The sequence below is a fragment of the Mytilus edulis genome, chromosome 12 (assembly GCF_963676685.1).
Source record: "Mytilus edulis chromosome 12, xbMytEdul2.2, whole genome shotgun sequence".
NCBI lineage: Eukaryota > Metazoa > Mollusca > Bivalvia > Mytilida > Mytilidae > Mytilus > Mytilus edulis.
In genome coordinates, this window is record NC_092355.1 from 16,824,213 (window position 1) to 16,968,391 (window position 144,179).

At 31.5% G+C, this 144,179-nt stretch overlaps 6 protein-coding genes and 1 long non-coding RNA gene across 14 annotated transcripts in view; 3 read left to right on the forward strand and 4 right to left on the reverse strand.

Moving 5' to 3' along the window:
- Positions 1-326, reverse strand: part of LOC139497459 (uncharacterized) — a 1,068-nt gene extending 742 nt beyond the window's left edge. The window contains exon 1 of the mRNA XM_071285685.1: positions 1-326. This exon is cut by the window's left edge and continues 742 nt beyond it. Coding sequence (XP_071141786.1) covers positions 1-326 — 326 coding nt within the window.
- Positions 327-7,036: 6,710 nt separating this feature from the next.
- On the forward strand, positions 7,037-24,495 carry LOC139497332 (glycoprotein-N-acetylgalactosamine 3-beta-galactosyltransferase 1-like). The gene is made up of 6 exons (XM_071285539.1): positions 7,037-7,158; positions 14,981-15,119; positions 18,321-18,439; positions 19,417-19,497; positions 20,492-21,159; positions 23,133-24,495. The coding sequence occupies exons 2-6, from the start codon at positions 15,103-15,105 to the stop codon at positions 23,295-23,297; spliced, it is 1,050 nt and encodes a 349-aa protein (XP_071141640.1). The 5' UTR covers positions 7,037-7,158; positions 14,981-15,102; the 3' UTR covers positions 23,298-24,495.
- Positions 24,496-28,221: 3,726 nt separating this feature from the next.
- LOC139497333 (uncharacterized) lies at positions 28,222-34,039 on the forward strand. Of its 7 annotated transcripts, none has more exons than XM_071285542.1 (3): positions 28,222-28,410; positions 30,894-30,974; positions 32,390-34,039. In XM_071285542.1, exon 3 carries the CDS (start codon positions 32,395-32,397, stop codon positions 33,601-33,603), a length of 1,209 nt encoding a protein of 402 aa, XP_071141643.1. In that variant the 5' UTR covers positions 28,222-28,410; positions 30,894-30,974; positions 32,390-32,394; the 3' UTR covers positions 33,604-34,039. The 7 variants fall into 7 exon arrangements, with proteins under 7 accessions (XP_071141643.1, XP_071141648.1, XP_071141646.1 ...); XM_071285547.1 differs by having other exon boundaries at positions 28,309-28,410; positions 30,894-30,947; XM_071285545.1 differs by lacking the exon at positions 28,222-28,410 and adding an exon at positions 29,328-29,419.
- A 1,224-nt stretch (positions 34,040-35,263) lies between these two features.
- Positions 35,264-40,539, reverse strand: LOC139497334 (uncharacterized). 2 transcript variants are annotated; one of them, XM_071285549.1, is made up of 5 exons: positions 40,434-40,539; positions 37,327-37,750; positions 36,569-36,846; positions 36,041-36,148; positions 35,264-35,508 (listed from the first exon to the last, which is right to left on the reverse strand). In XM_071285549.1, the coding sequence occupies exons 2-5, from the start codon at positions 37,724-37,726 to the stop codon at positions 35,326-35,328; spliced, it is 969 nt and encodes a 322-aa protein (XP_071141650.1). In that variant the 5' UTR covers positions 37,727-37,750; positions 40,434-40,539; the 3' UTR covers positions 35,264-35,325. The 2 variants fall into 2 exon arrangements, with proteins under 2 accessions (XP_071141650.1, XP_071141649.1); XM_071285548.1 differs by lacking the exon at positions 40,434-40,539 and having other exon boundaries at positions 37,327-37,938.
- A 4,575-nt stretch (positions 40,540-45,114) lies between these two features.
- Positions 45,115-50,275, forward strand: LOC139497460 (uncharacterized). The gene is made up of 5 exons (XM_071285686.1): positions 45,115-45,159; positions 45,907-46,174; positions 48,054-48,518; positions 48,896-49,012; positions 49,668-50,275. Exons 1-5 carry the CDS (start codon positions 45,115-45,117, stop codon positions 50,273-50,275), a joined length of 1,503 nt encoding a protein of 500 aa, XP_071141787.1.
- Positions 50,276-74,243: 23,968 nt separating this feature from the next.
- Positions 74,244-77,288, reverse strand: LOC139497336 (uncharacterized). Its single transcript, XR_011657748.1, has 2 exons — positions 77,062-77,288; positions 74,244-75,212 (listed from the first exon to the last, which is right to left on the reverse strand). It is a non-coding gene; the product is annotated as an uncharacterized lncRNA (long non-coding RNA).
- Positions 77,289-129,673: 52,385 nt separating this feature from the next.
- LOC139497337 (type-2 ice-structuring protein-like) lies at positions 129,674-139,960 on the reverse strand. Its single transcript, XM_071285550.1, has 4 exons — positions 139,421-139,960; positions 138,512-138,669; positions 131,756-131,843; positions 129,674-130,880 (listed from the first exon to the last, which is right to left on the reverse strand). Exons 1-4 carry the CDS (start codon positions 139,716-139,718, stop codon positions 130,630-130,632), a joined length of 795 nt encoding a protein of 264 aa, XP_071141651.1. The 5' UTR covers positions 139,719-139,960; the 3' UTR covers positions 129,674-130,629.
- Between the last annotated feature and the right edge of the window lie 4,219 nt (positions 139,961-144,179).

The following is a 144,179-nucleotide window of genomic DNA, read 5'->3' on the forward strand; positions in this document are numbered from 1 at the left end:
TGCCGAAGATGTCCTAAAACAAAGTTTTTCTTCCTCATACATGCGCTGTCGTTGGTGAATGTCCATAACGAATTGTTGTACGAAAAAATACCATTACTTCTTTCAAAAATTACAACATTCCTTGTAGTTAGGGGATTTGCCAAAACTGCTTTTTTGTCTTGTTTCATAAAATCAGTGTGAACATCATGCGGAGAATGAGTTATCATATAATTATTGACGTTCATCCCTGGTATTCCATAGTTTGTTTGAGTACGTCTTGTGCCCGACCAGCACAAGAGACAAATAAAACTTAGTACAATTAGTATAATATATACTTTAGCTGACATGTTGTGATAATTTTCAAAGTTTTTTTTCCATTTTTTTTTGTTGATATCTGAAATATAACAAAAAACGTTTAATTTTTGCAGCGATCGTATATGGTACTCCAATAGTATATGGTAATCCAATTGGCAATTATGTTATTAAATCATCAAAACATAACTAAATATGCATTGACATATATACAGTAATGAACACTTATGGTCCTTTATCCCTGCGATACTTATACGTTTGGATAGCACAAGATCATGCTGTGTTACACTATTTATGACGTCTTTCATTTGTGTTTTAGTCTTCCAATGAAAATTAAATTTCTGTTAAAATTGGAATTCATTAACGATAAATAACTTTAAAAAATGAACGAAAAACAAATATGTAACACATCAACAAACCACAACCACTGAATTACAGGCTTCTGTCCTGGGACATGCATATATATACAGAGAATTCTCGGGGTTAAACATGTAAGCGGGACCCCTCCACCTAACCTGGGAAAGTGGTGTAACAGTAAAACATAAGAACGAATTATAAAATTCCGTGGAAAAAGGCTTAACTCATCAGATAGAAAATAGAAATGCATACAACAAAAACACGTAATGGACGTGGCCGGGTACTTGTGTGACCGACAACAACAAAAAACAACAAACTACAGATCTGAGAATACTTGCAGTTACTAACAACTAGTTCAAAGCCACTAACAACTTAAATAACAATCATGCATCTAAATTGTTTGTTTCTATATGATATACTTGGACGTTACGCACGGTTTTCGGTCTATTTTTCATTTGACCATTTCCTGATGCATCAGTAGGAGAAAAACAAATCAATTCTACTTTATAATTAAATAAAACCTGATTTTAATAAATTTAATTTTAAGTATTATTACATAATTAGGCAAAAATTCCGTGTTCAAAATGCCGTTTTTGCCATGTAAGACGTAACAACAATTACTAACCATCCAAATATAAACGAAGAAAAAATACCAACTACTGAATGGAATTCGATGAAGGAGTAGGTCCGGTAAGGGCCGATTTAGGGCTCAAATTTCAGGTTCATCTAACGAAAGTTTTTGGACACTGTGTAAACACGTTTACTTAGTGTCTATTTCAATTGATTCGAATAGTTTATGTGAAAGATTTAATCTGATTTATAGTCATTAAATACGCTCTGATTCAAGCTTAAATATGAAAAATCTATCAAATATGCCAAAAAACGTCACTTTCCAATGGTTTTTGTCCAAAATGAAAGTGGCCGCATCCGTGTTCATCCTCACCCTTTATATATGTTTTGTATTATCATCAAATACAACTTACATTTCAATATTATGAATGAACACGAATGCGGCCACTTTCATTTTAGACGGAAACCGTCTAAAAATTAACCAAAATCCTAAAGTTTTGAAGATTTCAGTAATTTAGCATGACTTTATGATGCTAGTACACGATATTTGTGCATTGTATTAACAAAAACAGTTCATATTTATGTAGCAGAAGCATTTTACTTTCCAAAACATAGCTTAAAGATAACATTTTCACAATTTTCTAAACCTCCTATATTTTGGGGCCAAAAAAGGGTCTTACTGAACCTACCCCTTTGTACAGGTGGGATATAATATGAACATATTCATGATGTGAAACGGTCACGATAAATATTATGTCAGTTCGCAATTTTGCGGTCATTTTTGAAATTCCATAGAGCTGTTAGATTCGAAAATTCAAGTATGCAAAAATGAAAGCAACCTATTCGATATCATACTATGTTCACATAAATTATAGAAAAGGTTCGCCACCACTACATGAAAACGTGATTTTATTGAATTTTACGAAAATCTTTTTATTCCTAACATAACTTCTCTCATTTTATTTTTTTAAAGTATTTTCCGCGTCTTCCTTAATGTTACCTTAGAGCCATTGTTCAAGATTTTTTCAGTACCATGATAATTAAGGGTATTTTAAATTTGTGATAGACAAATGAAATATAAAACAAATGATACTCCTGAAATGTGATTTGTTTTAAAGATTCGTTTAAGCCTTCAATGTTAAGGAAACACTAAATTTTTCATCAATTTCTATCAAGTTGTCCGTGTCTCCCCAAAATGTTACCACGTCCAAATAGAACGGTTTTTTGCACGGAACGACAATGTAACGTAATATATTATAATTTTGTTTTCCATTGACTGAAAGTTTAGCATTGTGTTTTTAGCACTTGACCAGAGCCCTGGCATTTGTGTAATGATATATTTTTTGGAGATAATTTTTAATAATTTCTTTTAAAAGGTAATAAATCAACAAGAAAATTTGACTTCCATCAAAGTTTTGTAAACCATGTGCTGATCTTAAAGGCGTCGAAGCTTTTGATGAATAATAAGTTTTCTATAATATCGAACCTTTCAACTTTGGAACCTAGTAACATGTATGTGTCTGCTAGTACGAATGTTTGTTGTATACAATAACAGTCATTTCCACGCATCCGACAAGCTGACTCATGTGAAAAATACTTAATATTTGAATTCAAGGACTGTAGATCATTTTTTAATTTTAGATAAAATGAAAAATTCCAAACTGCCGTTTTCATTCAAAAGTCTGAGGATGAAACTGAAATTATAGACCAAGAAAAGAGAAGATATATAGTAGCTGTTGCTGCCATTGACCCGAACGACTATTATTGTTTTATTTACAAGTTTCTTGAAAGACACATAAAAGACCCTTAATTATTCTCAAACTGTAGTTAAAAAAATACAGCTGAAGGCGGGTTTATAACATTTATACTCTAAAAACCCTAAACAGCTTCGGTACTGGCTGTTTCCACGCGATGACTATGCCCAGACGTAGATACTTGGGGTGACGGAATCCTGAGCATTCAGGTAGATCACAAGTATATATTTTTTGAGACAGAATTTTTTCATAATTTGCCAAAATGAAGATATTATTAATATGCTCTTTTCAAAAATTTAATAAAAAGTATGGGTCACCGTGCTATTTTTCAAGCTATGGGTCGTTGAAAATTGCCAAAATTTGGTTAGTTTGTTCATGAAAAAACACATTAGTGTGCATAAAAAAAGTTCTATGAGATAGAATTTTGAAATAAATTGTGAGAAGAAAGGTTTCATAATATGTTTTAAGAAAATAAAAAGAAAACATGGTGTGACCGAACTTGTTTTCTTGCTACAAGTAAAAATAAAAAATTTCCCTATTAGCCCAGTATAAATTTTGTACTAAAAGAGTTATTTCCCCTTAAATGGCTCATTTGAAAAAAATAATTTTTATACCAAAAAAATGGATATTTGATAAAATATTTTGAATAATACGATTAATTAACAATTTCTCTTCAAATAGAAAAAACAGTCTAACCATTGAATTGCACATCTGTCTCCAAATCTGCAGATTTAGGCAAATAATTAGACCGATTTTGTACTGCGATTGTGCAATCCAAGATGGCGGTATACCATGAATCTACCTTAAGCATTTTGCAACAATTGACATGCTTGGGCAGTGACAAATATTTGAAATCTTTACTTTCGTTAAGTTAAGATTGGGAGGAAAGAAAGTTTATTTAATTGTCAAAAGTATACAATCAGTCATGTAAACAGCCTATTTTTTTAAATGAGTAGTTAAACATGAAAATGTCAGCTGTATTAAAAACGGTGCAAAGCTTTGACGTTTTGTACAGAAGTCGGTTGAAAATAATTGAAAACTACATCGAGTAACGTTACCATTTCTAAACCGAACACTGTGCGTAACCACTAACTACAGATCTGAGAATACTTGCAGTTACTAACAACTAGTTCAAAGGCACTAACAACTAAAATAAAAACCATGCATCTAAATTGTTTGTTTCTATATGATATACTAGGCATTCAATTTCTTTTGCTGAATAATTGCTTCATACGTTTGACGTTTTCTTGTATCTCTTTATTCGTATTATTCATTTAATTGGCGAATTAAAGATAAATAAATAAACCTTACCTTATGATTGTATAGATCTGTATTATGGTATTTAGTTAAAATAATGAAACCTTACACCAGCGTTTAAACCATAAAGGAAATCAGTTTAACAATTGGAGCATACACACTTCTATTGTATTAGTAATGTTTTGTGAAGATAAAGTTACGTCTCTTTTCAATCGTAATAAAATGGTGAACAGTAAACTATTTTAAAATATTTTTAAAAGACTTATACCCACTGGATTTATAGTTTCCTCACATCTGATGTAAAAATAAGGCATAATATTAAGTCCTGTATATTTTACTGAAAAATTCCGATGGTAAGAAAAAAAATTCATCACAACCTACTTATTATTTTATAGGCCTGGGACTTATTTCACAAAAAGATCTGACGATAAAAGTACTCGTCAGTGTGATCATTTAAATAATCATAGAGATGAATTTTGTGAAAAGATTGTTTGTGAAAAAATCCCAAGACGCGCTAATCGTCCACGAAGGACTCATCAGTGACGCTCGTATTAAAAAGGCCTAATACAGTTCATAAGTTGAAGAGTTAACAAAATCGTATCTAAAACAGGGAATTTTTAGCATGACAGTCAATTAATTTGGTCATGTACATGTCATCTTAATATCAAAGACTGAGATTTCACACCCCAGTTAGGAAAGGGAGATTACCATTGGAAAGTTTATGGCAACCACGTATTATTAAAGTATCAACACGCTTTTTATACTTGTAAAACATGATGCACGAAACAGAAATACTAAATGCGCTGCTTTTCAGCCATTCAAGCGACATTTATTAGTACTTTTAAGGTCAAAGTTGTAGAGTCGGAAATACAACGTGAGCTGCACAGGGGTTGATCCAGCCATTTTAAAAAGGGGGGTTCCCAACCAAGGACTGCAAAAGGGGGGGGGGGGGGAGGGGGTCCAACTATATGTTCCCATGCAAATGCATTGATCGGTCAAAAAAAGTGGTGTTTTTGAAGCAGCGTGTTTTTTTGATGTTCAAGCGATACAAATTTAGACCGACAATGGATTATTCGTTAAATGGGTAGAAAAGACAACCTTCATGTATTTGTTGTGTTTTAAATAGACATCAAAGAACACGAATGAAAATAACACACAATGTACAGAACCGGTTTGTTGTTTTACGGAGATGCAATAACAGTGTCAAATCTAACCCGGAGGTGATGTACATTCCCATTGCAATTCGGACATGATTGATAATTTAGGTTTAATGTCCAGTGGCAAATGTTTCATTGATATTCAGTACACATTCATTCTAAACGTAACTTCAACCGGTGAATGGAAGAATCAACTCGACAAAGTCTTTAAATATAGAGCAAATTATCATCGATTTAAACTGACAATTTTATATTCAAACTTATAAACTCACTATTTTTTTTTATAATATCAGCATGCAATTCGGCAACTTACAGTCTTGCAAGTTTTTCAATCTAGATACGTTCCTGTATACATATAATGTAGATGACTAGAAATCATCATGATTTAAAAGTATTTCTTGAATATCAAATGGGTGGGATGGTATCATCTGTTGTTTTTTGTTTTTTATATAAAAAAAGAGTAGTTCAAATACACGTGACGTCAACAATAATTCTATGAAGAATTTTTTGATTACCACAACAGTTTTACCTTTGTCGGACTGAATGAGGTGTACAAATGTAGGAACATTGTTTCATTATCATTATTTAAAATAAATTCTTTATTCTGCAATTACTGAGCATGCTGAGAGTACTACAAAGCAGTATTGTATTTCCGATTCCACTCACATTAAAAGCTGCCCACAATATATTAATCACGAAAACCTATCTATCTAGTTACCTAGATTAAAACTGACGTGGAAAGGTAACACATGGCCAGCGAAAGCTCTTTTATGAGAGCCCAGGTGGTTGTGTGGTCTAGCGGGACGGCTGCAGTGCAGGCGATTTGGTGTCACGATATCACAGTAGCATGGGTTCGAATCCCGGCGAGGGAAGAACCAAAAATTTGCGAAAGCAAATTTACAGATCTAACATTGTTGGGTTGATGTTTAGACGAGTTGTATATACATTATGTACACAGCCATGTATCACCATCATTGATGGCGATCCGATGGATACATCTGTTGTAGGGTTGTCACTGACTCAGACGTACTTATGAATATAATTATTTTCTGTGACTGTATCTTACATTAATTTGTAGGATCCTTTACTATAGATAATTTAGCTGATCTGTAACAATAACATCTTCATGCCTTATATATCATGTACTGTAGTACGTCGCTAGATTAAAACTGACGTGTAAAGGTAACACATGGCCAGCGAAAGCTCTTTTATGAGAGCCCAGGTGGTCGTGTGGTCTAGCGGGACGGCTGCAGTGCAGGCGATTTGGTGTCACGATATCACAATAGCATGGGTTCGAATCCCGGCTAGGGAAGAACCAAAAATTTGCGAAAGCAAATTTACAGATCTAACATTGTTGGGTTGATGTTTAGACGAGTTATATAGTTATATATATATAGAGAGAGAGAGCGAGAGAGAGAGAGAGAGAGAGAGAGAGAGAGTATAGTACTGTAAGACTTTTTTAAAATACTTTTGTATCCAACTCTATATTATTTATTTTCTTTGATTTTTTTTCTTTGTCCAATTTTTCTTAAGTTTGTTACTATAACTCTCTATTGTGTAAACTGTATACAATACATAATACACAGCAGGTAATGTGATAGAACTAACACACGTATTTCCGTAAACAAATCGTTTCCTCTCCGTTGAGATATGTGTTTTATTCATCAATATTTATTTCCGGATAAACCTTCGAAAATAAATAATATTTTTGATGACACAGACCTTCTTCAGATTGATATGATACACACTTAAGAAATTGCTTAAAATCTGAGGTGAGCAGATATGTGCTATTTGAAAACAGGTTACACGCCATTATTCTGTTATTCCGACAGCCCATTAGTCCGACAGCCCATTGGTCCGACAACCCATTAGTCCGACAACCCAACAGTCCGACAACCCATTGCTCCGACAGCCCAATACTCCGACAACCCATAAGTCCGACACTTATCAAGTCAATTATCAGGGTAAAATATTTTGTGTCTGTCTGTATTATTACGTAATAGCATATATTTCAAGAAATAACTTCGTATATATTACATAAGACTAAGGTAGTTCGAATACTTTCTATATATTCAATTCGAAATCTGTATATAGAATAGAACAGAAAAGAATATTTCATTTTCCAAATAACACAGTCTATAAAGAGCATACAAATCATGACCAACCAGTAATCATGGTAATGGTGCGAGCTACTGGTGATACCCCCGCCCAAATATTTCGGTAAACAGGAAATTGTTGAGATGTGAATCTAAAAAAGCATCACACAGTATAACTGAATTATATAAACCTTGAAACCAAATTTCAGAAATCATTGTATTGTAGTTTCTGAGAAAAATATGACGAAAATGTTCAACTTAGCTCTCATGTAAAAAGTGTCCGGTAAACAGAAAGTTGTTGAGTTAAGAATCTGAAAATGCATCACGCGATAAACCCGACTTCAATAAACCCTGACACCAATTTCAGAAATCCTTGTAATGTTTTTTCATGAAAAAGAAGCAACGAAAATATTCACGGGGCGGACGGACGAACTGACAGATGGACGGACGGTCAGACAGAGGTAACACAGTATACTCCCCACTTTTACGAAGCGGCAGTATAATGATTGGGTCAACATTAAGACATTACAATACTAATTTATACTAGTTATATTTATTTCACCATAAGCCTCAGTCACAATATGAGCCAAAACAAAATAGGAAAAAAAGAACTAACACATTGATATGAAACAACAGTCAGTATCAAGACCTGTACTACATAATTCAAATGAACTAATAATAAAATCATAATTTTTCCAATAAAAGTTAAGTTTTCTTGTGTTAACATCGAAGATTAATCATGTTTGTTTATCTAACTTTTTAAAGTTCTGACAAGTGCTAAAAATATGCTGAAAGAGTTCCTCACTCAAATTATTATGAAGGGAGCATTCGATTGAAAAATGACGCTCATCCTAAACCTATCAGCTGTACAATACGATTTTTTTAGTATCTGGCATTTTCTATTCCTAATACCCCAGTCCCACTAGGCCACGATCGCACTACGATCTGTGAAAGAAACGCAAATTTTGATGATCGTGTAGGTCGCAGTAAGGTCGTACCACGGTCGTGGTGAGGTCTTCAAGATCGTGAAGAGCGTGGCCAACTTTGAACATGTTCAAAACAATCGTGGTGCGGTCGTGGCGAAATTAGGGCGTAGTAGAAGCGTAGTGAGAGCGCACTAAGATCCTAGTAAGATCGCAAAGGTCGCTGTACAATCGTAGCGAGAGCGTGATTCTATTCGGAGAGATTTCGCTACGATCTCACAGCGACATTATCACGACCTTACTACGACCATCACGTTCTCACCGCGACCCAACTACGCTTCCATTACGACTTAACCACGCTGTTCACGACCATAGTACGATTCTAGCACGCCCTTGCCGTCCTCATCACGCTCTTCTTACGACCTTACTACGTTCACACTACGACCATCATTTTTATTGTCATTTTCACATAAAATATATAAAAAAAACTCCCTAGATTTTGTTTGTCTGAATGTATTTATCCATTTGCTCTAACAGCTCAACCATGCTTCTCGTTTTTATATAGATTAGACCGTTGGTTTTTCCCGTTTAAATGGTTTAACATTAGTATTTTTTTGGGGCCCTTTATAGCATGCTGTTCAGTGTGAGCCAAGGCTCCGTATTGAAGGCCGTACCTTCGCCTATAATGGTTTACTTTTATAGATTTTTACGTTGATGGAGAGTTGTCTCATTGGCACTCATACCACATCTTCCTATATATACTGACACATCTGTGTCATCTCTGCTATCGTTCACTAAAATATCGTCATTTGAGCTTTATGTATCCGTTTAATTGAAGTCTGGAGCTGGCATGACAGTTAACTGCTAGTAGTCTGTTGTTATTTATGTATTATTGTCTTTTTGATTAATTTCTTTAGTCACATCTTCTGACATCAGACTCTGACTTTTCTTGAACTGAATTTTAATGTGCGTATTGTTATGCGTTTACTTTTCTTCATTGGCTAGAGGTATAGGGGTAGGGTTGAGATCTCACAAACATGTTTAACCCCACTATTTTTGCGCCTGTCCCAAGTCAGAAGCCTCTGGCCTTTGTTACTCTTGTACTATTTTTAATTTTAGTTTCTTGTGTACTATTTGGAGTTTAGTATGGTGTTCATACTTTACTCCTTCTGCCTCTACATCAACCCCTACCACCACGCCCACGTGTTCTAGTAGATTTTGGTGGCATCATGCCATGAGTGACTGTATTGTTTCCGAGAAATCTCCGTTTTAATCAGAAACAGAAGGAATGGAACTATATTGATATGAAACACGATATTGACGGTATTGCTGAGAACGTAGTAAGATCGTGGTATGAACGTAGTATAATCGTGGTAAGAACGTGCTATAATCGCAGTAAGATCGTGTTGCAATCGGATAACTCGTGGTATGGTCGTACTAAGTGAGAACGTGAAGAGCGTAGAAAGATCTTTATAAGCGTAGTGAGGTCGCAGAATAAGCGTGGTGAGAACGTGGTTTAATCGTAGCGGGATCGTTGTAGAAGCGTAATTAGGACGTAGTAGCATCATGAAAGCAACGAAAATTAACATTTTAATGCCGCTCATACCGCGACCTCACCACGATCTAAATTTATTTCAGATCGCGGTGATCGTGGTCTAGTGGGACTGGGGCTTAATGTAATGGGTGAGCACCGATTCTAAATTAACATATGAACTACCTTTCTTAAAATCAATGATATCTAAATATTTTTCTCCTTGAAACATAATGAAAAATAAGTGTCAAGTATGCCACAAAACACATACTGAACTAAGTTTTTACAACTAGATAATTTGAGAAAGACACAAGCGTGAAATTTTCCCACATTGTCTTAGATTTTTTACTAGTTGTTATTGGCTTTTATATTGCACTCGTTCTATTTTTAAAAGCAGTCATTTTGAGTCATTTTGAGTTGACTGTTTGTTTCTTTGTCATATACAGTCCCTGAATATCACTTTTCCTCATGAATATTTAAATAGAAGTTGCCGAAATGTTCATTTCCGTCATACTTGTTTTTCGTAATAAGTTTTGTTGTAAATCATAAGTCCTGCACCTCCCCCAACCATTTTTAAATAATAAAGGAGGGATATTTTTCCTAGATTTTGAAATAAGCTTGGGATATAAAATTGGTATCCCTACAAATATATTGAGTGTCATCTCTCAGACTATGTCTGATCTATCGTTTTTGGAAGTGACTTGTAGTTGTCTCAGTATTTCGTGGATTCACATTCCCGAACATGAAACCGTATTCATAAAAAACACCAGGCGAACTAGAACATCACAGACTGACAGTTGACAAACAAACGACGAAATGTAAACAAATAAATACGTAAAACGAAAGAGGGTCGAATGTAAGGACTTAACAGTAGCAATTAGCATGTGTATCAACTCCAATATAATGAGACAACTATCCCGCATGGAAAGAATAATAGGGATCAAAACGAACAATTCCAAATATTGAAGAGAACCGAGTTGGTCTTTTTAAAGAAAAAATACCAATACACACAAGACAGATGCATTGTCGGAGTAATGGGCTGTCGGAGTAATGGGCTGTCGGAATAGTGGGCTGTCGGAGTATTGGGCTGTGGGAATAGCGGGCTGTCGGAGTAATGGGCTGTCGGAATAATAGGCTGTCGGAGTAATGGGCTGTCGGAATTATGGTTGTCAGACTAATGGGATGTCACCTGAAAACAAACTAATGCATGGAGGCAAAATATCTCTATGAATAAGAGACGAAATGTATGCCTTATGAACGGCAAAATACGACAAAAATACACACAAAAATAATACAACATAAAAAGCTAAAGATTGTGCTACACCTTTTGTACACGAGCCATAGTCAAAATTAATATGACGTCTTAAAAGTCCATTTTATTTTTTGCTTTGACGCCTTTCAGCAACAGTTGACATGTTTGATGTAAGTCGTCAAAGAAAAAAATACAATAGCCTTTAAACTTCAAGACATTATTTAAATCATTTTGATTACACAAACCCCACCAAAACAAGGGTACATGTAACTAATATAACCAATTCAGTATAAAGTAACCCCTGGCAAAGTTGTGTTTTCTATAGGCTTGGAGAGGCATGGCACCTAGACCGAGATTACACTGAATCAAACAGCTGTTTTGCCAGGCAAGCTGGGGTCGTGGCCAGCTTGGCTGGTAAAAGAGATGTTGGACGCAGGTGTGATGCCAGACAACATCATTTGTACAGGGCACCGTATTGTAACCAATTGGTTAGATTTAAAATCTTGTTTTCTTCTGTTTTGGTTTATTGATATCATACCTGTATCCTGCTGGTGGTATCAGGTTCGTTTGCCCTGATTACATGTTCACCATGTGTCCCTTTGCATTGAGTTCATTCGCCCATAAGAGTCTTTCGTCCTTGGTTCATTCTCCCTACATTAATATAAAAAAAAATATAAGTATTAACATGATTGAGGGCATCAAAGTTTACTTTTAACACTTATTCAGATATTTATCATGTTTATACATCAGTCAGGGATATAACTCTATAGGGTTATTACAGGAAAATAACATACATGTGTTATTGTAGACTAAAAAATCAAAGAACTGTGATAATATACGTATGTTACATGTTTCAAAAGGACAATATACATCATTAGTTTAGTTAACATTTGTAAAAGTTCTATTGATATTACTTTTGTCTATATGTATACTTAATTATTGAAAGATATAACAGTTCATAGTTTGCCAATTTGCATAATACACCTATATGTTATCACAGAAAAAATATGCCTTTAATAACTAAAGGGTGTTATCTCAGCTTCTCTATATCACTTCAAAGGATTTGCTCAGACATAGATCATGCTTAATTACAATGTATTTTAATTTATTGTAAGAAATAATGACCAGAGCATGTAATGAGGTTCTGCCCAAGTTTCTCAGTAATTCCCAAGTGTCTTATATAATAAGTTACTTTCCTTTAATAACTAAGCCTTGTTATTACAGCTAAGTTTATCCCTTAATAGCCTAGTCTCATTGATTAACCATGGTTAATCAAAAATGTATTAATCTAATTAAGAAATTAGTTATCAAGGCTATGCATTTATTTTCTGCGCAAAGTCTCAAGAGTTCCCTAGAGCCCACTATAAATGAAATAATTTTACAAATAACAAACATATGTTATTACAGATTTAGAAAATTTTAGGAAGAAAATCTGTAATAACACACGCAAGTTATTTTCTGTAATAACCCTATAGAGTTATATCTCTTACTGTACATGTTATCATTGTTATACATGTTATCATTGTTATACATTGTTATATCATTGTATATGGTATATATATTCTTGAAATCTTTGAAAACATAGAAATATGTACAAGTTGATTGCTTGTTTAATTTAGAGCATTCATTGATCAATGGCATAATATATCTCAATGATTGGTGTAATATACATGTATATTACAATTGCTTTAAAAGTATGTTGGGGGAAAACCATGGTATACATACGCGTGTACATGTATTATCTGCAATTGATGTTGTACTATTCTTTAATAATTAAATATGTAGCTCAGCTAGAATCCAAAGGAAAGAAGACAGAGCTCTGACAGTTATAGTACAACATATTCATTGTCATGTTATTCCATGGGCCATAGCTGAAGCTCCATCCCTTTTTGAACAATGTTCGTCTCTGAAATATTTGGGAAACTGAAAAATCTAAACAGTCAGGGGACTTACAAGTACTTAAATGAGTGATTTTCCAAATCACTGATTCAAGTAACATTATTTCCACAAAGGTTGGAAGTTAGAGTTGTCTTTCTTTAATAATCACCTATTTAAGTAGTACAAATTAATCACTAGAAGAAGTGATTTAATTTTATAGTAGCTTTAAATATACAATATTAATGATCCCGGGACTAATTATGTTTCTAAAATTATCAGAACCAACATCTGTGTTGATAGGATGACCATGCAGGTCATTTCAGGTGATGACCTTGTACTGAATCTAGGATAATGACATAAAAATCACTTGTTTAAGTATCATACCTCAATTTCCTTCCCAAAAATCACTTCTTTAAGTATCATTGTTTTAATAACCCCCACTAATTTCAACACCCCCGAACAGTGAAATTTTTATCGTGAACAGTAGAATTTTATTACATAATCTGAAAGATGAAACCTTGAACTTCACAGGAAAAATACTCCCACTGCTGGCAGTCAGGGGTACTACTTGTACAAGTTATTTTTAATTACTTGAAGAAGTAATATTAATATACTTATATAAGTAAATTTGTAGGATACTTATACAAGTGAATTTTATTTACTTGTATAGGTAAAAAAAATATCGGCTGAGTTATGTCCCTTAGACATTCAGATTTTTTTACTTGTAGAAGTAAAAAAGTCATCCTATCTTCTCTTATTGAATTCTTATGATTTCTTTGCTCTAATAGAATTTTAAATTATTTGCCCTTTGCAGATGTCTTTACTAATCATTTTAGTGTAATTTCGTGGACAATGAAGAACCCATTTGTCTGTTATCTTCAGAACACTGCTCATTTACAAGCCCCAAAGGAGCAATTTTGAAGGCCTTGGCAAATACTTTAAAAGATCTTTGCACAATCAGTTTCTTTGTTGAATTAATGAGATGAAACATTGAACACTTATAAAAAAAATTGAGCAAACATGGGAAAAACCATTAAAGGCATAAATTTACATCTCAAAACTTGAGGACTTTTGTGGAATTGTAAGAAAAATTTACTTATACGAGTAAATTTTTGAGAAAATTAAGGTATGTGTACTTGGAAAATTGCATATTCAACTCTATCTTCAAGTAAGTCTCTATATTGATGTGATCCAAACAGGCCCTGTGATGTTTTCTTGATGCTCAATTTAAAATGAAGGCTTTATTTGTATAGTGCAACTACCTCATTGTAATAACTCAAGTCATAATGAATAAAAGTTCTAAGGACAATATCATCATGATCATATTGATATGTTCTTCCAATAGAAATATTTTCCATGTTTTTATGTGGATTTTTTGTCTCAAAACTTGAGAATTTTTGTGGAATTGTAAAAGAATTTACTTAGATACAAAAGATATAAAATTATATAATTAGTTGGAATTTATTTAAACATTATAATTAACATGCATGACATGATTAACTTATATAACATGTATAAGTATATTTTTTTACTTCTTGAAGTTCTTCAAGTAATCATGGTAAATAAAGATTACTTGTTCAAGTACTGCATACCTGCCAACTGTCATTATTTGCGGGAGATTTCCCCATGGAGGCTCCCAAATTGAAATTTTGAAAGAGCAATTTTGTCCACAATATGACAATTTAAACAAAACAATCAATTTCACAATGATTTTAGGCTTATAAAAGTATGAAGAAGCCAAAAAACAACATTAAAATGTATTTGAAGCCCCCCCTTGAAGGTTTTTTAGGATCATGACAGCCATCTTGCACTCAAAACCCCCATGGGCATTTTGAAAAGTTGGCAGGTATGAAGTAGTACCCCTGACTAAACGTACTGGAGGAAAATTCTGAAGGTTTTCAATTATCTTTTCAGAAATCCTGCATGGATAGTAGATTGTAACAGGTCAGAAAATTGATTGCAAAGTCATCAGTATCAAGATGTAAAGATTTAGAATGATACCTTGAACCTGTTGAAGATTATTTAAGGACTCTCAAATGATAGCCAAAATGAGGTATGTAAAATCAGTTAACATGGTTTCTAAATTTAAATGTATGTTTGAACCTACATTTTACTCTGGATTCAGATACATGTATACAAATACTGTTTCAGAAAAGGGAGAAGGTTTGGAACCATTAAAACGTTTAATCCCGCTGTAATAGTTTGCACCTGTCCTAAGTCAGGAATCTGATGTTCAGTAGTTGTTTGTTTATATGGTTCTTGAGTGCTTCTCGTTTTTTTATATAGATTAGACTGTTAATTTTTCTGTTTGAATGGTTTTACACTAGTAATTTTTGGGGGCCTTTATAGCTTGCTGGTGTGAGGCTAGGCTCTGTGTTGAAGACCGTACCTTGACCTATAATAGTTTACTTTAATAAATTGTGACTTGGATGGAGAGCTGTCTCATTGACACTCGAGCTCATACCACATCTTCCTATACCAAATAATTTTACAAGTTACATGTACATGTATGTGTTATTTGCATTATGATATTGACAAAAATAAAAGGTTCGTCTAGTTTGCAAATGTTATACATGTAGGACTCAAATCTATGGTGAGTGCCAAATCTGTGGCAGATCCCTAATCTATGGCAAATGTAACGTCATGCCATCCCAAATCTATGGCAGATTTTTTACAATCCTAATCTATGGTAAGTTTTGTAGTTTCCTAGTCTTTGGCGGATTTTTGTTGTTTCCAAATCTATGGCAGATGTTGTGCAAATGGAAAACAATGCAGTACATATACGACTAATGATTTGTCTTAAAGAAGTTGACATGAACGACAACGGGAGCATGTCTATAAAGCTTTGCAAAATAAACAATCCATAATGGTCAAATCGTGAACAATTCGTAAATGATGAATTCATATACCTTCCAGATTTCGAGATTGAAATGGTGTGTCCCGTAAAAATAAGCATTTTCTAATCTGTGCATGGTACCTGTTTAACCTATTCATAAATCCAACTAGTTAGTCCCTTAACAAACAAAACGGAAGTTTTTTCTCAAACAAAAATGATAAATTATAAAAGTGAACAGTTTTAGTTTTCAAATAATATTTATTTCATTGTTGATACATTTTTTAGCTCACCTGGCCCAAAGGGCCAAGTGAGCTTTTCTCATCACTTGGCGTCCAGCGTCCGGCGTCCAGCGTCTGTCGTCGTCGTCCGTCGTTAGCTTTTACAAAAATCTTCTCCTCTGAAACTACTGGGCCAATTTTTACCAAACTTGGCCACAATCATCATAGGGGTATCTAGTTTAAAAATTGTGTCCGATGACCCGGCCAACCAACCAAGATGGCCGCCATGGCTAAAAATAGAACATAGGGGTAAAATGCAGTTTTTGGCTTATAACTCAAAAACCAAAGCATTTAGAGCAAATCTGACATGTGTAATATTGTTCATCAGGTCAAGTTCTATCTGCCCTGAAATTTTCAGATGAATCGGACATTTCGTTGTTGGGTTGCTGCCCCTGAAATGGTAATTTTAAGGAAATTTTGCTGTTTTTGGTTATTATCTTGAATATTATTATAGATAGAGATAAACTTTAAACAGCAATAATGTTCAGCAAAGTAAGATCTACAAATAAGTCACGTGACCAAAATGGTCAGTTGACCACTTTAGGAGTAATTGCCCTTTATAGTCAATTTGTAACCATTTTTCGTCAATCTTAGTAATCTTTTAGAAAAATCTTCTCCTCTGAAACTACTTGGCCAAATTTAACCAAACTTAGCCATAATCATCATTGGGGTATCGTTAAAAAAATGTGTCCGGTAACTCGGCCAACAAACCAAGATGGCCGCCATGGCTAAAAATAGAACATGGAGGTAAAATGCAGTTTTTGGCTTATAACTCAAAAACCAAAGCATTAAGAGCAAATCTGACAGGAAGTAAAATTGTTGTTCAGGTCACGATCTATCTGCCCTGGAATTTTCAGATGAATTGGATAATCGGTTGTTAGGTTGCTGCCCCTGAATTGGTAATTTTGAGGAAATTTTGCTGTTTTTTTGTTATCTTGAATATTATTATAGATAGAGATAAACTGTAAACAGCAATAATGTACAGCAAAGTAAGAACTAAAAATAAGTCACTATGACCAAAATAGTCAATTGACCCCCTAAGGAGTTATTGCCCTTCATAGTCAATTTTTAACAATTTGAAGATTTTCAATAACATTTTCCACAGAAAGTACTGTTATAGATAGAGATAATTGTAAGCAGCAAGAATGTTTAGTAAAGTAAGATCTACAAACACATCACCATCACCAAAACACAATTTTGTCATGAATCCATCTGTGTCCATTGTTTAATATTCTCATAGACCAAGATGAGCGACACAGGCTCTTTAGAGCCTCTAGTTTTTATTGGAAGATGATTTAAATCAAATTGGTATCCGGTAATTTTTTCTTTCACCTTAAAAACTTTGCCAGCCGTAGATAACTTATTTTCTTAAAATATCATGTACTGAAAAAGAGGTGCCAGTGTTCATCGCAGGGTTTGGACGGTACAGCACATTCTGTCCCTCCTCCGGATAATAGGTCACAACTTCCTGTAAACCGTCCTCAAATTGTTTTCGAGGGACATATCTTCATCGGGAATGGTGCTAAAATCTATGTGTTTTGCCATCGTTAGCGGCGTTGACGATGTAATATAGCGTTATTCAATTGTGACGTTATGTGTTAAATCTGCCATAGATTTGGAGAAAACAAAAATCTGCCATAGATTTGATTAGTTTAACGTTTGTAACGTCACATTTACCATAGATTAGGAATCTGCCATAGATTTGGAACTGGCCATAGATTTGAGTCCTACATATATATCAGATGATCTTTAATCCATGCTAAATAAAAGATATGTATACAGCTTAAACATAACATGTGTATCATAATCATGATAAGGATTATAGCAAATTTAGAAAAAATGTCCAAAATTGAAACAAACTATTGATTAAATATCTGTGAACATGGTGAACAACAACACGACATTGTCTTTTATTTTGAAATTACAAACAAAAGAAACATTAAGATTTAAATAATTTACATGTATCATGTGTATAATTTAGTTTATTCTGTTTACCAGTTATCATGGTTATATATGGAATGAAATTGTGTTTAAAAGTTTAAAAACATTGATCATCAATTCATGATTATCATGATTGTTTAGATTAATATTGCTTAGAATTGAGGATCTAAAAAAAATACTGAATGTTTTTTATCTACAGGTATAGAGGAAGGTTATGTCTGAAATATCACCGACCATTTTGGAAGTTATACCTGAAGTACCTGTGTGCAGCTTGTGTCATATCCTTCACCTCAATGTTCTGTGTCACTCTAAGTGAAGGTAAGAAGTGGGGTCTCACTGAATGTCGGTTATAGTCATGCTTCATTGATTCCATATATATATAATAATTTTGACCTTTTTTATCTTACGTTTTCCTTAACAAACAAATGATTTTGTTCCCTTAAATTTACAGATTGGACAATCAATGCATTTGAATGGGGACATATAGTTGGAACCTCCCTGGCTGGATATGCCCCTGGATGAAAAATCTAGAGAGAATAATTTCCTGCCAAAGGAATAGGTTCAGTAAGACCCCTTTTTGGCCCCAAAATATAGCAGTTTCACAAAATAGTTAAAATGTAAACTGTTAGTTATCAATTGGAAAGTAGAATGCTTCTTGAATCTTCTTCATAAATATGACAATACAATGCACATATATTGAGTACTAGCATCATTAATGCCAAATTACTGAAATCTTCACAATTTTAGCATTTTAGTTAAATTTTTGATGGATTCTGTCTTATATGAAAGTGGCCACATTTGTGTTCATTCTTAAAATTGAAATGTAAGTTGTATTTGATCATAAAAAACAACATATTTAAAGGTTGAGGATGAACACGGATGCAGCCACTTTCATTTTTGACAAAAAAACATCTGCAAAGTGACATTTTTTGGCATATTTGATAGATTTTTCATATTTAAGCTTGAATCGGAGAGTTTTTAATGACTAAATCTGTAAAAATCTTTCACATAAATTAATTGAATCAACTGAAATAGACACTTAAGTGTTTAAAAAGTGTCCAAAATCTTTCGTCAGATGAACTTGAAATTTGAGACCATAATCGGCCCATACAGGACCTACTCCTTTTCAAGGGCCTATATCTTGAAAACAAGCACATGAACACTTAATTGTTTTCTGTTTGTATAATTCCTTTATGTACTATCAATTTACATCATTCTTTGTAAAAAGCTTAACACTTGTTAATTTGAAACAGAGTAGCAAACATTCTTATTGGAATTTATTTTTATGTTTTCAGATTTAGTGGATTGGTTTGCTTCATTCCATACAAAAATTGATGTAAACAGAATTGCACAAGAATTTCAAAACGATAAAACAAGTGAGTGGAAATAGCAACTGAAAATAAAATAATGTATTTTACACTTGGTGCATTAACATTTATGTAACATTTTCATCATGTGTTAATGAGGTTCAAAAGAGAGAGCCGGGGTGTAGTGGTTAGCGCATTGGACTTCTAACACAAACTGAGGTTCCTGGTTCCATCCCTGTTCTGCGACTCTCCCTTAACACCACTTGTGACTTGAGAGTATGGTCTTGAGAAACAAATGATAGTGCCTAATAAGGGGACAATAAATGACTGATCTGTGTTAAGAGAGAGACATATCTCTTGCACCCTTGTAGATTTCCAAAAAGAGCAGGCTAATGCTGCTATACACATGATACACTAGGTATTAAGTAACTGACAAAGTGAAGAAAATGTGAAAATTTGATTGATTCAAAAATGACGTTTCCAGCCATGTCTGTGCATTTAATCATGAACCTTTCAACCAAAGCTTTTCACATTTAACTATGTTGTTACTGATGACAAAATCGAGGTAAAGGTAAATAATGGCAATTTTGACTTTTACCGTTCATAAGTTATAGGTCTTGAAAGATTGAAAAATGGTGTTTCTAATTGTGTCCGTGCTTTTGCTCATGAACCTTTCAACCAAAGCTTTTCAAATTTAAATATGTTGTTACTGATGACAAAATGATGGTCAAGTTTAATAATGGCGATTTTCACTTTTCATGTTCAGGAGTTATGGTTCTTAATATATTGAAAAATGGTGTTTGAAGGTATCAAGTCAGGTTGTTGCATTTACTAATGAACCATTCAACCAAAGCTTTTCAAATTTTAAAATGTTGTTACTTTTGACAAAATAGAGGTCAAGTTTGATATTGAACTTTTACCATTTAGGTGTTTTTGTCCTTGTGATATTGACAAATGCCAGGCAGGACATAAATAAATGTTAAAAAATCTGGTTTACTGTCATTCTGATTCTTGTAAAGATATACATTTTTTTTTACTATCATTTTTTACATTTTCATTTTAGTTTATGAAAATACAACAGCAGCAGATGAAATGTTCAAGAAAGTCAGAATACTTTGTCTTGTAATAACAACAAGTGGCCATTTAAATAAACAGATTCCAGTTGTAAATGCTACATGGGGAACAAGATGTAATAAAATTCTTTATGTCATGTGTACAGACAAAAAACAACCAGACATATTAAATTCCTGTGATGTGACGGAATCAAAAAGTCATTTGACTCGAAAAGTTAGATTCATGTTGCGATATGTGTATCTTCATTATTTAAAGGATTACGATTGGATATTAAAGGCAGATGACGATACATATGTGATCATGGAGAATTTAAGATTTTTATTATCATTTCATAATCCTGATTTACCTGGTTACCTAGGTTACCATTTCAATATGCATTTAAAACAAGGTTACATGAGTGGTGGGGCTGGGTATGTGATTAGTAGGTCAGGGTTGAAAAAAGTTATCGAGGTAGCATTTAAAGAAAATGGCTGCCCACCAGACGGAAAAGATGAAGATTTAGATATTGGTAAATGTCTACAGATGGCGGGTGTACCTCCGCTTGTATCATATGACAAATATGGACGTGAGACATTCCATACTGATAAAGTGTGGCAACATCTTTATGGAACTGTTCCCCGATACCTGAAAAAATATAGTTGGAATGGGGTAAATGATGTAAGTTTACATGTTGAATGTTGAAATATTTATTGAAATTTTAGAATTTTCTGACTAGATTTAGATGAGACAATAAAAAGTCCTGGTACTTGCATACCTACATGGTAATGTCAACATGTTAATGTGCTGTCATGGCTGTGATTGTTTTTTGTAGGTTTTTTAATTTTTTAATGTCTTTTATTGAACATATGTCATGTATGTACAGTATGTGTTATATTTTGAATATATTCAATCCAATGTGTAAAGCTAAATCAAAATACCTATTGACAGTATTGCACATTTTGCTTTTCATGCTTTTTGAATGAATATCTTTAATTGAACATAAGTTCAGTATGTGTTTCTCAGCTCATAGTTTTTAATTTAATTTCGGATAATGGGAGATAACTCATACCACCTCAGTGAAATATATATAAAAAGATCAATGAAAAATGTTTTTTTAACATTTTTCTGGGTAAGCTGCTTTTCAGGTGTGTAGCTATGGGCAGGTAACTATTTTAATTTGATTTTGTTGTTGGCCTTTTGTATGTTAATAATGTAACAACTCAAATATTTCTATAAAAACATAACAAACATTTACAATGATCTTTTGTATCATTTTTTAAAGGTTTTTCTGTGCTCTTACGTTCATTTCTTGTCTAAAACATGTTACAATGTTGTTGGTCAAGAAAAATCCTTACCTTCCTACATAGCCCTACAAGGGATGCTCAAATAAGAAATTTGTTAACAGTGGCCTAATTTTTAATGATACAATGTAGTATAACATGTATAATAAAAATCAGTTCACTTTTAGTTCTTAGAACTTCTAGTTAAGAATTTGTTTTCTCTTGTTTCAATTTTTGCAATGATTGTCTATTATATACATATCAAAGACCATAATTTGACCTCTTGATGCTTTTTTAGATATTTGTTGTTTTTATAGACATCGTAAGTGTAGACATCGTTTGATTGCCTTAGATTTGAACACCATGAACACTGCACTGTTTTATGTTTTAAAAAAATTGTTAATATATATTGTCATGATTGTACACAAAACAGATTCGGTTTCCTGTCTGAGTCTTGTATCTTAGTGGTTTTTAGTCCCCTAGGGACAAGTTAAATGGGATTTTAGGTTTGCACTCTGTCTGGCTGTTTGTCTGTCCTTCAGTCCAGCAAATCAGTTTTCCATGCTTTTTATTCTTTATGCTTGAAGATATTGATTCGATATTTGGTGTATTGTTTTATCATGTTTATCATGACCAAATAAAGATCAAGATTAAATTTTGCTCTGGTCGGAATATTTTGTACAGAGTTGTTGTCCTTTGACTTAGAAAATTCACTAAAATATTCAGTTTCCTGTCCAAGTCTTGTATCATTGTGGGTTTTAGTCCCCTACCAACCAGATGAAGGGGAATTTAGGTTTGCACTCTGTCTGTCTGTTTGTCTGTCCATCTGTCATTCTGTCTATCTTTCCGTTTGTCCAGCAAATCTGTTTTCCACTCTTTTTTGGAGTATTATTTTATCATGACAAGTTACAGATCAAGTTAAAATTTTGTCCTGGTCCGATTATTTTATGCAGACTTATGGTCTTTTGACAAAAAAATCACTAAAACAATCAGGCTCAGCCTTTTTTTCTCATGCTGAAAGATATTGATTTGAAAACTGGTATATAGTTTTATCATGACAAGTTACAGATCAAGTTAAAATTTTGTTTCGGACTTACTTATGATTTTGTGCAGAGTTCTGGTAATTTGACTTACAAAATTCCTTAAATAATCAGTTTTCAAAACTCCTTTTCATCCTGATTGAAGATATTGACTTGATATTTGTTATACATGTATATTTAGTTGACACCATGACAAGATCAATGATGTTATAGATCAAGTTCAAATTTTGTTCCAAAACAATGGATTTAACCAGTAGGGGGCTTTGTATTGGCATGCATTACTCACAGAATGCTTTTTAAATCTTAATCCATTGTCTTCTTTATTTTACAGGGAGGAGGTTGCTGTAGCCAGTTTTCTGTTACATTCCACCACGTTAATCCACAGACAATGTTATTGATGCATCAAATGTTATATAGAACAAGTGTCTATGGACGACAGACTCCTACAGATATATCAGATATGTTCCATATGGCTAAAGTGCTACCATTACTTTAAAGTAGATGTTAAACATGTTCAACGTAAATAGAATAGACATTCAAATAGTGTTACACATGTTATATATAAGTGCAATATGGACAAATATTATTGCATGTTATAAGGGTGTTATATACTGTATACGCATTTTGTAAAATGGCAATTATTAGCAAAGAGCATTTTTAAGATTTTAGTTTTTTTTTTCTGTCTGACATCTAAACAAATCAAGCATTTATACACATGTAACTAGACAGTGTTTCTGATACTTTTATGTTTATGTTTCTTTTTATTGAGTCTATGCTTTAAACAAAATGTTTTTTTTTTATACTTTCTAATTCAGAAAAAGATTTGATTCAACATTATAACGATAAATCTTACTAGAGGATTGTTATGTCCAGCTGATGAACTATTCAAGTGCAGCTTTCATTGGTCAGATATCATCATTTAATAAATTTTGTTATACTGTTGAACTACCTTTTAGGTTGTACTTTTAAATTTTATATTGTCATGGTTGTATTGTCAAATGAATACAATTGTGAACAAATGATTTATAGGGTTTCAAAAGGCTGTATATAATATGTTTTATGTTGTTGGACTCACAGGTAAGCTTAATTACAAGAGAAAGCACCAAATTTTTAAATGCACACAACTAGCACCCAAGCTTATACTGTTTCATATAAATTTATGTGAGCATTTTTTTAGTAATTCTAAATATTTTATCTGCTTTATAATGTCATGAATGTAATTTACCAATGGTTTTATAATTACAGCAACATTCAAAACTAGAGTTACCTTTCCTTTGTTCATAGTTGCAGTTGATAAATATCCAATTCATCATGTTTGTTATTATAATGATTTAATTTTCGATACTTAATGCAATGCAATAATATTTTGTATCCACTGGGAACTGAATGCAATTTTTATTCTCCAGTGCTCACAATCAATTTTATTATTGAAATTTTGTACTAGGCATGCTAGGTCAATAAATTATCAAAAATGTGATTTTAAAAAAATATTTTTTATAGTCAAAAGTGGTTGTCATCTGAACTCTAAAATGCTTAAACATGCATTATAAGTGTAATATACAAGAAAGTACTAAGGAGATGTAGTATGCCAATGAATCATATGTAAAGTTGTCACTTGTGTTTCCATGCTTACAGGCATGTTTTTTATAATTTGCCATATATTTTCTATTTTTATTTAAGAACTTTTTATTTCATGTTTTTTATATATCTGTCACCAAGGTCAACTCGATAGCACTGTTAGATAAGGGGGGGCTAACTCGTTTGTGCTTGAACCAAGGGACAGGGGGTCAGTCTATCGCTAGACTTAATGTTCTGATAGGCATAGCTAAAACGCAAGGAAGGTTTTCATAATTTAATTACTGTAACAATTTAAACGAATGAAAATAACAAATCAATTAGTAAACAATTCCAAATAATAATAATAATCTAATTAAAGTACAAAGTATCAATTCAAAATATCAATTTCCAAAGTAAAAACTATTTCTCCTTAAAATGTAAAATATAAAATAAATGCCAAAATTACTAAATCATAAAATATACTTAATCTCAAATTCAAAATGTAAAGTCTTAAAATAAAAGATTCTCAAAAGTGTTTCCAAAGTTAAATTATGAGTCAGAGATAAATTTTGTCTCACACTACACAGTCAACTGGTAGACTGGTAGACAGTCTTATAGGGCCAGTATAATGACGTGAGTAGTGTGAGGTTACGCTTCCGAAACACTGACTAAGATCTTAAAAATTATCAAAAATAAAAGGTGAGTCAAAAATACATTTTTGTCTAAACACTACAAAGTCAACTAGTAGACTGATCGACAGTCCTACAGTACCAGTATAATAGACTTTAGCAGTGCAAGGTTAGGTTTCCGAAAGGTGACTGATTTTCCTAATTTTTACAACGCTATTTATATTAAAACCAAATATAAATCAATATGACTCGAAATGTAAATATTACTCTCATTAACAAAAAATAGACATTAATTAACAAAGCCTAATCCTATAATGTTTTGATTACAGCTTTGATAAAAAACGTAAACTTTCCAAGTGACATATGCTAATTACAATTAGTCTTTCAAAATTAAGTACTTTGAGCAAACTGTGACATTTCGAGTACTAATGCCACAGCATAGGTAAAATTAATTAAACAGATTAATTAAAACTTTTACAAAATACAAACATTAAATTTTCTTTCATAAAATAAAACATATTTTTATCCAAAATAACACTAACACAAATTTAAGCCAAATAACGCACCATGACATATATATATATACCGGGTATATATAACTGGATTTTTAGATTCAGAAAATAAAAGATCATAAAAGATATAAGCTTTTCAAACATTAAGTATGCATTAATAATTTTTCATGAATATGATGATGGGAGTTTAATATGACCTTGACTGACTATACGGCCCTTGCATGGTTGTATTAGTTTTAATAAATATATCATTTAATGAGAATGAATGTGCCATACTTAGATAGTGGTCAGTCTGAACCATCTTGATGAGGGAGATCCTTATAATAGTATATCTAAGTTACTAATTTGACTTCAATCAGATTGTTTTGTCAGATAACTAAAACATGTAATAGCATTGTAAGCAGGGTTTTCACTTGCGGTCGCCATTTTTTCGCAATTTGCAAAAATTATAATTGTGGCGATTAAAATCTTTTTCTTTATGATGGTCTAGAAAAGTCCACTTCTTTTAAAGTTGTTCAAACTATAATCAATTTTCCCCATAAAGTTCTCCTTTTTAAAAGATAATTGTTTAGTGTTTATTCATTACAATGTAGACTCTAAGATAAGTTTGAGAGAATGCTCGTAGACAACAATGGGGCAAACTCATCTTATTTAGGGGGATGTTAAATAAAATTAAAGCATGTTTATGTTTCTTGGCGAAAAAAGTAATACAGTTGCGAAAAATATTGTTTTGGAGAAAAAGGTGGAGAAAAAAATAATTGACCCAGGGGAAAACCTGATTGTTACCTCTACTATATATAGCTATGACTCATAAGGGGGTAAAAAAATTCAAAGTAGAAAACTAACTGGGTAAATTATAGACAAAATAATGAAAGTGAAAACAAATGTGGTACACAGCAACAAACCACAACCACTGAATTACAGGCTACTGACTGGGGACAGGCACATAGAAAATGTGGCAGGGTTATACTGGTTATTTAGCGCCAGATAACCCTATGTTTAATGACATGGGTCGTCATGAAAATAAATTGACTTTTACTTCATGTATGTTTTTGTTTTATGCCACTTTTATCAACCCAAACCATATCATGGTGGCCAGTCTGTATTTGTGTAAGAAACTGGTTTTAAAATCTGCAGATCCATTCATCAGACTGTAAATTTATTTTTAACCATATATTTTTCATTTTTTTTTTTAAAGTTTTTAAATCTCGGTTAGCTTTATGGTTAGTTATAGAAATAGCCATTCAACAATAACAAAAATTGGGTTTTTGAGGTAAAATGGATGTTTAACAAAGACAAAGAGGTTCATGGTTGGAGGAAAATGGGACATGAATTTTCAGAATCATAAATTGAGATGAGCACAATGAGGCAAATTGATTTTGTCGATTTTGCAAAAAGAAATATTGTCTGATAAAAAAGGGGGGATGATGTACTACTTCTATTACCATGATTATATCTGCCAATGGATTTAGAACTCAACTGACACATTTAACCAACTGTATATTCATATGCCTGTCATTAGTCAAGACATTCCATATTGGTAGCCCTTTCACATGTATGTTCTTTCTACGATACATTTACAACGTCTAGATCAGATTAAAGTCGTTTTCACATTAAATTTGCATTTTGGAATATCAGATGCAGGATGCAGAAAAATTATTATTGATTGTGTATGCAAGATTATGTATAGCTGAAGAAAAAAGGCGAAAGATCTCAAAGACACACTCAAACTCCTAATTTTGAAAATAATAAAAACTAACAAAGCTATGACTAAAAAAAATAAATCAACAGACAATAATACACAAAACAAAACATTGAAAACTAAAGACTGAGCAACACGGAGCACATCAAAACTGAAGGTATCTCAGGTTCTAAGGAAGGGTAAGCAGATCCTGCGCCACATGTAGCACCCATTGTCTCGGTCATGTTAGTACAAGACCCGTCTGATTTGGTAGAAAACATTTGTTGACATTGAAAAGGGGACGGGATTGTAGTAAAGACACACGTGACATATCCGCAATCATCAGTGAAATGGATGTTCCCTTACGGTCAACCAACTCATGATGGCTAGCGTCCATAAAATTTACGATGGGATGATTTCAACTTCACCAAATAAAACCATAATAGTTCCCCTTTGTTGATATTATTCTGTTCTGTAGGGGATTTTATCAAGGAAATATGAATTAAAATTGTATTGCATCATTTGTATTACGAGGTTTTTATTACCAGAATTAGATCATATGTAAATATAAAGAAGTTGTGATAGCTGTGCCAATGACACAATCCTCCATCCAAGTCCCAATTTGTAATAACAAATGCACATACATGTACATACCCTGTAATTTTCTATAGATATTTAAATGTAGTAAATTGAGAAATGATTGCGCTGTTGTTGGATTACGTATATAAAAGATCAAATCTTATAACATTTTATTGCATTATTTGTGTCCATGCACTTATTGACGCTATTTCATCCATTCTTTAAAAAATGCAGAAATAAACGTAGATATTAAAAGTACGTCTGATTTGACAGTTTGCAATGCCTTACATGGTAATATTATATATAGATGTTAAGAGTACATTTTTACTTTGATGTTAAAATGTACACTTGTATAACATAGTGGTTCTTAAAGAGCTTCCTTATAACTTTACTATTAGAGAGTGTTATATTTTTAACCGGAAACTATCATTTATTAACGCCCACAATTATTTCCTTAAATGTATCTTAAATATAAAAATAAGAAAATATGATATGACTGTATAATGAATTTATCAAAAATAAATAATTTGGAAAATTCTTCACAATTGGCATTTCCATAATTTCATGACGTAACATTTACAGAATTAAGTTCTGCTTTGAAAGATGCAAACAGTGGATTGTTGTTAGATGTGGTATTTTTATTTCTAGTTGGTAATTATATTTCTCTAATTTTTGTGCAAATGATCGTTCGAAATTTAATTATGACGTTTGATTGTTTTGATTTCTTTTGAATTTTCTATTGTGACTTTCAGAAAAAAAGGCGAACATGTCTGAATAAGTCACATATAGGGAACACAACTTTCTGCTTATCTTTGGAAAGGAAGGGAAAAAATCACTACAGAATCAGATTCCATCACAATAACTCGTGTATTTACCAGTATTTCTCAACTCTAGACAGTTGAATTTTAATTATAACTAAAGAGCACTACAAGCCTAGCGCTTTTAATATTAAAGTTCTCATTACACACTCTTTACTGTGATGGAATAAATCTATATTTCAGATTCCATCACAATAACTCGTGTATTTACCAGTATTTCTCAACTCTAGACAGTTGAATTTTAATTATAACTAAAGAGCACTACAAGCCTAGCGCTTTAAATATTAAAGTTCTCATTACACACTCTTTACTGTGATGGAATAAATCTATATTTCAGATTCCATCACAATAACTCGTGTATTTACCAGTATTTCTCAACTCTAGACAGTTGAATTTTAATTATAACCAAAGAGCACTACAAACCTAGCGCTTTAAATATTTAAAAAGTTCTCATTGCACACTCTTTTTTAAATAGTAATTTAAAACAATTTGAATGTGGATACGACGTTAAAGCGAGTAAAATGTTATGCTGTGGACCCCTATACACTGACTACTTTGGCGAAAGGAACATTGATTTTTCTGTACATTAGACATATTAGATGATATAAATTCACGTAATCTTAACAATTCTATGATTAATTGGAATCAATAACTTTCACATTGGTGTTAGCTGAGCGATAGACTAACATGCCGATAATGAAATTATTTTGTATTCGATTCCCACGAGAGCCTCATAATCCAGCTTCTGTTGCTTTGATCAATATACAATATCCGAGGTAAGGTGTGACTCAGGATAACTAAGGTTGTCAACCCTTGTCAATGTTCACACATATAAAGAAAAGGTAAATGTATGCAGTAGTAAATGTTTTGTTAAATGTGTCATCAGGCAAATCATTACTTATGACTTATGAATGTTATGTATAATGCATATTGCATTATTCTAGCATACTGTTACGTTGATTGTTTAACGGTAACATGTGTTTCTTGGAGATCTAGCGGTTACAACACAAGTAAGTTGATTGCTATTGTGTACTATCACTTGTTATATATAGTAACATTGTATCGGAAGAACAATTTCAAAGCAATTGAATATGTGATTTTTTTAACATCTATTTTAAAACAACTGAAGCTTGACATATTTAACTACAAGTATCCACCTTCATATACAATGTGAACTCATGTTATGTCAATGAACTGTGTAAATTATGCAACGGGAGAGAAAAAAAGAAAAGAAGATGATACACCAATCATTACACCATGGGCTTTAATGAAGGTCTGAATGGAGGAGGGTCCTTAATTTCTGTTTGATAACTTTAAGTCAATTTTTCTGTATTCATTATTTTTATATTGCAACACCTCATCAGTGGTGGATCCAAAAGGGGGGGTTCCGGTGGTTGGACCCCCTTTTTGTGGACGATCAATGCATTTGAATGGGAGCATATAGTTGGAAACCCCTTTTATTCTGGGTTGGGACCCCCATTTTGAAATGGCTGGATCTGCCACTGCCTCATTATTCTCTGTTCTTTATATTTCCCCCATTTATCTCTGTTTTGGAAATTCCTTCCCACTTTCTTTACATATGTTTTAAACAATTTTATAAAAACGCCCGGTACGGACACGCGGAAAACTCCCAAATGCTGTAAAATATGTACATTGTTCCTTTACAATGTATTAATATGAACCTTCTCATTAGATATACACAATAACTAGATGATCAATGACACGCTAGCAAATATTATTATTTAAAATAAAAAAATGAACAAATTCCCCATGTATATTATACACTGATATACATTGACATGTTTAATAAATTATTACTACAACACGGAAAGCAATAATAAAAATGATTTGATTTATGTAAAAATGTATACAAAATATATGTTTTTAATATGTCAAACACTGAAATAGTGTGCATTTTGTTACCTGAATTAAATTATCAACAAGGACATGATCACACGATTTGATAAAAATCATTGATTAGAATTTATTATTAGGTGCACGGAAATTTTATTTGGTTATTTTCATTTTCTTATCTGACGCCATATTAAGGATTTACATACCTGGGTACTGTATAAATTTTGTAAGTAAATCTAAGATTCAGAAATTCAATTTTGATTAGAATTCAGAAATTACGTCGTGGCTTTATTCAAATTGATAAACCTTAAGTTTCGATTATTTATCTCTGACGTCGTTTTAGGACTTCGACATTTTTGAGTTAATATATGTTCAATAGATACGAAATCAAAATCTAATAAATTCTTTTTGACAGCAAATAAACAACAAAAAACAATCACATATAAACCATATGTTTTGTAGGTGCATCATTGAAGCGGTACATTAAAAGAGAAAGTAGAAATAAACCCTAACGCTGTAGGAAGGATAGTGTATAGGTTTTAGGTAAGCGTTTTATATTATCTCCGCCGAGAAGTAGATATAGGAAGATGTAGTGTGAGTGCCAATGAGACAACTTTCCATCCAAATAACAATTTATAAAAGTAAATCCACAAGAGGTAACAGCGAAGGCATGTCAGTTATGAATATGGGTCTACCATTATATATGTTTTCCTAAGAAATATAATTTCGAAATGTGAGAGTTTCAATCGGCATTTAGTTTATTGTCATGAAGATGCATGTAATACTTGCCACCGGACGTTCAGCATCTAATAACCCATCAATCAAGTCATCTTTTAAAGCAGACATTTTTTTTATTGTACTCCGAAACCTCACATTTTAGCTGAATTTAATCTGAGATTTCTAATAACAAATAATGACTTATATTTTGTTTAAAGTTACAAAATCTTAACTGCATCCCGAAATGTATCAAAATAACAAATTGCATTGTCTGTTTTTCTTCGACATACGTTTATCTTTTTGTATCCCCTTCGTTGTCTACCTCTTCTTTTTAAACGTAGTGAAATTCAACTGTGAAGTCTTTTCCTAGCATCTCTCTTATGCTTTTGATACGTTATCGATCGAACTGAATGGTACATACACATGTTATTGATCGAACTGAATGGTACATACACATGTTATTGATCGAACTGAATGGTACATACACATGTTGAAATCATGATCGAACTGAATGGTACGTACACATGTTGAAATCATGATCGAACTGAATGGTACATACACATGTTGAAATCATGATCGAACTAAATGGTACATACACATGTTGAAATCATGAAACACCCTTTAAACAGATGCATTTGGACAGGTTCTTTAGATTCCAATCTCAATTGACCAAAATTTTTTTTTTCCTGCCGAAGGTAGACGGTTTTTCAAGGCTTCCTTTACAAATGAAAATATGGCTGCCACGAAACAGCCAGTAATGTTGAAAGTGGCGTTAAACATTGAAAAATAAATCAAATAATCAATGCAGGAGGTATTATGTTATTTAAATCATGCACATACAGACAATGTATTCACATATCGATATAAACAGCTCATTACAATACTATTGTTTTATCATCATATAACATATTTGTTTGCGTTGAGTCTTTGAGTATGAAGAAGGGATAATAGATGACAAGAACAGAGACAAATGACCTAAAATATCAAAGAACACAGAAACGAAAGCATCTATTACGACAACTTAAGCTGTAATACTCATGTATTTGGATTTTAAGTGCTCAACACTTCCCTAATCTTTGACAAGCCTTTTACTTAACACATTTTATTTTATAATATTTTTATTTGAATATAAAAAAAATATGAATAACGGAAGGAAAGATAGAATAAAGACATCATACACATTTCCTCTCATGTTAAATGATTGTTATTATTGTATATATTTGTATTTTTGTCTTTTACAGGAGTCATGTCGGAATCTATGGAAATTAGCAAAAGAAAAATTTCGCCATATCCAACACTACCGGAAATCGAACATACAAGAAATGTATTTGTGACCCGCTTTGTAGCAAGATTTGTTCAGAAACACCGGAAGTATGCAAAACTGCTTCAGGAGAACGGAGCGTCACTTCCTGAAGCGTTTAGTAATTGTTCAGTTAATTTCTGTACAACTTTTGAAGACGAAGTTGACATGATTGTTAGTGAAAAAAGAAATAAAATAAAGAATGCCTGTCGGATGAAGGGTGCATATAGTTTAAAAGGACTTTTCCGTCAAATTTATCAGATTGTACGCCGTGCAAGAGCGTCACGAATAGAGAGTAAACTACTAGACATTCCTAATCATGATCTAATGGAAACACTGAGAGACATTGCGTCAGAGTTAGGGTTTGCATATGAATATCAAATTGCGATGTTGAAAACGGAAGCGGAAGTACGTCTACTCGCGGACCATGCTGTTAGTTGTACTATGAACTATTTGAAACAGTCTGATGCAACGCTAAATAGATGCCACATTTTGGAAGCAGTCACAGATGTTTCACCCAAGAAAAGTTTAAGTCGTGCTGAAAAAGTTCCAACACGAATTCAAAAGACGAACAATGTAAAAGTAACAAAGACACAAAAATGGCGTCTTTCTGAAATTTTTAAACAACCGGGTCTTCGTATACCTGATACTGACGGGATAGGTTATAACTTTTTAGGGTGTTTTACGCCTTATGGAAGTTTATGCAGACCAGATAAATATGGATTCCGAGGTCCACTCCACGTCTGGGACGAGAACACAGCAGGCTATGCTCTTCTTTACAACGATCAAGTGTCGTGCAATAGCGTCCATCGTAGAGAAATAGAGCACGATATAACAGACATTCACCAAAATTATCAACCAATTCAACTTTGCTCACACGTGTGTTTAAGTAAAAAGATGACAAAAGAAGGCATCGAATGCAAACTGGACTCAACTAGTACAGTAAATAAACAGAATACAACTGAATCATCTGATTGTTGTCCTGTTTATGACACTACCTGTGTTGATATTAAAGATATCACCTTAAACCAGGATAGAGAATATATTCCTACCGAACAAGCATCGATGATAAACTGTCACTGCTCTACCGATAACATTGACAATGGTTTGCTTACAGAAACAACGAACTCGATAACACAGCTGATAAAGTCATAACCGAAAGAAACGGGAATACATCTACATCAAAGCTCCTTAACAGCGGGATTGACAACAATGAGGTTATTTCTTCCAAAGATGGCAGCTCAAATGATTCCGACATTTTTGTCGAGTCTAACCATAGTTCACACCAAAGATTAACTGGTTCAAATAGCAATGTAGAAAACATCAATACACTCAACAATAGTGACGGACAAAAGTCACCATTAAAAACTAACTTTTGTGATGATATACTAGTAGCTGCATAAACAATTTGTGTTTAAGGTATTAGTAAATTGCACAAAGAGATTAGACATGTAACATAGAAAGAAAAAACGGAAATATCTAATAAATGGAATTCTGTTAACGCGATGTATCTGTTTACTGGTGTCTTATTTGATTATACTGCTAGGATTCCTTTAGATTTTTTTTCAAGCATTAAAAGTTTTCATAAAAATTTCACTGTTTTTCTCGTATGTTGTTAGATTTCGGCCACCCTATACGAGAAACTAGATAGTTGCTGTCCTTTTGAACGAATCTTTCTAAGTAGAATGTTCTCCGTAGAATGTTCTCCATATCCGATAACGATATATGTGTTTCAAAGAAACTTATTTTTAGTTGACTATGCATTATGGGCTCATTGTTGAAGGCCGTTTGTTGACCTATAGTTGTTAAATTCTGTGTCATTTGGTCGCGTGTGAAGAGTTGTCTCATTGGTAATCATACCACATCTTTTTATGCCCCACCTACGATAGTAGAGGGGCATTATGTTTTTTGGTCTGTGCGTCCGTTCGTCCGTTCGTTCGTCCGTTCGTCCGTTCGTCCGTCTGTCCCGCTTCAGGTTAAAGTTTTTGGTCGAGGTAGTTTTTGATGAAGTTGAAGTCCAATCAACTTCAAACTTGGTACACATGTTCCCTATGATATGATCTTTCTAATTTTAATTCCAAATTAGAGATTTTACCCCAATTTCACGGTCCACTGAACATAGAAAAATGATAGTGCCAGTGGGGAATTCGTGTACTGAGGACACATTCTTGTTTTATGTTAGGTATCCTGTACCAACAATGACACTTGTATATCCTCTCCCAATAAGTGCCCTTTGATACCCCCTCCCAATTGTAAGACGTGAGCATTGGCATTAGCAAAAAATAATTATGCTTAAGACGGGGAAAACACCACAAATAGACACTCAAACGCATAAGCCGACAACTAACAACGCCTTACCAAAACAAAGAAGAAAAGGAATTCAAAAGTACAAAATGTATACAAAATACAACATGGAAAACCATATTAAGACTGAGCAACACAAACTCTATAGAAACGGGATTGATCTCTATTGCACTGGAACGTGGCACCCGTTCAAATTACGGAACACATACGAAAAATAATGTGAAAAGTTAATGAGCTGTATATTTTATCTTAACTGCCACACAGTTTATTCGAATGTATGAGAGGATTGTACACATTTTGTGATGTTTAGAATTAAGAGATGTGCATCCTACCACCCCATAAAACAGAAGTAGATATTAAAGTCATAACAAACCAATAATGCTAAATAAGTACCAGGCTAATGCTTAAGAAGGCATAAGACAAACCAATACTTGGCGCTTACATAGCATACGTTCGGAAGCTATACAACGTTATTAATTCGTACGAAAATCAAGCATTTATAAATTAAGAGTTGAAAACATACTTTAATATCAAACTTTTTATGAATAATTAAGTTTTATGTCCGTTGTTATGTCAATGTTTTGGCCAATCAGGATTCCCACCACTGGAATATATCCCTCTGAAATAGTGAATACACGGACTTGCGTGCTCGATTCCATTATTCTTAAAATTATCAAAGACATCAAACATTCCAGCCTCGGTGTGGTTACCTTTGTTACAAGGAGATGGAAAGAAAGTTGTCTGGCAAGGATCGCCCTGAAAATGTAATCAAAAACAGTTTCTATATTAAAGCAGTTGAATTAAAGCAAGATATAAAATCTAAAGATTAAAAACCCAGAAAGGAGCACATTTTGAACAACAAGTATGGTCAATATCCGTCATATTGTATCAGTCAGAGGCTTACATTGGAGTTTTAATAATACACAGACAATTTTGAATATTAAAGCGTCGTAATATAATAATGTTAAACAATATGTTTTTCTTTACAATTTGAAAACTATCAATTGATTATGAATGAAAATAGCATATTATAAATATTGTGAGTCTGAAGCGCTTGTCTGATTTCTAATTCACATTCAAAAGGAAAAGCACAGAACGCCCAAGCCTGAACATTTGAAATTCATGAATTGATGAATATTTAGATACAAAATAGAAAACACATATTTGGACTAAACAAAATTCATCGATGTTTAAATCTTGTTCAGCTTAATTTCTGATAAATTATCGCTGGAGAGACAAAAAGGCGGGACATTAGAAGACGTGATATAGTTGTATGTTGATATCTAACCTTATTGGTGTAAAGTGTGACAAATATTTCCTTGCCGGTATCTAACGCATACTGGTATCCTGCCAGTTTAGTCCGGTCAGATATTTGAGGGAACGTGATGTATCCAACCTGAAAATATAGCATTAATTGATTGATTTTATGGACATGTGGAACGGATAAACAAAATGGCCACATGATCTCAACATATAAGGATAATTATCAAACAAACGTTTTTTTCGTTATTTGCTTGCAATCGTACAATCATATGCTATAAATATATATAAAAAGATTGTTTAAATGAGTAAACAATTGTCTTGAGCACAGATAACTGATAAAATTATTCAAATTGCTTGTCATATTTTCAAAGTGTAGAATTTGGGTCTAAATCAGATCTTTGGTGTCTCTAACCGACTGACAATATATTTGTCCACATTTTTGTGTTTTGTTTCTGTTCGTTCTGTTTTTCTGTTAAGAAAATGTCTTTAAAATACGCAATTGTTGTGTACCTAGGTTAGCTCTAAACACATACACAACAAAGTATAGTTTTACCTGAACATCAAGACTATCGAAAATGTCAATCATGTGTCTGACTGCAACTTGCGTTTTCCCGTTGTACGTAATCAGTTTCTGTGTACTACCACAGCGTCCCCAGTGCCAGCTGACGGAGTAATGTGTAAGTAAATGACCATGAACTTGTTTCATGGCTTCCGTTTTAATCATATTTAGGTTTTGTAAGTACTTTGTCTGTTCTGACTGTCCACTGTGACATTTTATCGATGCATATGCTTCATTGTTGACTGCAACTCCGTCAAACTTCTCATTTGCAGCTAAATATTGACATAATGTAAAATTATTAAGGTTTAGTTAAAAAACACGTTATTGTGGTATTGGCAAGGAGACAATTATTAGTAGTGTAAGTTTTAATAAAAAATGACAGACAACGTGGGAAAAAGAAAATCGAACGATCTGATTTACCGTAACATAGATTTCCAGTTCCATTGTGTGATTTGATTCAAATGTCAAGTGTAAACAGGACAACAGTAGGTTAAGTAAGGACAATAACATATGTTTGTTTATATTGAAATCAAAGCGGTGACGCTCAAATTCATTTGGTATATTTTGTTTTGCAAATATCTAATGCAACATCATTTCAGCAGTGTATATCATATCAATGAAACCATATGTTTGAAATACAAAATATACGTTTCAGATATATCTATGCTTTAGTATACATACATGTGTAGTGACAAACATGACTGTCTGATCGCTATTTGTCTTATACTTTTTATATATTATGTGTACAATACCTGCGCAATGATCGTTGTACCAAACCACGTGCTTTATCAAATTCTTTTCGGATACGTCAATATCACTTACAGCAAATAGTGCATAAACCTGGAGTCCCGGTACTGTTGAATGACCTTCACTTAATGTTTGTTTTATCAATTGAATTCCGGGTATTCCGCACGATTTGGCATTAAACCCATCACGTAATTTATGATGAACGTCCGCAAGAAATATCTTTCGAATTTCTCTGCCCTGAACCTTACATGTGTTCCATAGCCATTGTCGTCTGCTATGAGTGTCCCAGGTATGTGTAAAGCATTTCGAATGTTTATCCCAGTTGAGAAAGTCACTTTGACTACATCTGGGTATCGTTGGGTCATAACCGTCTCTCCATACATAGATGGCATATCCATTGTTCATTCCCGCCAGCAGAAAACATGTGGACTTTTGTATGAACAAAAATAGATATATTACACATGGAAAAATCAGCAAATTAGGTTCCATAATGGAACATTAAGTTAGTGTAAGAACGAAAGAAAATTTAACTCTAGAGATAAGAATATTAACATCGCGTGACATTCGTGTAGACACGGTCGGAAATTTACTTAAGATATTGTATCCTGTTTTGTATTATGAAGGAAAATATACTGTGTAAATTATAAGGAATATATTGAAATAGGGAAAATCATTGTATATAAATCAACGATTAAAACTTATTTAACCGGTAGTTATCTTTTGAAGGCATATTAATTTCATTCAATTTATTTAAATAATTCATTCAATAAAATATTTTCTTTTTGATTGATAAGGGGGGCATCGAAAGCAGTGCAACTACTTTTTCTGTATTCTTCTACTATAGCCTGTCACTAATTTCATGACAATTACGGTGCGTTCGACTCAAACTTAAGTGAATATGATTGTCAGCTCCCTCCAGTTTCCTCCACTACAAAAGGTGATCGCCACAAAATGGCCATTAGTGCTGAAATGGCGTTAACAATAACCGATTTATCAATTAATCAGCTGCAAAGATACATTGTCAATTTTAGGCTAAAGCTTTATTTATCGTATCTGTGTTTTTTTGTCATTTGAAGAATATGCCATGGTACTGATTGCAGATCTTTGATTGATGACGTACAATATTCTTTATTCAAACATTCTAAGACTGCGGAATATTTTGCATGACCTATTGTTTTACTATAAAACCAACTGTATGTTGTCCTCTAGTTGTCTTTAATAAGGTCTTTGCATCGGAACTAAACACATTTATTCTAAAAACAGTTGTTGGCATGACACGGGTTATGTTCTTCTCATATATGTTATGATGGTATGATACTACACCCCTAACGGGAAGGATTGTGCCTGATGTTCATATGATGAAATCATAATCTTTCAGTCAGTTTAATTGAAGTCTGGAGCTGGCATGTCAGTTAACTGCCAGTAGTCTGTTGTTATTTATGTATTACTGTCATTTTGTTTATTTTCTTTGGTTACATCTTCTGACATCAGACTCGGACTTCTCTTGAACTGAATTTTAATGTGCGTATTGTTATGCGTTTACTTTTCTACATTGGTTAGAGGTATAGGGGGAGGGTTGAGCAAACATGTTTAACCCCGCCGCATTTTTGCGCCTGTCCCAAGTCAGGAGCCTCTGGCCTTTGTTAGTCTTGTTTTATTTTAATTTTAGTTTCTTGTGTACAATTTGGAAATTAGTATGGCGTTCATTATCACTGGACTAGTATATATTTGTTTAGGGGCCAGCTGAAGGACGCCTCCGGTGCGGGAATTTCTCGCTACATTGAAGACCTGTTGGTGACCCTCTGCTGTTGTTTTTTATTTGGTCGGGTTGTTGTCTCTTTGACACATTCCCCATTTCCATTCTCAATTTTATTTGTGCTATTTGTATCACTGGAAAGTTATCTAATTAACATTTACCACGTATCATTAAGTATATTTAATCGGGTGATATATTTCATATCAAAAAGGTCAAATTAATAACGTTAAATAAAATGTTCTGGTAACTTGGTATTTAACAAAAACATGTTTTTGGTCCGTTTTTATTAATATGAAATAGAGCAATTCTAAGAATATTCTATATTTTGCAAATAAATTAATAAAAACTTGATAAATGAATAAAATATTTACCGTATATATGAAAATTCAATATTCCTTATATATTTTCGAATATCAGCCTTAATATGTATATCTACCTTAACCCGACGGAAATCGATCACAAAGAAGATGGATACAGAACGTTGATTTTAAGAATTAACATCATTAAAGTAATTGGAAACGAGTGACTGGTGAAAAATAAGGTTTATCCAATATTTGAACAAATGCATATATATTTCATTTATTACGCACCCATATCGTATAAGTATTCGTCCTTTTTCTCTCTCGATTTGTTATGATGTGAAAATATGGCAGCTAATTAAATGTCGTGTTTTCAAGTCATAATTTACAGATTGTCACGCTTAGTTCACTGCATACGGAAAACATATGGACGAATTTTTTTTTCTAAATTTGGACAAATTATAGAATTTTCCTGAGAAAGAAGTATATGTACAGAAGTTTTATATTAAAAACTAGCCATTTAATTATAAAAAAAAATAATTATGCATTACTTTTTTTATTTAAAGTTTCATTTGACTTTATGACAGCTAATCTACCGACTGTCTCTATAACAAGCAGGTATATAAACACCATACAAAGTAGGTCAGCTAAAATAGGGTTAATGTTTTATGATTCAAACCAGTTTGAAATTGTTTAATAAACAATGTATACAATGTATACACGAATCAAGAAATGTTAAAATTGGACAGAAGCACAAGCCGTAACTAAAATAAAAACACATTGGTTGATGCTTACATATATCATAACACAATTTTATTATTATGTACGTATACAAATGGCCTATATATTAATCAATAGAAACTATAAACGATTTGTGTTACAGATTGTTGAAAGTTTCTATTGAACAAACCACATCATTTTTAGACGTTTTACATATCTGACAGCCATATGTATACAAACTGTATGAAATATTCTTGTTTATGCGTCGTTGGATTGTTGTCTTATTAATGTATACCCCCACGTATCCTTGTATCAATAAATATCTGTGAAAACTTACCTGTTTATTTCCTGATCAATTTGGCCTTTTTATTTTTAATTCTGGTGTACAGGTAAATGATGTCAACAAAGTGTAACTGTCTAAAGATAGTGTGGATAAACACGTTGTATGATACTATTAGCTAAAATAGGTAATTTAGTACCAGCTGTACTTAGTTCTGAACAGTTTGACGTAAATTAAACTACCGTTTGTAGTGAGAGCAATGCAAACATTTCTTTAAATTGCATATAAAAAAGAGACGTTTTCATTTATGATTAAATCTTGAAGAAGGAAATTGTATTTCCTTCGAGGTTACTAAAATTGAACAACTTTGTGTTATATATTCTTTAAGAACTTAATTAGTTCTCAATATTATGTTTTTTGTTATCTCATTGTTTGTATTGTATTATGAAAGTTATTGATGTTGTGATGTTTATTCCCTTTGGGGCCCATAATTGGAAATAAAATAGCTTGTAATGTTACAAGAGCGGTTACCACAATATGTATTTTCGTTTCTTTTCTTTCCTTGAAAATATTAGACAGGAAGTCATGAACCCTAAATAAACTACTTAAATTAAATATAAAGTTAAAAAAAGTCAGACATTTTTTTTTTAAGTATGAAAAGTTTACAAAGTCATGTCATGGGCCTGATTCTAGAAATACAAAAAAAAGTTGAAGCCTATAGTGCCTGATCCCTAACCTACGTGTTATATATGTTTCTTGACTTGTGAAGGGATTCTTACAAAATTCTAGCTAATCAGAAAAGCTAGAGTACGCCAGAAAAGTTGTGATTTCAAGTATCCTTTTTTACGTTTTTTTTATTTACACAAATGCTAATATATCAAAGATTTTTGAAAATATTACCCAGTACGAAAAAAAATTGCTGAAAAGGCACCACAGTTTATTATTCAAGGGAGACCTGCAAAAAGTTACTTAACGAGTCCCAATATTCATTTCGCCTTTTATTCGTTTCTAGGATTATGATTGGTTATAAACAGCCGCTTGGATACCGTGCATACTCCATATTAAGTTAATGGGCGCGGTTTATTCCAAAACGGTGTTAGAAGTATTGTCACGTCCTTTTATAAATAATAACAAAACGATGTTGAGGAAAATTGTTAAAAGGTTTTAAAAGACGAGAAATTGATGATGAACGATTGAAATAAATTATCTAACACGCATTTAAGAGAGAATGGCGCTTCTATTAAGCTTCCACCTCGATATTTTGGGAAAACTAAAGTCTCTTCCTAAAAGGACAGCATGTGCATCAGTATAGCTTCTTCTTGGAGCTCTACCGTTTAATGCTGAAATTCACAAAAAACAACTTAGCCTCTTATTTTGGTGTTCTCAACAGCAATTATGAAACTAGCTATGCGTCAATATATGTCTGGAAGATCAAAAAAGCTTCTTAACTAAAACAGTAGAATTTTTAGTACAATCTACCTTTCTTTCTTGAATTATTCGAAAAGTATTATTACAAAAATATAATGAAAATAAACAAATATTTGACTAACAAAGTACGCCTAGAATGTGAAGAAAAATCAACACAGTGACTACAAAATTTAGCAATCTCAAACTTAGAAATAGGTGTCACACACTCTGCTTGGGCTACAGTTTTCACATCAGTCTCGAACATCAGAAAAGCCATTACAAAAAGCCGCATGATCATAGGAACCTATCTATTACAAGCTCATAGACACAGTTTTAACCAGGCCGAAGTAGATTCGATTTGTTCGAACTGTAGAACTGGAAAAGAAGATCGTTGTCATGAGTTAACAACTTGTCCATTGTAAAATGAACATCAGGATAGCATAATATACTCTAATTAAAAACTTTATATTGAGATTTATATCTGAAACAAAATGGGCAACTCACTTCAGTAATTGTAATGCAATATGTGCACTTATTCATGTTATTGTAGACTGTCAGAACTTTGCAAATCTAAACATTATACCGAACAACCCAGAAATATTTTAATCTTGAAGAAGGACATTGTATTTTCTTCTAGGTTACTCTAAAAATTGAACAACTTTGTGTTATATATTCTTTAAGAACTTAAATAGTTCTCAATACTATATTTTTTGTTATCTTATAGTTTTTATTGTATTATGAAAGTTATTGATGTTGTAATGTGTATGCCATTTGGGGTCCTTAATTGGAAATAAATATCTTCCTTTTCTTATGTTGCAAGAGCGGTAACCACAATATGTATTTTTGTTTCTTTTCTTTTCCTGAAAATATTACGTTATCTTTAACCTTAATTCACTCCGCACCAGAAGTCGCATAAGGCCTCCTCGAGCGTTTCTGGTTTCTGAAACAAGTTCTTTTTACAGAGTTGGGTAGTTAGCCCAACGTCCAACCTCCACTCTGATGGGCCGGGTTTTCTCTCTGGGTAGTCCTTCCCGTAGATGATTGCATTACCATGCTAACGGATTGCATCTGTCCGGATTTCTTTCTGGGTTGTCTTCCATAGCCTTTGACTTTTCACAGCTACCCACAAGGCAGTGGGGCTATTTACCCATAGCTGGGGGTTTGGTTTGCAGGCACCAGGGCGTATCCACTCACCGATGGGCCTATTATGCCTTGCATCTAGGGGCCAAACCTCCCCCGAGACCTTGTGGTGTTGCCTGCGGCCGTGAGGTGCCCAGTTTCCATTTATCACCTGGTGGAGGATCCCATATCTGGGCCACATTGGTCTTACTGCATGAGAGGCTGTAACTGGCAGGAAAGACTTACACACTCTGCTCTCCTTTTCACAGCAAGCTGCTAGTCAGTGATGAATGCTGAACGCGAGAGTGACAAGCACAGACACAACAACACACATGCAGGTGCGCATTACACAGTCATTTGACAGACGGAATATATTACACAGGAAGTAATCTATCCTAAAATAAACTACTGAGATTAAATATAAAGTTAAAAAAAGTCAGTAATATTTGTTTTAGATATGAAAAGTTTACAAAGTCATGGGCCTGATTCTAGAAATAGAAAAAAAGTTGAAACATTTAGTTCCTGATCCCTGATCTTAGTGTAATATAAATGTTTCTTGACTTGTGAAGAGATTCTTACAAAATCATAGCTTATCATAAAAGATACAGACGTACGTGATCATTGACATGTTCATCATTTATTATGTAAATGTTTTGATATCACCATTACATAATTAAAGATGAGTTATGACATTCCTATTTGAATAGTAGGCATTAGTAATGTTGTTAATTTCTGTGTCATTTGGTCTCTTGAGGAGAGTTGTCTCTTTGGCAGCCATACCGCAACTTCTTATTTTGAGATTTCTAGTGTCAAAATATTCCTTGGCAATTTAGTAAAGCACAGAAGGGTTTTCAAAGGCAATCATAATTAAAATTAACATTAAACATGCGATTATATTGTTTATTTTAGTGAAAATAATGTATAGCTTCTCATAACTCTTTTTATAGTGGCTCTTGTATCTTTTTTGTAATTTTGTTTTATTAACTACGTAAATACGTATTGTATGTTTTTAAAATGAAGAGGTGAGACTAAAATAAAATATTGTCTTGTTTTGTCTTTTCTTGTCTTGGGACAACTGTCAAATGAATTAAAATCTGCTCATTCAACATTAGCCGTTTTGCTCCTGCACTTTAAAGTCTTTTTCTTACACGCTAATCAGAAAAGAGTACGCCAGAAAAGTTGTGATTTCAAGTATCCTTTTTTACGTTTTTTTTTATTTACACAGTTGCTAATATATTAAAGATTATTGATAATATTACCAGTACGAAAAAACATTGCTGAAAAGGCACCACGGTTTATTCCCAAAACGCTGTTAGAAGTTTTGTTACGTCCTTTTATAAATAATAACAACACGATGTTGAGGAAAATTGTTAAAAGGTTTCAATAGACGAAGAAATTGATGATGAACGATTGAAATAAATTAAAAAAAACATATTTAAGTCTAACAAGTTGTTAGTGTTGGCCTTTGTTTTTGTATATATCATAAGAAGCAATTCTAACGGAATTGCAGACTTCATCATTTTGATTGGCCATTACAGCTTAATTATCACGAGTTAAGATCGTGACCTCATACGGTATATATGGCATACGATATTTAGAATCAAGCAAACAACTTCTTTTTTTGGGGAGGGGGAATGGCGCTTCTATCAAGCTTCCACCTCGATATTTTGAGAAAAAATAAAGTCTCTTCATTAAAGGACAGCATAAGCATCAGTATACCTTCTTCTTGGAGCTCTACCGTTTAATGCTGAAATTCACAAAAGACAACTTAGCCTCTTATTTGGAGTTCTCAACAGCAATTATGAAACTAGCTATGCGTTCATACATGCCCGGAAGATCAAAAAAGCTTCTTTACTAAAACCGTAGAATTTTAGAACCGTAGAACAAAGTACGCCTAGAATGTGAAGAAAAGTCAACACAGTGACTACAAAATTTAGCAATCTCAAACTTAGGAAAAGGTGTCACACACTCTGCTTGGGCTACAGTTTCCTGATCAGTCTCGAACGTTAGGAAAGCAGTTACAAAAAGCCGCATGTTAAAAGAACATATCTATTACAAGCTCATAGACACAGTTTTAACCAGGTCGAAGTAGACCCGATTTGTCCAAACTGGAGAACTGCAACAGAAGCTCTTTGTCATGTGTTAACAACTTGTCCATTGTAAATTGAACATCAGGATAAAAATTTATATTGAGTATAATATCTGAAACAAAATGGTCAACTCAACCAGTAACCGTGATGCAATATTTACATTGAAAGTATACTGTCAGACCTTTGCAAATCTGGCCTTTATACCAAACAACCAAGAAATTCTTTGATTTAAAATATGTCCAGAATAAACTGCTATGAAATTCACAAAAAAAGTTTATCTGCCGAGATATAACACTTCCCTGAGTATCGTAGCTCCCCATAAAGACACCAATGACAATATTTGCCACCATGTGTCTATGTGATACATATCAATCATACACAGCAAAATAGTGCGATCTATATGCTCAAATATACGCAGCATTAATATCTGCTTGCTTACCTCTAATATACAACATATATATAAACCTGAATGTGTGTATAGCTAGACTTTTTAAAATTGAGCACAATGTAGAACAACTTTTTATAACGCAAACATATATAACTGCTTATTAACAGAGATTTCAACATTATCTAGAAAATATACATCCGTAATATCTTCGGAAAGCATAGTTTTTAAGCCTTGCTCTACTAGGCTTTCATATAATAGTTATCAAAAGTATAAATGATGATCTTGACTTTAAAAACATAAACTCTATCCAGTTAATTCAAGAGCCAAACTAGTTCATTGATTAGACATTGCTTTTGTTATCGAATCCGGATCCTGGACAAGGTATGTGTTATCCGTGTATATAATATGTACATTTCTGTAAATAAATGTTATGAATGTGCAATGTTCTGGTGGAGGAATTCTTTTCAACATTTTGAATTTGGAATAACTTGTGAATATGTTAGCATTTTAAAATTAATCTTTGAAGAAGAAAAAGAAGAAGAAGAAGAAGAAGAAGAAGAAGAAGAAGAAGAAGAAGAAGAAGAAGAAGAAGAAGCGATTAATACCACTACAACAGCCATTAGTGGCACCACCTCCGTTATTGACACACCAGCCGTTAGTACCACAACAGCCAATTCTACCACCACATCAGGTTGAAACTCCAAACGTCCCTAACCAATCCGTTGAACAACAAAATCATGATAAGGGATGTGTACATCCAGGGCAGCCCCCAGTTCGAAGTACTGAACAAAACGGTGAGATTTTAGTTATACAGTAAAACCTGTATAAACCGGCCGGCTACGGGATTATGAACTAGAGGCTCTAAAGAGCCTGTGTCGCTCACCTTGGTCTATGTGAATATTAAAGGAAGCAGATGGATTCATGACAAAATTGTGTTTTGGTGATGGTGATGTGTTTGTACATCTTACTTTACTGAATATTCTTGCTGCTTAAAATTATCTCTATCTATAATGAACTTGGCCCATTAGTTCCAGTGGAAAATGTTAGTAAAAATTTACAAATTTTATGAAAATTGTTAAAAATTGACTATAAAGAACAATAACTCCTAAGGGGGTCAATTGACCATTTTGGTCATGTTGACTTATTTGTAAATCTTACTTTGCTGAACATTATTGTTGTTTACAGTTTATCTCTATCAATAATAATATTCAAGATAATGACCAAAAACAGCAAAATTTCCTTAAAACTAACAATTCAGGGTAAGCAACCCAACACCGGGTTGTCCGATTCATCTAAAAATTTCAGAGCAGATAAATGTTGACCTGATAAACAATTTTACCCCATGTCAGATTTGCTTTACATGCTTTGGGTTTTGAGTTATAAGCCAAAAACTGCATTTTACCCCATGTTCTATTTTTAGCCATAGCGGCCATCTTGGTTGGATGGCCGGGTCACCGGACACATTTTTCAAACTACAAATCCAAAAGATGATTGTGGCCAAGTTTGGATTAATTTGGCCAAGTTGTTTCAGAGGAGAAGATTTTTGTAAAAGATTACTAAGATTTACGAAAAATGGTTAAAAATTGACTATAAAGGGCAATAACTCCTAAAGGGGTCAACTGACCATTTAAAAGTCATGTTGACTTATTTGTAAATCTTACTTTGCTGAACATTATTGCTGTTTATAGTTTATCTCTATCTATAATAATATTCAAGATAATAACCAAAAACAGCAAAATTTCCTTAAAATTACTAATTCAGGGGCAGTAACCCAACAACGGGTTATCCGATTCATCTGAAAATTTCAGGGCAGATATATCTTGAACTGATAAACAATTTTACCCCATGTCAGATTTGCTCTAAATGCTTTGGTTTTTGAGTTATAAGCCAAAAACTGCATTTTACCCCTATGTTCTATTTTTAGCCATGGCGGCCATCTTGGATGTTAGGCGGGGTCACGCCACACATTTTTTAAACTAGATACCCCAATGTCAAGAAATTTTCAGATGAATCAGATAATCCGTTGTTGGGTTGCTGCCCCTGAATTAGTAATTTTAAGGAAATGTTGCTGTTTTTGGTTATTAAGGCCAGGTGAGCTAAAAACAGCAAAATTTCCTTAAACTTACATATTCAGGGGCAGCAACCCAACAACGGATTGTCTGATTCATCTGAAAATTTCAGGGCAGATAGAACTTGACACGATAAACAATTTTACCCCATGTCAGATTTGCTCAAAATGCTTTGGTTTTTGAGTTATAAGCCAAAAACTGCATTTTACCCCTATGTTCTATTTTTAGCCATGGCGGCCATCTTGGTTGGTAGGTGGGGTCACGTCACACATTTTTTAAACTAGATACCCCAATAATGATTGTGGCCAAGTTTGGTTTAATTTGGCCCAGCAGTTTCAGAGGAGAAGATTTTTGTAAAAGTTAACGACGACGGACGACGACGGACGACGACGACGACGACGGACGCAAGACGCAAAGTGATGGGAAAAGCTCACTTGGCCCTTCGGGCCAGGTGAGCTAAAAAAGGCCGGTTTGGACAGTGAGCCGGTTTATTCAGATTTCCGTTTTGACAGGAAGTTAATGACTTGTGACGTCCGACATTTTGCATGTAAAAGTTTTCTCTGATTGTAATTATATCTGATAAATAAAAATGTTAATGTTAAAGCTGATAATGATGTTGCTTTTGATGATGATGTTGAAGTTGATGTTGATGTTGATGTTGAAGTTGATAATGATGTTGATTTCGATTTTGATGTTGATGTTGAAGTTGATAATGATGTTGCTTTTGATGATGATGTTGAAGTTGATTATGATGTTGATGTTGATTTTGATGTTGATGTTGAAGTTGATAATGATGTTGCTTTTGATGTTGATGTTGAAACTGATAATGATGTTGCTTTTGATGATGATGTTGAAGTTGATAATGATGTTGATTTTGATTTTCATGTTGATGTTGAAGTTGATAATGATGTTGATTTTGATTTTGATGTTGATGTTGAAGTTGATAATGATGTTGCTTTTGATGATGATGTAGAATTTGATTATGATGTTGATTTTGATGTTGATGTTGATTTTGATGTTGATGTTGAAGTTGATAATGATGTTGCTTTTGATGTTGATGTTAAAGCTGGTAATGATGTTGCTTTTGATGATGATGTTGAAGTTGATAATGATGTTGATTTTGATTTTGATGTTGATGTTGAAGTTGATAATGATGTTGCTTTTGATGATGATGTAGAATTTGATTATGATGTTGATTTTGATTTTGATGTTGATGTTGAAGTTGAAATGATTTGATGTTGATGTTGATGTTGATAATGATGTTGATTTTGATTTTGATGTTGATGTTGAAGTTGATAATGATGTTGCTTTTGATGATGATGTAGAATTTGATTATGATGTTGATTTTGATTTTGATGTTGATGTTGAAGTTGAAATGATTTGATGTTGATGTTGATGTTGAAGTTGATAATAATGTTGATTTCGATTTTGATGTTGATGTTGAAGTTGATAATGATGTTGCTTTTGATGATGATGTTGAAGTTGATTATGATGTTGATGTTGATTTTGATGATGATGGTGAAGTTGATAATGATGTTGCTTTTGATGTTGATGTTAAAGCTGGTAATGATGTTGCTTTTGATGATGATGTTGAAGTTGATAATGATGTTGATTTTGATTTTGATGTTGATGTTGAAGTTGATAATGATGTTGATTTTGATTTTGATGTTGATGTTGAAGTTGATAATGATGTTGCTTTTGATGATGATGTAGAATTTGATTATGATGTTGATTTTGATTTTGATGTTGAAGTTGATAATGATATTGCTTTTGATGTTGATGTTGAAGTTGATAATGATGTTGATTTTGATTTTCATGTTGATGTTGAAGTTGATAATGATGTTGATTTTGATTTTGATGCTGATGTTGAAGTTGATAATGATGTTGATTTTGATTTTGATGTTGATGTTGAAGTTGATAATGATGTTGCTTTTGATGATGATGTAGAATTTGATTATGATGTTGATTTTGATTTTGATGTTGAAGTTGATAATGATGTTGCTTTTGATGATGATGTTGAAGTTGATAATGATGTTGATTTTGATTTTCATGTTGATGTTGAAGTTGATAATGATGTTGATTTTGACTTTGATGTTGATGTTGAAGTTGATAATGATGTTGCTTTTGATGATGATGTAGAATTTGATTATGATGTTGATGTTGATTTTGATGTTGATGTTGAAGTTGAAATGATTTGATGTTGATGTTGATGTTGAAGTTGATAATAATGTTGATTTCGATTTTGATGTTGATGTTGAAGTTGATAATGATGTTGCTTTTGATGATGATGTTGAAGTTGATTATGATGTTGATGTTGATTTTGATGATGATGGTGAAGTTGATAATGATGTTGCTTTTGATGTTGATGTTAAAGCTGATAATGATGTTGCTTTTGATGATGATGTTGAAGTTGATAATGATGTTGATTTTGATTTTGATGTTGATGTTGAAGTTGATAATGATGTTGATTTTGATTTTGATGTTGATGTTGAAGTTGATAATGATGTTGCTTTTGATGATGATGTAGAATTTGATTATGATGTTGATTTTGATTTTGATGTTGAAGTTGATAATGATATTGCTTTTGATGTTGATGTTGAAACTGATAATGATGTTGCTTTTGATGATGATGGTGAAGCTGATAATGATGTTGCTTTTGATGATTATGTTGAAGTTGATAATGATGTTGATTTTGATTTTGATGATGATGTTAATGTTGATGATGATGATGTTGATTTTGATTTTGATGTTGATGTTGAAGTTGATAATGATGTTGCTTTTGATGTTGATGTTGAAGTTGATAATGATGTTGATTCTTTCTGTTAAATTTGTCATGCGGTAAATTTGATTGCGGATTAGAAGTTACACAACTAGTGACTCAACTTGTAACTTTTGCCAAATTCATTTTACGCTGCTATGGACTACCCAGTGGCTCCTGATATAACCTGATAAGAAACTTTTGTCAAATATTTGTGGTTTTTTAGTAGGATATCTACATGATTTATCATGTAATTAGGGGGATTTGGGAGGGGTTAGTCGAAAAAAAAAATGGAAAAAAAATGTTTTTCATGCTGTTATTCACAAATACAACAGACTACCCTACAATGCACATTTGCAAATTGCAACTTTAATTTGTCATCTTTCAAAAGTTTTACAACAGCGTAAATTACGTTGGTAGGCTTCAACAATCAATATTATTAAAAGACAAGAATCAGAAGAGATTCTTACACGTCATGTAATCAATTGTACCATACTAAATGTTAACATTTCTTTGAATGATTGTTTTTGAACATACTCTGAGTTTATAATCCACAGTTGTAATTAAAACATGCACAAATGGTTAATTAACATCAAAGAAAAGTTTTGAAAACCATTAAACGAAAATATCGATCGGTACCATTTTTTGTATCCTTTTAGAATGCTTGTAATGTATTTCCGTTCACCAAAATGGATTTTGACAATACAAGTTTACTTTTGGAAATCCTAAAATCAATATGCAGCGTATTATTTCATATTGACGCTTTGCATTCATGACTTTTCAAACGCGAAAAAATAGAAACGAAACAGAAAATGTTTTATTGGGGAAAGTAGTGCTTATTGTTAGAAGCAAAATGGAAGTTTCGTACAGCGTTTTGCTCTGTATTCTACTATATTTTGAATTGATAACAGGAACTCTTGTAAGGGAGATAACTTCTCAATATGTGCATGCGTATGATGGAACTTACGAAAATGAAAAATCTCTTGGCATATCTAACGTAGGATCTTCTATGCAATGTTCAATAAAATGTTTGAATGACAACCGCTGTGTATCGTTTTTTTACAATACAATTACGAAAACGTGTATTCTACATGCAGACCCGTTCACTTACACAAATAGACCAAAATCCGGAACTGGTTGGATATTTTTCCAAACATTTATAAGTAAGTATACAAATTCAAAGTTATTTCCACTGAATCAAGAAAATAGGAACGTTATCAAAATTAGATCTGAAACTCAGCACTATGATATATTAATTAACTGATAAATTGAAGAGTGTTTTCCATAATAAAAACAAAACAATACTTTGAGAATACAATTATTGCATGAAATTTTTTTTGAAAGTTATATAGTGTAGATCTTGAGAGTGGAGTTTTGATTTATATACAGAAAAGGTATATAATTTTTTATTTTTTTATCATTAGAAACAATTATGGTTCTACGTCGTCAAAATAACCTTGGAAACATAGCGGAATTATATTTAGATTGCAAATCAATCAAAATTAACTTATTGAATTCCTAATCTTGACACATTTCCTTTAACATTCTGATATGGGTTGCACGTGTGCTCAGACTGTGGTCACACGTCGGTCGGGTCTTCATTCAAAAGAAAAATAATGTCAAAACGTTGAAAGTGTATCATTGGAGCCATTAGGAATTACAATGTCGTTTACAGATTTTACCGACAAGTTATGTTTTTTAAAGGTAAATCTGTCATTTTAATATATTTGGTTCATGATTCTACATACAACAAGAAACTGCAAATACCTTAAAAAATCGTCACTATACGATTGCGCATACTTATATGTCTATTTAACATTAAAATGTGGGTATCGAGTTATATGACCAAAGGTCATCTCAATAAAAAATGAGATGAAATCTTGTCTGAAATGCACAAAATGCTGTAACATTAAAGCGAGCGCATCCGTTTTTTACTCATTTTTATGGACTATTGTTACTATGATATATCTTAGGTCATGAATGTGCGAAGCGAAAATGATCATTTAGATCAAATGATGTAACATGAATTTGACAATCAATGCCATTTAAATTAAACGCACATAAGTATATTGGAAGAAAATAAACTGTTACCTTCAAACTTCTCGTGCCTACCATCCATCCATCCATACAGCAAACAAATCATACAATAGGGGATATCGAGTTAACATCCATTAGAGAGTTTACTTTAATAATACAAATTAACAAACATATACTGACACATCAACATTTGTAGCCAGGAATTATGTGAAATTAGTCTGGACTCATGCTATTTAGTCATGATCATTGGAATACCAAGAGTTTTTCCTTTAAGTTTTCCGTCACTCTATAATATCTGCATTTCATGTAATGTGGGATACAGGCAACATACAAAGTTTAAGAATTGGTAATTGTTAAATTACAGAACTGGTATTTTTTCCTTCAATTTACCTCATCGAAAAAGTTGTTAATATAAGAACATCGAAAAATATAGACCGCCCAGCAGAAAAAGTGGACAATTTAGCATTTTAAATTCATATTGAACATGTTGAAAGATATATCAAATGTTCCGACCAAGTACCTCACCTTAGGGAGTGCAGGTTGCACGTCCGATATACATACACGTTATCAATTTATTTTAGATAGACTGGAATTGTTAAATCTTAATAAACTCATCATAGATTCCAGAATTAATAAACAAATATAATTACGCATTTATTTGGCTTTTTTTAACTATTTTGATCTGAGCGTCACTGATGAGTCTTATGTAGACGAAACGCGCGTCTGGCGTATAAAATTATAATCCTGGTACTTTTGATAACTATTTACACTAGTACTTTACATTTTTAGAAGCACATGGACGCTGCAAAGCAGATTTCTTCTATTATCGACATCTTGATCTCTGCTTTAAGTTCGGACCCACCATTTTTGGGTCTGATTCAAACGTTAATATGGTTTGTAGTCAACCTGGCGAAGAACTTGTAAAGATTGATTCGGAAGACAGACAAACATATATAGAACATATCACAGGTATAAATATTTGATTATAAACTGTACGTACATTTATAAAGTTCAGACAATTGTTATTTTTGACTTTGTTAAAAACATATGCAAAACCAGTATTATTTGTGCGTTTGATTAGCAGATTATTATTTTTTTCTAATTTTTCTGAAAGTCGAACAAGTTATACTTTCACATACTTGTCCTTTATTGTAACAAGATCTTCTGACTAAATAAAGGCACCAGTAGTATACCGCTGTTCGAAACTCATAAATCGATAGAAAAAAAAACCAAATCCGGGTTACAAACATAAACTGAGGGAAACGCATTAAATATAAGAGGAGAACAACGACACAGTATTAAAATGTAACACACACAGAAACGAACTAAGCATTAAACAAAATCCGATGAGAATAACAAATATAACATCAAAACTAAATACATGAATTTGGGATAGAAAAGTACCGTGACACATAAGAACATCCTTATTATATAGAATAATTAATACTTTTGAAAAGAGTTAATTTTATAAAATGACTATATAGTAGATATACATGATAAAACTGAAGTATTAACTAATAGCAGTAAAAAAACCGGGTACATTACTTAAACCAACATAATCCAACATAAAAAAATAGTGCTTTGTGTTACAAATTGAAATTAACATTAGTTCATAAAATGGTTATTTAAACGATGGCTTCATGACATTGTTTCATATGGAGTAATTTAGACAACAGTAGTTAACAGGTGTTTAAGTCTTATCAAAAAGTAAATTCACAACAATACCCCAAGGAAAACTCAAAACGGAAAGTCCCTAACCAAATGGCAAAATCAAATTATAAAACACATCAAACAAATGGACAACAACTATCATAGTCCTGACTTGGTACAGGCACTTTCAAATGTAGAAAATGGTGGATTGATCCTGGGTTTATAGCACTAAACCTCTCACTTGTATGATAGTCGCATCAAATTCCTTTATAATTACAACGATGCGTGAACAAAACAGAACTAATCGATTTAAAAACGAATTGAGGCAAACCCAGGAAATCGCATGTAGCTTTAAACAGGAGTGAGACCAAGTGTGTATATATGATAAGTGTCTTCTGCTATCTATATATCTACCCCCCATGCAAATCCCCAATAGGTCAAATATCGCAATCGGGTAAAGAAACAGTCGATAAAATTACAGATTTTTATGGCTATTACATTTAATTAAGATCTATGACTCCGTATACATGAGAATAGTGATTTTGTTTGAATTATGGTTTTTGTGCCGCCTTAATCTGATACCTCTTGTTTAGTGATATATACGAATGCATGTTTGTTTTAAGCATGAACGTTCCCTTTTTCTATATAAAGATACATGACCGAATTTTAATTTTCAGCTGACATTGGTCTTGTTTATGACCATTCTATCTGCATACAGGGTACAAGTATGATAAACCCTTCAAACAAATGGACATTTAACGATGGGGAGTTGATGACTTATTCTAAATGGGGAACAGGACAACCGGAGGCAAACGGAACGTTTATTCGCCTGTTTCGAATTAAGAATTACACCTGGTTATCTACCGCTGCAGATCGAGAGTGTTCGTACATTTGTGAATATAACTGACATGTTATTATACATATGCTTGACAAACATTCTCATTTGTTTTTTGTATTTTTTGTTCATTCATTTTATCTTCCATTTTGTAGAATGCATTACTAATAGGTTTTATAATATTAATCAATTGTTGATCACATAATGACTACTGTCTTTTGTCGACGATCTGTTTCTTATGCCTGATACTTTCAGTTATAGTCCGCGACAATACATTGACATATCCGGCCCCGAAGTGATTAATTGAAAGGGTGGACACGTTTTATAAAGTTGACCTTATATGTATTTTTCTTTCATTTTTTTGGTAATAGAGTAAATATATGGTATTTCTCATTTTTTAGTCTTTGTTAACACATCCATGTAACCCCCCCCCCCCCACACACACAAAAAAAAAGAATAACATAATATAATATATGTTTCGGAATTGACTGTAAAATATACTTAGAAATGCATATAACAATAGGTATACCTGCAAGATCTCTCTTTAGCACCACTGTGCAATTCCTTAATTTCTGATCAATTTGTGTTTGCTGGAGATATACCGCAAAGCTTTTTAATGTTTGTAGTTTTTTTCTTTTAAATATGATTCGATTTAAATTAACCCTGCCACATATTCTTGTTCTAGACCCCAATCAGTGTTTGTTTTATATGTAGGTTATATTTCAATGGGATTTTATTATTAGGAGTAGTCGCTTTTGACAGCATACCTAGATTGTTTCTGTTGAACTTATACAAAATCTTTATATTTGGCATATTGTATAGACACATGTCGATCGTTTAAGACTGCATGTTGCACTTTAAATGTATTGTTGGGTTGATGTCTCAAAGATAAGTATGCAACGAATTCTTTTTTAAGTAATGCAAACATTTACAATATACATTTAACATGTACGAACGTGGTAGTGTTCATACGTATATATAGTATGCCATTTAAAGGGGCAGTAGCCAAGAGATATATTAGAAATTAAATATAATTTGTTTTTGTATGTTTTGTAATGATTTAAAAAAAATATTTGTCAGCAACAGGAGGTTTCATTTCTGTATTATACATGCTATAGCGGTAAATTCATAAAATATTTGTCAGCAACAGGAGGTTTCATTTCTGTATTATACATGTTATAGCGGTAAATTCATAAAATATAACTTCAACGATATATAAAGCAGAAAAAACATTCACGCGTTAATTATGAACTGTCAAGGCATTTTATAACGACTTTATTCATATATTGTGTTTTACGTTTAATAGTGTTTTAAAATCACATCACAGCTGTTGGTTTGGTTTACAATGTGTTGTCCTTTACTTTTAGTTACCGTAACAGTTCTTTGATTCGTATAAATTGAAAATGAGTCTTGTCATCCGTCTACTGTTTTATAGAACATTTTAAAATTAAAGTAAATGTGTTGTCTGTTGGGAAACATATTATGTAATCAAACTAGGTGTCGCTCACATGTAGGTTTAACAATTGTAACTTTTAAGTAAACATTTCCATCAAGCTTTACTACCCTGACGGTCTTGTTCGATTATTGGACATGTTAAAGGTGTCGTTTGAGTATAAAAGAGGAGTAACGGTATAAAAAGTTAAGAAACAATTTTAGTTATATTGACATATTTGTAGAAAATTATCCTGCTGATAATTTTTTCTTTAAAAGTTCTTTGTATCTATTTTTTTATATTTTCTTGTGTTACAAGTAAATTGCATATTAACGCATTATTTACCTCAAGAACAGCAAATATAAATATTTGCAGTTCTTGAATCAATATAAATATCAACTTTATATTACTTTCTTGAAAATAATTGTCAGCGTTAGTTTTTAAATGTATTTTATAAAATCATAGAATATTAGTTCAATAAAATATAACGAAAAAGAAAACAATACTCTTTAATCAAGAACTATTGACCTTCGGCTGGAACCTTATTACGATGTTGTCTTGAAGACGTTTATTGAAAGTTTAATATGACATCAGTATCAAATTACAAACATTGTTTCCCCATAAATGTTGTTGTTCAATTTTAACGTTCGGAAGTGTTCTTATTGAGTCACTGATAAGGTCTTTGCATCGGAACTAAACACATTATTTTTTAAAAACAGTTGTTGGCATGACACGGGTTATGTTTTTCTCATATATGTTATGATGGTATGATACTAAACCCCTAACGGGAAGGATTGTGCATGATGTTCATATGATGAAATCATAATCTTTCAGTCAGTTTAATTGAAGTCTGGAGCTGGCATGTCAGTTAACTGTTAGTAGTCTGTTGTTATTTATGTATTATTGTCATTTTGTTTATTTTCTTTGGTTACATCTTCTGACATCAGACTCGGATTTCTCTTGAACTGAATTTTAATGTGCGTATTGTTATGCGTTTATTTTACTACATTGAATAGAGGTATAGGGGGAGGGTTGAGATCTCACAAACATGTTTAACCCCGCCGCATTTTTGAGCCTGTCCCAAGTCAGGAGCCTCTGGCCTTTGTTAGTTTTGTATTATTTTAATTTTAGTTTCTTGTGTACAATTTGGAAATTAGTATGGCGTTCATTATCACTGGACTAGTATATATTTGTTTAGGGGCCAGCTGAAGGACGCCTCCGGGTTCGGGAATTTCTCGCTACATTGAAGACCTGTTGGTGACCCTCTGCTGTTGTTTTTAATTTGGTCGGGTTGTTGTCTCTTTGACACATTCCCCATTTCCATTCTCAATTTTAATTTGATTCATATGAATTTCATCATCTATTGACGCACCAATACAATGACCCAAATGACTCTGGTTTAATCTGTTGAAAAATAAAAGATGTGATTAAAAAGCAATCTACATCAAATCCCGTATCAATAGTTTTTCAAACTTAAAAGGGCTATTTCTAGAGTTTTCGCTTTATAAACAATATAACCATACAATATGTATATCTTATTTACTAAGAAGTTATTCGTACATCTTTATTCTAATATTTAAATTGATTTAGATAAGTTTTCTGTTGAGTTAAAACCCACACACATCGTATTGTGGTGATCATAAACCCAGTGCAATGTCGATCAGAATAGTTTCTCCTAGAATACATGTTGAGGATATTTTGTTAAAAGCACAAAACAAAACGATTTCAATGAGATGTGTAAAGGTTGCATGTATGTAATTATAGACAATCAATTCCCTTAAGGAACTTCTTTTACGGCTAAATTTGTACCACTTTTACAATGACGTTTCATTAAAGCATTTGAATGATAGAATATAAAGCTGATATATACGATTCTTTTCATAGGTAAAAAATATAAAGCTTTGTGGCCTATTTTCAACATTTATAAGCCAAAATCGTAAACTACCAGTCTGTTTTAACATGATTAACCCCCGCCTATTTACTTTGGGTATTCTTCTGACGATATCTGATCTCGGAACTATCTCCTAAACGCAACAAATTATCTACGCAAATAGAGAACAGAATAATAATTCATAATCAATTAAATATTTTTTTGCGATGAAGATAAAAAAACTCAACAGAAAGTGTTATCTTAAATACGCAATCAAATTTACAATTTAACAAATAAATACTCTTCTATCATTAACTATCTATTAACACGGTAGTAACGAATAATTCAAAGGTAAACAGTTTATAAATTCAGACGGGTATTATTATGGTATACAAAATTGTACAGACTGACATATGTTTTAATTTCGTTTTAAACAAAATGTTAACGTTAAGTAAACAGATACCACACCTACGTTTGCTGCATGTACTCTGTAAATATAGTTACTGTAGCAAACAAAATAGATAGTTACAAATTAATGTTTTGGTAATGGTTTTCAATAAATTTGTATGACTGTGTTGATAAAATGAAAGTTAATACGAAAACTATATTTTGTTATACTATGTTTTGGACATTAATTTATGAATTACGTTATTGTTGTCTGTAATTGATTAAAAGTGCTTTACTGGTGATTTTTATATTTTAAAAGACTGTGTCAACGGATTAATACCGTGAAAAAAAAATTGTTGAAAAAAACTACATACAGATAAAAATTTTGTTGTTCAATTGCTATATGAATTGGTAAATTGCACTTTAAAACTACATTTTGATTTTTAAATCGTTAGAGGATAAATACATGTAGGTGTATTATATTCGATAATTTCGAATTTTTCTTCAAAAATGTCTCCAATAATCAAGTACAAATAATAAGTGTAGGTTGTATGCACTGTATTTAGAACATGCACTTAGGCTTGAAGCTTTGTGAGAAAAGCAAACATAGCACAGTGTTAGTAGATAATAGGTTACAATATAAATACTACAAATAAAAGTTCACAATGTACAATCTTTATTTACTATCATCATATATGAGACAATCATAACTATAAATTATACAAATACATCGTAATGTTCATAGAAAACAAAACTCATCTCCCGTATTATAGAAATTGCATGAATTATTAATATACCATTTGTAAAGATGAAAATAGATTTACAAGTTTATATAAACCTTTAACTACAAAAATGTAACACACTTAACCTGGCTTCAGATGTTTCTCAATACAATTGTTTAAGGTAGGTTGTGTGTACTTATATACATAATTTTATTTTGGAATAAAAGTATTACGTACCGGGACAGCATTTATTATTACACAACCGACTATCCCTAGACGCATCACAATTGGTTGAATCCCAAAATGATGATTGAATGTGGTAATCTTTTAATCTGTGTTGAATACCACCACCACAACTAACTGGACAGGTACTCCATTCAGACCAGGTACCTTCAGATATAAGATGTGAGAAAGCCGTGTCAGCGTCCAAAAACAAATACAAAATAATTGTTCTATGTTAATTTATCTTCAAAATAAAATCGACAATATGTAAATCATATTGTTTATTTTGATTATTATCATGTTGTTATTATAGGGTTATCTTTTATACATAGGGATACTTAAACCCTAACTATGTAGCACTGTCTGAGGTAAATACACTTCCCTTCATCATTTAGTACGGGGTGCTCAGTCTTTAAATGTGTTTCTTTTTTCTGAACTGCTTAAGCATTGTTAAGTGCTTTCGTGTTTTTTGGGTTGTTTTTTTTGTTTTTACATGCGAGTCTTGTATGGCCGTTTCGTAACTTTTGCCAATTGTCAAGGTACAAATCCCAATTGCATACAGGTCATTATCATTGAATTCAAAAACAGTTTCATCATGTTGTGCCATTTAGGTGTTATTCCGCCCAAAATGATTAGTGCTTGCTTACATGGTTGATATAATACTAGATTTGAAACTGATTGTAAAATAAGCGCAAACATATCTTAATCAAAATTGTCAGTGAAAATAAGAAATGATGATATTTCACACATAGAAAGACATCAAAGTTTACATGATTGATGTTTTTAACAATTGATGACAATTGGTATACAACGTTAACTCAAAAAGAAGCACACATATGTTATAATTCGGTTGAGAGTTATTCCCTTATGACCATATGGACACTGTTAGTTTTTTCTATTACTAAGATACACTAAGGGTTTGAAATTTATTCAAAAATATCTTAAAAAATATAGATATTATAAACTGGTAATTGATAATCTTTTTATTCTGCTCATTTTACCTTATTAGCAAGAAACACACTTGAAATGATTATACCTTAAACATATTATAACATTTAAATATCTTTGTGTTCTCGTCTTTATGGTAAAATAGTATGCATACATATACGTATAATTCAATGAAAATAGTTATCAAAAGTACCAGGATTATAAACATACTTGGACAACACATTTTATTACAGGAACGACTTTATATAGGCAATCCAGAGCAGTAACTTCCAGCCAAATATGGTGGTGGGCTGTCACAGTGTCGTTGTCGCTCTTGTATTCCTCCGCCACAACTTGACGAACATACCGACCAATTCAACCAATATCCCCATACACCATCTGTAATTGAACAAATAGCACAATTACATCCACATTATACTTTGATATGATGCATTTTGTAAGTATGTTTAGTATGAAGTTTACATATATTTTGACAATAATGTACATGTGTCCTTCACTTTTATTAGAACGCATAAGACAGGGCATCCAATATAATCTATGAAACAGCATCGTGTAATGTTGTAAAAACAAATCTGTCTAAGTTGAAAGTAAAACAATCGTAAATGGTGTTGGGAAGATAGAGGCTATAGTAGTATGCCGATGACCAATAGTCATAAATCGATAAAACTGAAACAAATCTGGGTCGCAAAATGAAACCCATTCTAAGATATTAAAGCATTTTTCCTAATCAAACAAAAAGAACACAAACGATACGTTAATAGATCGTAGCAAAAAACATGCTATATATGTGTGATGCTATTTATATATTTTACATACTGTTGTATGTCCGATGCTTGGTATATTTATACTTCGTAACTCCCTTGGTATATATAATATTTAAAAACCATATCTTTTTTATTTACTGTGTACAAATATTGTATCATGGATCAAATTAATTCGTTCAGTGTATGTTCATTTGTTTTACTACGTCATTTGATTGAGCTAAGCAATTTTAATTGATATTGTATTGTGTGTATTCCTATGTTGTGATGTTACACTGTTGTTTCAGATAAGGGTGAAGGTTTGGTTCCATTAAAACGTTTTAAACTGATGTAATTGTTTTATCCTGTCCTGAGTTAGGAATCGGATGTTCAGTAGATAAGGTCCATAAGTGATTTTCGTTTCTCGTTTTGTTTTATAACTATATCAGAACATTGGTTATTCCGTTTGAATAGTTTTATATTAGTAATTTGTTTTGGCCACTGTTCCGTGTTGAAGACCGTACCTTGACATATACATGCAATACTGGTTTACTTTTTTAAATTGTGACTTAAGCTTGGATGACGAGTTGTCTAATTCGCACTTATACATCATCCTTCTATATCTTTGATTTATTTAAATAAAAACGACAATACGAATATTTATTAACCAACTAAGTGCATTATAGCCAAAAGGGACTGTTTATTAAAAATTACATATTTTCTGTAATGACCCTGTTTTTCTGTAATGGCCCTGTTTATTTCTGTAATGGCCCTGTTTTTCTGTATTGGCCCTGTTTTTTCTGTAATGGCCCTGTTTTTCTGTAATGGCCCTGTTTTTTCTGTAATGGCCCTGTTTTTCTGTAATGGCCCTGTATTAATGCCCAGTTTCAACTTTGTCTGTATTAAGCCCTGTTAGGGTTTTTAATAAAGTTAATAAAACTAAGTTGTAAAGAGTATAATACCTTTTTGTATTTTATTTCATTTAGTAACCAGCAACCAACATTAAAGAACCATATAAAGGGATCACTGTTCATCCTGTTTTTTAACACATATCTCTTTCAACTTAATATCTTGGATATTTGGTATATTTAAAGCTTTATAATGGTGAAGTACAAATTATTTTGTTCAAACTAAACTGTCATTAAAAGAGGAAGACAGTACATCAAGTTAGCAGCAACACATACACTTTTGTGCAGTTGGTTAATAAATGAGTTGGTTAATAAATGTATTAAGAAATGGGTGTTTTTATAATGGCCCTGTTATATGTCCTCGGTCAGTAATAATGGCCTCGGATGTCTGTAATAGCCCTCGGAGTTGCCTCGGGCCATTACAGACTTCTTTGACCATTATTACAGACCTTGGACATATAACAGGGCCATTATAAAAACACCCATTCATTAATACTATAATAAACATCATATGTATTTCTCTGCAGTGAGTTTGGAGAACAACATATAGAAATACGGAATTCAAACTTTGAAAATCAAATATAACTAAAAAGGACATAATATATAGCCATAGTCGATGAGCTAATTAATAGGAATATGAATTTGTTCTCCCAAGATTCATGTTTGTCAATAGAATGACACGAATCAAACAATTTGATAAAGGATTTAAATTTGGTTCTTGTAATACTTCATTTTCCAAATTATTTTGAACTTGAATAACAACATATTTAAAAGAACACGAACAATCACAAAAACACATTATTTTTAATAATCATTAACTGAAAGATCAAAATGTAGATGTCAATGCAGAGATCAGTTAGACAACAAATCATTAGAATAAATACATCAAAAAGCAAACACAAATGCTTGAAAATTGCACTTTAATCTTTAGGTGGACGAAAGAAAACCCCTACTTATGAAAACATTAGAACTATCTTAACATTTAACGCTTTTGGTACGTTTATTTTGAAAGCAATTTGCAAGTATTACATAATGTTGTATTTTTCTGTATAGAAGTGGAAAGATTCGGAAATTAGAATTGTATCTAGTGATATTTCTTTTGCAAACAGTGCATATCTTTATATACGGGTATAAATCAATAATTTAGCTAACCTAACTGTATCGTTATGTGGTAATGTCCGTTGGCAGATTAACAAAATAAAAATTATCAATATGCTTGATTACTAACCACCTTTAAACCCGAACGTATGGTTAAGGGAGAAGCTAGATTGTGCCCCTGTTTTCTTATGAACCACATGTGTGGCATCTTTCTCTCACGTTTATAAATGGAAGCTCTAATGCTATTGGATTTAAATAAATGCCAACACTTTGAATAAAAAAAATATTTCCAAGCAACGTGAAATACTTGCAAATAGAACAAACCAACATAGACAAGATATAAGTACCGTATTACTAGAGATATTATAACAGTTGTTCTTCGACTTGGTATTATATCTGTTGCTTGACCTGTCTCCCTCTACATGCCCTAATTAGCCAGAACTAGTTCACATTATTTGTGTCTGTTTTTTTGTTTACTTTAAACAATTTAATCAGTCAAAACTCTCATTTGAATTATTTTGCTTTTAACAAAAATTGAATTATCAGGATTGTAGAAATGTACAACTTTATCGTTAGTGAATAAATAAATAAATGGTGCTGAGGTATGTTTCTGTGGTTGTCATATTTCATTTGTCATTTTAGTTGTTTTACGAGTTTATAAATATCTCTTCATTGTTTGGAAGTAGTTTTATGTTAAACAATGAACCAGAAGAGACCGATGTCTAAAAAAAATACAAACAAACAAAAGATCGTTAACATTTAAAACATCTTGGGTTTTCTTAAGACTTATCCACAAAATAGACAAAGTACTGAAAATGACCTGATGCGCAAATGTTATTATTACCTTTGTAATATATTTGCACAGAATATATACATGTTAGCTGAAATAAAATTGCTCTTGTCTGTTGTGACGTTTTTGATTTTAACGAACGTAATCTATGTATTACTGGTAAATTATTAAACCAGAGATATCGTTACCCCAAATTACTTCAAACCTTTACTAAATGTTTCCATAAATATAACGATTTGGTTTTGAAGTTAGGTTGTACCTTTAGAAAAACTTATTTCAAACGGGAAAGCATATCTTAATTTTGACGGAAATGTTGTTAACCGTCCCCGGAAATTTAGAAATGATACTGGTAAACTTTTCGCTCCTTTACATAAACTTATTCTAAAAGGTTACCAATTCAACACTATAATACGATCATTGAATACTGTTTTTATTGGTATAAATAGTGATTTTGTTATCAGTAAATTAAAAGCAAACTAAATATTACTAGTATGTTATTTACATATACACATTATTGGACCTACAATCTGTCGATACCTGTATCTTGGTATTGCACAGGGTCATGTTTTTCTCTGACTGTTTATGACGTCTTAACATTAAATCCATTGGAAGTTGGATGTGTTTGTATTGATACCTTAGTCTTAGATATATGAATTTTTTATGTGTTCTTTGTGGATTTCAACTAGCTGTCAGTTAACTGCGAGTACTGTCAGTCCTGTTCCTAGTCTGGGGATGTAGAAGTACCCGTCCACGTCCACTTGTATTTTTGTCCATCTGATGAGTTAAGCCTTTTTCGACTGATTTTTATAGTTCATCTTATGTTGTACTGTTATACCATTGTCCCAGGTTAGGGGAGGTTTGGGATCCCGCTAACATGTTTAACTCCTTCACATTATGTATGTATGTGCCTGTTCCAACTCATTTCACTGTAATTCAGTGGTTTTCGTTTGTTTTTGTGTTATATATTTGTTTTTCGTTCATTTTTTTTTTATATAAATAAGGCCGTTAGTTTTGTCGTTTGAATTGTTTTACATTGTGATTTCGGGGCCTTTTATAGCAGACTATGTTGTATGGGTTTTGCTCATGGTTGAAGCCCGTACGGTGGATTATAGTTGTTAATTGCTGTGTCATTTTTGTCTCTTGTCACATTGGCAATCATACCATATCTTTTTTATATTATTATCATAACATGAATATTTAAATGTGTAACTAAAATAAAGTATAAATAGAGATGTAGGATAAGTTTACTTTACTGAGATTTAATACAGGTTATACTAGATATTAGATGGAAAATAGTCGGTAAAGTTGATAATAGAAATTAAAAATCTTTGCAGAAAGGAAATTTTATCTGTAAAAAAACAGAAAGCGACTGAAAAATATGGTTTTGGTGAAAGGGGTTGCAAAAAAACGAAAATAAGCCAAAGAAAACCCTGTTGCTGTTTGAAAAAAACCAGAGGTATTTTTGCACGATTACAACCGTGGCTTTAACATACTTTGGATAACATGTAAGCATAATATCTACCAAGATTATAGATTTGGCAGACACTCCGTATATTTTGATTAATGAATATTTTCATGTTCATTCACTTTAGCAGTAGACGTATTGCACATTAGGATTTGCTCATAAAACAGGTAGGGTTATGATCCTGCTAGCAATTTAACCCTGCAACATTTCGGGACTTTTCATAGCTGATTACGCGTAATAGACTTTGCTATTTGTTGAAGACTATATCGTAACCAATAGATGTTTAATTCCGAGTCATTTGGCCTCTTCTGGTTTTTCTTTGTTATATTAAAATTTTATCGGACTGTTATTACAATGTAAGTGTGCATCGTTATCTGAATATTTTCTATACTCTTTTATCAACAACTTATGTCTATAATGGCAAAAAACTTGAGAGAAGATTGAAACGTTATAATCGATGATTTAACTGGAGTCTTTTAAAACAGTTAATGCTCTACAAGGAAATTGTGTTTGCAAATAACTGGTCTGTCAAAAATATAAATTTTCCTATCTCGAACAAGAATAGTGTCATAATTTTCAGAGCAAACGGCTGACACGTCCTTTTCAATATACTGCGAATGATAATATAAAGAAACTGTCCGAACACAATATAACTATTCGTTTATGGTTTGGGGACACGTCCTTTGATGTGTGTTGTCAACAAGTAGAGTCCCTTTTGTGGACAGTCTTAAACTTGCAGTTGTTTCATACACCTTCAAAATTTGTGTCTTGCAATTAATTTGTAGTAGGGGGATAACATTAAGAATTGAAAACAACATGTTTAATGATTTAATATTCTAACATGACGTCCTTCAAACCTTTGAGTACACCACCGTTTAAAAATATGAATATATTGATAGGGCTGTTTCGATTGTACTCCCACAATGACGTCAGAATAGTAGCATTTAACGGAAAATACACGCTTGTGAAACCGAAAATCATCTAAAAAAGGTAACGTAAAACAAATGATGATAAATTGTGTAATATTAGCCGGGTTTTTTTTACACATATGAGACATATAAGTACAATAATCATTTAGATTCATCCAAACTTATCTGAATATGTTATTGTAAGTAGTTTAAGCATCTCAGTTTGCTCCGTTATTTTATGTCAATTTGATAATGTGTTTATTAACGGGAACGGCAATTAATGCCATCACCTAGAGCGCTTCGATCCAAAATTATTGCGGTATTTGTCCTCTTAGAATCGATATAATTCATGGGGGCTTGATTCCTCGCTATCGCTCAGGGTAAAATATTTGTAATAAAGGGCCAACCTGTGGCAAAATCACGTTATATTCAAGCCCCCATGAAATATTTCTTAAACATAACATGCGAAATAATTTTTGGCTAGAATTTTCAGGTAATGTAGTGATTTTGTTTAGTTTGAGAATCAAGGTATCAGATAATTTATCTTTTGAGTTAGAGCCGATAGACTGTTCATGTGTTCAAATAGTAGAACACTTCACTGAAAAAAACTTTTTGGGAAAAAAAGCAATTGTTTTAACTGTATTCTGGGGCCATACATTGTATATCGAATTGATGTAGCTTATACTAGAGTTTGAACAGAGTAACTGAACATGTTTTGACGAAATGCCATTTGAATGCAAATCTAAATTAAACATAGGAATTAGAAACGTGATATAGAAAAGTCTAAACAAATGATCGCAAGTCAATAAGAAAAAATGCAACTGTTACAATATTTGACAAACACAATACAACTGAAGTGACAGTTAACACAGATTAGACTAATGATTTATAAAGAAATTGATAGCCTTGCTAAAAGAATGAAAAGGACGAAGGTAAAAACAAGTTTACTCAATATTACAAACAAAACGAAAGTATACGCAAGAAGAACCAACCAAAATACTACAGTAAGATCATATTGTCTGAATCGGTAAGCAGGCCTTCTCAATTGACAGCCCTCCGTTATAGATTCCACTATTGTAAAGGCTATTAACCTTAAAAGAGTAAGGTATGCCGCGCACATCTAACATCATCTGGCATTTACAAACATATCACCTGTAATATATTTTTCAATATTCGTGATGATGTGCTTTTTTACTCAGCTTTCGAGTGAGATATGTTTATGATAGTTAATTATATTACAGTTTTCTTTTTGGTAAAAATAGCACAAATGCATTTCTTTTTGGCCTGTGATTCAGAATGGTGACAATTGTGACTTCCCCAATATTTTCTTCGACATTCCGCCAGCTTCCCTTCTGACCCTTTACATTTTTGATCATCCAACCAAATTTTACCGTTGACGTCCCCGACTGAATTGCCTATGAAAATACCACCCCTAAGAAAACACGAATGAATGCAAATGTTAATCTAAATGTGTATACGATCAATGTTTACTGAGTCTCTTAATAGTAATTTAGGTTTCTGATAAAAAAAATATTTGATAAACAACAATGTTCAAGAGGTTGATCATCATATGTTATATCTGTTTGTTTCCTTGTATAAAAAAAGTTTTTAAACTGAACATCGTTAAATGTAACGAGTCCATCTAATTTTTGAAAAAAAGTTATATTTACGGAATTTATCGTAAATTAGGTTGTGGATGATGCATGTTGTAGCAGGGTTAAATTTTTGATTCTTTGCAATGAATATTCGTATGTATTATAATAAGTTATAGTCTTTTTGGTCTTTCCATTTCAAATGTCGGAAAAGTAACTTTTATGTTTTTGCTTTGTCTGTTTTTAGATGTCTCCATTACTGTGGTATCTGTGTTTTTCAGCTAAAAATATTTCAAAGTAGAATGATAATTACTTGAACCCAAGTTGTCGACAGGCTACCACTGCGCCTCTGTCGTCAAAATAATCATCGCATACGGTTCCCCATTGACCGTGATGCAAAACTTCTAATCTAACTCCACAAACTAAGCGTATGTTATCTAAAATATAGAGTTCATGTCTGGAATTAAAGGAGTAGGTTCAGTAGGACCCCTTTTTGGCCCCAAAATATAGCAGTTTTACAAAATTATGAAATTGTAATCTTTTAGCTATTTATTGGAAAGCAGAATGCTTGTACTACAAAAGAATAGGCTGTTTTTGGCAATACAATGTTCATATATCGGGTACTAGCATCATTAAGTCATGCTAAAATACTGAAATCTTCACAATTTTAGCATTTTAGTTAAATTTTAGACGGTTTCCGTCTAAAATGAAAGTGGCCGCATTCGTGTTCATTCATAATATTGAAATGTTAGTTGTATTTGATAATAATACATAACATATATAAAGGTTGAGGATGAACACGGATGCGGCCACTTTCATTTTTGACAAAAAACATCTGAAAAGTGACGTTTTTTTGGCATATTTGAGAGATTTTCCACATTTAAGCTTGAATCGGAGCGTTTTCAATGGCTTAATCAGTTAAAATCTTTCAGAAAAACTAATCAAATCAATTGAAATAGACACTTAAGTGTTTAAAAAGTGTCCAAAAACATTCGTTATATGAACCTGAAATTTGAGGCCAAAATCGGCCCTTACCGGACCCACTCCTTTCATTGTTCCAGCTAATAAGGTACAGATATTTGTTTTGGAAAACGAATAATAGAATGTTCCCTTTCCTTATACGATATTTGTTATTATCTATCACAAACAATGGAAAGAAAAATAAAACAATTCTATTATGCATTTGAAAAATGTTAGAATAGACATCTATATAGTTAGGGAAAGGAGAATAGCACACTGCAGAATGCATTTTATTATCGGTTGAAGCTACTTATGTTAGACATATGAATTTCCTTAAAATGATAACATGCTTTTTCATATTTTATCAGTATCGTAAATAAATAGTATGTTGCTAATTAATTATCGAACGTGTCAAAATTGTAATAGGTAAAGACATTCAATACAGAACATTCTGTTGAAAGAACTGATACACCGTTTGATCGCACACTGTTGCCAATGTTTTTGTCTACAACATATAGTGTATGGAAGCATCATTTTACATTACATACGTGCATAATATTAGAAATTGCATTATTCAGATTTAAAAGGGATTTATCAATTGGAAGAATACTTTTAGTATGGTAACTTTATAAAACATGAACTTTATTGCATTTTGATGGGATTTCTATTAAAATGAACCATATATTACAGTTAGAAAATTCTTATACCATGTATAATTAAAATCAATATGATTGAATGAACCAAAAAGACAAGTTATAAACTATATTAAAATACTACCGTTAATATCGAAAATATTGTACATATGTCTGGTGCTTGTGTTTTTATTGTTTTGTGGAAACAATAGCCCATACAATAAATTAGACAAACATACCTTGTGCCAACAGGCTTGAAGGAAGGTTTACTATCGAGAATAAAAGAAGCCACATTATCCTATTAGAAATATAAAAAAACATAAAATATTATTCATGCTTTGATTTGTAATGATATACTAAAAAGACGTTCTCCCCAGAAATATGGTACAGAAAGAATAGTATTCCATGCTTTCATCAAACTCCATCGACCGGTTTTAATTTCAATGTTACCTGCCATGCCTGCCTTACACCTGGAATTATTCGATTTAAAAAAAAATATATTAGTAGTACATGCTAAATCTAAACTTTCTTTAATGGGTAGAATTTTTTTTATTCGAAAAATGGCATGCAATAACTCTAGAGAAATACTAATGGTTTATTATTGGTAAATATATTACCGACAAAAACTGCTGCAGGGTGAGAGAGTTTATAATTATGTGTAATAAACTCAAGATTTAACATCGTTGTTTTATTTCTCTTGTAATACAAAAATGACAATACCAAATTTGACAATGAACATACAGAAAAAGCAACTCGTTAAATTAAATTATGATGTCAGAAATCTAAACCTTACTCCGTGAGGGTACTTGGTTGTATTGTTGATTATGTAATGAGCTGCCAAATCACATACGACAGGCAATTCTCTAACTTAATTTTCAATCTAATATAGACCTGGAATAGTTAGCTCCTGCCAATGTAATGCATGCCATAAGTGCTTTGTGATTTGAGCTTAGCCTGGCTTGGCTTTTTATGCTTTTATACTAGAAATAGCTTGCTATGATTTTATATTTGTATCTGGATCATGAACAGTATCATGTCTTTGCTTATGTCATGTATGTAGTTTGGGTGTTTATATCCTGCTGTCATGGCATGTATGTACAGTACAGCCTGTGACATTCTCTTAATTATGTACACCCTCTTGCATGGTCAACATCCAATGGTGGCCATTTATTGGGGTATTCAATCTTGAGATGTTGGCCATTTATTGAGGTCATAAAACATAGGTTGATGTTTTATCTAATAATGTTACCTGTTGTAATCAATCAGGGTTGAAGTTTTCAACTTGTATGTTTCTTTAAAATTTACCTGTACAGGTAACTTAGGAATAGGTTTCTTTCAAAATTGACATTTCACCTTTTTTTGAAAATGTAGAATAAGACATTGTTTTAGTCTTTGTTAATTAATATTATTTTTGATTTTTCTGCCTTTTGAATTTATTCAAATTAATTTTTTTATTTGTTTTTATTCGTTTTTGTATGATTTTGTTTCTTTTTCTTTTAATGTCTTCTTTAGTAAGAATCTTGAGAAGCAAAAAGACAAAAATGTCAAAGATAAAGTTATTGACTAGCATTTGAAAGACAACAGACTTTAACTAATTTTTTTAAAAAGTAAAAAAAAAAAAATTAATGTACATGATGTTCATTGTATTTAATTGTTTATTTGCATTATTTAATGAATTATCTTTAATAAAAACTAATAATCAAGCAAGTGATGTTTTGAAAGAAACCATGAAGGAAGTAATTTTAACAAGCCTGTTTCTTAACAAAATAAAATGATCAGACAATATCAATCCTCTTATAATACATTTTTATAACATCTATTATTATTCAGGAAAACTACAAATATCATTATACTATTTTTGCCTACAAATGTATCTTTTTTTTTTTAATCTGAAATCAGGAGTTAACATAATGGACATGTTGAAGAGACTTATTTTCCAAAAAAATATTTATAGAAAAAAACTGTCTTGCTTTGCCTTTTGAAACAATTGGAACTTACTAAATATGACATCTTCAGTTTGACTAATATCTGTCAGTTAAAAGCCAAAATTTGACAAAAGACACTTATATAGATGGTTACACTTTTATGGTCTATTAATTAAATCATTTTTTTCTGTGTACATTTATATTGTTGGAAGTGCTGGACTGGTATGATACATATTCTTGGTATACATTTGCAAATATTTCCCTAAACCCAGGCCTTTTAGATAAAGTTAACAATTTCAGGGACTTGAATTAATTAAGACTTTAAGAAAAAATGAAAAATCAATTTGAAGAAAAATATAAGAACATTTTTGAAAATAGATTTAAGAATAAAAACTTTGGTAAAAACTGTATACTAAAATGTGTCACATAGAGAGTTAGTGGTCATAATTTAGAAATAGAAAATAGTGGACAATATAAAATTCCTAGAAAAGATAGAATATGTAAACTGTGCAACTTGCTGGACAATGAAGACCACTCCTTTCTTAATTGTAAAATTAACAAAACAACTTGAGATAATCTATTTGAAAATTGTTTACCTTCTCATAATATTGTCTCTTACCCAAGAACAAAAAGTGAAAGAAATGCTAAACCTTTATTACATGAATATGTCATGTATGTTGAAAATATTGGCTCCCTTATAAAATAGTCATTCTTAGAACTGAGGGAAGAAACCTAAAAAAAATCCATGTGTTTTAATTTCTTATAGAATTGTTAATTCTTTGCATTATAAATATAATTGTTTTTTTGTTTGTTTGTTTTTTTTTGTCACAAACTAAATACCATATGTTTATATGACAATACAAATATTATCAAATTTTGTTGAATTAATGAATATTTTGAATATATTTATTCAATAGAGAAATAAGGAATTGGCAAAATTTTATTTAGAATAAGTTCTAAAGACAATCTTTAACATTTGTAAAACAGTATTGAATGCAGATAAGTCTATCTACATGTACTATGATTTAAGTATAAATCATTTTGATTTAAGAAAATTAATTTGAGAAACAACTTTTCAATAGAAAAAGGCAGGCATTGGGAAAGTTTGCATTATATTAGAAGATGATATTCATTTATTCTTCACTTACCATAAAGTACATGTAAAAAATAACTTAAATTGATTAAAAAGGTATAATGTTAAGACAAATAGTCATGGGTCAAATAAAAAAAAAATCAGCTTTTTATTCAACTAGTTATATTATTTCATTTTATTTTTGAATTTTCTTGTCATAATCACAGTAATTAAATTTCACAAACACATACATGTATATTTTACCTGAGACACATGAACTGTAAGTTATATAATTTTAACACTTCAATGCAGCCACGATTTCCCTTTATCCTTGACTAGTTTTTGATTAATACCTTGTGTATTAATTAAGCGACAGGGGGTATAATGATGGACATATAGGGCCACCATGGTGGACATAATTTTTATGGCCACCATGAATAAGATAATGTCACAGGTAGTACTGTATGTGTGTTTTGTTTGCATGTTATTTGCTTGTGTATAATGTATTATAATATCAATTTTTGATGCTCACTAGAGCTTGTGATACTTTATTTACAATGTTTCGACAATGATTTGAATTGATGAAATGTCATCTAAATACATGTTATAAACATAGTGTATGACAAAGAAAGATATTCTTATTTTCATAAATGTGTTCTCTTATCAGAATAGTGTACACTATAAAGTTTTAGTTTTTGGTCATTGTTGAAGGGTGTGCAGTGACCAATTATATAGTGACTAACAAGTAAATCACTTGGTCTACATGGTTTAAATGGTTGATAGTCGTCTCACCATATCTCCTTAGGCCAAAATAAAAATTGTTTGTTTCCCCTCCCCACACCCAGGTAAAAAATAAGCCCCCTGAGATGGGAAACAGACATTCTTTTAAATGTGGCCTTATTCATGATCTTTTTATTGAAATTCTGTAATAAGAAGATTTTACTAGTCTATAAGTATCACATAAACTTTACATTATCAATAATCCATTAAAATGAAGTCCAGTCAAAATAACCATGCCAGACAGATATATGACAGATAATTTCATGAATTTCATGAATTTTTGAATTTCAGAGTTCTTCCATCCCCCAAATTTATGGTTAAACGTTTATAGTAACCATAGAAACAGAGAAAAATACTAAACATAAAAACCATGAAAATGGTGTCATTGTCAGATGAAATAAGCCATTCAAAAATGTCAAACATGTACAACTTACATTTATTCCATAATTATGCCAAAAGTAGTGATCCTATACATGTACAATGTAGCTTATAGCTTATGTGAAACATTGATGACCTTCGGCTATTGTCTGCTCTGAAGTTGGGTTGTTGTCTTTTTTGGCACATTCCCCATTTCCAGTGTCAATTTTATTAGGAAGTATAAACTGAGAAACAAACCTAACCATGTTAACATTGTATCAAACTGAAATAACCTTAATCACTTAAATTATCCATGAAGGTCAAGGTCAGGTCAACCCAACCTGATAGACAAGTAGATCTTTCAAGATACTCATATACAATAAAATGTATCCAATTACATATATAAAATATACAGTATAAAAGAGCATTTCATTGATTAAGTAACAGTATATTTTACATGCAGTCATTGAACCATGAAAATGGGGTCAGGTGCAATGTACATATAATGGCAAACTGAAACATCATAACATATTAATTAGCTACTAGCATCTGAATACAAGACAAGAAACATCCAGCTCTTTTAGCTTTTAAAATGTAAAGCTCTATAAAATAGCTTACATCATCACCCCAAGACTGTAATACACATTTCTTGTATACAACCAACTTTCATGACTTTTGTGTAAGGCGAGACAAAATAAAATGATACTTTGAAGTACATGTATTGTTTAATATGTTTGACTACTATTATAAAATGCCAGTTTCAGAATGAACAGTAATTTAGAAGATTATTAAAATACATGTAGATACATTCAGACTATTATAACTATACAGCAAGCTGTCATTCGACTCTAACCAACAACCATGCCAGGGCTGTAAAGCTTGTCTAGGTTGGTAAAAACTTCCATCATCATGCATATATATGACACTAACCAATAGTGATGGACCGTGACAGACCCTCATGGAAAGTAAAGGAGGTTTAACACTCCCTGGTGGTACATGTAGCCAACAATAGCAATGGCAGCATAGAAACTCTTATTATATCCAAATTCTTATTTCAAATGAATAATTATCCAAGGTGAATCAGATGATGTATGATCATGATGCTGCACTTTTAGTATTGACAATGATTGATATTCACTGAAACTAGAAATTTCCATTATTCCAATTTTCTATTCTTAATGATATAACTATCCAAGATAATCATGGAATTAAGATATGATGCACTACTAATATTCCTAGAAAACTTTAAATTCTCTTTATTTCAAATTGTTAATATTACTTATTTCAAATATATATATATATATATATATATATCAAAGGTATGCTCTGTCACCAAGTAATGTAGTACATTGTATTTCCTACATTTTTTCTATGAATTGTAAGTTTGCTATTTGTTCAATTCACAATTCTCTTTTGGTCCAATCAGATCATCCCATCAACTGTACATCATGACATAATGCTGTTAGCTCTATCAACGTTATTTCCAAACCAATAAGTAACACAAAATTATGAATGAATCCACAATTTCACAATTTATAGCTACAGGTACAAATGAGGTACCATATGAGAGTAACTTAGTGACACTATATATTTCCTATATATACATTGATATACATGATATATGCCGCTTCATAATCTGGCTGGGAATCATGCTCAAACCAATGTGATATCTTATCTACAAATAAAATATACATTAAGAACAAAGTATTTATTATATATAAACTTGTATTTATCTACAAGAAAAACTAGCAATCATAATTTGCTTGACAACAAAGTTTAATGATGTAAAGAAATGAATTTATGACTTATACAATTTAATTGATAAGTCCCTTATGAGAAGAAGAATAAAACCCTTTTTTGAGGTTCTATTTCTAAAACAAAATGTTCTCTCTTTCTACATCATTGTTTTCTTAGGTGTATACTTCATTGAAGGGTTACTGTCTAATAGAGGCTATAGCACTATACTTGTTGTGATCAATTTATAATACTTTTTTATTTTAAAATAGAATTTGTTGAATATTACTACCAACGTGACATGGTGACAAAGCAAATAGTATTTATAAGATTCTTCTTCTCCTTCTTTATAATCCATCAACATACTGATGATAACGTGTCCGGCACTTATTTAACTATGCCGCGTATGCGTGGGATCTAATTTTTATTTAGTCATGACAGTCATGACAGTGAATAATATACAAAAGATAAAAATAAAAATTTCAACATAATTTCTTTTTCTTGTTATAACATATATTTAAGTTCTACAAAATTTAGAGCATAACAAATCATTTATAACAAAATAATGAATCATACCCGTAAAATCTTAAATTTCTTATCACAAAAGATGAAAAGTGTTGAAAATTGTTGTTAAGGACGCAATGCCGTCTCATCATTTGGAATCAGGCATGTCAGGGCACAATATCAATATACTTTTTTTTTTGCCCCGGGCAATTTTGAGGTTATTGCATATATACAAACCCAAGCCTTGAACATGTTGAAGGTATTCATAACACATATGTGACAAATTATAATTATTGTACATCACCCACCAGTGGCTATATAAATAGGTATATCATCGTCGTAACTAGTCCGAGATTACTCTGACGTCCAAACGGCTGTTTTGCCAGACAAGCTTGTCTGGGACTACATCGTAACATGTGAAGATTGGTTGGTTATTGGTTAATAAAAAAAAGTGACAAATATTTCTTGCAAATTTAGGACGTGACAGTTATCAATACATTAACATACAATATGTAGGATTACTCGATCAGGGGTTTAGGTCTTGTAACTGTTGTATAGGCCATCCCGCACAACCATACCATTGTGAATACCCCACATGTCAATGCATGTTAGGCAATAAACAGGGGTGGATCCAGCCATTTTTAAAAGGGGGTTTAAACCATACTAGTTTATATGTAACTTTTTAAATCATCCATTGATCTTCCAAAAAACATGAAAAAGGGGGGGGGGGGTCCAATCACAGGAACAATTTTTTTACAAGCCCAAATTCTTACTTTGCCTTTGAACAGGCTACTATCTAAGAGTGTGGAGTATTGGAACGTCGATTCATACCTGTATGCACAAATTTAACAAATGTGAACATTTTTCCTTCAAACTCTTGGGTGATGATCCATGATCAAATACAGAGTTGTATAAGTCTAGTTTCTCGTACAATGGACCAAAAGTGTGGAATGCTCTTCCTAATTCAATAAAAAAATCAAATACAGTATCCGAATTTAAACATAAATACAAATCTATGTACTTTTAACATTACCATCATAATTTTACTGTAATGCCATATCATAATTGTTTATTGTATTTTAAATTGTACATAATCTTTATTTAATTTATTATTATTGATGCATTGTTTATTTGTAATGTAATTATTATTGTATTAAGAGAGCCTTATTGAAAATTGGTGTAATCCAAATGAGTTACTCTCTCTAAATAAAGATATTATTATTATTATTATTATGATCAATGATTATTCTGATAGACATGTATTAAAATATTCATTTTCTACTCACCAATTGCAATTTCCAGCTCAGCTTATATTGTACTATAGTTTCATTCTACCATGTCAACGATTTTGTGTAAAATAAGTTAGCTATTCTTAGAAGCGCTGACACTGCCGACACACATGCGACATGAATGCAACAAAAATAAAGAGGGTACGGTAACGTTAAATCGTTTACGGGCGAAGAATTATTTTCCGTTTTTAATTAAACTTGTCAGATTTGATTAATTATCGTCGAAAAATGTCCCTAATGGGTAGTCATTCAAATTAAACCAGCTTTATTATGCTGTATGCATGTAATATATATGTAACCTGGTCTTTAAATGTACTTTAAGTACAGTGTATTTATAAACATTTTCTTGATTATTTATCCTATTTCAAATATAAATTTGAATGAGTTTATAAGCCTTTTTCTGCTATAATATTCAAACTTTATTTTTTAACGAAGGCTTCTGGTATGTAGTTTTTTTTACAAAAGGCTCTCGAATTATAGACACATTAAAAAATAAAGATGGAAAGTCAAACGCATGAGTCTGGCAAAAATAAAGTTAACGGACAATGTCATGACAATAAACGGAAAACGATAAAAGACAGAGTTATATCTATATATTTTTTTCCCTGCCTCAAATTTACTCAAATGCAATTTATATAGGTAACATAAAAAGATAAATGATAATGCATTCATTTACAATATTTAAAAATAGTTACATCTTAAATTTAATTTAACATGTTAAGATCACGTTTTTAAGTGTTCACATCCGTTATCATTAAATAAGGGTGTAAAAATGAATGACAAATTCTTCACCACGTACGGCAGTCTGTAATTGCATATAAAACGTATTGCAATCACTTGTAAACCATTAAATATAAAGGTTCAGGTGCTTATATTCAATAATCAAATATTATTTCGGCAATCTGTTGATTTTTTTTAGTCAATTCGCGGCGATTTGTGCAGCAGTATGACTTTGAGCTACTTTTTTTATTTATATAATTATAAAACAGTGTTAAATAATTAAATAGGAAGAAGTTAGAGTTCAAATTGAATATTTGTTTTATTTAAATAACATGATTAAGGGGACGTGGTAGACTTTCAGTTAAAAAAATCGTCTTCTTTCACAGTTTTATTTTATTCTTGAAAGGGGAGCAACCCCTGATAAATAATGGGAAAGTTTCACTCGTTTTGTGTCCAAATTATTAAAATCTGAACACGACTGGACACGGTCTGACAACATCTTGACGTCAGTTTGTATCCATGGTCTCTTTTGGTCTGACACGGTCTTAACGGATCTAAACAGCTCGCTAGAAGATACAGTCTTAAATATCTTGACATGCCTTAACGGGACTAATTTACCTAATGAGACTATCGATCCGAATGGAGACTTAACGATCTGACAAATCTTGACGTTTTCCTCTAGCGGTAAATCCAGTCAATTAAGATACGATCAGACCAAAATGACCGTTTCAGACTGAAATCGTGCTACTAGTGGTACATCAAATTGAGAAAGGAAATTGGGAAGGTTCCAAAGAGACAACAACCAGACAATAGAACAGACAACAGCAGAGGGTCACAAACAGGTCTTCAATGCAGAGAGAAATTCCCGCACCGGATGCGTCCTTCAGCTGATCACTAAACAAATATATATACTAGTTCAGTAATAAAGAACGCCATACTAAACTCCAAATTGTACACAAGAAACTAAAATTAAAAATACACATACATGCGTAACAGTAAACGTAATACTTAAACAATTTTTAATTTTGAGACTACCCCTTCGTATTACATGTAAACTGTAGGTGTCATTAGTAGGTGTAGAGAGTTGTGACAACTGCTATTAGAATAAAAATTACGCTTTCATGTAGCGTTAAATTTCAAAACGTTTGGTAGACACAAAGCTTAATATAAACTGTTATTCGAAAATAAAGTAAAGCTCATATGTTGTTTGCAATAGATTATCAACAGGTTGTTTAATACATATATAAAGTTGTATGTACATACATCATTCTGATGGATTTTATTCAACATGAAATAGATGTCAGGAGTATGATAGAATAGACAATCAACAATTTTCATATTTTACATGACACATTAAAATAATTCAAATTGCCGTCGGCTAAGTCACAGAAATTAGAAAATAGTTTCAAGACGACTTATTGAAAAGAAAGAACGATCAATTAAGAGACATTTTGACAATATTTCATATTATGCTTGGGCATATAGTTTCCATATTTGACGTCATATTTTACAGTAGAAAATGAGGGGATACAAAGTTTTGATAATTCTGAATTATTTATTCGTCATAACACTTAGCTTGCCTGCCGGGTAATTTTTAGCTATCTTTTTTATTATTGGGCAAAGACTTCTGTCCATGTTTAAAATCAATGATATAGGAAAAAAATACAACATTATAAAGTATGAACATCTTTACATCGAATATAAATTTAAAAATATTTGTTTTGAAATGCGAAATAGGAGTACTGAAATAGTTCGACTTTGACGAAAATGTTTACTGTGTAATGAGATTTGTTAATTTTCAATTTATCGACAACAAAAAAGTAGCTGCTCGGAAGATGTACAAATACCATACACGCTTAAATTCATGTATTATTAAGTTGAAGACCACAATCATTCCCTTCTTAAAAGAAGCAAGGGAAGCTTTACAACTGTAATCAAAAGCCTAAGTGTAATCATAGGTACAGACGTAGCGTCCGCCAATGTCTACTACAGTACTTGCAACCTTAGGCGTTACTGTTTGACGTGAACTTGACTGATCGGTGAATGATCGGTGACGGATGTTTGACTGATCGATGAGTGATCGGTGATCGGTGACCCATAGGATCCGTCAGATAAGTCAAATAACCTATGTGAGAGTTACCCTGACAACTGTCACCGATCGGTCAGTAAATTAAATTTATGCACGGATCAGACGGATACGTATATATTTAAAATTCTTATGTAAACCGAACTCCACAGTGTTTACAATCGATGAACGCGGACCTCTACGAAGACACCTTAATTTACACGTTATAATTTGTAATAAAATTAGTTGCAATAAAAAAGTAAAAATAGTTTAACAGAATAAGATACTTAGAGCGTTAAATTGTTTGTGTTGATTAACTTTTTCGTATTAAATATTATAAACATCAGAGACAAATATAATACATAATTGTATTATATGACTCAGTTAACATGAACTTATTTCTACGAAAATGGTTATTGTTGACCGCCATTGGATTTTTGAACTTTTAATAGTTTCGAATAGGTTGTTTTTTCATGAAATTAAAAGAATGTCAAAGAAATGATATTAAAAGTTTGTTCCCATTGTTTAGAATTACCAAAATTAATCTTCTTTTTATCAAACATTGTACTATTTTATTTGCAATCAGTTATTTTTACCATCTTGAGACAAGTCTTCTAATCAGAATTGAGATATAATGAGAATTAAAATACTTAAACTTTAATTTTGTGGAATAAGAATGCAGTTATTGATTTATTTTGATGCATATTATTAACTGTCATAAGATTTCAGTACTTTTTGTACATAATGATTGGCTGTTCTTCATAAAATAATCTTACTTTCAGGAAAAAGATATTAAATTTTTGTACGCGTTCCCTAAAATGCAAATATTTCTTCATTTTACTGAAAATTATTGACCGCCATTGGATTTTTGTACTTTCTATAGTTTATTTTTCATAAAATTAAAAGAATGGCAGAGAAATCATACTAAAATTTTATTCGCATTGTTAAAAATAACCAAAATTATTCTTCTTTTTATTAAAAATGATACTATTTTATTTGAAATCAGTTATTTTTACCATCTAGAGACAAGTCTTCTAATCAGAATAGAGATATAGTGAGAATTAAAATACTTAAACTTTTATTTTTGTGGAATAAGAATGCAGTTATTTATTTATTTTGATGCAAATTATTAACTGTCATATGATTTCAGTACTTTTTGTACATCATGATTGGCTGTTCTTCATAGAATAATCTAACTTTCAGGAAAAAGATATAAAATTTTTGTACGCGTTGCTTAAAATGCAAATATTTCTTCATTTTACTGAAAATTATTGACCGCCATTGTATTTTTGTACTTTTTATATTTAAGAATAGTTTTTTCTCATAAATTAAAAGAATATCAGAAAAATCCTACTAAAATTTTGTTCCCATTGTTTAAAATAATCAAAATTATTCTTCTTTTTATCAAAAATGATACTATTTTATTTTAAATCAGTTATTTTTACCACCTTGAGACAAGTCTTCTGATCAGAATTCAGATATAATGAGAATTAAAATACTTAAACTTGATAATGATTGGCTGTTCTTCATAAAATAATTTTACTTTAAGGAAAAAGATAATAAATTTTTGTACGTGTTGCCTAAAATGCAAATATTTCTTCATTTTACTGAATATTATTGACCGCCATTGGATTTTTGTACTTTTTATAGTTTAGAATAGTTTTTTTTTCATAAAATTAAAAGAATGGCAGAGAAATCATACTGAACTTTTATTTGCATTGTTAAAAATAACCAAAATTATTCTTCTTTTTATCAAAAATGATACTATTTTATTTGAAATCAGTTATTTTTACCATCAAGAGACAAGTCTTCTAATCAGAATTCAGATATAATGAGAATTAAAATACTTAAACTTTTATTTTTGTGGAATAAGAATGTAGTTATTGATTTATTTTGATACATATAATAACTGTCACATGATTTCAGTACTTTTTGTACATCATGATTGGCTGTTCTTCATAAAATATGCTTACTTTAAGGAAAAAGATATAAAATTTTTGTACGCGTTGCCTAAAATGCAAATATTTCTTCATTTTACTGAAAATTATTGACCGCCATTGGAATTTTGTACTTTTTATAGTTAAGAATAGTTTTTTTTTAAATTGATAGAATATCAGAAAAATCGTACTAAAATTTTGTTCGCATTGTTTAAAATAATCAAAATTATTCTTCTTTTTATCAAAAATGATACTATTTTATTTGAAATCAGTTATTTTTACCATCTTGAGACAAGTCTTCTAATTAGAATTGAGATATAATGAGAATAAAAATACTTAAACTTTGATTTTTGTGGAATAAGAATGCAGTTATTGATTTATTTTTATACAAATAATAACCGTCACATGATTTCAGTATTTTTTGTACATCATGATTGGCTGCTCTTCATAAAATATGCTTACTTTAAGGAAAAAGATATAAAATTTTTGTACGCGTTGCCTAAAATGCAAAGATTTCTTCATTTTACTTAAAATTATTGACCGCCATTGGAATTTTGTATTTTCTATAGTTTATTTTTCATAAAATTAAAAGAATGGCAGAGAAATCATACTAAAATTTTATTCGCATTGTTAAAAATAACCAAAATTATTCTTCTTTTTATTAAAAATGATACTATTTTATTTGAAATCAGTTATTTTTACCATCTAGAGACAAGTCTTCTAATCAGAATAGAGATATAGTGAGAATTAAAATACTTAAACTTTTATTTTTGTGGAATAAGAATGCAGTTATTTATTTATTTTGATGCAAATTATTAACTGTCATATGATTTCAGTACTTTTTGTACATCATGATTGGCTGTTCTTCATAGAATAATCTAACTTTCAGGAAAAAGATATAAAATTTTTGTACGCGTTGCTTAAAATGCAAATATTTCTTCATTTTACTGAAAATTATTGACCGCCATTGTATTTTTGTACTTTTTATATTTAAGAATAGTTTTTTCTCATAAATTAAAAGAATATCAGAAAAATCCTACTAAAATTTTGTTCCCATTGTTTAAAATAATCAAAATTATTCTTCTTTTTATCAAAAATGATACTATTTTGTTTTAAATCAGTTATTTTTACCACCTTGAGACAAGTCTTCTGATCAGAATTCAGATATAATGAGAATTAAAATACTTAAACTTGATAATGATTGGCTGTTCTTCATAAAATAATTTTACTTTAAGGAAAAAGATAATAAATTTTTGTACGTGTTGCCTAAAATGCAAATATTTCTTCATTTTACTGAATATTATTGACCGCCATTGGATTTTTGTACTTTTTATAGTTTAGAATAGTTTTTTTTTCATAAAATTAAAAGAATGGCAGAGAAATCATACTGAACTTTTATTTGCATTGTTAAAAATAACCAAAATTATTCTTCTTTTTATCAAAAATGATACTATTTTATTTGAAATCAGTTATTTTTACCATCAAGAGACAAGTCTTCTAATCAGAATTCAGATATAATGAGAATTAAAATACTTAAACTTTTATTTTTGTGGAATAAGAATGTAGTTATTGATTTATTTTGATACATATAATAACTGTCACATGATTTCAGTACTTTTTGTACATCATGATTGGCTGTTCTTCATAAAATATGCTTACTTTAAGGAAAAAGATATAAAATTTTTGTACGCGTTGCCTAAAATGCAAATATTTCTTCATTTTAATGAAAATTATTGACCGCCATTGGAATTTTGTACTTTTTATAGTTAAGAATAGTTTTTTTTTAAATTGATAGAATATCAGAAAAATCGTACTAAAATTTTGTTCGCATTGTTTAAAATAATCAAAATTATTCTTCTTTTTATCAAAAATGATACTATTTTATTTGAAATCAGTTATTTTTACCATCTTGAGACAAGTCTTCTAATCAGAATTGAGATATAATGAGAATTAAAATACTTAAACTTTTGTTTTTGTGGAATAAGAATGTAGTTATTGATTTATTTTGATACAAATAATAACGTCACATGATTTCAGTACTTTTTGTACATCATGATTGGCTGTTCTTCATAAAACATGCTTACTTTAAGGAAAAAGATATTAAATTTTTGTACGCGTTTCCTAAAATGCAAATATTGTTTCATTTTACTGAAAATTATTGACCGCCATTGGATTTTTGTACTTTTTCTAGTTGAGAATAGTTTTTTTTCATAAAATTGAAATAATATCAGAAAAATCCTAATAAAATTTTGTTCGCATTGTTTAAAATAATCAAAATCATTCTTCTTTTTATCAAAAATGGTACTATTTTATTTGAAATCAGTTATTTTTACCATCTTGAGACAAGTCTTCTAATCAGAATTGAGATATAATGAGAATTAAAATACTTAAACTTTTGTTTTTGTGGAATAAGAATGTAGTTATTGATTTATTTTGATACAAATAATAACGTCACATGATTTCAGTACTTTTTGTACATCATGATTGGCTGTTCTTCATAAAACATGCTTATTTTAAGGAAAAAGATATTAAATTTTTGTACGCGTTTCCTAAAATGCAAATATTTTTTCATTTTACTGAAAATTATTGACCGTCATTGGAATTTTGTACTTTTTATAGCTTAGGATAGTTTTTTTTTCATAAAATTAAAAATAATATCAGAAAAATCATACTAAAATTTTGTTCGCATTGTTTAAAATAATCAAAATTATTCTTCTTTTTATCAAAAATGATACTATTTTATTTGAAATCAGTTATTTTTACCATCTTGAGACAAGTCTTCTAATTAGAATTGAGATATAATGAGAATTAAAATACTTAAACTTTTATTTTTGTGGAATAAGAATGCAGTTATTGATTTATTTTGATACAAATTATTAACCGTCATATGATTTCAGTACTTTTTGTACATCATGATTGGCTGTTCCTCATAAAACATGCTTACTTTAAGGAAAAAGATAGTAAATTTTTGTACGCGTTGCCTAAAATGCAAATATTTCTTCATTTTACTGAAAATTATTGACCGCCATTGGATTTTGTAATTTTTATAGTTTGAAATAGTTTTTTTGTTCATAAAATTAAAGGAATGTCAGAGAAATCATACTAAAATTTTATTCGCATTGTTTAGAATAACCAAAATTATTCTTCTTTTTATTAAAAATGATACTATTTTATTTGAAATCAGTTATTTTACCATCTTGAGACAAGTCTGCTAATTAGAATTGAGATGTAATGATGTACTTTTTATTGTTTACGAGTAAATATCTTTTTTATTAAAAAAAGACTAACAGAAAATATAATGTAATATTGTTTGCATTGTTTAAAATTAATTCTATTTCTTATTAAAAAATACAGCAGTTATTTTTTGTAATTTGTTATTTTAAATGCTTCGATTGTGACGAGAATATAGAAAGTCCGTGATTATGATAAGTTTTTTTTAAGAATTTCATGATCAAGGACGTATAACTAACGTCTAATATACGTCCTTGATGATGATAAGGATACAAAAATTTAAAATATTGAAAAAAAAATAGACTACATTTTTCAATAACTGATTCTTTCATTTTGTTTTTCCCGAGAATGTTTGGAAAATAATAAAATAAAAACCGCGATGTAGACACCGTTTTAGAACTCGCCGGTTTTGAAAATATATAACCTAAATAAAACGAAAAAGACCATTCTTTAATGATGATATTTTAATTTAGGTTTTATCTATACATTTCTTTTCATTTCAATTCATAAAACTTTGCTAAATAATTAATAAACAAAATGTATAATTGAACGTTCGATTTTCAAGAGTCGCCATTTTAATTAGATGAAACGAAACTAAGATTCCGTAATTTGTATTAGTTTATCATGTGACGTATTACAGTTCAATCCGTCATCAAGGTCGATCGGTACTATCCGTCCGATCAGTCCGATCAGTCAATTACTTTTACTATAAGTCTGACGGATTGCTGACGTGAGTTTGACGCGAACTTGACTGATCGGTGACTGATCGATGACCGCTGATTGATCGCTGAAATAGTAACGCCTAAGGTTGCAAGTACTGTATGCGTTATATTACTGGTTCACATTGGTGTTGTGTCAGTGTAATTCATACGTAAACTAAACATGATTACGTTCTCGTTGATAAAACTATATGTTTACATGTAGTTTTAATCATGTTTTGTCTACATTCAGTCGAAAGTCAATTTAGGCCTTGTGTGGGCTTAGTGTAAATAAAACAAGGTATTTAGATAATGAAATTTATCCTGTCTAATTTAGGAAGAAACGTTTTTTTATAATATTTATATCAATTATCAATACAGTTCTTCACCGAGTTATTTGTCTCTACTCGATATATTGCTTTGTTAAAAAACAAACTTAAGGTAGCTTTATTCACCTCTTATGAAGACAGAAAGCACAATTGCCAAACAAACAATGCATTCTTCCTGAATCGAATAGTCGTACGCAGAAATATTTGCGAATGGTCTTTACCCAATTAACGACTCACTCATTAAAATGCATTATTAAAATTTATAAGATTGTGCGGTGAATTCTAATGTTTAACTTGTATCTCAGATCCGGTCATATTCACTTAGAAATAGAATAAAAGATAGAATTACAGTAGGTATGGTGGGGGATATGAACCCTTTTTTTGACGATCAATTGGAATAACTGCTAGAAAAGTGATAACGAGAAATTTGAATTTCGATTTTATGCATTGAACATTCAAAAAGACATTTAGTTTGCAGTGTGAACACATCTCATGCACAGTTAGTTTAACCTGGTGTATAGATGTGCAAAAGTTTAATGGGAAACAAGTGTATATTAACCGGTGTACATTACATAAAACTATTGTAAACATGATTACTGTACAAGGTGTTTGGTGTGAACATGGCATAAGTAGACTAACATTGCACCAGCAGTGAAATCGATCTTGTGCTTGTAAAGGAACACATCGATTAAAAGCATCTAAAAGCCAAAGATTATGCAAATAAAAAACAAATAACATAAATATTTTGAGAAACACAAGAGTCTAAAAAGCATACATACATTTTTTTAGTATGGTATGGCTACTTAGTAAAACAAATGTGACAATAATACGTATACTCACAATGAAGACAACCGTTAACGTTGCAACACATTTATTTCTACCATCTTGTCTAAACAGAAAAAGAAACAAAAACATACGATATAATGTCGTATCTACTAAAATTGTCAAATTTATAATTGAAGATCTAATATATTTCCTGAAACGTTGTGCAAAGTCTGACCTAACGTTTGTTTTATCTTATATAGATGATAAACATCCACTTCAATAAGTTCGTATCAGGTTTATCGCACGGAAGTTTTATAAATCTACACACGTACGCAAAATTAAATTTTCCTTTAAAATTTGTGATGGTTATACTTGAATTCAAAAGTATTATCTTTACTATTTAAACACAACAACTGATATTGTCTTTTATAACTCACTTCAACGAGTCTCAACAACCACAAAACTAATCATTTTTTAGATTTGCATGACCGATATTTGATTATCCAAAATATAATACAAAATAGCGGGTCAAACCACAAAAGGGCCTAAAGTATGGCCAACAGACAACCAAACATACGTAGGTATGATACCAAGTTTCTAGCAATGATATTATCGTAATCACTACAACGCAATACCCGGCCTTAGTTGTCTCATTTTTCATAATCTTATTTACTGGTACTAAATGATCAAATCCTGTTTTGTCTCGATGTATGAATTTAGATGATATTACACAACATGATTGAAAAGTATAATTTGATTCGTGTCGACAGTCTTAATAACGTCTTAAACACGTTACTAACACAAAACATAATTTGCATTAGTACTGGTTCTTTTTTATGGTGCATCTTAGTACATGACCAATTACAAATTCATCAAAAAATATATTGTGCTCAGAAGAAGGAATTATGTCATTTATTTCGTAAGACATTTAAGAGGACACATTTCTGAAATTATGTGGTTATCCCAAATGTTAAGGTATAATAATCAGGACCTCCAACGAATAAGCAATATTTAATGAATGGCTATTATCTTTTTTGAATTTATTGAATCATGAAACTAATTTTTGACCCTTCACATTGAATAATCCGCGAGCAAATTATGTAAAATGTGAAGAGTCAACAATTAGTTTTATGGTTTAATAAAATCTAAATAAATTATTGCCATTCATTATAAATAAATTTCTATCAAAAATAAGGCTCAAAGAACTTTTTATATTATTAATATTATCAATAAAAACGTACACACATGTTGACGTATGAATACACAACGTCAGAGTGGGTGTGTCGCCATCAACATTGACAACATTGAAAATAAACTAATAATTTTAACCAATCAGAAGACAGTAAATATACCAAATTTATTTATTACCGAAGGGAAATTTATAAATTTGAAATAAAAAAAAGAAAAAAAAAATCGTCGCAAAACGACATGGGTAGAACCAGCAGTTTTATCTCACAGTACATGCACAACATATTCGAATTACCTCAATGATATTATGCATTTAGTTTCTTGGCCAACTTTTTTACTTGAAATCTAGAATTAAGTTTTCGAAAGATTATAGCCCTTTTAAAAACGGATGACGTATAGAACCACTGAGTAAGCTCTCTGATGACATGAAACTGTGTATCGAACATCATTATAAAAGGCACTCGTATTCATTTAGATTCCACAACTGAAACGAGCATGTTATGACATTTCTCCATTCGAAACAGTGTAATTTTAATAATAAAAGCTCGAGGCTTGCCGACCATTTTAAATAATTAAAATTTAACCGTTGAGAGTGGAGAAATATCGTATCACACGAGTTATAGTGATGGAATCTGTTTCTCTATAAATGTTTTTTATCCTTCCTTTTCAAAGATTTTAAGAAAGTTGAGTACTTTTTGTATGACGTCACAATAGAAAAAGTTAGAAAATTAAACGTCACAATTAAATTTCTACCATTTTGCAGAGAACGGATTTCACAATGGGAACTATTTTTCTCACACCGATCAAGAATTTTGAAAATAGCACAAAATTTGAGAACAATCCTGTCAGACAGTGTGGGAAACCATTTTCTTATTAACAAAACATGTAGATTTTTTAAAAATATAATATTATGATACATCTGTTTCTTGCAACTCCTTCTTTGGCGAAACCCTTTTTGTTTGAATCATATATAATCTATTGACTTTGATATAGGTATTTTGTAAACGGTTATTAAGAACTGTACAATATATCGTGCATGAAACATGCAAACTTATTATTTTTCTTTCATATCAATTATATATTTTAAATAAAATAAGATATGGGTCAAATCAAACTCGTCTTCCCACGTTTTTCATTCACCTAGTAAGAAATAAAACCCAAAAAGAAACACATGTCTGTAAATTTTCACGACATATTATACATATAAGAATTACCATTATTATTATTAGCTGCTATTACCTTTGCCTCTGTGTAATCCTCACTGCAATCAAATTTATCTGAATTCACATTTGATTTAAATCAACAGTTTGAAATAACACAATCACTATTTACAATCGCACTTTCTTCGTTGTTTTGCATTAAGAAAATACTTTCATCGTCTTTATCTATTTTGAAACTCGGAAAATATTTAGAGTAATCCTTGCGCATGCAAAAATAACGAAACGCATACGCTGTGTCTTAAACGTCTGTAGCAATAAATGTGGTTAACCTTCAGCTGTACTTTCGTTTTGTCTACTGTTTAAGTTGAGCTACTGTATGAAGGGGTAAACATTCAGGATAAATTTCAATGTAAAGAAAACGTTTGTATTTGCTTGCATTTTTTCACATTTTTTGACGTGTTAAACAATGTCTTAAGTAAGATAAAAGCCTATAACAGTCCATTCTGTAAACATTGAACAGGACTTCGGCCTGCGTCCTTAGACCTTTATTTAACACACGCAAATGTCTTCAAAGAAATAGAGAGCCTGTTATAGCGAAAACTAATACCTAGTTGAATTTTAGTCATTAAATCGAAACCATGAGCAACATATTTCCTTTTATTGTTCTTCGCAGGTAATATGACCGAATGCTATTTTAATGAAAAGTCTGTGTATTTATCAAAGGTAGATGTTCCATGTAATTCATAACGAACCATAAATGACCACTAGTGTTTTAATGCTTATTATAATTTAAATGGACATTGTATAGGTGTCACCCTCATATATACTTTTTTTGCATATTATTAAAAAATCACAAATTACGACAAATCTAAAAAACAGAAATATTTATAAATCTTCTGTCAACATTCCTATATCAATGTATTTAAAAGAAAAAACGGAGAATATATATCAAGACCCTAGTACTATATCTAAAATACTTCCAGTCAAGAAGGGATTTAAAACGTTTTTTTGACTTGTGTTTATGGACATGTTACTTTTTTATATGTCACTGTCTTGATGACACTACAATGTGTTATTCCATTATAAATTACTCACTGTGAGCCTCAGAAATCACATTTTACAAAAATGATTGAATAATCTGGCGTTAAAAATGATACATGTTGGCCCTAAATCCTCACCTTTTTGCTCAAAAGTTGCCATGCTGATAGTTATAACATGTCTTGCTCTATCGAACACATCTGTTGTTTATTATATGTCGATTATTACAACTTTACTTTAAGTGTACATATTCTGATTCATCAGTTCATAGTGAAAAACTAATTTATACATTGATCAGTATCAATGTAAATTTGAGATGAGTTTAAATGCTTTTTTGTACATATGTATCGGGTGTTTGTTCTCAAGTTTCTTTGGTAAGTCTATATTTTACTTGCTTAATGAGAATATGTTTATATCTTAAAACTCGTCTGTTTTGCTGATCACCTAACTGTAATATAATCGTTCACGGTGGCTATGTACGTATACAACCAGTCATTGTGTTATTGAACTATGATAAGACAAAAGCAATCAAAACCAAGAATTAAAAAAAGACTCACTAAACCAAAGGACATTTACATCAACAGTTATAAATAATAAATAGGAAATAACACGAACTCCACTTCAAACCGGGAGTGAAATCAAGTGCTCCGGAAGGGTAAGCATTTCATGTACCGTATACGGCACCCGTCGTGTTATTTCTTTGTTCAGTTCGGTAATGATTGAAGGTTATTATGACTGAGGAAGAATATCAGATATGTCATAATGGCCAATCAGCTCACGATGGCGATAACATTTCGTGATTAATGACCTTAGTTTGATTGATTCATAGCACTGTCTTCGAAACTTTGTAGAAAGTAGTATTCCTCGTTCAACAAAATCAGCGTACTTTGAGCTAGCTCTAGAGTAACAGACCAATTGGGACACATATACTCCTTATGCTGATGACGTTGGGATGTTGATACACAGAAATCGAAAGTTGACTATAGGAAAATTAAAATCATCGCGTCTGTCATACATTTTGAAATTTAACCTACCATCAGTACTCATTTCGAGAAAAAGGTCTAAATATGAAGCAGATTTATCTGTGTTGGTAGTATCTTTAATTTCAAGTGTACTCTTTTGTGTATTATTTGTATGTCTTTATTTTTTGTGAATATGCTTGGTCTATATACCAGTTTGTGGTTATTTGTTATGTATTTTTTGTTTCTTTGAAGTTATTAAGGTTATAACACAATGTTGACTGTTGTACCCCTTTTTTTAACATGTTTACCTATTATGTCTGTTTGTTTTGTTAATATAATGAAATTTTATGCTACTGTCATACAAGTGAGAGGTTTAGATACGTATCAAACCAGGGTAAATCCACCATTATCTACATAAGAAAATGTCTGTACCAAGCCAGGAATATGACAGTTGTTATTCATTCATTTGATGTGTTTGAGCTTTTGATTTTGCCATTTGATAAGGGACTTTCCGTTTTGAATTTTTCTCGGAGTTCAGTATTTTTGAGATGTAACTTTTCACTGTTTATGTGTCTTTAGTTCTTTGACAATTATACAAGTTTTGTCCCTAAAATATTACGTTCAAAACATTTTGGTCAGATATATCTACCTTTATTTTGAGAGTATAAGTATTTCCAATTCCCTTCTTCATCTTATTTTGTTTTGTCATCTTCCAGCAATTTGCAACTTTCTTATTTCAGGATTTTTTTGTGTGTACAAAATTTAAATGCATTAATGCAGTTTTTAGATATTTTCCAATAGGTTTTGCTTTGAAATTTATGGGGTGAAAATATCAAATTTAAATGCATCACCTACCTTTAGAATGCGTATTCAATTTATTGCATTCATTTATTATGGATTTGGAGATAAATTTACAATTTTTGTATATTAACACGATTAAGGTATTTCTTTAAAAGAACAGCTAGTCACAAACAATCAATGTTCTTCATTTTTCTTATTTGCTGTCTATGTGTGTTATATTAATAACGTATTTAACGTATGCATGTGTAGTTTACTATCCGTATCCGTATACTGGAAATTGCCATCTTGAATAATCTAACCTTCTTTAAATAAACACAAATAAAAAATATTTCTATGTGACTAGATAACTTAGAAAGGCACTTATATACATTCTCAATGATTTTTTCTGTCATAAGTATGTATTTGTATTCCGATTAACTACACCTTTACAGCCTTACTCGACTATCGTTTCATTCAGGCTAAAACAACGCAAATGACTAACATGTCCTTTGTTAACAAACCCAAATCCATAATAAATAAATGCAATAAAATTGAATACGCATTCGGAAGGTTATTGATACATTTAATGTCTTAATGTTTGTAGTTGTAAATCGTACTTTTTCTGTTGTATTTTGTTTTGTGTCTGGAGATAACTACTCATCTAGTTTATTTGGTAGATTTAATTTTGGATCAACGAAATTTACACTATATATTTGGTTTGCAGTTTGATCAGAAGAAACACCCACAAACCTAGATAAAACAAATAATTATCTAATTACTACTACAATTAAATATAAATTAGTATAATAATTTTCACTGTTATTAATATAAGTGAGATAAGTCATACAAATCTAATCTTGAATTTCATCCAAATCATTTCTTAATATTCGCAACACGTTTCAGAAATTTAAATGTGACGTCACTTTGGGCGTTGCATTGATTATGGCCAACAGGGCTGTGTAATGCATTCGTTTTTTTATTCTATAGCTAGTCAATACTTCAGTTTAATCATGTATATCTATTATATAGTCATTTTATAAAATTTACTGTTTGCAAAACTATGTACTATAATTTCTTAATAATAATTATGCTTTTGTCCCAGGCAGATAACCCTGGCCTCACAACTTATTGGAATTTTTGCTTCTCGGCGATCTTCAACTTTGTAGTTGTTATGGGTTTCAAACTTTTTACATCTGAGCATAGTTTTGTGTAGACGTAGCGCGCGTCTGGTGAATAAAAAATATTTTTTAACCTGTTACCTTTTGATGGCTATTATTCGTTTGTTTCTCTGTCCTAAATTTTCTCCCATTTATTGTAATCCTGTCGTGTATCCGTTATAAAATTTAGTCCTGGTATCTATGACGAGTTTATTTCTAAACCAATAGAGATAAAATTGAGAATGGAAATGGGGAATGTGCCAAAGAGACAACAACCCGACCATATAGAAAAAACAACAGCAGAAGGTCACCAACAGGTCTTCAATGTAGCGAGAAATTCCCGCACCCGGAGGCGTCCTTCAACTGGCCAAGAGAACCTGTTTTAGCGAAACTTATATCTAGTTAAATTTATTCATCATATTTAAACCATGAACATCATGTTTAGTTTTATTTGTCTTCGCAGATTATATGACCGATTCTATGTAACTAAAGAGTCTATATGTTTATCAAAGCTTTTGGCAGATGTTCCATGTAATTCAAAACGAACTATTGATGCCACTAGTGGTTTAATGCTTATTCTAATTAAAATGGGCATTTCATAAATGTCATCCACCCAATTACATCATAATAAAATTACAAATAACAACAAATATAAAAATCAGAAATATCGATTAATCTTTTGCCAACAGCTTCTTAAGCAGTGTTTTTAAAAGTATTATTGCAATGAAATAAGTGTTAAGACCAAAACACCTAGTACTATATCTAAAATACTTCAAGTCAAGACGTCTGTGTATGGACATGCTACCTTTTAGATGTCGCTGTCTTGATAATACTTAAATGTGTTATTCCATTATAAATTACAAAAAACTAACTGTAGAACTTGACTTCAGAATGCGTTCCCAATTTTATATATATAATATGGACTTGAAGATAGAATAACAATGTTTCTGTATTGAAATGTTTAAGGTAAAAATTAAAAAGTACAGATAGTCACAAACAGTCAATGTTTTTCATTTTTCTTATCTACTGTCTATGTATGATATATTATTAACGTATTTAAAGTAGGAAGGCATCGATATTTCTAATTTGTGTGAGCTATTTGTAGTTTGCTATCCAAATCTGTATACTGGAAATCTTCTTTATGAATAGTCCACCCGTCTTTAATTGATATTCCGATTAACTACATCTGTATTCAGCTATTGTTTCATTCAGGTTAAAACATTCAAAATTCACATGAAAGCAACACAACTGACAAAAACATTTTCATACAAACAAGGCCGTTAGTTTTCTCGTTTGAATTGTTTTACATTGTCATATCGGGTCCTTTTATAGCTGACTATGCGGTATAGGCTTTTCTCATTGTTGAAGGCCGTACGGTGACCTACAGTGGTTAATGTATGTGTCATTTTGGTCTCTTGTGGATCGTTGTCTCATTGGCAATCCTACCACATCTTCCTTGTTATAAACATGTTGTCTTTTAACAATATAGACGAAATGGGAGATACATCTATCATTCAGGAACTTCCCGGTTGATCCGTAAATTACAAACAAAATCCCTTATAAATATCGAAAGCAATGTCTTTAAATAAATAGATAGATATTTTCAACGTATATTGATCTAACGATGTAATGATACATATGTTCACAAAAATTTCAATTGTGGCAATCAGAACAGATTGCTATTCCCTTAAAAAAAGTAGTATAACCATGCATCATAGGTCTTACATAGTACACACTTTGGGAACAGATTAAAAGCAATATTACCAAATGAATGTATAAATATAACCTGGACTAGATTAAAGCATTTTGCTTTATTATCATTGACTCATCATAACAGATTTGATATCGTACATGTATTTTAAATCCACCTTAAACACTATCATTTAATGGATTTTTGAAAAAGAAAACAAGATGGTCGAACTTTAAAATAAGGTAAAATCGAAACATCTTACACTGAGTGCATTTGTAATGGCACACTCCATACACTTAGAATTTACTTAGTACACTGAACGATCATGGAAAATGTAGTAGATTAAATCTATTACATCTATTATCTCATCTTATTTGGGAAATCAATGGGACTGCATTTTTTTGAAGAAAATATTTGACTTGGTGGATTCTAAGGAATTTCTGATTGAGTTTCAAAAAAAAATCCTGTGACGAGTTTCAATATGACTGTGTTAGCAGATGGTTCTGTGTGTTTTACGGAGTGCTTTGAAAGGTCTGGAGAATTCTATGTTCTACGGTAAGATTTCTTTATTGATTTGCATTTAATACGATCGTTTACTATACAACAACGTATCAAGATAATTACAAACACATTTGTAATTATAGTATTTTATATAATTTTTAGAATAACTAGTCATAATATACAGCTACAGAATGTAAAATAAAACAACGTTAACTAAAATGAAAACAAACCACCAATTCAGACAAACACGCATAATATTGCTTTGTTTTATAGTAAGTGTATATACCACACGTATATGAAGTCGTATATGCTAGCGAATGCGAAAATAGCAATACACACTTAGAGAATTATTTTTGCAGTTGCATATCCAATGATTGGAAAATCTTAAACACATGCCTATATCATAAATGACCCTTTTTGTAAGATAAAATGTTTTGTATCAAATTTTTGTTTTAGTCAGAGGATTGCTTCAGGTCCTAGTAACGTCTTTCTCTGAAGAGTTTCTCCGTTCATACATTCCTTATATATAAAACAAGGTTTAATCCATCATTGTCTACATAAGGAAATATATGTTCCAATTCATGAATATGACAGTTGTTTTCTATTTGTTTGACGTGTTTGAGCTTTTTTTCTTCATTTAATCACAGTCTTTCCGTTTTGAATTTCTCTTGTTGCTCTATGGAACGCCACAACTGCCTTATGATAAGAGTAACAATATCATTAAGATTAAAAATATTTCATGAAGCAAATGTTCTATATTCTAAAGACATTTGACTATAATACCCTGTCAATTCGCTATATCACTAAGATACATTTTGATGAGACTGTCATTAAAGTGAGAGGATTAGCGCTATAGAACCAGGTTTAATCCACTATTTTCTACATTTGAAAATGCCTGTACCAAGTCAGGAATATGACAGTTCTTGTCCAGTCGTTTTTGATACGTTTTGTTATTTGATTTTGTCATGTGATTATGGACTTTCCGAATTGATTTTCCTCTAAGTTCAGTATTTTTGTGATTTTACTTTTTATATACTATAAAACATTTGACTATATATTATACTCTGTCAATTCGCTATATCATTAAGATACATTTATATACTATAACGACATTTGACTATAATACTCTGTCATTTCGCTATATCACTAACTTAAAGGTACATTTATATACTATAAAGACATTTGACTATAATACTCTGTCTATTCGCTATATCACTAAGATACATTTATATACTATAACGATATTTGACTATAATACTCTGTCAATTCGCTATATCACTATTGTACATTTATATACTATAAAGACACTTTGATATAGCATGGAGCTACCTTTTCATACTATTCTGTCATTTCACTTTGTTATGAAGATAATATTTCATACTATGAAGACATCTGGATAAAGCACGGAGCTACATTTTCATACTGATTTGTCAATTTGCTAAACTATTATGTGATATTGCAATGGCATACAGATACATTTCATACTATAAAGACATCTTAATATAACATTAAGCAACTTTCACATACCAAGTCGTCACCGCAGTATATTATAACGATACATTTCTATACTATACAATCATTTCGATATAACATGAAACAATTTTGTCATACTATTATGTCATATAACTATCTTATAAAGACATATTTCAATATCAAGCTAACAATTCTTATATCACGGGGTGTCATCTATATACCAGTAGACTATTTGAATACACTATAAGATCATTTCATCATACCATTAGACCATTTCATCGTACCAAAAGACAAAGCTATAAATAGCGGCGAAATTCCCCGCAAAATTCATCAGCAATATCGATTGTAATTAAAAAAAAAAGGACGTGAAGGAAATCTTTTTTGCGGACCTTAGGGAATCGCTTTCAAGATGAATGAATTTATCGACTCTAATGTTGCATTTGCCCTCAGCAAGCCAATGCGGAGTTGAAAATATTTGGTGTCGACAGATTGGTACCCCCAAAAAATAAACAAGCACAAACTAAAGAACGTAAAAGACGAAAACAGAAAGATATCCTATATTCTTTTCGCCAAATTTTGATCATCATTAAAACAACTTGATTTTTTAGATAGTTTACTTAAACCACGTGTTTGCAAATCATTTTGACAGGTATACCGGTACGATGCAAAATGTATGACCGTATCCCTTACCAACTTTCCCCGTACCCATTATAATTAAGCCGTATTCTTGAATATCATTATTAACTTAAAGCTGAAAGATAGTCAGGATCGGCAAATGTTTGAACTGACATTAATGTTAAAATCATAATGATCTGTAAAATGAAGTTAACAAATCTATGCTAAAAGTCGATCAATCTTTACCTTTCTATCTACATGTTACGAACTTATCTAGCGGGTAACATATACACATATTTGGGTCTTGTACGCTAACCTTTTCGTATAAGAATGAATGGATATTTTAAAATTTAAGTGCAACCTGAATTATAACAAACAATTACATTCATATATACAAGTAATTTTCAGTCAGCCAAATAGGGTTACGATCTAGTCTTAGATGCATGATTTTTTATTAGTTGTTAGTGGCTTTAAACTAGCACTAGTTGTCAGATAACTGCGAATACTCTCAGATCTGTTCCTAGTGTCTTTTTGTTGTTGGGATGTACAAGTACCCGGCCACGTCCACTTGTACTTTTGTGCATTTGATGAGTTAAGCCCTTTTCAACTGATTTGTATAGTCGTTCTTATGTTGTATTGTTATACCACTGTCCAATGTTAGTGGGAGGGTTGGGATCCCGCTAACATGTTTAACCCCGCCACATTATGTATGTATGTGCCTGTCCCATGTCAGGAGCCTGTAATTCAGTGGTTGTCGTTTGTTTATGTAATACATATCTTTTTTCGTTTATTTTTTTTATATGAATAAGGCCGTTAGTTTTCTCGTTTGAATTGTTTTACATTGTCATTTCGAGGCCTTTTATAGCTGACTATGCGATATGGGCTTTGCTCATTGTTGAAGGCCATACGGTGACCTATAATTCTGTGTCATTTTGGTCTCTTATTGTCAGTTGTTTCATTGGCAATCATACCACATCTTCTTTTTTATATTATGATGCACTGTACATTAATTATCATTATTTATTGAAAATAATAGTCGTATAATTAAGATTTAAAAAATTTACAACATTTAAAAATTGCTTATGTGAAAGTGTAACTTTTTTCCATTATGCATGGTTTGGATTCATCTGGTGTGTTAAGAAATTGAGTACCAAAGTGTTGAAAAGGGAAAATTATCATATATTTCTGACATAATCTACTACCTATCCACATATTCAGCATGTATTTGTTCTTTAATAAAGGCAACAGTAGTATACCGCTGTTCAAACTCATAAATCCATGGACAGAAAACAAAATCGGGGTAACAAACTAAAACTGACGAAAACGCATAAATATAAGAGGAGAACAGCGACACAACACTAAAGGACGCCTCCGGGTGCGGGAATTTCTCGCTACATTGAAGACCTATTGGTGAGCCTCTGCTGTTGTTTTTTATTTGGTCGGGTTGTTGTCTCTTTGTCACATTCCCCATTTCCATTCTCAATTTTACTACAATGTAACTAACACACACAGAAACGGACCAAGCATCAGACAAAATCCCACGAGAATAACAAATATAACATCAAAACCAAATACATGAATTTGGGATGGACAAGTACCGTGACACGTCTTATAGCAATGTCAATTTACACTCAAAAATAAGAGAAAACAAACGACGCAACGTTAAATTGTAACACACACAGAAACGAACTATAATATAAAAATGGCCATATTTCTGACTTGGTACAGGACATTTTTAAAGGAAAAAATGATGCGTTGAACCTGGTTTTGTGGCATGCCAAACCTCGCACTTTAATGACAATGTTAAATATAACATAGAAATGACAACATAATATTACAGGACTACAATACAAATAAATAGGAAAACGTATTAGACAAAGAAACACATGATTAATGAATAACAAAAAGCATCAGGTTTAAAATTTAATACGCCAATAACGCGCCTCGTCCACACACGACTCACCAGTGACGCCCAGATATAAAAGATCGAAAGCGAAAAAAAGTACAAAGTTGTACAGCACTGAAGATCAAAAGTTGAAAAAGGTTGTGTCAAATACGGCCAAGTGTGTATGCTTGGGATAAGAACATCCTAATTATTTAGAACAATTAATGCTATTGCAAACAGTAAATTTTATCAAATGAATATAACAGATATACATAATGAAACTGAAGTGTTAACTCATTACCTAAAACAAACACGAATACATAATGAATGACCAACACAGAATAGACACACCCGACTCAGTCCAGGCCTCAACGCAGTAAATTATGAAAATGACGTCACATACGACGGTGAAAAGGCATTAAAAATTACGTCACATACGATGGTGAAAAGGCATTCAAAATTTGAACATATGAAATTTCTGAAACAGCAGAAAAATTACGTCACATATGAAAAACTATATCTCAAAGGTAAGATAGAATTAGGATTGATTAAAGATTAAAATAGAACTAAATACTGATATTGCATTTAAACACAATGCATATTGCAATACTTATTAATAGCAATTAACTATAATATGTATATGTGCAGTTTGTTATGAATCCAACTTCAAACTTAAATTATCGTACAGATTATGTTGACCAAAATTAAATCTAACAAATGACGGCGGTGATTAATTTTTGTTTCCATAACACATAAATATAATAGAAAAGACTTCAACACATTTGACAAAATCCGATGAGAATTACAAATATAACATTAAACATTTAAACTAAATACATGAGTTTGGGATAGACAAGTACCGTAACACGTCTTATAGTAATGCGAATTCACACTCAACAAAACAGTCACAATCGGGAATAAGTCACGTTTGGTAATTAAAAGATTAGACGACATAATGACAAACCACAATCTACCATGTGGTAAAAATGTCCTTAGCTAGTTTGGTTAAACACACATCGTATGGATCCACCAATTCGTGATGGTGTTCATAAAATTTACGGAGTGTCAATTTTAATCTGTCCTCCTCATAACTTTGTTGGAGAAGTTTCTGCGTAAGTAGCACACTCCTTTATATGAAGTCCGTATAGTGTGATCAAGCACGTGAATAACGTATCAATTGTGATATGTAAACACCATACGAAGGGGCAGATGGTATGTTACTGCTGAGAAATGGGAAATTGATAATTGGGAAGTTGAAATCGTCCCGTTTGTCATAGATTTTCGTGTGAAGTCGTCCATCTACGTCAATATTGAGGAAAAGATCAAGGTATGAAGCAGTCCTTCTAGTATCAGTAGTATCCTTAATTTCAAGTTCACTGGGATATATGAGATGTAAGTATTGGCTGAAGTATGGGTTATTCAATGATAGAACATCATCAATATATCGGAAAGTAAAATTAAAGAATTTCGCAAGGTGCTTTTTCTTTTTGTCTTTTAGAAGGTTTTGAATGAACTCTGCTTCATACGAGTACAAAAACAAATCAGCCAGCAGGGGTGCACAATTAGTACACAATTTATGTTGCTGCAAAATTGCAAAGATTGTGATCGAAGGTTAAGCAGTAGATCTTTGAAATTTTTGAGAATCCACATCTGGTTAACACCACTGGTAGAATATATCTCCTCACAATATTTTTGAAGCCCATCTTTGACTGTAGAAAGAATAGTAGTCAGTACTTTAGAAAGATGTTTAGTCGAACATTTTGAAGAACCAGCTATGTATCGTTCTTTATATGGAGTTTTGTGTAATTTAGGTATCCAGTATAATGAGGGCAAGTTTTCTTCGTTTTCTTTGATGTTGATACCAAAAGAAAGAAGGACAGATTTATGATTTTTTTAAATTTCGTCCTTGGTAAATGATGTTAAAGAATATGTAGGATTACCAGAAGTTTTATCAATTCCAAGCTCTGAAGTGAGACATTGCAAATAATGTTTTTTACATATGAAGACAATATTATTGGAGGCTTTATCTGCTGGAACAACGACATATTTGTTATGCAAAGAGGATAAAGCATCCACAACCTCGGGATTCTTGAAAGGGTTAGAAACTCTAGTACTCATATTACATCGTAGTTTATGTATGCGCCTCTGAATGCAAATAAAATATGCCGATATTCAAACCACCACAACTATCTGTCTCGATATGAATGTAATATTTATTACTGGACGATAAATACTTATTCATAACTTTCATCCAATTTTCTACAATTAATCCAGCCTAAGATTTAAAACTCAACGGGATATAGTATATATTTTTCTCATCGATGTTATTTGATAAATGTTCATTTTGAATTCTTTATTTCGGTTTATTCATTCGTTTCTATTTCGTTTCTCACTTTATTGTCATCCAATAGTATCGTACCTGCCTGCCTGATGTTGGTACGGAGGTTACTGTTCGGTTTTGGTACGGAATGATATTTCAAAACATAAATGTTTTCAGCATGTCGTCATCTCAACAGGGGGGGGGGGGGTAGACTTCCTTTATACTAGGTTATAGGGTGTGCAGCTTGCATATGTTCATTTTTCTGCTAAATATTATGTGAATAGGTAGGGAAAAAATATCCGAAATTTATGATAAGAATTAAAAAATCCCTTTACTTGTTAATTAAAAAGCCCGGAATTTTTTTTCACAGCCAAAAGTCGAGGTGTTCATGGCTGTGTTTCTGTCCATCAATTTTCCTGATCGTCACTTTGGTAGTCAATTTTTCAACTCACCTCATGAAACCAAACCAAAATGGAAAAAGGTCACACTTTTGTATATGCAAGTTTTAAATGTTGGGCATTTGTAGAATCTTAATTATACGAAAAGGGTAGGGTACCGGAAACCAAATGGCACCCTCTATCAATTAAGTATTGACATGCTTAATTGATAGAGGACCCCTTTGACCCGAAGATGTTTATGTAAAACACTAGATAAATTCGTAAAAATAATATAGATAAGTTAAGATTTATCAACTATCAGCATGGATTTGTTAACTTCATTTTACAGATCATTACATTTTAAAAATGGCAAAAAGAATAAAGGCCATCTTTTTGGTTTTGTCTTTTATGTTATTTAGTTTTTGTTTGTTTATTTTTAGGGGTACCGATCTGAATGTGTCGCCTAACTTGTCGACACCGAGTCTTTTCAACTCCGCATTGCTGAGGGCAAATGTACGGAAGCCGAATACGATTCTTTATTTGTTCTAGATAATGTATGATAATGTGAACATAGTTATCAAAGTGTATGATAATGTGAACCTAGTTGTCATAGTGTATGCATAATTTGAACCTAGTGGTCATAGTGTATGGTAATGTAAACCTAGTTGTCATAGAGTATGATTACGTGAACCTTGTTGTCATAGTGTATCATAATGTATACCTAGTTGCCATAGTGTATCATAATGTGTACCTAGTTGTTACAGTGTATGATAATGTGAACTTAGTTGTCATAGTGTATGATAATTTGAACCTAGTTGTCATAGTGTATGATAATGTGAACCTAGTTGTCATAGTGTATGATAATGTGAACTTAGTTGTCATAGTGTATGATAATTTGAACCTAGTTGTCATAGTGTATGATAATTTGAACCTAGTTGTCATAGTCTGAGCTAATGAGCACCTTGTTGTTATAGTGTATGATAATGTAAACCTTGTTGTCATAGTCTGAGTTAATGAGCACCTAGTTGTTATAGTGTAAGCTAATGTGCACCTAGTTGTTATAGTGTATGATAGTGTAAACCTAGTTAAAGGCACGTGAATCTACAACTAAATATAGGCCTCTGTTTCGGGGGTTCATTTGTAAATAGAAGAAGAGGGAACAATTGGTATTTAAGTGGATATACGTTTCGACCAAGAGTCATAAATTGATTACTAAATGTTCAAGATTAACGAGTTATATTGAATAAATAGGTTTGGGATATTGCCAATGACTAAGACAAATTCAGCCGAATACATATTTGTAAATATAAAATATATAGAAGCTGTGGCATACGTGCCAATGACACAACTCTCCACAAGGGACAGAAATTAACTACTACAGGTAACCGTATAGAGTTCGACAATGAGCAAAGCCCATATCGCATAGTTATAAAAGGCCCCGAAAAGACAAATGGAAAAACAATTTAAGCGAGAAAACTAATGACCTAATGTATGTACAAAATATGAACGAAAAAACAAATATGTAGCACATTAACAAACGACAACCATGTGGGCATACTATACAAGCTATACGTACAGCCACACTTTCAATGTAGTGCACATATCTTATTTGATCTAACATTCAGTTGAAAGAAAATAACCACTGAATTAATAATACACAACAATCCTATTTTTGTAACTTATACCGGAGACTACAATAAAAATAACAATAGTCGCAGATTGTACGCTCATAATTATACGTTGTGCTACTATTTCGCAACTCTAGTCCTCAGCAAAATAACTGATATTTGTTGTTTTTATTTTGGTCTGACGAGCTAAATTTCGGATTAAATTAAGTTAGAAGCTATGATTTACAATTTGAGTAGGTTTAATTAAAAGTCAATTATTTTACATTTTGTCCCGCGTACAAAAAAATAATAAATTGAAACGAAACGTACTCTATTAAATGCAATTTATTCGTAGTGTAAAAATGTTCAAAACTTTAAGAAAACAGATTTTTGTTTGTCAAACTTCATTTGAAATCGTTATAGGTGGAACAACAATGTATATAATAACAAAACGTAAACACCAGATGGTATTTCAGAAAGAAACCTGAAAACTTTTCAATGTCATTTTTTCTTAACAGTAAACTATTTCCTGAAAGCCCAATTTACAACAAAATGCACCATACGATAGGTCAACATATAACGTTTAGTCTTTTATCCACCAATATTATGATTTATAGCCAGTCAGTCCAACTGACAATTAACCTCTGTAAACATGCGACTGTTCCACACTCGGTCATAATACTATCAATACCTATTCATTTATTTACAGTATAGTGAGAGTTTATTCGTATTAAGTGTCTAAATATAAATAAATTTACAAAATAATTACCAAGTACAAACTTTATTTGAATACAATAATCTAGATACATAGTCAGATATAGACAACACACAAAAAAAAAGGTGAACAGAATATTTAGATGTAAAACATACTTTCGAATTGAGTTTGATAACATTTTATTGTGCGGTAAATATGTAACCTATGAAGTAACTGAACATTCAACAAAATAACAAAATAACGCCGAAATTTATGTATATATTTCTTCAAAGTGTCAAAATAATGGAATGCAATCATTACCATCAAAAAACGGAAAGAAGGCAACAACAAGACTACAAAAGACAACCATATAAACCACTGTCAAAAGATCAGTGAATGACTAAATGATCAAATTAGACTTTTATAATATGAAAGGCAAAATATACATTAACAGTTTCAAAAATATTATTTTTTGGCGTATCTTCGACTAGTCTTGAAAAAAAGAAATATTAACATACAGAAAAAAATTAAGCTCTTTATCTTTCAGGAGAAAACTGCCTTACCTTATTTGACAGGTATTTCTAAAAGTTTCCTTTGTATATATGTAACACTCTTTAATAAAAGAGGGACGAAAGATACCAAAGAGACAGTCAAACTAATAAATCTAAAACAAACTGACAACGCCATGGCTAAGAATGAAAAAGACAGACAAACAACAGCACACACGACACAACATAAACTAACGAATAAACAACACGAACCCCTCCAAAAAACTAGGGGTGATCTCAGGTGCTCCGGAAGGGTAAGCAGATCCCGTATGCAGGTGCTGCTGGAATGTTGCTATTTAGAAATAGAAAGTTCACAATTGCAAAGCTGAAATCATCTCTTTTGTCGTAAAGTTTTGTTTTCAACCGACCCTCATTGTCAATTTATAGATGTAAGTCAAGATATGAGGCCGACTTAACTGTATCTGTAGTATCCTTTATCTCTAGCTCGATTGGATAGATGCGTTCCAAATAGTCGCCAAATTTTGAATCATTTAGTGAAAAACATCCTCTATATAGCGAAAAGTAGAGTTAAAGAATATTGCTAACTTCTTATCTTTCTTTCTAAGAAGTTCCTGCATGAAGTCAGCCTCAGTTTGTTCCCATTGGAATGCCGACAGTCTGTTGAAAAACACGTCCTCCGAACGTAACAAATATGTTGTCAATCAAGAAATCAAGCATCTTGATAATGTCAGTTTCAGAGAATTTTTTGTTCGAATCAGAGTGATCCTTTACAAAGTAGGATTTATCCCTCCCTAAGACAAGATACTTGTATCTACGTTGGCCATTCTTTTAAACGTCTCCATCCCTCTACAAGTTTCTGATTCCCCTAAACGAGTCTTTTCCACAAAACGTGTCAGATTGATAGCCTCTAAATGTGTTCGATTTCATAAAATTATACTTTTAAAAAATGTTAAAGGCAAAAATTGACGGACAAAGTATGCATTTACACAGTTTTGGCAAACCATATCAGGAGCTTGGTATCTTCGGCAAGTTTAAAAAAAAGTAGTTATTTACATACAAAGAAGATGATAGTTAACAAAGGTACCAGGATATAATTCAGTACGCCAGAACCTCTTTATCTTTAAGAAGAAAATTGCTTTACCTTTTTTTACAGGTATTTCTAAAATTTCCCTTTGTATATATGTAACACTTTATAAAAAAACGTGTCTATCCCGCCACAATGTCTGATTCCCCCCAAAGAGTCTTTTCCACCAAACGAATCCGATTTATAGCCCCTAAACTTGTCCGATTACATAACACCCCATCGATTTCATAAAATTAGACTTTTAAAAAATGTTAAAGGCAACAATTGACGGACAAAGTATGCATTTGCTCAGTTTTGGAAAATCATATCAGGATCTTGGGATCTTCGGCGAGTGTAAAAAAAGTAGTAATTAACATACAAAGAAGATGATAGTTATCAAATATACCAGGATTATAATTCAGTACGCCAGAACCTCTTTATATTTAAGAAGAAAGTTACTTTACCTTTTTTGACAGGTATTTCTAAAATTTCCCATTGTATATATGTAACACTCTTTAAAAAACGTGTCTATCCCGCCAAAATGTCTGATTCCCCCAAAGAGTCTTTTCCACCAAACGTGTCCGATATATAGCCCCTAAACTTGTCTGATTACATAACAACCCAAACGTGTTCGATAATTATTATTCGCCTAAACCTGTCCACTTTGAAATACATTCAATTACTTATATCAAACGTAACATTTCGGCTCTCATTTCTTGGTTCAGTTGGCCTATCGTTTCTAATACAAATTACCTTTGAAATTTGTCGACGAAACTCCTGAAGACGGAAAGCATAAATTATGGGATTGAATAGAGGATTAATCATTATCAAATATTTACAATAAAATATCCATCGATCAATGTTTTCTGTACGTCCAAATATTTCCACATAAAATGAAATAATACAGCTTGGTATGTTAGCAACTAGTGTGATCAATACCACTACACTTAGTGTTTTGAGAGCCTTAGTAGTCATCTGTTCCCCCAAAGTGCTGTTTGAAGAAGTCGGTTGATTATTTTGTCTCCTGTAAACTCTAATTATGGTCACTAAATATATAAGGACAGTACAACTGCAAAGCAATGTCATTGGTATAACTAATGCTGGCTTGTTGGTTGGTGCACTGGAATTACATGCTTGCAAATTGGTTTGAAACAGGAATACTTCAACCACAGTGTGAATAACCGAGCCTAGATGACACACAATGCATCCAATTGCAATTCCCGTGTTTGATGTTATTCTTCGAACAGCAGTTATTTCTACAGCAAATGTTGCATTGAGACGCTCCAAGCAAATCAGAAAACATTGAAATAAAGAAAATATATATGTCCCTGCTGTTAAGTTTGTTACAATAAGACACGAATACTTATATTCAATATGAAGTTCGGTATCAAGTTCCTTTAGTATAATGTAAATGATAACTTCAACAAGAAAAAAGATGTCACTTAAACTCAAATTAATAACCAACTTTTCGAATTTCGACATTCGTAGCTTAGGGGAATATTTTAACACTATTAGTGATATGAAATTGAAAAACAGAGCAAAAGACGATAGAACTATAAATACAATTCTAGAGAACAGCATGACGCAGTGGCACTCTAAAGTTAATTGCAATCTTCTAAATGTTAAAATACAATCCTACCTCACACAGTGTGTATCTATGTGATATGTTTCCTTGAAATATGTTGATAGTTTTGTTTTTGGTGACAAAACATATGAATATTTACGCCTTATTTTTTAATTGTATCATAAAACGCATCTTTTTATATGATGTCAATCGATCGTGGTTTATTAAGCAACGACTCAACTGAACATCTTCCCACACATTATTTATAAAACTACATATACTTTTATATGATCTTTGCAGATAATTTGATAAGAAGTTTGTTAATCTTCCTTTCGTAAATTTTACGGACGCCATCACGAGTTGGTTGACCATTATGGAATAACCGTTTCACAAATGATATCGGATATGTTCCTTACGTCGTAACTACAATCCCCTTCCCTTTCATGAATGTGACCTACCGAATTAGACTATTTACCGGATTTGTTATTACATATGCAACACGACGGGTGCCACATGTGGAGCAGGATCTGCTTACCCTTCCGGAGCACCTGAGATCACCCCTAGTTTTTTGGTGGGGTTCGTGTTGTTTATTCTTTAGTTTGCTATGTTGTGTCATGTGTGCTGTTGTTTGTTTATCTTTTTTTATTTTTAGCCATGGCGTTGTCAGTTTGTTTTTGATTTATGAGTTTGACTGTCCCTTTGGTATCTTTCGCCCCCTTTTGTTACGAATATCGTTGATTAACAGTATGATATTCTTTAATTTGTATAATTATGTTTTTCCTTGTCGAATTGCATTGATAATTATAAAATGGTATTGTATAAATTAAGACGACAAAGAGCGATACTTATTTCATTTAATGTATCATCTTTTACTTTGCATGCTGCTTTTTAAAGTCCTTTACATGTATGCTTATTCAACTAGGTATTTGGTTGCTGCCTGATTGTCACGCACTTAAAAAAACAGCTTCTTAATATATCCACAACTTTGATAATTTTTCTTGGCCATGAACAATATTGAACATTAAATTAATGATTGTTGTTGAATGTTTCTGAGTCAATGCTCATTTTTTAAGATAGAAAAGAAATATGTTTATTCTACATAAAACATAAGGATAATTTGAAAAAATGTACTTCCAATCTTTCCTTTTTGTAAATGTATGTTGAGGATTTGAAATAGCCGTTAAATTAAAATTTCATACTTTTCAAGCATCTAAGTCATTTTAAGATTAACCTTTATCATAAACACTATTTACAAATTATCAGATATCAATATACTTGTCAAAAGCAACCGTAAAACCGAAACCTCTTATAAACATTGGATTATGAGTCTTGTAGCTATTGGTTGTTTTCTATGTTCAACATTAACACGAAGCTTTAAAAAAAAAGTACCCAATAGACAAAGGTTTCCAGTCAATGGTATTTTGTAGATGTATCCGTAGACACTATATTTTTTCGGCAAGCTTAATCCATACAGGACCATGGAAAATGATTGTAATCCTATCCGTAAAACGACCAAAAATACTATAATGAGGGTACTTTATTTGCACCAATGCTTAACACTGCTTTCAGAAACAGATGTTTTGTTTGATATCTCCTTATTTTCAGAACAATTTGACAATAGTTCATGCTTACTTTTCATTTTTTCAAAAGTGGATACCGGTACGCAATTTTATTGTTCATCCATAATTGGTGATTTTTTGTGAAATTGCTGTTTCTTTAAGTTCATTTTTTTACTGAATACTTCATACATTGATATACAGATTTCACTTATGTACTGCATTAAGAGTTTTACGGTATTTCTCAACCTCACATGTTAATGTTTAATACGTGAGGCCTGCTAATAGTTTTTTTTTAATTTGAAAAATCTAACTGTCAAAGATTGGATAAATAACGTTAAACACGAGATGTTGTGAATTTTGTATCCGCTTAAGAATTTAGACGACATCTGAAAAATGTTTAACCATCTTTTTTAAAAGATTTGCATACAAATGTGTTCAAACCAATCTAATAACTATCTATTCAGGCTAAAAGATAAAATTTTGCGGCGAAAGCAACGCAAATAAAAAACATGTTCATTTTTAACAACATAAACAACACTGGAGATAAATCGATCATTCGAAAACTTCCAGTTTGATTCGTTTATTATAAATTTACTCCCTAATAATTAAAGCATTGTAGTGACGTCATTCAATTGTCGAACCTGTTCTTTATTTCACTGATTCGAATATCATTTAGCAGTAGTAACCATTATGTTACCTTTACCTGTCCAATTCTGTGCCCTCCTTTTTCTTAAAAAATATTGAACAGCTGAACGAAGCATAATGGTTTCTTATACATTTGATAGTCTAATCACTGGTAAAAACATTCCGCCATTTTTTTATCTTCATATGCATACTATACAACCAAAGAACTAATGACAATTAAAAAACACATTTTATTTTCATTTACAAGTTGTTGTATTTTAAGTCTGATATGATTGTTTGAATAGGAATATAGTGCAACACTTCACTTAAGCACGACGTTTAAATTTTACGGACGCCATCACGAGTTGGTTGACCGTTATGGAATAACCGTTTTACAAATGATATCGGATATGTTCCTTACGTCGTAACTACAATCCTCTTCCCTTTCATGAATGTGACCTACCGAATTAGACAATTTACCGGATTTGTTATCATATAAGCATCACGACGGGTGCCACATATGAGGCAGGATCTGCTTACCCTTCCGGAGCACCTGAGATCACCCCTAGTTTTTGGTGGGGTTCGTGTTGTTTAATATTCTTTAGTTTTCTATGTTGTGTCATGTTTACTATTGTTTTTCTGTTTGTCTTTTTCATTTTTAGCCATGACGTTGTCAGTTTGTTTTAGATTTATAAGTTTGACTGTCCCTTTGGTATCTTTCGTCCCTCTTTTAATATGGAAAGCAGAATAAAGAAAGACGTTATCACATGTGATCTGTTAAACAAATCAATCGTGTGTCAGATTCGCACTTAATTCGTATGATTAGAGTTCGTTTTATGTTATAAATGAAAATTTGAAAGGGTTTCTTTGGAAAAGGAAATCGAGAGACAAACTAATGTGTCAGTAAAACACAGGGACATCAAAACATAAATAATAGAATAAAGAGCGACACGACATTGCAGGATAAAAACAGAAAATAGGGGGAGGTTAATTCAGGAACTCGAAAATTCCTATGAACAAAATAATTGAAAATGATCGCAGCCTGTAACATGTATCTCTTTATTTGTTCATATTTATTTAAATCGACTATGGTGCATACGATATGGTTCAATTTGAACCCGTCTTTACATGTTTTTCTTTTTTTTTTTGTTCATTCACCTATACATGAGATGTTTACCTTTTTTTTTTTTAATATGGCAGTCATAATAAATATATGTAGCTACATATCCTAAATTATTTCCTGGTGTCAAAATTTATTGTTTCAGTTGAATAGATGCTTAAAAACAAGGTAGCATAATAAATGTTGCCGAGCAACGGTTAAAAAAAATTATCCTTTATGAAATTTATCTAACGTTCATATAATGTTGCATTCTGTGTTGAAACTAAAGCCTTTAGAACAAATCTGCCAATAGTTGAAGATCTATCAGCCCTGAAATGTTAAGATGAGTCGAACAACCCTTTGTTGGGTTACTGCCACTGAATATGGTAATTTTAAGGAAAGGAGTAGGTTCAGTAAGTTTTTGTTTCAGTTTAAGTTGTTGGCCCCAAAATATAGCAGTTTTACAAAATTTAACAATGTAAACCTTTAGTTATTTATTGGACAGTACAATGCTTCTGCTACATAAATATGGGCTGTTTTTGACAATACAATGCACATATATCCGGTACTAGCACCATTAAGTCATGCTAAATTACTGAAATCCTCATAATTCTAGCATTTTAGTTAAATTTTAGACGGTTTTCGTGTAAAACGAAAGTGGCAGCATTCGCGTTCATCCTTAATATTGAAACGTAAGTTGTATTTTATGATAATACATAACATATATAAAGGTTGAGGATGAACACGGATGCGGCCACTTTCATTTTTACCAAAAACCATCTGAAAAGTGACATTTTTCGGCATATTAGGTAGATTTTTCATATTTGAGCTTGAATCGGATCGTTTTTAATGACTAAATCTGTTAAAATCTTTCACATAAACTAATTAATTCAAAAAAATAGACACTTAAGTGTTTAAAAAGTGGTAAAAATCTTTCGTCAGATGAACCTGAAACTTGAGGCCAAAATCGGTCCTTACCGGACCTACTCCTTTTCAAGATAGAGATTAACTGTACCCAACAGCAATTTTATTCACCAAAGTGAGATCTTCAAATAAGTGAATATGACCAAATTAGTAATACTTTTGAGTATAAGTGACATATTTTTTCTTGTTGAAGTTATTATCTACATTTTAGTGACAGAATTTGATAACGGACTCGATATAACTTATATAAAGCTGCATGTCTCAGTGTAGCAAATTTATCAGCAGAAACATATGTTTTTTTTTTCATTATTCCAATGTTTTCTAATTTGGTTGGCGCGTCTCAATGCAACATTTTCGGTAGAACTAACTTCTATTAGATTAATAACGCCAAACAAAGCATTTGTTATTGGATGCATTGTATGTCATATTGGCTCTGCTCTTCAAACGATAATTGAAATATTTCTGTTTCAAAACAGTTTATCAGTATGTAATACAAGTTATTCAAGTATCTAGATAGCTTTAGTTACATCAATATCAATGCTTTGTATTTGTACCGTCCTGGTTTATGTAGTTATCGTTGTTAGAATCTATAAGAGGCAACATAGTCATCCGGGTTCTTCTAGCAACACAATGGTATAACGAATGACAATCAAAGCTCTCAAAACACTAAGTGTAGTGACTTTGATCACACTATATATATAGCTAGTTGTTAACATTCCAAGTTGTATTATTGCATTTTATTCGGAATTCTATAGACTTCGGAAAACATTCGTAGATGGTTATTTTTCTGCTACTTTCTAATTATGATGAATACAATCGTAGATCCAATACTGTATTTTTTCCGTGTTGAAGATTTTCGTGACCAGATTACACAGGTTATACGTAGAAAAAATAAAGTGATACCACAAATGTAAAAGTCAACTCAAGCAAGGGATATACTAATTGGAACATTCACACAAGTATGTCAGAAAAAAAAGCGATAATAAACTAGATCAAATAATTTATTAAAATATATAAGAAAGTACCAAAACGTAAAAGTAATACTGTATTACCTACTACACAATCAAAATCTAAATGGGAGACGAACAGAATTCACATATACGAAGACATACAATACAGAAATACATAACTCCTTATGATTGATCTTTTATATAATTTTTACAAATGATGTTTATAAAAAATATAATGAAGAGTATTGGTCCCAAGATTTTCTTTCACGCAATAGGTTGTGCAAAATTGTCACAGTTTGTATAGATAGTGCATGAACATTTGATTTTCGGGATAAAAAGAAAGCTACAACATAGACATGATAGAATTATCAGATAACATATGAGAAAACTGTCTAGACATTCTACAGCGACTTTATTCAGATATTGACTTGGAGAGTCTAGTCTACGTTGAATAAGGTATGTGAACCACATCACATCTGTTGGCCTGGTTTACAAGGTTTTGTCCTTTATATTAAGCTGCCGTAACAGTTTTTAGATTCATGTACTCTTTGACGAGTCTTGTCATCCGTCTTCTGCATAACCACTAGAGTTAAACTGATTACCTTAATTGTAGATACGGTGATTCAAGCGCATTACAGGTAAACTCGTCTTTTTTGGGATTTTCTCCGTGTAAATGCGTTGTTTTAAAGAATTACTCAGCCACTAGGTTGATAAGTACGGTATTCTTGTATGTGTTAGTTCATAATATTATATGTGACATTGTTACCGAAATAATACCGTGCCATTGAAAATTTACGGAATCACGGTATTGTTCGATTATTGAAGAGGAAAGACAGTATAAACAGTTAACAGACAATCTTAGTTATATTGACATATTTATAGAAATTATCCTATTGGTCGTTTTTCCCATGTTACAAGTTAATTGCATATCTTACTTATCTCAAAAATAGCAAATATAAGTACAAATCTCTACTTTATATTACTTTCTTGAAAATAGTCAGCAAAGGAAGTTTTTAAATGTATTGTTTCGATAGGTTCATAGAATAACAGTTCAATAAAATATAGCGAATAAGAAAAATAAGACTCGTTAATTAAGAACTTTAGACCTTTGACTAGAATTTTATTACGATGTTGACTCTGAGATGTTTATTTAAATTGTAATATGATATCTGTATAAAATTACAAACATTGATTGCCAATAAACTTTTTTTGTTCAATTTTAACGTTCGTAAATGTTTTTTGATTAACCTGATTTTTATCATCTATTCAATCACAAGTGGAAATGACTCAAATGTTTGAAAACAAAGATGTGATTGTGATTTAAAATTAATCTACGTAAAATTCCGCTTTAATAGATTAATACATTTTAAATAGCTTTTTCTAGAGTGTTCGCTTGATAAACAACATAACCATGCAATATATATACCTAAGATATTCATTTAAACATAGTGCATGGTGTTGCTGGACTCTAAATATAAAAAAAGAAGATGTGGTATGATTTCCAATGAGACAACTGTCCACAAGAGACCAAAATGACACATACATTAATAACAATAGGTCACCGTACGGCCTTCAAAAATGAATAAAGCCCATACCGCATAGTCAGCTATAAAAGGGTCCGATATGACAATGTAAAACAATTCAAAGGAGAAAACTAATGGCCTTATTTATATATAAAAAAAGAACGAAAAACAAATATGTAACACATAAACAAACGACAACCACTGAATTACAGACTCCTGACTTGGGACAGGCACATACATAAATAATGTCGCGGGGTTAAACATGTTAGCGGGATTTCAAACCTCCCCCTAACCTGGGACAGTGGTATAACAGTCCAACATAAGAACGAACTATAAAAATCAGTTGAAAAAGGCTTAACTTATCAGATGGACTAAAATACAGTAGGAACAGATTTGAGAGTACCCGAAGTTATCTGACAGCTAGTTCAAAGCCACTAACAGGTAATAAAAAAAAAGATTATAATAACTATGATTTGACACAGTTTTTAATTGATTGGTCTTTAACGTTCTTTTATAAACCATTATGCTATTTTGTGTCGCCTAGTTTGGCTGTAAAAGCTTGAGTGGCCGGAGAGTCCCACCAACCTTCGGTTTACAAATGACCACTTCTAGTCAATTAAGATTGTACAATGTTGTAGTTTAACACACTCGCCACGTGTTGGATTGGAATTTTAAACCTTTAGTGTTGAAAAGATTGTGATACAGTAGTTCGACTTTTTTTCATGATATAATTTTATTCAAACATGTGCATTTAAAAATTCACCACTTAGACTTCTTGGCAAGTGAGACTCCTTTAATACATGGTGTTTATCGTTTCATATTATATAAAATAAGTCATATTAGCCCAAAACAGTTCATGATATTTGACAAAAGGCGAATATTGTACATATTTATTATGAAATTCGTAAAAAAAAATATTTAAATGGTAAAATATAAAGTTGATATGCACTATTTTTTCAAGGTCTTTAACACTGAGTTTTGTTTCACACTGAACAGCATTATATAAACTTGATAAAGGGTCACAGCAAATTGCTATTGTAAAACCATTCAAACGGGAAAAACCAATCTATATATCATTTTAGAATCGCACCAACCAAAGACAGCTACCGAACATCAAATTTCAAGTTTGTAATACATATCAAAATGAAACCCCGCAAAAATGGAAAAAAATATAATCTTCATTATGGATGAAAAAGTACAAATTAATTTAAAGTTTTATTCTCCTACACATGCTTCATAAGATAACACTATCGATAAAAACTGAGAATATCGATTATATACATGTAGTTATCTGTAGACATCCCGGTTAATATAACCACGTTATATCTGTAAATTCCTAAGTACCCAACCAAGCATGGGTAAAAACCCGACACTATGATGACAAATGCATACAAAGTTTCTTGGATCCTAAAACAAAGTATTATACCAGACATCATTTTTACCTATCGGAAAGCTTCTTTTTTTATGATTAACTTTTTACGTGATATATAACCAAAAACAGTAAGTCGTTTTTTATGCTTTTTCTTTATTTTTATATTTACTTTATGAAATAAGCGGTATTCCATGTAGAGCAGTTTTTAAAATCTGATTGTGTTCATAACGCTTTCATGTAATACATTTAGTTGATTCTTTTTTTTTATTTGGTCATAAATAAATACATATATAAGTAAATAAGTAAGTTATCTTAATTTCAAGAGGATGATCCCATTAGTTAAAACTAATCTTCCGGACAGTCCTCAAAATAATAATAACATATTTATAAGTACATGCAGTATTATAATGATATATTATACACAATATACAATTGTGTCTAAATAATAGTGAAAAAAAACCATATTAATTTGCACAATTGATTAAAATAATTATAACATTTTGTTTTAAAAGATTATTGTATTACTCGTTTTTATTTTTATTGGTGAACTGTTCCATGTTTGAGAACCTGAACATGTTTTTTTTTTTTTTATTTAAGAAAATGATATTGTTTTTTAAGATTTTATAGGTTTTCGATGCGTCACCATACTATCAATATCTATTCATCAATTGCCAATCATGACAGTATGGTGACCGATTGTTCGTATTTATTGTCTAAATATAAATAAATCCTCATTACCAAATAAAACTTTAATTGAATACAATAATCTAGATACATAGTCAGATATAGACAACAGACGAAAAGTGAATAGAATATTATTTTGTAAAACATACTTTCGAATTGGGTTTGTTAAAATTTTATTGTGGGGTAAATATTTAATCTATGAAGTAACTGTACATACAACAAAATAACAAAATTAAGCCGAAATTTATAGATACATGGTATATTTCCTAAAAGTGTAAAACCAAGGCAATCATTACCATAAGAAAACGAAAAAAAGGCAACAAGACAACAAAACACGACCACAGTCAAAAAATCAGTGAAAGATGAAATGATAAAATTAGACTTTTATAAAATGTTAATGGCAAAATTGACGTGCAAAATATGCATTTACAGTTTCAAAAATATCAGTTTTGGCAAACCACATCAGAAGCTTGGTATCTTCGACTAGTTTTAAAAAAATAAAGATGTTATTAACATACAAAGAAGATGAACCTCTTTATCTTTAAGGAGAAAATTACTTTGCCCTATCTGACAGGCATTTCTAAAGATTTCCTTTGTATATACGTAACACTCTTTAATAAACGTGTACATCCCACAAAATGTGTCCGATTTCCAGAAATAAATCTTTTCAACCAAACGTGTCCAATGTATTGCCCCTTAACGTGTACGATTTCATAACCCCCCAAACGAGTTCAATAATTGTTATTTGCGAAAACCTGTTTACTTTGAAATAATTTCAAATACTTTTTTTTACTACAAATTGCTTTTAGTAGTCATCTGTTCCATCGAAGTGTTGTTTGAAGAAGCCGGTTGATTATTTAGTCTCCTGTAAACTCTCACCAGCATCACTAAATATATCAGGACAGTACAACTGCAAAGCAATGCCATTGGTATAACTAATGCTGGCTTGGCGATTGATGCACTGGTATTACATGTTGGCAATTTGGTTTGAAACAGGAATAAATCAACCACGTTTTCAGAACCGAACCTAGATGACATGCAATGCATCTAATTGCAATTCCCTTGTTTGATCTTATTCCTCGAAAAGCAGTTATTTTTACAGCAAATGTTGCATTCAGACGCTCCAAGCAGATCAGAAAACATTGAAATAAAGAAAATATATATGTCCCTGCTGTTAAGTTTGTCACACTAAAACACGCATACTTATTTTCTATATCAAGTTCAGTATCAAGTTATCTAAATATAATTTAAGTGATAACTTCAACAAGAAAAAAGATGTCACGTATACTCAAATTAATAACCAACCTTTCGAATTTCGACATTTGTAGCTTACGGGATTTTTTTTTTAACACTATTAGGGATATGAAATTGAAAAACAGAGCAAAATACGATAGAACTATAAAATACAATTCTTAAGAACAGCATGACTCAGTGGCACTTCAAAGTTGATTGCAATCTTCTAAATGTTTAAATACAATCCTACCTATCACACTGTGTATCTATTTTAAATGTTTCCTTTACATATGTTGATAGTTTTGTTTTTGGTGACAAAACATATGATTATTCACGCCTTATTTTATAAGTGTGTCCTTAACGTGTCTTTTTACATGATGTCAATCGATCGTGGTTTATTAAGAGACGACTGAACTGAAAATCTTCCCAACATTATTTATAAAACAACGTTTATAAGATCTTTGCAGAGAATTTTATAAGAAGTTTGTTACGATTATCGTTAATTATCAGTATGATATTGTTGAATTTGTATAACTATTTTTTTCCTTGTCGAATTACATTTATAAATATAAAATGGTAATTGTATAAATTAAGACGACAAAACTTCATACTAATTTCATTTAATGTATCTTCCCTTACTTTACATGCTGCTTTTTAAAGTCCCTTACATGTATGCTTATTCTGCGTGGTATTTAGTTAATGCCTGTTTGTCACGCACTGATATAGTTGCTTCTTAATAGATCCACAACTTTGATAATTTCCCTTGGCCTTGAACAATATTGAACATTAAATTAGTGATTGTTGTTCAATGTTTCTGATTCAGTTCTCATTTCAAAAATTATCAAAAAAGAAATATGTTAATTCTACCGAAGAACATAAGGGTAATAAGAAAAAATAAACTTCCAATCTCTCCTTATTGTAAATGTATGTTGCAGATTTGAAATAGCCGTTAAAATAAATTTCATACTTTTCAAGCATCTAAGTCATTTTTAGATTTACCTTTATCATAAACACTAGTTGCAAATTATAATATATCAATATACTGGCCAAAAGCAACGGTAAAACCAAAACCTCTGATAAACAGTGGATTATGAGTCTTGTAATTATTGGCTGTTCTGTTTGATTTCTATGTTCAACATTACCATGATTACTGCAGTGGTAAAGAAATAGTACCCAATAGACAAAGGTTTCCAGTCGATGGTATTTTTTTTAGATGTATCCGTAAACACTATATTTTTTTCCGGAAGGTAAATTTTGAATCCATACAGATCATGACAAACTGTTTTTACCCTATCTCAAAAACGACCCAAAATACTATAATGAGGTTACCTAACTTGTACTCATGCTTAACTTTGCTATCAAAAAAAAGATGGTTGTTTGATTTCTCAACATTTTAAGAACCTTTTGACAATAATTCGTTCTTTCTTTTCTACAAATTTAGAACAATCTGACACAAGTTCATGCTTACTTTATATAGAGAAATGGATCCCGGTGGCACAATTTTATTGCTCATCAATAATAGGGAAACTTTTTTTGTTCAATTTTAACGTTCGTAAATGTTTTTTGATTAACCTGATTTTTATCATCTATTCAATCACAAGTGGAAATGACTCAAATGTTTGAAAACAAAAATGTGATTGTGATTTAAAATTAATCTACGTAAAATTCCGCTTTAATAGATTAATACATTTTAAATAGCTTTTTCTAGAGTGTTCGCTTGATAAACAACATAACCATGCAATATATATACCTAAGATATTCATTTAAACATAGTGCATGGTGTTGCTGGACTCTAAATATAAAAAAAGAAGATGTGGTATGATTTCCAATGAGACAACTGTCCACAAGAGACCAAAATGACACATACATTAATAACAATAGGTCACCGTACGGCCTTCAAAAATGAATAAAGCCCATACCGCATAGTCAGCTATAAAAGGGCCCGATATGACAATGTAAAACAATTCAAAGGAGAAAACTAATGGCCTTATTTATATATAAAAAAAAGAACGAAAAACAAATATGTAACACATAAACAAACGACAACCACTGAATTACAGACTCCTGACTTGGGACAGGCACATACATAAATAATGTCGCGGGGTTAAACATGTTAGCGGGATTTCAAACCTCCCCCTAACCTGGGACAGTGGTATAACAGTCCAACATAAGAACGAACTATAAAAATCAGTTGAAAAAGGCTTAACTTATCAGATGGACTAAAATACAGTAGGAACAGATTTGAGAGTACCCGAAGTTATCTGACAGCTAGTTCAAAGCCACTAACAGGTAATAAAAAAAAAGATTATAATAACTATGATTTGACACAGTTTTTAATTGATTGGTCTTTAACGTTCTTTTATAAACCATTATGCTATTTTGTGTCGCCTAGTTTGGCTGTAAAAGCTTGAGTGGCCGGAGAGTCCCACCAACCTTCGGTTTACAAATGACCACTTCTAGTCAATTAAGATTGTACAATGTTGTAGTTTAACACACTCGCCACGTGTTGGATTGGAATTTTAAACCTTTAGTGTTGAAAAGATTGTGATACAGTAGTTCGACTTTTTTTCATGATATAATTTTATTCAAACATGTGCATTTAAAAATTCACCACTTAGACTTCTTGGCAAGTGAGACTCCTTTAATACATGGTGTTTATCGTTTCATATTATATAAAATAAGTCATATTAGCCCAAAACACTTAATGATATTTGACAAAAGGCGAATATTGTACATATTTATTATGAAATTCGTAAAAAAAATATTTAAATGGTAAAATATAAAGTTGATATGCACTATTTTTTCAAGGTCTTTAACACTGAGTTTTGTTTCACACTGAACAGCATTATATAAACTTGATAAAGGGTCACAGCAAATTGCTATTGTAAAACCATTCAAACGGGAAAAACCAATCTATATATCATTTTAGAATCGCATCAACCAAAGACAGCTACCGAACATCAGATTTCAAGTTTGTAATACATATCAAAATGAAACCCCGCAAAAATGGAAAAAAATATAATCTTCATTATGGATGAAAAAGTACAAATTAAGTTAAAGTTTTATTCTCCTACACATGCTTCATAAGATAACACTATCGATAAAAACTGAGAATATCGATTATATACATGTAGTTATCTGTAGACATCCCGGTTAATATAACCACGTTATATCTGTAAATTCCTAAGTACCCAACCAAGCATGGGTAAAAACCCGACACTATGATGACAAATGCATACAAAGTTTCTTGGATCCTAAAACAAAGTATTATACCAGACATCATTTCTACCTATCGGAAAGCTTCTTTTTTTTATGATTAACTTTTTACGTGATATATAACCAAAAGCAGTAAGTCGTTTTTTATGCTTTTTCTTTATTTTTATATTTACTTTATAAAATAAGCGGTATTCCATGTAGAGCAGTTTTTAAAATCTGATTGTGTTCATAACGCTTTCATGTAATACATTTAGTTGATTCTTTTTTTTTATTTGGTCATAAATAAATACATATATAAGTAAATAAGTAAGTTATCTTAATTTCAAGAGGATGATCCCATTAGTTAAAACTAATCTTCCGGACAGTCCTCAAAATAATAATAACATATTTATAAGTACATGCAGTATTATAATGATATATTATACACAATATACAAATGTGTCTAAATAATAGTGAAAAAAAAACATATTAATTTGCACAATTGATTAAAATAATTATAACATTTTGTTTTAAAAGATTATTGTATTACTCGTTTTTATTTTTATTGGTGAACTGTTCCATGTTTGAGAACCTGAACATGTTTTTTTTTTTTTATTTAAGAAAATGATATTGTTTTTTAAGATTTTATAGGTTTTCGATGCGTCACCATACTATCAATATCTATTCATCAATTGCCAATCATGACAGTATGGTGACCGATTGTTCGTATTTATTGTCTAAATATAAATAAATCCTCATTACCAAATAAAACTTTAATTGAATACAATAATCTAGATACATAGTCAGATATAGACAACAGACGAAAAGTGAATAGAATATTATTTTGTAAAACATACTTTCGAATTGGGTTTGTTAAAATTTTATTGTGGGGTAAATATTTAATCTATGAAGTAACTGTACATACAACAAAATAACAAAATTAAGCCGAAATTTATAGATACATGGTATATTTCCTAAAAGTGTAAAACCAAGGCAATCATTACCATAAGAAAACGAAAAAAAGGCAACAAGACAACAAAACACGACCACAGTCAAAAAATCAGTGAAAGATGAAATGATAAAATTAGACTTTTATAAAATGTTAATGGCAAAATTGACGTGCAAAATATGCATTTACAGTTTCAAAAATATCAGTTTTGGCAAACCACATCAGAAGCTTGGTATCTTCGACTAGTTTTAAAAAAATAAAGATGTTATTAACATACAAAGAAGATGAACCTCTTTATCTTTAAGGAGAAAATTACTTTGCCCTATCTGACAGGCATTTCTAAAGATTTCCTTTGTATATACGTAACACTCTTTAATAAACGTGTACATCCCACAAAATGTGTCCGATTTCCAGAAACAAATCTTTTCAACCAAACGTGTCCAATGTATTGCCCCTTAACGTGTACGATTTCATAACCCCCCAAACGAGTTCAATAATTGTTATTTGCGAAAACCTGTTTACTTTGAAATAATTTCAAATACTTTTTTTACTACAAATTGCTTTTAGTAGTCATCTGTTCCATCGAAGTGTTGTTTGAAGAAGCCGGTTGATTATTTAGTCTCCTGTAAACTCTCACCAGCATCACTAAATATATCAGGACAGTACAACTGCAAAGCAATGCCATTGGTATAACTAATGCTGGCTTGGCGATTGATGCACTGGTATTACATGTTGGCAATTTGGTTTGAAACAGGAATAAATCAACCACGTTTTCAGAACCGAACCTAGATGACATGCAATGCATCTAATTGCAATTCCCTTGTTTGATCTTATTCCTCAAAAAGCAGTTATTTTTACAGCAAATGTTGCATTCAGACGCTCCCAGCAGATCAGAAAACATTGAAATAAAGAAAATATATATGTCCCTGCTGTTAAGTTTGTCACACTAAAACACGCATACTTATTTTCTATATCAAGTTCAGTATCAAGTTATCTAAATATAATTTAAGTGATAACTTCAACAAGAAAAAAGATGTCACGTATACTCAAATTAATAACCAACCTTTCGAATTTCGACATTTGTAGCTTACGGGATTTTTTTTAACACTATTAGGGATATGAAATTGAAAAACAGAGCAAAATACGATAGAACTATAAAATACAATTCTTAAGAACAGCATGACTCAGTGGCACTTCAAAGTTGATTGCAATCTTCTAAATGTTTAAATACAATCCTACCTATCACACTGTGTATCTATTTTAAATGTTTCCTTTACATATGTTGATAGTTTTGTTTTTGGTGACAAAACATATGATTATTCACGCCTTATTTTATAAGTGTGTCCTAAACGCGTCTTTTTACATGATGTCAATCGATCGTGGTTTATTAAGAGACGACTGAACTGAAAATCTTCCCAACATTATTTATAAAACAACGTTTATAAGATCTTTGCAGAGAATTTTATAAGAAGTTTGTTATGATTATCGTTAATTATCAGTATGATATTGTTGAATTTGTATAACTATTTTTTTCCTTGTCGAATTACATTTATAAATATAAAATGGTAATTGTATAAATTAAGACGACAAAACTTCATACTAATTTCATTTAATGTATCTTCCCTTACTTTACATGCTGCTTTTTAAAGTCCCTTACATGTATGCTTATTCTGAGTGGTATTTAGTTAATGCATGTTTGTCACGCACTGATATAGTTGCTTCTTAATAGATCCACAACTTTGATAATTTCCCTTGGCCTTGAACAATATTGAACATTAAATTAGTGATTGTTGTTCAATGTTTCTGATTCAGTTCACATTTCAAAAATTATCAAAAAAGAAATATGTTAATTCTACCGAAGAACATAAGGGTAATAAGAAAAAATAAACTTCCAATCTCTCCTTATTGTAAATGTATGTTGCAGATTTGAAATAGCCGTTAAAATAAAATTTCATACTTTTCAAGCATCTAAGTCATTTTTAGATTTACCTTTATCATAAACACTAGTTGCAAATTATCATATATCAATATACTGGCCAAAAGCAACGGTAAAACCGAAACCTCTGATAAACAGTGGATTATGAGTCTTGTAATTATTGGCTGTTCTGTTTGATTTCTATGTTCAACATTACCATGATTACTGCAGTGGTAAAGAAATAGTACCCAATAGACAAAGGTTTCCAGTCGATGGTATTTTTTTTAGATGTATCCGTAAACACTATATTTTTTTCCGGAAGGTAAATTTTGAATCCATACAGATCATGACAAACTGTTTTTACCCTATCTCAAAAACGACCCAAAATACTATAATGAGGTTACCTAACTTGTACTCATGCTTAACTTTGCTATCAAAAAAAAGATGGTTGTTTGATTTCGCAACATTTTAAGAACCTTTTGACAATAATTCGTTCTTTCTTTTCTACAAATTTAGAACAATCTGACACAAGTTCATGCTTACTTTATATAGAGAAATGGATGCCGGTGGCACAATTTTATTGCTCATCAATAATAGGGAAATTTTTGTGGACGTCATGTTTCTTTAAATTCATCCTTTTTCATTGTATATTTCATATATGGAAATACCGATTCAATTATTGTATTATATGAAGAGTTTACCGGTGTTTCTTTACCCCAAATGTTAAAATGAAAAAACTGGAGTCTAACTGACTTTTTTAATATTTAAAAAACTTTACTGTTTAAAATTGGACATATAAGTAAAGGTAAAACACGAGTTAAAGTGGTGACATTGGTTTCCCCATAAGAATTGAAGACGATATCTGAAGAAAGAGTATAAAAGAAAAAAAAAATACAAAGAAAAAATAAATATTATAAAAACATGCCATAATTTGTGTATAAAAGAAACCATTAGTAAATCACTGTATTATATCTTAATTAGCTTGTTACCTACATATTTATTTATAAAGATATTGTTAGACATTGATTTAACATCATCAATAAATATAACCTGTTGCTATTTGTGTTATTTAGTGAATGGCTATTATTTATTTTGAATTTATTGAACCATAAAACTAATTTTTGACTCTTCACATTGAATAATCCGCGAAGCGGATTATGTAAAATGTGAAGAGTCAAAAATTAGTTTCATGGTTCAATAAAATCAAAATAAATTATTGCCATTCATTATAAATAAATTTCTATCAAAAATAAGGGTCAAAGAACTTTTTATATATTATTTATATTAACAATGACAACGTACACACATGTTAGCGTACGAATACACAACGTCAGAGTGGGCGCGTCGCCATCAAAATTGATAACATTGAAAATAAAACTAATAATTTTAACCAATCAGAAGACAGTAAAAACACCAAATTTATTTATTAAAAATTATAAAATTATAAAATTACTGTTTTTAAAACAGTTATGTGTGCATTCTAAACAGATGTTAAAGACAATTAGAGAGAGATAAAGACCCCCAAAGTACATAGATATTGAATTACATAAGTGCTTTTCAAATTGTATCAACAGGTTAAATTAACACAGTAGTACGTGTTGAGAGTTCTTGCTGTCTCTAAAAAGTAGTTTAACAAAACAGCTTTTTTTTTTTTTTAAAACATCAGAGTCAAAAATCTTTAAAACACATCTACTGGATCAAGTGAGTTAACGCCATGGACAGTAACAGAATAATCTATGTATATATCGGTTGGTTCAACATCAAGTTGATTATATCGAAAAACAAAATTAATCAAAGACACTACTAAATAAAATTGAGAATGGAAATCAGGAATGTGTCAAAGAGACAACAACCCGACCAAAGAGCAGACATTCACTACATATTGTATCGATATGTCAGGATTGATCAAATGAAAGTCCGACCATAGTGAGTTTTTTCTGTGAGTAATCCTGATACCTCGATATGTAACAAATTAATTATTTAAGATAATTTTCTTTTGAATAGCAATACAAATCTTTTATTGGTATTCAACTCTATAATAATCCAACCCCTAAAAAATTATGCGACAGTTATTCTATGGAATTTAAAATAATTGATCAACTGATTATTTGAGTGAAGGTATATATAGGTGTACAAGGTAAGTACAGACGCGAAGAGAGCACGTAGATATAACACGTAAAGATGTAACTTTGTCACTTTATACAAAACTTTATCAGAAATAGAAACAAACACGTGGTTTCATGTACTCTGATTTTATTCCAAAGGTCAAACATGTTCAATCTTATGAACTGATATAAGGAGAAGCGTAAGTGCACATGCTTTTAAATATTTTCATTATTTTGCAATTACATATTCGTTTGATTGATGTAAGAGTTTTTATAAAGTTTGTAAATACGAATGATTACAGTAGATGAGCAATATAATGATATCGTACTTCTTCTAACTATCCTTTACTATCACCATTAATCTGTGAACATATCAGTTTAGTTCAACAAAAAGTTAATTATAAGACGAGATACAATTATACAAAGACACTAGGTTATAATTTGGTATGATAAAGCAGGTAAAATTGAAAATGAAAAACTATCATACATATTTGAAGAATTCTCTTTACACCAGTATTCCACAGTCCAAACTAAAAGACAAATTGAAAGAGTTGGTATTGCTTTGCTTCGTAAAAAAGAATGACCAACGTCGATACAAGTATCTTGTCTTAGGGAGGGATAAATCCTACTTTGTAAAAGATCACTCTGATTCGAACAAAAAATTCTCTGAAACTGATATTATCAAGATGCTTGATTTCTTGATTGACAACATATTTGTTACGTTCGGAGGACGTGTTTTTCAACAGAATGTCGGCATTCCAATGGGAACAAACTGTGTCCCTCTACTTGCCGACTTGTTTCTTTATTATTATGAGGCTTACTTCATTCAGGAAATTCTTAGGAAGAAAGATAAGAAGTTAGCAATATCCTTTAACTCTACTTTTCGCTATATAGATGATGTTCTTTCATTAAATAATTCAAAATGTGGTGACTATGTGGAACGCATATATCCAATCGAGCTAGAGATAAAGGATACTACAGATACAGTTAAGTCGGCCTCATATCTTGACTAACATCTAGAAATTGATCATGCGGGTCGGTTAAAAACAAAACTTTACGTCACAAGAGATGATTTCAGCTTTCCAATTGAGAACTTTCCATTTCCAAGTAGCAACATTCCAGCATCACCTGCATACGGGTTATATATCTCCCAATTGATACGATATTCCCGTGCTTGCATTTTCTATCATGATTTTCGTGATAGAGGGTTGCTGCTCACAAGGGAGCTATTAAACCAAGAGTTCCAAATGGTGAAGTTGAAATCATCCCTTTGTAAATTTTACGGACGCCATCACGAGTTGGTTGACCGTTATGGAATAACCGTTTCACAAATGATATCGGATATGTTCCTTACGTCGTAACTACAATCCCCTTCTCTTTCATGAATGTGACTTACCGAATTAGACTACTTACCGGAGTTGATATCTCATAAGCAACACGACGGGTGCCACATGTGGAGCAGGATCTGCTAACCCTTCCGGAGCACCTGAGATCACCCCTAGGTTTTTTGATGGGGTTCGTGTTGTTTATTCTTTAGTTTTCTATATTGTGTCGTGTGTGCTGTTGCTTGTTTGTCTTTTTCATTTTTAGCCATGGCGTTGTCAGTCTGTTTTAGATTTATGAGTTTGACTGTCTCTTTGGTATCTTTCGTCCCTCTTTTAATTATTATGTCGAATTATCAGTCTAATAGTAAGTTAATCATATAGAGAAAACACTCACGAAAGACACTATAGGCTAATACGTTCGTCTATGATGAGTTTACTTAAACAATGTACTAGTTTAAGTAATCCTTTAATCTTTAAATAACGAATTTAATTCATCAGTTTGATTTAATAAATAATCACATAAATTGTCTTTGGGAGTAAAATAGTTAAACTGTCTAGCCTTCCACATTTGCCATATTTGACTGTGATATCTTAATTTGGTAACCCACTATCTTCCCTTCGTATATCTTATCTATTTATTGTTATGTTGTCTGACCAAAAATGCTTAAAAAAAAAGGTTCAGCAAAATCCATTATCCATTCCTGATTTAAGAATGTACTTAAGTGATTTAAGGTAAATTAAATAAATCAAGAATTCAAAAGTGATACTTTAAGCTGAAAAAGTATTGTTTAAGAATATATATAATATATTAGCATTGGTATTATTTGGGTTTCAAAACAAAAGAAAGAAAATCAAGAATCTGCTTAAATTTGGTCAAATGACATTTCATGAGCTAGTAAGTCTTACATAAACAGATAAAAAGGTGTTATAGGGCAAGATATCTGACCTTGTATCGTATGGTTAGTTATCAAAGGTACCAGGATGGACAAACACCAAGGAGTCCGAACATTTGACACTTATTCCAAAACCTCAACTACAATTGTAAGTACATCCTTAAGTCCAACAAAATGAGTTAGACAATTCAGATTGAGTGTAAATAATAGATGTGGTTTGAGTGCCAATGAGACAACTATCCATCCAAGTCACAAAGCAAAAAAGAAAAAGGCAACAGTAGTATAGCACTATTCAATAGTCATAAATCAATCAAGCGAAAACAAACCAAAACCGATGGAGATATAAACATTAAACATAAAAGAACGGAGAGTCTGACTCACAACGAGCAGTGAACTATTTAAGGCATCCGATACAGTTTCTCCATATAATGTCATTTTTATAATTTTGAAATATGTTGTAGGCCTTGGCGATTTATAAAATAAAACATAAAATAAAACATAGGTCACCGTGCTTGTTTTCGAGAAAAATGAGGCTGAAAATTGGGGATTTGTGCAATTTTGTAAAAAGGTTAGGCAATGTTATAAAATTTTTGGAGCAGATATTCTTCGTCGTAAATTATTAAGATCGGGTTCAATCTGAAGCTGTGAAAAAAACACAATAAGGGAAAAATAAATCCCTACACGAATGACTATACAATTATGTAAGCCTTGTTTGACATTGCGGACCAGATGCTCGAAGTGTTATTTTTCAACCTAAGGATATGGAAATAAACTGTTTCTGAAACTGTCACTTTTATCATTTTTCTACATAAACTGCATTTTGTCATGCCTTCTCCAAATCTCAAATAAAAAAAATATATGTCACCGTGCTGGATTCCATGATCAATGCTATTTATCCTAAAAATTGAGTCCCCCCTTTGTAACCTCAACGTTAGCGCTAAAATGCACGACGTCGCTGGCAGACAATTTCGACGTTATCTCTGCAAGTTACCGGCGATATTTTTCAGATGTATAAATATTGCTTGTAAAGAGCTACCTATAAATGGTAATATATTAAATCATATGAATCATGAATACCTCTCTCTGTGTGTGTATTAAGTTGGAAAGATCGCAAGAAACATGATTGCGGACTGTTGAAAAGTTTACGGCTTTAAAAAATTAAAGACTCGGTCATGTAGAACTTGACATACATGTACATGTACTATACACACTCGTCTATTATGTTTTACCATATGTTGACCTCTAGAAGTTGTTTTTGTTTTGTTTTGTTTGGTGCGCTGCTGTTTCATTACTATACTCCTTAAAATTCTTTCATTCACGTTTTAGTCACTTTTTAGAATTTCACATTTATTCATAAAAAACTTGTATTAGGGTCATTGATTGCAATTGAATAACATTTATAGGCTCCTGAACAGTTTTAAAGTGCACTTGATATACTTATTTTCACTGGATCATCAGATAAAGGTAAATTACTTACTTTTCCTCCAAACGGAACTTCTTTTTTGTACATAAATTAGTTAGTTTTCGCGATTGAATTGTTTTACATTGTCATGTCGGGGCCTTTTATAGCTGCCGATGCGGTGCCATTGCTCATTGTTAAAGACCGTACGATGCCCTATAGTTTCTGTGTCATGTTTGTCTCCTGCGGAGAGTTGTCTCATCGGCAATTACACCACATCTTCTTTCTTAATGTTGTCCGAAAACAAATGCAAAATCTTATAATGGAGAATATTCAATTTGCTAAAGGATGCTTTTGTCCAGACAGAGAAACTATACCATAATTTAGAAAATTTTGATTTGGCATAACGATTCAATTAATAGCAAAAGGACTGGACAAATTATCTACCCTATCTCTTCAGTTTTTAATGTTGTTTTTTTTTTTGGGGGGGGAGGGGGAGAGGGTGGCTAGTTGTGATTAAAATCCAAATACGTCTCTCACAGCATAATTTTATTGGTAAATAACTGTAAGAAGAAGAAAAAAAAGAAGATATGTATTTCCAATTATGGGCACAAAGGACATAATTATTACAACATCAATAATTTTCATAATACAATTCAAACAATGATGTAAAAAAAGATTATTAAGAACTATTATATATTTTTTTCACCACAGCGCGACGCAATGCAGTGTACATTAAATATCGCATGTCCATTTCTCTGTCTGTCCTTTATGTTCTCCTGGTAAATTAGATTTTTCAAGTATACATTTTTTGCCAAATTTTTATAAAATCAATATTGTATGGCCACGTTCGAAAATCAGTGCATTTCAACTATTTTTTAAAAGAGTTATGTCATTTGGAAATATTAATTATATTGGAAATTGCATTGCATTTGATGTCAATCCGTCATTTCTCTAATATGTTTGTCAAGAAAAAAAGAACAAAATAACCAGCTGCGCATGTTATGCCCGTCGTCGTATGAAACAAACCCATAATAAATGTTTTTAAAATAACACGGGGGCTGTACAGGAAGTCATGTTAAGTACATCCTGACTCATTTCTTATTCTTGCTCGAAAGGAAGTTTTTATATCACATCATGTTTTATATGATACCAAATTAAAGTTCAATAAGAATTCAAGAACACAAAAATGAATTACAGAATCATCAAGACAAAGTATACAGATCTTTACATTAATGTATTAAGTAACAGTATATGAAGTTGTATGCAATAATTATAAAGAAAGCTTCTAAGATATGGCGCGACATGTGAAAATCCCCTTTTTTCATAAACTTAATAACTCTAAAATAAAGATTTGGAATCATCCCGAAAAAGTATACAGATCTTCAGATTAATATAACTAACAAGTGTGTACAATTTTATCAGGGTATCATATCACCACACGTGAAGATGTACACATTAATCATAGATCATGTTGCATAAGTACTACTAGTATACTGGAGACTTTTCACAAATAAAATCTCTAGGATAAGCACACTGAGCATCGTTCCAATTAAAACCAACTTGATATCCAAGCATAATACAATGTTGGTTTCCGTTCTTGTTATCCGGCTGATTCGTTCTCCAGTCATGAAAAAGATTACTTCCGGGCAAGTTGACAGGAAGACCCGTATGTTCCCAAATAAATTTTCCTTCCGTAACTAAGTCAGAACCTCCGATGAAGTAGTCTTTTGTTGGTCCTGAAAGTCATTATTGATAAAATTAATCCTTATATATGTTAAACACTCCGGTCTCATTTCGATGTGTTTTAATCTTTTATTTAGTTGTAAAAACAAGGTAAAGAAGACACTAAGTAATGAGTTTGATATGTAACACGTACAGGAACGCAAAATTAAGCCGAACAGTAAGGCTACAGTACACTGAACATAATATTGAAGATTGCAGACGTATTAACGTAAACAACACAAAAACATATGGTAACTTGGTTTTAGTGGCGAATCAATATGTGCTTCCAACTTCAAAAGTGTATCTTATTCCGATGAAAATTGTGTCGAATTTAGACTGTCTTCTTCCGAAATAAAAATGCATCGATTTCCAAATAGCTTAGCAATGTCAAAACGTTAATTTTATATCTTTCCTTTATTAAATGTTATGTGTAAACGAAGTATGTGTCGTCGTATTTTAATTTTAAAGTATTTTATCAAATCTTTTCTTGTTGTACATTGAAATAAAGAGAAGATATTGCCTACTGAAGTATTTAGATAATCATGCAAATGAAATAATATTGCTGCATGTGTTCGATTGAAATTACAAAATGAGGACTTGAAACATAAAGCTAGTGAAACATAACGAAAGAAGTCTATATTAAATGTTTTTCTGCCTTTTTTATGTATCTTGTTGTGGATTTATATACTTGTGTAGGTAAGGATTTTCGTGGATTAAGGAAGAATTGCCTTTTTTCAGGATGTGTGAGGTTGTGGTTAAACCCATTTTTCTAGTTTGTTGAGCGTTGAACTCGGGATTGAGCATCACATCCACGAAATTTGTATACATCGAAAACATTGTAATAATGACTCATCAGTAACATCATTCAGAATAAATTGTATACGATTACCTATCGCAGCTATGTGATCCTTGATCAAAACATTTTCTTCAGCAGTTTCAATGATTGCAAGGTAACCTCCATTTAAAGAGCAAAGATCCTGATAAAAACAGTCATGAAATATACATAAAACAATTGAACTGAAAATGCGAAAACAAAAAGTCTAAATCCTCGTTTTACTGCAAATTTTTTATTTTGCGAAGGTTTGTATTTGCGAAAACGTTTATCCCAAAATAAAACAGTTAACAATGTTGATAACATGTATGTTATATACTAGCCATTTATGACATTTGAAAATGACTTACTGTTGTGTTTATTGTTAAAGAACTTATTTACAAATACACGAACACATTTCTGAATTAACAGTGCATTGTGCAGATAGTTTGACTGCAGTAAATGTTATAATGATACCAGTAGGCGTTTCATCAAATGCTGGTTAGTTTACCCTGAGATTTTATGGAAGATTGCATGAGTAATTTGGAAGTGTTTTCAGCAAATGGAGCGCAGTGACATGAATGTCTGATACATTGTAATGATTTTATAATTACAAGGACAATATTGTTATAAATATTTTTAATCGTGAACAACAGTGTTGTCTTTTAATATTCAGACTCTTCCGAAAGCAAGATAATATTTTGGTTAAAGGTAAAAGTTGCGATCATTAGATATCTAACATATATTACACAATGCTAATGGTAAATCCCATGAAATTTATAACGTGTTTTTGTTTATTCATCATATTTGTTTATTTATTCTAATGTTTATATTTTAGTCATACAATTTGTATCAACTAAGTTTCCTTTCGTGGTTCCAAATGTAGGATACATTACATTGAAAATAAATGAATTTTAGTTGAAAATTTCAATCAACAGTTCATTTAAGGGCATCCGATACAGTTTCTCGATAAAATTTCATTTTCTTAATTTTTAAATATGTTGTAGGCCTTGGCGAGTTATAAAATAAAACACAAAATAAAACATAGGTCACCGTGCTCGTTTTCGAGAAAATTGAGGCTGAAAATTGGGGATTTGTGCAATTTTGCAAAAAAAGTTAAACAATGTTATAAAATTTTTGGAGCAAATATTCTTTGTCGTAAATTATTAAGATTGGGTTCAATTAGAAGCTGTGATAAGTGACAATAAGGAAAAAATAAATCCCTACACGAATGACTATACATTTTTTCAAGCTTTGCTTGGCATTGCGAACCAGATGCTCAAAGTGGGATTTTTTAATCCAAAAAATATAGAAAAAACTGTTTCTGAAAATATCATTTTTATCATTTTTCTGCATGAACTGCATTTTGTCATGCTTTCTCCAAATCGGAAATAAAAAATATATGTCACCGTGCTGGATTCTATGATAAACGCGATTTATCCTAAAAATTGCGTCCCCCATTTGTAACCTCAACGTTAGCGCTAAAGTGTACGACGTCGCTGGCAGACTTTTTCGACGTAATCGTTGCAAATTACCGGCGACATTTTTCAGATGTATAAATATTGCTTGTAAAGAGCTTACTAAAAATTGGTAATATTGTTTTTGGGAATAAAATCATGTGAATCATAAATACATCTCTTTGTTTGTGGTCTAAGTGAGAAACATCCCAAGAAAAGTGATTACGTACTGTTGATAATGTGTACGGCTTTTAAAATTAAAGAATCGGCAATTTAAAACTTGACACACAGGTTACATGTACTGTACACACTCGTGCATTAATTTATGTATTAATTTATAGCACATGTTGACCTCTAGATGTTGTTTTTTTTGTTTTTGTTTTGTTTGGTTTGGTTGGCTGCTGTTTCATTACAATACTCCTTTAAATCCTTCTATTCACGTTTTAATCACTTTTTAGAATTTCACATTTATTCATAAAATTAAACTTTTATTCTGGTCAATGATTACAATTGAATAAAATTGGGAGGCTCCCAAATATTTTGAAGTTTTTATAGTTGACTATGCGGTATGGGCATTGCTCATTGTTGAAGACCGTACGATGACCTATAGTTGTTAATTTCTGTGGCATGTTTGTCTCCTGTTGAGAGTTGTCTCATTGGAAATTATACCATATCTTCTTTTTTATGTTGTCAGAAAACAAAAACAAAATCTTATCAAGGAATATGCTAAAGGATGCCTTTGTCCAGAGAGAGAAACTATATAAATATAGATCATATTTTGAAATTTTTGGATTTCGCAAAAACGTTTGAATTAATAGCGAGAGGACATATTACTTATACGTAATTTCATTGGTAAATAACTATATATATTTTCACCAAAGCGCGACGCATTGCGGGGTACTTAAAATATCGAACGTTCATTCTTCTGCCTGTCCTTTCGGTCCTTATGATTAATTAGATTTTTCAAGTGTACAATTCTTGCCAAATTTTTATAAAACTGATATCGTATGGACACGTTCGAAAATCATTGCATATCAACTATTCTTTAAAAAGAATGTCATCTGGGGCCAACACGAATTGATTGTTTTGAATGATTTTTGTACCATATGATAAATTAACAACTACAAAAGGAAATAAATAAAATTTGTAATGAAAAACAAATGTTTGATTTTTTTCTGAAATTTTTATACCCTCGAGCCTCCTTAATACCAATTTAATCATTTATGAATATAAGTCAATGATTTTTTATATTTATTTTATTTTATTTATTTTTTGTTTGTTTGTTTTTTGTACTTTTTGTTTTTGTATTGTTCTTTTTTTTTGTTTGTTTTTAGTTTAGTTTTTTGTTTTTTGTTTTTGTTTGTTTTTTTTTTTTTGGGGGGGGGGGGTTATTTAGTATAGGGAGGGGGATGTTTATAAGCACTGACACTGACAGGTCAAAATGAATAAACTTGTATTGTATTCTTCTTTATAAAAAAAAAATGCATATAGATATTGTATGAGATGAAGAAATACCAAATAAAGAATTATAAAAAAAAACTATTCTTTAAAAGAGTTATGCCATTTGGAAATATTAATTATATTGGAAATTTCATTGTATTTGCTGTCATTCCATCATTTCTCTTAATATATTTGTTAAAAAAAAACTGCGCTACGACCGCATGAAACGCCCGTCGTCTTATGAAAAAACCAACATAATACATGTTTCAGAAATAGGAAGTCATGCTAAGTATATCCTGACTCATTTGTTATTCTTGCTCAAAAGGAAGTTTATAATTATACATTTGTATACATTTGTATACCATAAAACGTCCCGTCAAAATTTGTACGGGCGTATAAAAATATTGTTGGCTATTGCCTTTTGAATTTTCCGCGGAGTTCAGTATTTTTTGTCGTTTTACTTTTTGTTAGATAAAATACGTGTTACGTGGAGGTAATAGGAACTTTATTAAAGTTGTATCATTGTTGATATTAGCGGAATGCCATTATTTATCTAACATAAATAAATTGTTCAGTTAGGAAGTTTACTTCTTCTTGTACCTAAATTTTCGGTATTAGTTTTAAAATATCATTGTTGGTTTTCTGTGCTGTAAAAAAATGACAGAAAATCGGAGCCGGACTAAATTGTGGATGATGAATGATAATAAAAATGTCCTATGCTTGAACAGAATATTTTTTGCCATCAATTTGGGAATCAGAATATGTTTTCAAGACAAATACTACTAGTAGTACAAATAATTATGACAGTAAGGAAGGGTATATTTAATTTTTGCTTTGACGGCCCGCCTTCCTGTAACGCATGAAAGAAAAAAAATATAATAGCCTTTCAAGACGTTTTGACTAGTAAAATACCATACCTCCTCCAACCTTTTGAAGTGCAATGATCGTTCCATAAATGTTTTCCATCTGAATTTATTATTTTATCTTAGACAAAAACTATATCATATGTAGGACATACGTCCTGAACATGCATGAAATATTTGCCACTGGACGTTAAGCAAACAACATTCAATCAATTTATTGGACTATAAAGCTTGGTATAAAGCTGGAATTTAAGATAGCGCCTTCCTCATATTAAAATGATAATTGACATGCATTATATTAGTAACATCAAAAGGGTCAGTCATCTTAAGATTGATAACTATACGATATTTAAATTTGTTGAAGATCTCACAGAAACAGTAATGTGTTTTATTTCTTATAATTTTATTAGACTGTTATCCTTTTAGAATCAAATGCACTAATATAATGGTGTAGAAGTTAGCATGCGGGAGAAACAGAAATTGGAGCATCGGAAAATCCACATTACGTTTCTTATTACGGAAAATTACACGCATTACGTCCCGCAAAAAGTGACATTTTGCGGGAATTCAAACGCTTAACGTCGCGCCAAGAGTTAACTCCCTTGAAACTGTATCGGATGCCCTTTAGTGCAAATTTCAATGAACACAGAACACATGTTGAATTTTTCAGGTTTATACAATAACTGTTTAAATAGTACGTTTCAAGAGTTTTGGACTGTAATATATTTAACAAGAATGTGTCCCCAGTACACGGGTGCCCCATCCGCACTATCATTTGTTATGTTCAGTGGACCGTGATAGTGGGTGGAAACCTCTAATTTGGCTTTCAAATTGGAAAGATCAAATCATAGGGAACATGATATAGCAACAAGTCCGTTTGAACTGTGTAAATAAAAATGTTACGAAAAGAACATGACTAACTCTTTTATTTTAAAGTAACATTTACCTATGACAACAGTTGATAGTCTATGTTTTGTTATAAAGTATAAATTAAATCAGCTTTGAAGATGGCATTAAATCATTTAAAAGTTGTAACTTTATGTCGTTTTGTAGTGAGGCACCCAGACACAAGTTATGATCACTAATTTGTTTAATTTGTTTATTGATTACTAGGTCAATCAGTAGTTTGTTTTAATATACTACATTGATACGTTTGGTTTGACAAACCTTGATATAATTTTAAGTATGCACAGACATTAATTAGAAAAAAAAAACCAAATATGAAATAAAAAGATAAGGTGACGTACCTTGCAAACTGATGCATACAAATAACTCAATAAAAATGCTGTATTTCAATTTGTTCCGATTGAATAACAATAATAAGTTTTGAAAACGATATGGTCTTATATATGGAATTGAAACTGATTATTCTGTCTTGACATTAAACTGGTAGTTAAAATTTGAATCAAATAAATTACTTTGTAAATTCACCCGAGTTGTATTGCCTTTGTTTAATGGAATACAACGTCCGGGTTTTTTTTTTATTTGGGTATTTATATACATTTGTTATATACTATTCTAAGTATTGGGACTTTTGCAGTTAAACATATATTGCAGTTTATTTAAGTGCATTATTTAATTAAAACGAAACTTTTGTTTTGAAACATATGTTGAATTTCTCAGGTTTATTCAATGACTGTTCAAATATTATGTTTAAAGCGTCTTGTGTGTATCAATTGATCTAGTTTTATAGTTAAATAAATATGAAAAAGTGGAATGAGTTCTTAAGAAAATATAGATAATAGTATTATGTTATCTAAGATAAATGTTGTCCTCCTAATCTGTATGTGTCGTAACCGAGGTTACTAGAACTTGAAGCCAAACATTGAGATACCAAAAAGGTCCTTTAATAATTGACATGTCTTAATGAAAAAGTCACGAAATGAAAATGGCAACTTATTTGATATGAAAGTAACATTTAATTAAGAAAAGTTGATTATCTATGTTATTGTCATAAAGTATAAATTAAATTTTGTTTGTATTGATTAGGTAAATCATTAGTTCGTTTCGTTTTAGTATACTGCATGGATACGTTTGATTGTGCAAAACCTTGAAATAATATTAAGTATATACAGACATTAATTAGAGGCAGACACATATATAACATAATAAGATAAGGTAACGAACCCTGCATTCGATGCATACAAATAACTCAATAAATGCGTTGTATTTTAATTTGTTCCGTATGAATAATCTTTATAGTTCTGAATAACAGATATGGTCTTATAGATTTGAAACATATTGTATTGTCTTGACATTAAACTGGTGTTGTGTCATTTGTGTTATATAAAATGATCTGAAAAACCGCCCGATTATATTTGCCTTTGTTTAAAGGGTAACACATCATGTTTCTATTTGGGTATTTATATATTTGTTATATTCTATTACTCCATGTCCTCATATTGAAACAAAGTAAAACATGTTTTAAGGCTGCTAATCGGTCGAGAAACAATCGTTTTTCATTTTTTGGGCAATGGACAAAGCCTGTAAGTTTTACAAAACAAATAAAAACTAGTCGGATAATTATACTATGTAACACGAACTAACCAAATTGAGGCTTAATTGTAGCATATAATCCATTGCGCGTTCTAATAATTAAGAAAAAAACATACGGGCATACGTGTTCAACTTTAAAAAGTGCAAATATCGACCCCCCTTTCCGTTTGTTGATTTCAATATGATAAAAGATACGTAAGATACAAGGTTACATTGTTACGATATTCTAGATCTTGCATTTCCTACAATGGTTTCCTTTAAATATGATTACTGCGTATAATATACTATTACACCAATGTTTTCAATAAATGAAATCGTAGTCATACTTTTAAAACTTGTTTGTCTTTGGTAGTTTTTTGTTTGAGCCGCGTTGTTGTTAGTTTAATTTCTAATGACTTGAGAGTTTAAAAATACTTTAACACAAACCAGAAACATAAAAATATAACTAACCAAGTCAATACTAGGTTTATGGTAGGTGCTCCGTAAGATAAAGCACAAATTCATTATATGATGAAAACTTAATTATATTCGTCTTGTCATTCATGCCTTGAGATACATCTTATCAATAAGAATCTAACCTTAGCATCTAGCCACATTTGTCGTGTTCCCCCTAGTGTAAATTGATAACATCCGGTACCTAACAGCAACCATCCAGTGTCACACTCTATTCCCAGTGTTGACGTGTCACCAGTGGTTATTTTCAATGGGTCCTCGGTGGTTCCCTTCCTTACAAATTCTGATAAAAAATATGAAAATACAAAATTAAGCAAATTAGAAAAAATATATAACATGAAACAAATGGTTAATGTTTGTCATATTAGTTTTTGGTACACTGTCGTGTTATAAATTATGTCGTTACATGTAGTTTTCTCAATTGCATAGAGTTTTTTCTTGTCGGGGCTTTTAAAGTAGTTCAATAAGTCATAATAAAAAAAAATCCTATTAAAAAAGATATCTTAGTTCGGAGTATTAACCAAAACTTGATTTTAATGGAAAGACAAAGGTCTACATTATTTTATTTCATTTTTGCTCAATCTATGAGAATGAAATGTGTATGGAATGGATAATGTCGTATAAAAAAAACAGAAGAAACATACTAAGCAGTAAAGGAAGAATAGTATGGGAAAGAAATAATCGGATATTCGTGATAATGATTAAAACTACAATTGTTTCTACGACATCACTGCATTTTTTCGTTTAGAAGTCACTTGCAAGTATGCATAGTAAAACATTGTGACGATCGCTTCTTGTTTTATATCTTGGTAACTCGTCAATAGTACAGAAATGTGGTCACATTGTTAACGCATACTTCGTTTGCATAGATCAACTTGGTTTTTTTTTAATTCTATTTGTAAAACTGTGAAGTATTTGTGTATGTTGTCAACTAAATGTTATTATCAGAACAGAAAAGACACACTAATTAATCCAAATAAAACAGACAGATTCCTAAGAATTTTAGAAAAAAAAATTCGTGTTTTAAAACTCACTCTTCGACACATAATACATGGTGTTTTGAAGGCTGGCACAAGATGTAGTATCGTAAATAATAACACTGTTTAGCTGACAATGTCCATGGCTGTTGACGAAAAACGAAGCACAATTGTCATTTAGAGCACAAAGTTTAGCACATTGTAGTGTTGATGTTTGGTTATAGACCACGAGGAGTCCGTCGTCACATAGTTTGTTAATGATATCACTGTTTTGTGTGAAACTACGTGTTTGCTTCACAAGTGTATCGCAGTTCACACTAAGAAACCCCAGAAGTAGTAGTTGATGTTTCCACATTATAATAACCAATTTTAATATAATACTTCTTATAAGTAAAGCATATGTAATGAATATGAAGATATATAAAAACTATAGTATCCCATCATATCAAATACCAACGTGAAGCAAATAACATCGTAATTTGAAATGTTATCCTTCTCAAGTTAAGTAATCAATAGAGCTGACCTGCTTTAGTGAAGTGTTGAAATTACACTTGAACATAAATTTTATAAAGGATAATTAACTTATTCGTCGAAGTCGTTCAGTAATTGATTTTGAAATTCTTTAATTCAAATTTGTAATTTTAAATTAACAGTTGATTCAAGCGTCGTGTTATAATATAGCTTATGTACATCATGCGTGTTCCATCAATAAAACATAACAAATTCTCATATAGGATGCCTATGGTTACTTATATACATATTATATTTATACAATGTATTCGGTGATGTTTAATTATTGATTGGTTGATATTTAGCGTCAAATGGCAAATATTACTTTTATGTTCAAGACAAGAACAAATTTACAGTGAATACAATTTGCATGTCCCCTAAAAGAGGAAATTCGATATGAAGGTCGGTTATATTGAAAGCCATTGTAAAATGAGGATATATTTGTAACGAACAGATATTTGTTTACCTTGCAACTTGTCAATTCGGTCACCTAACAGAGTTGGTACCATACATTTTAACGTGCAGAGAGAGTTCAATATCTCTGCACAAGGCATCTGGTTCAAAAGAGGGAAGAAAGATACAAAATGAACAGTCAACGTACACAGTCACCAGTAATACACAGGTATCTGTTCAGTAAGCTGAACCTAGAAAGTTTTTATGAACAGAAAATTATAAAATAAAAAATCAGGAAACAGCAGAAGTATCTTACTTCGGACCGTCAAATTGACATGCATATTGACATTTTCTTTCCAGCAAATACAAACCAAAAAGGAACTCGAATCAGGAGAAAAAATTCCTAAGGCCTTTGCGCTTCTTTACTCGTTTTTATGCGTCAATGATGTATTCAATATGATTTAGCCATTTTGAATCAAATGAACATTTAGTACCTCGATTACAGACTGGTCTTCTGATGATGAAGTCCAATAAGGAACTAGAAATAACAATATTAAATCTACATACACTCAGGAAGAGTAAACAAAAGTATATATTCGTCATACTCAACTGTCCGATCGCACGCAACCATTAAGTCATACTCAACTGTCCGATCGCACACAACCATTCAATATATTTGATTGTTATTTTTCTGTAAGTCTTATTGTTCTTGTGAGTTATATAAGTAAAAAACAACATTATTGTGTACATGTATATGTTTAAAAGCATAATCAAGTTGTTGTAATACCTAAAATAATTTGAAATACTAATAATGATGCATGCGTTGTGTGTTAAAACACTTTAACGGGTACATTACGTCAATATCGGAATTACTGTATTTTTGGTATTAGATATGAGCTGAACATCTTCTATGAGGATCTTTCTTTCCATGTTATGTACATTTTATTAAACTAAACTGGAATATTAAAATTGTAATTAAGGTTATGAAAGATTAGTTGTATGATAGAGGCGCATTGTTCAAGTAACTGGTTTAATGAACCAAACTGTCAGCCTGTTTTCTGTATCTCCTAGTAAGATTCGTTTGTAATGAAACCAACCAGAAATATTAATACCGTAATTGTTGTATTTAAGATTCTAAAAAAATGATATGATAGAATTACATTGCTCATTATCTATGATTTTGCTTATAAACAGACCTTAATGTAACTCATACATGTGAATCAAAAGATAGAATTGTTCGTTAACGAATAAAATAATTACTGGCATAAGCTCAATATTCATCCCTCGAATCTTTTCATAACTTTTAAAGAAGTATGAGCATCAGATTAAATGTAAATGAGGGGTAACAAATACCAGAGGTACATTCAAACTCATAGATTGAAAATAAACTTACAGCGGCATGGCTGAAAAAAAGACAAACACACAAATAGTAGTACTCTACATTGGCTAGAGGTATAGTGGGAGGGTTGAGATCTCAAAAAACTGGTTTAACCCCGCCGCATTTTCGCGCCTGTTCCAAGTCAGGGGCTTCTGTCTGGCCTTTGTTAGTCTTGTATGATTTTATGTTTAGTTTCTTGTGTATATTTCGGAGTTTAGTATGACGTCAATTATCACTGAACTATTATACATTTTTGTTTAAGGGCCAGCTGAAGAACGCCTACTTGTGTGGGTGTTTCTCGCTGCATTGAAGACCCATTGGTGGGCTGGTTTTTTTGTTCTATGGTCGGGTTGTTGTCTCTTTGACACATTTTCCATTTCCATTCTCAATTTTATAGAAATGGCTGAAAGTGAAACAAATTAACTGCAAAATTAAGTTGGTTTAGAGTATATTGATCAACAGCAGTATTTGTACAATGATAAATACTGTAGTTCTCTCAAAAGAATTAATGAAATATAATGTTTTAAATATAGTTAGTGGAGAGATATTGCAGCGCCGTGAATAATCCCGATCAACTTACATCAAAGTATAATAAGTATATTACAAAACGCGTTATTAATCTTTTTTTCAGTACCAGGGAACCAATAAGAATACATTATTGCAAGATATAAAACAAATATACACTGTGTGAGGGCAGATTTTATTTTAAAATGTAGAATCTTAGATTCATTGTCATCGTGTATCTTTGCTTGTAAGATATACGCATACATTTTACACGAATTCTATTTATAATAGTTTCGTCTATCGCTCTGCTTTTAAATTCCATTTCCCTCATGGTGTTAAATAAATCGTCAAAGTTACTCAAGTCGAGATTCGAAAAATTAGTTATACATTTGAGCATAAGTGACATAATTTTTCTCGTTGAAGCTAACATTTACATTTTGTTGAAAAAATTTGATACCGGGCTTGATACATCATATAAGTATACGTGTCTTAGTGTTATAAACCTTACAGCAGGGACATATATATTTGCACTATTCCAAGGTTTTCTAATTTGTTTGGAGCGTCTCAATGCAACATTTGCTGTAGAAGTAACAGCTATAAGAGGAATAACGTCAAACAAAGCAGTTGTTATTGGATGCATTGTATGTCATATTGGCTCAGTTCTTCAAACGGTAATTGAAATATTTCTGTTTCAAACCAATTTATCAGCATGTGATACAAGTGCGTCAGCTATCAAGACAACGTTATTTGTGCATGCTATTCCAATGGCATTTCTTTGTATTTTAACCGTCGTTATTTATGTAGCGATTGTTGTTAGAATATACATGAAACAACATAATCACCCTTATGTTCTAATTCGTAACCTCAACCGAACATAAAACATTTATCAATATAATACAAAACTCTCACATGGGAGTAGCCACTTCCAAAGTCAAGTGCATTTTTATTCAGGTAATAAGAACACGTAATTCATTTGATATCAATGAGAATTATGAAAATTGTCTGTGTCTAACTAGCACTGCAACATCAATATTTGCGACTCTTCTTGGACTATCAACCTGTAAATAAATAATTTTCATAATTATTTATTTGGAAAAAAGCATCTAGAGCACTTGACTGCAATGACTCGAATGACTTTAACTACTATCAAACCACCCGTGCATGAAATTCTTCCCGCATACTTTATATATCCAATCAAACAGACCTTTCTATAAATAGCATAAACACATGTTCCTTACCAAACAAAACAAACTAGCATCGATATATGTACAACTTTGATAAATATAATTGTAAAACCATGATGGAACAGTTGATGATAAAGGCCCTCAAAACACTAAGTATAGTGATGTCGATCACTCTTATTGCTAACGCACCGGGTTGTATAATGGAATTTTATGCGGAATTCTATGGACGTTCGGAACACATAATTAACTGGATTTATTACTGTAACACTTTGACAATGATTCATCCACTTATAGATCCGATAATTTATGTTTTTCGTCTTCAAGATTTTCGTTACCAGATTCTTTGTAGAAAACAGGATTTGCAAAATGAATCGAGGAGAGGCAACACGAATGTAACTTTTGATTTCAGCATGTGAATAATATAAATATAAAAAAAATATAAATGGAACACTCTGAAGGTATGTCAAATGGGTTAGAGTTAATGTCTCCTGTTACATAAAGACATTTAATCAACATTCAAATTACTATCATATGACTCCTTCTAGAAAAAGTCAGGAAACCAGCACAGCAATATTGAAAAATAAACCGGTCACGTTATAACTATACAGACGTTGTACAGGAAAATTGTGTGTTTAATTCGTTTCTTCTCAATCTGTATTTGTTATAATGTACAAAAGGTATGATAGTGATTAGCCTTAGAACCACAGTATGTTCCACGGATTCCTCTTTACCTTTGGAATTTTGTTTTTCAAAGGTCATCTTAAGTCAATAATTGTGTCTACTTCACTAAAAAAATGATCTATGATTGTTTGTTTTAAATGTTATTATTATTAGTTACATATGGGGT

Coding starts and splice junctions, on each gene's coding strand:
- LOC139497333 (XM_071285540.1), top strand. CDS start 29,485: ATGAATGTTATGTATAATGCATATTGCATTATTCTAGCATACTGTTAC. Junction 29,588..32,389: donor ATCTAGCGGTTACAACACAA/GTAAGTTGATTG, acceptor TGTCTTTTACAG/GAGTCATGTCGGAATCTATG.
- LOC139497332 (XM_071285539.1), top strand. Junction 19,498..20,491: donor ATTTCAAAACGATAAAACAA/GTGAGTGGAAAT, acceptor TTTTCATTTTAG/TTTATGAAAATACAACAGCA. Junction 21,160..23,132: donor GTTGGAATGGGGTAAATGAT/GTAAGTTTACAT, acceptor TTTATTTTACAG/GGAGGAGGTTGCTGTAGCCA.
- LOC139497334 (XM_071285548.1), bottom strand. CDS start 37,810: ATGGAACCTAATTTGCTGATTTTTCCATGTGTAATATATCTATTTTTG. Junction 36,847..37,326: donor GTACAACGATCATTGCGCAG/GTATTGTACACA, acceptor GTCAATATTTAG/CTGCAAATGAGAAGTTTGAC. Junction 36,149..36,568: donor TCGATAGTCTTGATGTTCAG/GTAAAACTATAC, acceptor CTATATTTTCAG/GTTGGATACATCACGTTCCC.
- LOC139497460 (XM_071285686.1), top strand. CDS start 45,115: ATGGTCAACTCAACCAGTAACCGTGATGCAATATTTACATTGAAA. Junction 45,160..45,906: donor ATGCAATATTTACATTGAAA/GTATACTGTCAG, acceptor TAATCTTTGAAG/AAGAAAAAGAAGAAGAAGAA. Junction 48,519..48,895: donor TGATGTTGATGTTAAAGCTG/GTAATGATGTTG, acceptor TTGATGTTGAAG/TTGATAATGATGTTGCTTTT.
- LOC139497337 (XM_071285550.1), bottom strand. CDS start 139,718: ATGTGGAAACATCAACTACTACTTCTGGGGTTTCTTAGTGTGAACTGC. Junction 138,670..139,420: donor CATGTATTATGTGTCGAAGA/GTGAGTTTTAAA, acceptor ATTTTTTATCAG/AATTTGTAAGGAAGGGAACC. Junction 130,881..131,755: donor GGATCACATAGCTGCGATAG/GTAATCGTATAC, acceptor AATGACTTTCAG/GACCAACAAAAGACTACTTC.